Genomic DNA, 144179 nt, shown 5'->3' with positions numbered 1-144179 from the left:
CACTTTTGACCACTTCTGATTACTTTGAGGGGCAATTTCTGAAATAAGATCGCGCAACTTTCACACGCTAGCAAAATGAAACTACGCGGAAATCAGCCGCTTTAATTTTATCAATGAAAGGCTAAAAATAGCGCTGAATATGAAAAGACGTAAAACATTGTTGTCAGTACCTCAGATTAGATAAATGGTCGGAGAGAAGGCGATCTCCTGTGGCTGTTGGAGCATATTCAACCCATAGACTGCAGTTCTATCTATTGTTTTATTTCCGCTGTCATCATAAGTAACATGAAATAAAAATATGTTTCCACACACCAAACTTATACGACGCTGGTGCATCCTCCAACTGCGGGCAGACTTCCTTTTCTCTCCCACTTGCCATTTCTACACGTAACATAACCCGCAGTACTATACTCCAAACGAGTCACCTCTTCTTTCGCGCGAAAGGGAAACACGCTATCTGAGGTCACATACAGGGCATGAGACTACATTGCGCATGCCATGGACCGTTGAACCGTGCGGTACACACGCGCTCCGAACCGAGACAAGCGAACCGAACGGTTCGTATTTTTTTCATGGACCGTGCCACCCCTAGTGGTTGGTCATTAGTATAGATATTGAAGAGAAGGGGGGCCAGTACACTGCCTTGTGGTGGGCTGTTCTTTTGGGCTTTCCATTTGCTCTTCTTGTCATTTAATTGGACAAAGAAGCGTCTGTTGCCGAGGAGGCATTTGATGATTTGGCACAGGTCGAGGTCACCAGTCATGTCAAAAAGTTTCCTAATCATGGTGCGGTGTTGGACAGTATTGTAGGCAGCAGTAAGATTTATGAAAGCTTCTCCAGTGATGAGTTTACACTCAAAGCCATCCTCGATATGTTGGGTGAGGTTCAATAGCCAATTGATGGATAAGGCACTCCAGAAGGTTCTTCACCAGGTGCATGGCAAGAGAGAACATGTGATGTGATGATGAAAACCTGTGGCCTGATGCTATAGAGAGGCAGGATTAACCCCTCAATTATTTGTTTGAATTACAGTATGTACTTTTAGTTTCTACCTTTTTTCCTCATTACTGTAATTCCGTAAATCACTACAGACTATTGAAGCAAACTGTTAATTTTCATTTAAATTAAATAATTGTTATGTTCTAAACATGTAAATAAATCATGTGAAAGAATGTGAAGAAAATATTACTTTGTATGAAGTCACTGAATTTGTAAGGATAAAAAGTTAGTATTTTCTATATTGGTGTTTGATGCTAGTGTTTTCCTCTCAGTGTGTTGTGAGTGACAGTGTGTGTTATCTCAGTGAGGGTTGTGAATAGTGTTTGGCTGCACTGAGCCTGTTTTGAGCCATGTGTTAAGAGTTGTGTTGCTTGCAATATTTGTTTTGTTACTTATTTGGTGTTATCAGCAGGTAAACCAAAATGCAGACACTATATTGAGGAGCACATGATACAATGTCATCTAAACGATATTATAATATTTTGCAAAGACAGTATAGACAGCATGTTCTGACAGTTGCACTGTGCAGAAAATGTGTCAGGTATAAAATTATGGCTTTTGCGCCGCACAGATAGAGAGAGAGAGATGCGCTGTATAAGCAGCTTTTATTATACAAACAAATAGCTTTTCATAGTCCCTCCATGATTTCGCAATTTATTTTTGCGATCAAAATGACGGTAATTTTATGGCATTCATTTCCAGAAATTTGCACAAAAATTGATATTTTTCTCTATAATTAGGATATCAATGTTTGTATAATATTAACAACCATGCAATGCTCAAAATTGCTTACATCACCTTTCTTTACAATTCTGACATTCAGTTTGGAATTCAGGAGATTGTCTTGACCAGGACCACACCCCTAAATGCATTGAAGCAACTGCCATGTGATTGGTTGATTAGATGATTGCATTAATGAGAAATTGAACAGGTGTTCCTAATAATCCTTTAGGTGAGTATATAGTTGATTTAAAATGTTCCTTAAAATTAAAGTATTTTTGCACAAATTAAAATGATAAGAACACTCACCTGACAGACTTCAGTGCACAGTTTTGATCTTGTATTAAATGATGGATGAGTTGGACTCCTGATTCTCCAGGATCATTTCCACTGAGATCCAGCTCTGTCAGATGTGAAGGGTTTGATCTCACAGCTGAACATAAAGCAACATAACCTTCTTCTCCAATACCACAGTCTGAGAGTCTAGAGAAGAGAAAAGTTTGTTAATGTCTGTGCAAAAGTAAAAGAGGTGTGCTTCAAAATGTTATTTAGGTAATTACATCATAGTTGCAATTTGCTTTGTTGGTCTGATTTGTACAGAATTTTGTAAAGTAGGTAAAGGGCAGAATTTTTTTGTACAGTACAAAAAACAGGTTTACTATAGCTCCTGTGTTTAAATGTTATCGTTATGTCTAGCACTTCCTGCTACTGACTGAATGATTCTCAAAGGATGCAGGTTAGTTCCTGATCATGTTTTATCTTTTGAGTGCATTTACATGCACAGAATAAGCGGATAACTATCAAAAATCTGCTTATATCATGCGTTTACATGCAAATCAATAAACCGGATAAGCAGACAACTGTGTTTACATGGCACTTGGACAATTGTCAGGTTTCTCGCAAGTAGTCACCGCCTATAGTACAATGTAGTTGTTCAAGAAGCCTACAGCATATCTGTTTTGCGCTATACTGTTGTATCTCTTCTCGTGTCTGCAAAACCTGTACATGTAACATGAGCTTTTATTTTCAGTTTCTCTGCCAACTGCTTGATTCGAGCGGAGACTTTTATGCGTTACTTTGCACTTACTTCCGCCTGTGACATTTATCTGTCACATGTGGAGACATTCACACATGGACAAAACCATGAAAAAGCCGGTTAAAGGACAAGTTGGGTATTTTACACTTAAAGCCCTGTTTTCAGATTGTTTATGATGAAATAGAACGGTTTTGACTGAAATTTCGACATATGCGGCTGCCCCGAGAATTTTCGGATGTTTGTGTTTCACCTCACACGTCTGTAATGGGTTTAATGGTGCACTGGAACAATCCTTCCTAAAATGCATTAAACTTTAGTTTACAAAGAGGTGAAACTCACCGAGTTGTCAGGGGTGTTCACTGATAAAAATCGCTGCAAAAGATGCTTTCCAACAGCTGTTTTACCGTTAGTTGTAAACTTGTGGACCTATTTTTCCAAACGCCTCACACCCGTACATTCTTCCGCTTAGAGCTTGAATAATAGACACTTCAGCTCAGGTGGTGGCGCTAATCCGCCATTGCCAATTGCAAGAATACAAACAAAGTTCCCGGCGAGGAGTAATACCATACCTCACAGCACATCTAATACAAGCCCATGGAGTTGTCAAAAACTACGATAAAACCTGTTGGAATGCGTCTTTTGCAGTGATTTTTGTGAGCATATCAGTGAACACCCCTGACCACTCGGTGACTTTCACGTCTTTGTAAATGAAAGTTTAATGCATTTTAGGAAGGATTGTTCCAGTGCACCTATAAACCCATTGTAGAGGTGGGAGGTGATACAAGAACCACCCGAAAATTCTCGGGCCAGCATCATATGTCCAAATTTCAGTCAAAACCATTCTATTTCATCATAAACAACCGGGGTAATGAGCAAAAAACTATCTGTGCCAATAGGATTTTGCTTACACCGGATTTTGCTTACAAACAGACACCTGGGCATTTTAACGTCATGCGAGACGGGACTGGCTGTCAACACAATGAAATGGCATCCGCAGCAGATCTGATAGGGTCCAATACAGTAAATGCAAATACGGTTAGCCTACTGAAAGCAAAGTCCCTCTAAGAATAAAAATGCTGCTAACACTGCTTTACACAGGGAAGAAGACAAGAGGCAGTTTTTTAAATGAACAGATTAAAATGTAATCTTAAATTCTGACAACTGTAAAATGTAAACTATAAAGGGCCGTTCACATTATAACAATAATGATCTATGTAAACTATAAAAAAATATTTTTTGTAGGCAGAATTTTTTTATATTAAAGAGAATAGCAGAGTTTACACCATAACTACAGGGAGTGCAGAATTATTAGGCAAGTTGTATTTTTGAGGATTACTTTTGTTATTGTACAACTACAGAGCTCTTGGTCAATTCAAAATGTTAACAAACCCTTAAACCTGAACATTTAAGTAGTAAAAGTGAAATGTTGGCTTTCTTAAGAGAATATTTCTATGTAGATCATTATTAGGCAACTATTAGTGTGCAGAATTATTAGGCAACTAAATGAAAAACAAAGATTTTACCATCTCACTTGGTTTTTTTCACCTGTTAAAGTGAGAATAATAAACAAACTCTACATTTACAAAAAATTTATAAAACAATAAAAAATACAAAAATATATAAACTCAGTGACCAATATAGCCACCCTTCTTTTCGATAACAGTCACAAGCCTTCCATTCACGGATTCAGTCAGTTTCTTGATCTGAACCAACATTTTGTGCAGCCGCAACCACAGCCTCCCAGACACTGTTCAGAGAGGTGTACGGTTTACCTTCACTGTAAATGTCCTGCTTAAGAAGGGATCAAAAGGTCTCAATAGGGTTTAAGTCAGGTGAAGAAGGGGGCCATGTCATTAGTTTTCATCTCTAAGGCCTTTACTGGCCAGCCATGCAGTGGAGTACTTTGATGTATGTGATGGAGCGTTGTCTTGCATAAAAAAGTCTTCTTGAAAGATGCTAACTTTTTCCTGTACCACTGCTTGAAGAAAGTGTCTTCTAAAAATTGGCAGTAGGTCTGAGAGTTGTTTTTTATTTCCATTTTCAACCCAAAAAGGTCCAACAAGCTCATCTTTAACAATACTTGTCTGTGCCTGCCTGCCTGTATTGTAGAAGACACTTTCTTCAAGCAGTGGTACAGGAAAAAGTTTGCATCTTTAATGAAGACTGATTATTTTGCAAGACAACGCTCCATTACATGCATCAAAGTACTAAACTGCATGGCTGGCATGTAAAGGCCTTAGAGATGAAAAACTAATGACATGGCCCCTTCTTCACCTGACTTAAACCCTATTGAGACCTTTTGATCCCTTCTTAAGCAGGACATTTACAGTGAAGGTAAACCGTACACCTCTCTGAACAGCGTCTGGGAGGCTGTGGTTGCGTCTGCACAAAATGTTGGTTCAGATCAAGAAACTGACTGAATCCGTGAATGGAAGGCTTGTGACTGTTATCCAAAAGAAGGGTGGCTATATTGGTCACTGAGTTTATATATTTTATTATTTTCTATTTTTTTATTAATTGTTTATTTGTAAATGTAGAGTTTGTTTATTATTCCCACTTTAACAGGTGAAAAAAACCAAGTGAGATGGTAAAATCTTTGTTTTTCATTTAGTTGCCTAATAATTCTGCACACTAATAGTTGCCTAATAATGATGTACATAGAAATATTCTCTTAAGAAAGCCAAAATTTCACTTTTACTACTTAAATGTTCAGGTTTGAGGGTTTGTTAACATTTTGAATTGACCAAGAGCACTGTAGTTGTACAATAACAAAAGTAATCTTTAAAAATACACATTGCCTAATAATTCTGCACTCCCTGTATAATGATAAAGATACAATGAACAATATAATTGGAATCACTTTGAGCAATTTTTTCCCACCTGATAAATGATAAACCATTGGCAGCCAATCAAATCTATTTGATTATTATTAAATGATAGTGGTGAACCTCATTGCTAAGGTCTATAACATAAAATTACCTATGTTTCGAGCGCTGATGTAGTTGCTTTGAAATTCACTACGTAATGCTTTTATTCTACCACAATGACTACGTCAAAAGGCAAGATATTAACATTAGATTACACAAACTAAATTCACTGTTTAGAGTTACACAAACGTGGCTTGTTGAGGATATCTGCTGGCTACCTGCTCTGTAAATGCAACAAGAACAGCATTTTATATTCAGTGACATGTAAACCAGGGGTGTCCAATCCTGCTCCTGGCGATCGACTATCCTGCAGAGTTCAGGTCCAACTCTGATCAAACACACCTGCCTTCAATTTTCAAGTAATCTTGAAGACCTTGATAAGCTGCTTCAGGAGTATTTGATTTGGGTTGGAGCTGAACTCTGCAGGACAGTCGATCGCCAGGAGCAGGATTGGACACCCCTGATGTTAACAATTGCAAAAGCATATTACAATAAATTTCCAAAATTAGTTATTTCCATTAAAGGCAAGTGTTTTGCGCGAGTGCCGCGCACGTGAGCGAATTAGCATAAAGTTATCTTTATGATGTGGACACTAATATAGTTATTGTTACAGTTAATGTTATAGTTATCATTATAATGTGAACATCCCTTAACTGACTGTCGTTACATCCGGAAAAGATATCACTGATCATTATTTATTGTCTGAGACGCTACACTCTAGTCAAATTGACTGTTTCAAGTTTTCTTATGGTAGAATACCGAAGGTTGCTATCTTCATAATATAAGTATCTTTGCTGAAAGGCCTTCATATACTACTTAAGCAATATCGCTCGAGTAGGAGTGTGATATAGCTCTATATCATCACGGCTGTGATTAGGCCAGAGGCACGAGGCAGTAGGCCGAGTGCTGGAGGCAATCACAGCCGTGATGATATAGAGCTATATCACACAACTTCGAGAGCGATATTGCTTTTATACAACAGTTCGACGGCACACGTTTGAAAAACAAAAACTAGAAAACAACAACTGAGTTATTTTAAAAGCCTCTTTGTTTGGGAACTACTTTCTTCCGCCACAGATTTGAGGGCGGCCAGAATGACAGGTAACACTTTTGGCTGTTTTGAATCTCAATAACTCAATGGGCGGACGTCTTTAAATATTACAGTTTCTTGGTCACAAAGTGTAGTTTTAAGATTAGTTAGGTCGAGAATATATACAGTATTGTTCAAAATAATAGCAGTACAATGTGACTAACCAGAATAATCAAGGTTTTTAGTATATTTTTTATTGCTACGTGGCAAACAAGTTACCAGTAGGTTCAGTAGATTCTCAGAAAACAAATGAGACCCAGCATTCATGATATGCACGCTCTTAAGGCTGTGCAATTGGGCAATTAGTTGAAAGGGGTGTGTTCAAAAAAATAGCAGTGTCTACCTTTGACTGTACAAACTCAAAACTATTTTGTACAAACATTTTTTTTTCTGGGATTTAGCAATCCTGTGAATCACTAAACTAATATTTAGTTGTATGACCACAGTTTTTTAAAATTGCTTGACAACTGTGTGGCATGGAGTCAACCAACTTGTGGCACCTCTCAGCTGTTATTCCACTCCATGATTCTTTAACAATTCATTCACATTTCTTGGTTTTGCTTCAGAAACAGCATTTTTGATATCACCCCACAAGTTCTCAATTGGATTAAGGTCTGGAGATTGGGCTGGCCACTCCATAACATTAATTTTGTTGGTTTGGAACCAAGACTTTGCCCGTTTACTAGTGTGTTTTGGGTCATCGTCTTGTTGAAACAACCATTTCAAGGGCATGTCCTCTTCAGCATAGGGCAACATGACCTCTTCAAGTATTTTAACATATGCAAACTGATCCATGATCCCTGGTATGCGATAAATAGGCCCAACACCATAGTAGGAGAAACATGCCCATATCATGCTCCATGCTTCACTGTCTTCACTGTGTACTGTGGCTTGAATTCAGAGTTTGGGGGTCATCTCACAAACTGCCTGTGGCCCTTGGACCCAAAAAGAACAATTTTACTCTCATCAGTCCACAAAATGTTCCTCCATTTCTCTTTAGGCCAGTTGATGTGTTCTTTGGCAAATTGTAACCTCTTCTGCACATGCCTTTTTTTTAACAGAGGGATTCTTGAAAATAGATTAGCTTCACACAGACGTCTTCTAACTGTCACAGTACTTACAGGTAACTCCAGACTGTCTTTGATCATCCTGGAGGTGATCATTGGCTGAGCCTTTGCCATTCTGGTTATTCTTCTATCCATTTTGATGGTTGTGTTCCGTTTTCTTCCACATCTCTCTGGTTTTGCTCTCCATTTTAAGGCATTGGAGATCATTTTAGCTGAACAGCCTATCATTTTTTGCACCTCTTTATAGGTTTTCCCCTCTCCAATCAACTTTTTAATCAAAGTACGCTGTTCTTCTGAACAATGTCTTGAACGACCCATTTTCCTCAGCTTTCAAATGCATGTTCAACAAGTGTTGGCTTCATCCTTAAATAGGGGCCACCTGATTCACACCTGTTTCTTCACAAAATTGATGACCTCAGTGATTGAATGCTACACTGCTATTTTTTTGAACACACCCCTTTCAACTAATTGCCCAATAGCACAGCCTTAAGAGCGTGCATATCATGAATGCTGGGTCTCATTTGTTTTCTGAGAATCTACTGAACCTACTGGTAACTTGTTTGCCACGTAGCAATAAAAAAATATACTAAAAACCTTGATTATTCTGGTTAGGTCACATTGTACTGCTATTATTTTGAACAAGACTGTATGTATAATATTCAAATCTGCAGTCGATTAGTAAAGATAGCGCCTGTTTGAACGTTTGCTTAGAAAGATTCGGTACGTGAGCCATGAGCGGAAGTCAGTGTTCACTCGCCCCGCTGACCACGGCCCTCTCTGGGCTATATCTCTGACAGGGATTCCCTGGCTCTCATGTTGGCCCTGTCTGTGTTTGATGAGATTAAATCAGCAGTTTTTGGTGTCATGAAACTAGTACTTGGTTTCTTGTTGATATTTTGTGTCTTTTGTGTTGTTATTGTTTTGGCGCGAGGTAAAAGTTAATAAAACTATACTTATATAATGTTACTAGTGCTTTCCCATTTATTCTTAACGCGATATGAGCACTCGCTTATTATTAGACTTTGTTCTTGTCAGTACTATATAAACAGTTTTTTATAAGTGTCACAGATAGGGTTGGGTACCGAAACTAGGTTCCAATAGGGAACCGGTTCTAACGTAAACGGTAGTAACCAGACCGAATACGAATGAAAAATTCGGTGCCTGATTTCGGTTCCTGACTTTTCTTTACCGCCACCTGGTGTTCCGGCGTCAACTTGCGTGATGTCATGACTCATTGCCGCTACTCGGCCCACGTTGCGAGGATTAATAAAGATGCCGAAGTCAAAACGCTCCAAGGTTTGGCTGCATTTCACGTGTCATGGAGACTCTGCAACTTGCAACAAATGCCTTAAAAGAATAGCATGCAAGGGAGGTAACACTTCGAATTTGATGAAACATCAGACGAGACATGGAGTGTACTTAAAAGCCGAACAATGCTCCGTGTTTGACAACCTAAGAGACGCAGAGCCAAGCGCGTCAACAGCAGCAGCTAGTGTTAACCTCGCACCTGAACAAACTGAAGAGAATCCCAGTCCTGCCAGTGTGTTGGTGTTCAGTTTAGGTCATAAGAAGAGAAAATGGAGATTAGATTACCCTGGTTATAATCTCCATTAATCTCCAGTATAATTATATTGTTTGATACAATATTGTTTTATTTGATTTTATGTAAAAGTGAAATTTTATTTATTGTTTTAATTTTTATTACCATATTTTAGTTGTATTTAAATTGTTTATGTAAAGACTTAAGTTAATATTGTATTAAGTTTGGCCCAGTAAATAAAAGTTGTTTTTTTTTGACAACGTGTGTGCATTTTTTTCTAAAGTACCGATATAAGAACCGTTTAAGAACCTGAACCGTTTAAAAAAGACCGAGTAGGTACTGGTATCGAATAAAACCCAACGGATACCCAACCCTAGTCACAGATGTTTTTGCATGCTGTTAAATATATAAATATATCAGTGGTGATATCTCATAACGTGTTTAATAGTCACGTCACGATTATCAATGTCTAATTTAAAAGCTGCAGTGCTTACCTGCAGTTCCACTGTGTTTTCACGTTCTGAGAAGAGAGATCGCTTCAGAGAAAATTATTGTTTTCATTCCTTTTTCTAAGTGTTAATCATCCACACGGTGTGACAATACTCCACTTAAGTTTAACGTTACATCCAAGAGCGCTGATCTTCGACGGGATAATCACTTCCGATTGGGATTACAGACTGATTGAGGAGCTAGTGAACTAATGAGACACACGGAGAGTGTTTAAAAACAGCGCGTCTGTGTGTATCCGTGTGTACCTGCAGTTTTTTCAGTCAGAGACGAGCCTGTTTAAAGAACTTCCATTCATTAATACTAAAATGACCAGTAGGTGGTGGAATGATACGAAAGGTGAGGTGGTAACACTGATCTATATAAATGACTGGATTGCGCAAAGAATGCTTGACATAACAGCGTGAGGTGAAGCCAGCGCAGAGTTCTAGGGGGCCATCTTGGTATGTGTCACAGGTCGAGAAGCGGACCGCCCCTGTTGCGGATAACGCTCCTCCTATTTCCACCCCAAGGAGGTCCCAAAACACCCCAATGACCAGGCAGACAAGGAATTAAAAATTAACAAGTTGTATTAAATATTAAAAAGCATATAGGGGGATTAAATACTACAAAAAAGGTCTCAGTCCTTTGGGTTCTCATAGCAAGGGGGGGGGCATTAGGTGCGCTGGGCTCTTGGCTCCGGGCGTCCGGTGAACGTACAGAAGGGCAACTGGGTCTTGACTTGGGTGTACTGGTGAGGGAAAAAGAATCAGGAGTCACAAGCGGCATATATGTAAAGATGGTTGCTTCGCCAGCCTCAATGCTCAATTCCTTTGCAGGATTCCGTCCGGCCTAAACGATGGCTGCTGACATCATGGACACAGCACGACACTGCAAATTCCAAGTGGACACACACAGCAAAGGAAAAGACTTACCAACTGCACTCCACACACTCTTTGTGAAATAGGGTCAGAGCCACTTCTGGCCGGGGACTCGTCCTGGGGATCGTTGAGGCACCGGTGAAACGAGTAGTCAGATGTAAGCGTCACCGCTACAACAATCCAGTGTCTTCCCTTGCTAACTATTCCTGGCTCACCCACAACTCCTCTCCACGGTGGGGCCGCTCACACACTAGGTCACAACTCACAACAGGCTTACTGGTTTTTCACACTCATGAGATTATACTGCTGCAACAGTGATTTGGGGTACTCACACGGTTGTTGACACGAGGTCTCTCCTTCTTTCTCCAGATACTGGATAGATTACACAACCGCCGTGCGATCTCCGCGAAGGCAGCCTCCTACGGCAGTACTTCCGGTAAGTCTTCCTATTTATGATCACTCAAAGCTTGTTACACATTATCCATAAGACGTTTCACAGATAAAATAATGATCTAGGTATACTCAGCCCGGTCTCTATTCCTGCCAAATCCTTAACTTAATCCTAACACTCCGTTTCACCCGCCGTATCAGCTAGAATAAAAACTGCTCGCAATTGTCGTCTCTCTTCAGCCCCGTCCTCTTTCCGCTACGGTTCCTCGCGATCGCCGGATCAACGGGGCCTTTGGACTCTTTCTTAGAAGGCTTACAGTCCACACGCCCTTGGCGTCACACACGGCTGCGGCGTTTGGGCGTCCCACTCTCACTGCATCCCTGCGGCCACCCAGCGCGTGCGGCAGAAACAAGACCGCCCGGGAACGGCTCCCGAGACAACTCTCCCCTGCTGTTTCCCGGAGGCCTCCTTTATACGCCTCCTCTTCTCTGATTTGCTCACTCCACTATCGCCACACTCATCTGTACACCTGCTGTCGATAAAGCCCTGATTTCATTTGCCCGTAGTTCCCGGAAGTGGCTGGTGTTCGAGGATTATGGTCCGGGCGGAACTGATCTCCATCACTTTTAGTTCCGCCCTTAAAAAGTCACTCCGTGACATATACCCAACTGGCAGAAGGCGTCATTGACTTCCATTCAAAATCATGATCTACATTTACCCACTTTACAGCGTATCAGTCACACAAGAATAATTTTTAGGATGTGTACATAAATTATTTGTTAATTCTGGTGTTATTTGCAATATTTATGTTTTAATCGGGCAGGATAATGGATTTATAAAAAACGTTAAGGTGAGTGTGTCTGCTGCATTCTGTTAATGACACGGGTATAAATAAAGTTTTTTGACATTCAACACGGTCAGCGTTATTTCTCTAAATAAGTTTAGGTAACTTGTAAGTTTAGATAAAATAATTACAAAACCACCAAATTATTGCGTGCACATACCGTACAAAGCATGATTATTTATTTAGATTTCAGAATGAGCACGTTTGTCATTAATACTAAATATGCTGCGGTCTTGTCTGCTGATCTGATACTGTAATGAAGATGAATGCATAATAACAACTGATTAAAACGCAAAATGTACAACTTTCAGTAAATAACTTTGTACATGCTTAGGACCTTTGCGTTGTAATAATGTACAGGGGGACTTCAGATATAAAAACAGAGACTAGTAAAGTGATGTTTTATCATTAAAATCTGATAACGTCTATTGATTTAATAGAACGTTTGGGTATACCAACATGGCTGCGCGGTGGCTTCACAAGTGTGACGTCATGCGCAATCCAGTCATTTATATAAATCAGTGGGCGGTAACTGTGCAAGAACTGACCCCAGATTCTCACTCAGAGCCGGAAACATTGCAAACTCGAGAGACCCGCGGATCCGCCTGAGCCGCAAATTGACCCGAGATTCTCACTCAGAGCCGGAAACATTGCAAACTCGAGAGACCTGCGGATCCGCGCGAGCCCCGAACTGACCCGAGATTCTCACTCAGAGCCGGAAAACATTGCAAACTCGAGAGATCTGCTCTGACTCGAGAATCTTTCAACTCGTAACCGGCTGATCCGTAACCGGCTGATCAGCGCAAACTGTTTCTCCGCCTCTGGGGGCTGCATAAGCAGGACACAGTTTTTTCTATATTATTATGCTATTATTAGGCCTATTTTTTTTAAATGGTCGACCATACACACACCAAACCTAAAAGCATGTTATCTCAGAAGTTAAAGTGAGTTGTTGTGGATGTGCTTTTGAGGAGACTTCAGTCGCTCTATAGATCCACTAACCGGCTCCGGCTGATCCACGTGAATCAGCCGGTTAGTGTGGATCTGTAGAGCGAGTCCCATGGTCTGCGAGTCTGCAATGTTTCCGGCTTTGAGAATCTCGAGTCGCGAGGATCAGCCGGTTACAAGTGGGTCTGTACTGAGTTTCCTTGGCGATTTATCAATACTGACTCAAGTGATTCAAGTGACTCACACAACCCGGATCACTTTAGTGAGTGACTCACAATAACCCGGATCCTTAAAAGGAGTCGAGTTTGCCAGGCCTATTCACTACAAGATATGCTTAAATTGATGATTTTATCAAAACACCAATTACACAGACTCATTTTACAATCCCACTAGCATGTTATTAACACAAATTATTTTATATTTTGTAAATATTTTATTCACATGAGGAAGCTGGCGTCTTGATTTACGTAAACTTTTATGTCATTGAATATATGCCACTGCAGTAAAGGCTTATTGCACTATTACAGTTAATGATTATTAAATTGATTGATAGTTAATTTAAACAATCATTGAATATAGGGAATTGCATAAATTGTCATCCCTAGTATAGTCTGACCTCAGTAGCTTTAATTCACACTTTGTGTTCTCCAGTCCATCACAGAGCAGCTTGATTCCATCATCCTTCAGATTATTATTGTTCATGTTGAGCTCTATCATACGACTGTCTGACCCAAGAACTTTAGCCAGAGCTGAACAGCTGTTGTCCGTTAGATTACAATCATTTAGCCTATAAAACAAAACATGTCAGCATTAGATTGAATATATGTATTGTCAAGATCTGTCTTGTCCTAGTTTCTAGCTCCTTGTGACAGGGTTCTGGCAGTCCTGTGTTTTGTGTGAAGGCACATGGCTTTATTTATCAGGCCATGTGCTTTCCCTGGCTCACTTGGAATCTGTTCTACCGATCCTGACACATACCATATTTTACATGAACAGAAAATATTATTTTCAGATGAAAGTAAACATTTACTATTACTTACAAAGCTTGTTTACAGGTCTTGATGACTGGCGATAATCTATTGAGACATTCATCTGATTTCTTGAATTTCTGAAGCTCAAATTCCTCCACTTCCTCTTCTAATGTCAGCAACACAAAGACCAGAGCAGACCACTGAGCAGATGAAAGGTCAGCAGATGAGAGACTTCCTTCTCTAAGATGCTTTTGAATCTCCTTCACCAGAGATTGATCATTCAGTTCATTCAGACAGTAAAACAGATTGATGGATCTCTCTGCTGATGAATTATCTTCAAATTTCTGCTTGATGTACTCCACTATCTCCTTGTTGCTCTGTTCATTCCTCTTTTCTTGTGTTAAAAGACCTCGTAAGAGCGGCTGATTGGACTCAAGTGACAGACCGAGGAGGAAGCGAAGGAAAAGATCAAGATGTCCATTTTCACTCTCAAGTGCTTTATCCACTGCAGTCTTTAGTAAACCCAACATTGTTTCATTGTTTTCCCGTCCTGTGTGCTCTTGAACAAACACATTTTTCTTGGTGATGTCTAGAATCAGATGTGCATACAGAGCTGCAATAAACTCCTGAATGCTTAAATGAACAAAACAGTACACACTACCAAGAGTGATCCCAGTTTCCTCCCGAAAGATCTGTGTGCACATCCCTGAGTAAACTGATGCCTTAGTTATATCAATGCCACAGGCCTCCAAGTCTGTGTCATAGAAGATCAAATTGCTTTTCTCCAGGTTTTGAAATGCCAGCTTTCCCAGTGAAAGGATAGACTCTTTATCCCAGGAAATATCAGGTGAATATTCTCCTTCATACTTTCTTCTGCTCTGTTGAATCTGAAAGCGAAAGAAATGTGTGTACATTTGTGTCAGAGTTTTAGGAGTATCTTCAGATGTTGTGTTATCAGACTGAACGTTTCTCTTCTTCTCCAGAATGTTCTGGAGCACAGTGGCAGAAATCCAGCAGAAGACTGGGATGTGACACATGATGAAGAGACTCTTTGATTTTTTAACATGATGAATGATTGTGTTGGCCATATTCTCATCAGTGAATCTTTTTCTGAAGTACTCCTCCTTCTGTGCATCATTGAATCCTCGTACCTCTGTCACCCGGTCAATACATTCAGGTGGTATCTTACCCGTCGCTGCTGGTCTGGTGGTTATCCAGATGAGAGCAGAAGGAAACAGATTTCCTTTGATAAGGTTTGTTAGGAGAACATCCAGAGAAGCAGGAGATGTGATATCACGCAGTATCTCATTACTGTCAAACTTCAGAGGAAGACGACATTCATCCAATCCATCAAAGATGAACAGCACTTTTTTGTAATTTCTTGTAATGTTCAGTTCTGTTATTTCTGGAAAAAACTGACTTATAAGGTCCATCAGACTTAGGTTTTTACTCTCTTTTAAATTCATCTCCCTGAAGGGTAGAGGAAATATGATGTTGATATCTTGATTTTCCTTTCCTTCTGCCCAGTCCAGAACAAACTTTTGCACAGAGAAAGATTTTCCAATGCCAGCAACTCCTTTTGTTAGCACAGATCTGATGTTTTGGTCTCGGTCATGTGGTTTGAACAAATCTCTGAATTCAATCTGTGTTTCTGATGTTTCTAGATGCCTGGAAGTGACCTCAATCTGTCTTACTTCATGTTCAGTATTGATTTGTTCACCTCCACCCTGAGTGATGTAGATATCTGTGTAGATCTTATTTAGAAGTGTGGAGTCACCATGTTTTGCAATTCCTTCAAATACACGTTGATACCTCTTCTCCAGGTTTGATTTCAGTTTACAGATGTAGACCAGCTCATCTAAAACACAGGAATAAAAAATGTCAATGATTTCTCCCCAACATTTTATAAGTGACAATATGACAGATGGTGATGTCTTGAGCTTCTTACCTTCCAGCTTATCAGCATGTTTATCTTGTTTCAAACATCTGAGAAAGTTTAGTGTGATATCAAGAAATGCTTCTCTGATTCTGTTTTCGTCCTTATAGTCTTTCACAAAGTCTTGTATGTTTCCATTTCTCAATATCTTCTGAAACCTTTCCAACTCTTTCTTCTGAAATGTGTTTATTTCATACTCAAGATCCTAACAAAAAAGAAATTTTTAATACATAGTAAGTGCTGCATAAAGGTTGAATTGGAAACCATACTGATTTTGTCACTGACACCTATGCTCTTGTCACAAACATAAACTGTGTTTAGCTTGGCCTCTTGTGACTGTCCCATAGACTGCAGTTTAATTTTCACAATCAAGCCCAGAAAAGAATGAAAGACATCACCCAAAAGGTCCATCAGTAGTTCAATAATAATATTATGAAGCAAAATAGTGCTTCAGTGCTGCTAGCAAGACCTGCTGACGTAGCTGCCAGTGTATTCTGTGTCTTCACGTTGGCAACTATGTCAGCAGGTCACGTCAGCAGCACTGAAGCACCAAGGAGAACAAAATGTAACTTGTGCAGGTATACAGTCTGTTTAAGTATTGTTTAAAATGTTTGCATATTGGCTTAAATAAAAAAGGGAAAAACAAAAATAAGGCAACTACGTCAGCAGGTCACATCAGCAGCTTGCGCTGTTGTCTGGTCATGAATGCGCACTGAAGGATCAAGGAGTAGAACAAATTGTTGAATAATATCGTTCATTTTGTTTTCATTGCACACAAAAGTGTTCTCTCCATTTCATAATATTACTATTGAACGACTGATGGCACATGGACCTTTCGGGCGTTGTTTTTCATTCTTTTCTGGGCTTGATTGTGAAAATGAAACTGCAGTCTATGAGGCAGTGAGAATAAATCACTGCTGTGTGCACATGAGGTTTGGCACTTTAGCAGCCAGGCAAATAATTCAAGGATCTGTCGCTTACATTATATACACAGTAACATTAACTCAGTATAGTAGTTGATACACTTTACCTATGATCTGAACTAAGGTATATATTTATGTTTATTTGTTTTGCTTGTTATCAGAAATAATCTACTCAAGAGCGACTCTGTTGTTATTGATTCTATGCGGAAGTCTACCAGAAAATACGTTTGGGCCACAAAAGAATGGTTTATAAAACAAGACAAAAAAACACATGACATTTGTAAATAAGACATTTTGAATTGATCACAAATTCTGTGCAATCAAACATCAGTAAAAAATGCTACCAACTTAAAGTTCTGTAAAATGTTTTATGTTTAGGTTTAATTAAGATTCTAAAAGATAAAGATAAAAAGCTTTATATCTTGAATTTTATTTGGGGGGACACAAAGGGATGGGTCAAACACATAAGGTCTGAAATATGTAATTATTTAAATGATTACAACTTCAGAAAAAAAGGTCCCTGACCCTAGTGTGGAAATGATATCTAATTGATAACAATTGATAACAACTTATTAAATAATAAATAGCCTAGTTTTGGGCTCTGTATGAACTCTGGGAGAAGAATTTAAGATTCTGTTGAGTGCTTTACTTCTGTAAGTCTGTGAAACTTTGTTTAATAATCAATTTGTTGTATTAATGAAAATATTTTTTCTATACCTTGAAGATCCAGGGAAGATCGTCTTTACAATTCTGAATGTCTGCCTCTGATGTCTCATACTGATGCCTGTTTGAAAAAGCATTAGATTATTAAAGAAATCTTATTATTAATAATCTTATTATTTCATGTGCATACAGTATGTGTTTTTTCCACATAAGCCACAACATTTATAAGAGCCACAATTTAAACTGAGACACAACTATCTGAAAGTTGTGTACTCACCTGTTGATCAGAAAAGTTGCCAGTTCCTCATCACTCTTTATTCCTCTCTGTTCTTTTAATGCTTTCCATCGGTTAATTTCTGAACCAATATTTACTGAGGTCTCTGGTCTCTGATTACTTATAAAAATGCAAACATAAACAAATAAATCACATGGAAAATAATGCAGCTTAAAGGGGACAGAGAATAAAAAACCATTTTTACCTTGTCTTTGTTGAATAATGGTAGTCTACCCACATTCACAAACATACAAAAAGTGCTAGACATTCTATACATTTCAGTCTCATAGAAATTCCTCTTTTAGAAATGTCAGCCAGAAAACGGCCCAATCTGAAAAACTGATGCTTATGACATCACAGGCATCTAACTGCCCCTCCACTTTAAAATAATTGGCTACATTTTTTGAGTGGCAGCAAAGTCAGCCAATCAGTAATGAGATTGCAATTTAAGCCAGTAGGGGGAGCCAAATAGGTGCAAAATCACTTGTTTAAAATCCCCCACCCTAATAGAGCAATCTGAGAGAGGTTTTTAGGAAGATTCTAAGGCATTACAGACCCAAACAAAAAAGTTTTTGTCTATATGTCACATCACAGAACAAGGATAAATACTCCGTTCAATCATTGTATGTCACCTTTAAAGGTGCAGTGTGTAAATTTTAGCGGCATCTGGTGGTGAGGTTGCAAATTGCAACCAACGGCTCAGTCCACTGCTCACCTCTCGCTTTTAAAACACATAGAGATGCTACGGTAGCCACCACCGGACAAACGTCATCATCGGAGACCACTCAGTAAATAAAGTTTGTCCGTTAAGGGCTTTTGTAGAAACATGCACAGCAAAATCCCCAGTGTTAAATTAACACTGCTCGGTGTTTATATAATCCACACCAAGATTGGTGTTAAAAAAACACTAAATCAGTGTTAAAGTTAATAAGATAATGAAGTGATTGAGTCATTAATAGTGAACACCTGCTGGTCATTCCGTGTCAAATCAACAACATTTTGGAATTGTTCCTGTCTTAAAATTATTTTGTTGACTTTTTTTCTGGAGAAAGTAATACTAAAATGAAGAAGAAAGCCAAAATATTAAATGCAATAGATAAAATGCCTAGAGTTTAATGAACACTATCATCATCTCTGTTTGAAAACTAAAATTACAACTTGCTTGCAGAGTTGCATGGATGATAGGTTGAACTTCTAAAGAACTGCTGTAAATCTGGTTAATAAAGTTAGTCACCATTGTGCCGATTAGTGTTTCCTTTAGTTGGGTACTTGGGTCTTGAAGTTTAGTGTTAGTTTTCTTCTGCTCATTGTGGCAGTGTGTTTATAAAACACATTTGTTAAAGCAGAGGAAGATGAGAGAAATGAAGTCTATAACTGTTACTATGTTAATTTATATGAAAGTATAAGTCTTGGGATTCAATGATATCATAAAAAAGTAATCACTGAATATAAGTGTTTAATTTATGTTCCGCCAACCCTGTGAAGCTCCCATGGAATCCAACAGTGCTGTAAAAGTCCACATATCCTGAAGTTAAATATTGTTTACCCAAATCTAATCTGTGGTTTCAGTCAGACACACTGAGACATCAACAATCAGCCTATAAAACACAATCATGGTGACAATCAACAACAAACGTCATGCCGCAATGCATGCTGGGTACCAGGATTGTAGAACACTCATTCATAAATCCCATCATGCATTGCAACATGACAAAAATGTTGCAACTTTCTTACCATTAACTGTCACCATCGTTGAGATTTGTATCAGAAATCATGAAGTCTCTCTTAAGCAAAAAACAACAACAAAAAAACACTGAAGCATGACGGCAGTCTCATTCAATACAATGTCATTTGCATAGAGCTTTTTGATATGCCTGTTTCTTCATAATTAATTTGTGATCAAATGTTTCAATGATTTGTAGAGTAGAATATAATAAAAATAAACAATCTGAGAAGGTCTGGAAGGGCTTCCCTCTACATGAAGCAATGAACAAGTGGTCTTACTATAACATTGTTGCTATTGCTAAAAGAGGAGAGTTAGATCAATGAAGGTCAATGGACAAATGCCTAACTAAAGGAAACACTAATCACAGTAATGGTGACTTCAAATGAACTCATAACAAACACAAACTTAAAATTTAATGTGATACATTTTTTGATAAATGTCTATTTGACTTGTGAGACATCACGTCAGAAAGAAGATTTGTCTACTAAATCACGCGTGTGGATGCTGGAATAGTTGAGCACTTGTATTTTGTTCTGACAGCTGTTTAGAAGTTAAACTTCCATTTAGAAAATAACTCTGCAAGTTATCATTTTATTTTTCAAACAGAGATGCTGATAGAGAGGCAAACGTGAAAGATTGCAGCTTTTGGAGGCATCCAACAGTATTCATCTATTGCATTTAATAATTTGTCTTTATTATTTTAGCATTTTCTCCAGAAAACGAGTCATCAAAATGAACATTAAGAGACAGGAAAATTTCTAAAATGTAATTGATTTGAATGACCAGCAGGTGTTCACCATTAATGTCTTAATCATCACATCATTATCTCATTAACTTTAACACTGATTCAGAGTTATATTTTTAACACCAGTCTTTTTTAACACCGATTCTGGTGTGGATTATATAAACACCAAATAGTGTTGATTTAACACTGGTAGAGTTAATTTAACACTGGGGATTTTCCTGTGTGGCAGCACAAAATGGCGACTTCCATGTAAGGGGACCCTCAGTGTATGTAGATAAAAACGTCTCATTCTAAGGTAATAAACAAATAACGGTTCATTATGAAAGGTCTTTATACACCCCTGATAATATAGTTTTGTATATTATGTTGCATTTCTGTCAAGAAATCCTTCTAAAAAAATTACACACTGCACCTTTAAACCATCTTTATTATTTAAACCAGGGGTTCTCAAAGTCTGGACTCCGGTCCGGATCCGGACCCGACGGGAACTTGATCCGGACCCACGTCCACTTCATATTACAAGTACATTCATTTCTATGTGATTGATTAAATGTGTGCATTTGCTAATTTACAAATGCATATTAAACTTGTAAACCATTCGTTTAGTTCTTTTTAGATTTAAGAGTATTCCTGGTCCGAAAATAAAACGAGTTATTTAAAAATTTCCTGTGTGACGCTGTAGCCATCACACCCAATTATTATGCACAGCTACTTCATGTACTACGGCTTTTGATCAGTAAGTCCTTATCGATCTGAAATCACTGTTTGTTTGAGTCGTTTATAACATGCATTTGAAAAAGCAACACTCGTCAAACATAATCTTTTTACATAATCTTTATTATCATGAAAATACCTGAAAGGGTTTTAAGAAGAGCAATATAAATATATCCAGACATTTCCTGGAGCTGCGTGTTTCTGGTTCTTCGTCTGCAGCGCATATTAAGTTTCTGCACGAGAGCGCCCCCTGGCTTTTGGATGTAACGGCATTTCACCGTAATTCATTGAGAAGCATAGCAAGCATCATCAGCCAATTTATAGGTGCAGGTGCACCCCTAATATTGGTCAGTGTCTCCGCCAACCAATCACACTTTTTTTGCCATGATTTATGCATCTGATGGAAAACAAACTTTGCCATTTCTCGTATTTTGCACCTGGTTACTTTTGGCATATTTCTTGTGTTTATGTTTAAAAAAGGTTTTTACTTTAAATGCAAAATACACTTGTTATGTTTTTCCCAAACTATTTGTGTTGATTTGTTATATAAACAAGTGATTTACATAAAGTTATTACCATGCTTGACAATTTTTGTAATAACCAGTTTTTTCCGGACCCATGAAAATGATTAGAATTCAGATTTGGACCTTTGAATGTAAACTTTGAGAACCCCTGGTTTAAACAATACATGATCAAATTTACTGCTTATCTGAAGTCAACTAATGTTCATTGGTAAACCTTTATTCATTACATGGATTTCTACAAATAATTCACAATTATCCTTAATTAACAATAAATCATTGCTACTAGGAAAAATAGAATTCTCAATAAAATACATAACATCTGCAGCCTTCATAGCTGTTCTGTATGTTTTTAATACTTTACAGATAAACTTATATCTAGCAGTGGCGGCTGGTCACTAGGGGTGCTGGGGCGCCACCCCCTTAAAGCTGGCCAGAGAGGAAAACTGCTTTAAAGGAATAGTCTACATATACATATCTAACTTTTATCAATGCGTGCACTGTACAGCGCGTCGTGAATGTGTTAACATTTAGCCTAGACCCATTCATTCCTATGATACCAAACAGGGAAGCCACCAAACACTTCCGTGTTTTCCCTATTTAAAGACTGTTACATGAGGAGTTATACCAGTAAGTTTGGTGCCACAAAATAAAACTTTTTTTGCTACCATAGGAATTAATGGGTCTAGGCTAAATCATAACACATTCACAACGCGCTGTACAGTGCATGCATTGAGAAAAGATAGGTATGTATTAATTCGTCTAGGTTGAGGTAATAACATAGTTTAATATGGCAAAAGGGTAGACTATTCCTTTAACATGTTACCAAAAAGTTAAATATATAGTGCAAATTAATACAAAATAAAATCATTTAGTTGTACCATTTCACTGTTATTCATGTTATAATTTATTTAAAACAATTAAAAATCAAAACTGAGTTTGTTGTGTGTGTGTGTCATGTTTGTGTGTCTGGGGCGCACCCCTAATGAGTGTCTATGAAGGTCAGGAAAAAGGGTAAAAACATGTGACCTGAGGCTGAGCTCTAAGTGGCTGGTTTCGGATCCGCCCTGGGGTGCAGGACTGTGCGTCCCAAACACTCCCACTTATGTTGTAAGCTAATCAATATTGCTTTTAATGTTTTTTACCTCCTGTGATTGGATAATTCTCAGAGTCTCATAACCGCGTTGGAGATTGCTGTGTTAACTGATAGCTACAGTAGAGATCACTGAAAGCAAGTGAAATATCTTGAGCTGAAGGAAAATATGCTTTTATCCTTACAAAATAACCCTATACAAGGTATTTAAATGATGAATAAATAAAGGATTAAGAAGCTTGGACCAGATCAACCAACGGAGTCAAATGATGGCAGTCTTTGTGGTGCTCCACCACTTCTCATGGCAAACGGAGTTGGCTAGCTGGATATCATGTAAGTCTTCTTGAGTTTTATTTTTTTCCCTGTTTGCTGTTTTAAAGTCTGAATGTGTGATAGACGTGCACGACATGAACTTTTGTGAGCGAGAGCGAGAGCTCATATATTCCGGTATATTCCGTGGCTTGGTCAACTTTGTTGTTGTTCGTTTTGTTGTTGTAGAGTTTTAAAAAGCACCCACGAGAAAACCACTGTTTTTTAGGGAACTTCACGAACTGTGCATATTGAGCTGATGGACTGTATGTACTCCCTGTTGTGAGGGAAAAATGTGCTTGTGCTATTGCTATAAAAGCAAAAAGAAACGTACGAGCCCGTGATTAGGCAACTTTAATGTCTCTTTTTGTGTGTTCGGTCGCGTTAAACGAAAAGTCTTTGACGTAGAAAATTTAAGCAGAATAAAGAAAAATCTGAACGCCATTTTGGCAGATTGCCCATACAACTCAACTTGAGAATGTAATTCCTAATCATGTCCAGTTGGTGGCAGTGTGTTGCTCAAATGACACCCTGGTTTCTAAACATTCTCGCGATATTTTGAGGTCATACACTGATTGGTCTGCGCATGGCTGCTGAAGTTAAACACTACAGTAAACACTACAAGACGCCTGTCTAAGGTAAAGATACAAAATCTAATGAAAAGAGTCTGCATTAATCTGCCTTCATGCGTTTATTACACAAGATGGTTTCAGATGACTGACTGTGAAGGACTCTTTACAACGCTGTTTATCAAAAAAATGACAGATCTCAATTTTGCAGTTAAAATACATATTCCTGTTCTTGCAAGCACAGTCCAAGTGTGACAAGCAATGACCGCGTTTACATGCACCCTAATAATGAGATTATAATGGGATTTTGTCAATACTGCGATTATACTTTACCTCATGTAAACGCAATAATTCGATAAAAATAATGCGATTAAGCTCATAATCGCAATAAGTAAAGTCGCATTAAAAGAGGTGGCGTACGCCGTTTATAATCGCAGTATGCGTCCATGTAAATGCTTTAATCGCATTTATAACGCACTAATTAAGTGCACGTGTGTTTTAGTCACGCACCTTAAGCACAAATTCGTTTTAATCTTGACATTAGAAAGTTTTACATGAACTCTGCCAACACGACTCGCTGTCAGCAGTCTGCCTTCATTCAGAAACAGCTCAAATAACACGACAGCAGTGTATAAAACCTTTAAATGACATTATAACGATAATTATAACGATAAATATATTAGTGACCACATCATAATGATAACTTCATGCTAATTCGATAAAACGAGCGCGGCATTACCTAATATTGGATATTTCTTGTAATAAAAACTTTTTTTGCAATTGTTTACATGTCACTGAATATGTACATATGCTGTTCTTGTTGCATTTACACAGCGGGAAACCAGCAGATGTCCTCAACTGAATGAATGTAGTAGTTTGTGTAATAATATCATACCTTTTGGCGTAGTCAGTGTGGTAGAAAAAATTCACAGCATCAACGCTGGATACCTGAGGTAATTTTATGTTATAAACCTCAGCAATGAATGAGCTTTCTGCTGCATTTTAAGTGCGCGTGCACTTCAAGTTCAAATAGATTTGATTGGCTGTCAATGGTTTATCGTTCATCATGTGCCAAAATCGCTATCGTTATAGTTGTTGTGTGAGCTCTGCTATTATCTTTAATATAAAACGATTTTTAAAACTATATTTTTATATCATGTGAACGCCCTTTACAGGCACTGTCATATTTATATCTTCATCACGGCACCGGATAATGAAATACATCTATAACAACGTGTTTGTCATTTAACGTAAGTAAATTTAAACAGTGGACCATATACAGTATGTGAGTTCATCATTTGTGCTCTGCATTGAACTTTGTGTGAATAATCCGAAAATAAAAACTGCATGTAAACCGGAGTGAAGAGGTTAGCTCCAGTCATGTAAACATCTTACTGCGATTAAGACCTTACTCGCATTATTGGAAATAATCGCATTTTTGGTGTGCATGTAAACGTGGTCATTGAGAAATACCTTTTAGCAGCTGTTGGTGTTTCCTCACTGAAGTTTGGTCCATCACCTTTGGAGTGGTCACTCTTTATAGACACAGAGCTTAATACAGGTGATACTGGTCTGTCTCTAAAGTGGCAAAAAACAAAGACAAAAATATTTTTCTACATAATAATTTGTGAACAGACATTATAACCAGACAACAGTGCATGTGTAAGAGATTGAATGCAGACAGATGGTGGACACTACAGCAACACTTTCTCATGTCAATCTACGTTCAACTGATACACAACTCTGCTTTAGGTGAGACGTCACAAAAAATAAAGTACACCTGGGGGTGTATTACAGAAAAGTCCTAACTTTAAAATCTTATCTTAACTGTTTGGTAACCATGGTAATTTCAGTTAGGACCTCATTTAAGACAAAAGCTATTACAGAATGATGTTCCTAAATGCATTATCTTATCTTAACTGCAGATAGGAAAGTGGTATTACAGAAGCATCCTAACTTGACAAAACATCCTAAAAACGGTCTTAACTTTAGGGTAAACTCACAGGTGTCCTAACTTAAAACTTTAATGAGAGCCAGCTGAAACAATCACATTAAGATAGAGCTGCGGGAGAATGACATTACATTTTTAACAAAGTGGAGGATGAAAAACATCAATGTTTGCTTTTGGATTACTCTTTGAATGTTTTTTTACCTTCACACATTCACATAATCACAATGTTTCTCACTAGTGGATTGATCTTTTAATTTCTGTCATCCCTCATTATTAAAAAACAGTTATCTTATCCGTGAACACTTGATGGGATTATAGTGAATACAGTACACACTTGACTCAGCATCTATTTCTTCTCATGTCTCTATCAAATGTTGAAATGTACAATAGTATCCTAGCACTTAGGAAGAATAATTTTTTTAATTTTTGTAAGTCACATTTGCTAAATGTTTAAATTGAATGGTAACTGATTAGGGCTGTCAAATTTTAATTCGAATTTCGAATATTCGTCGAATGTAAAAAAAATATGCATATTCGAACGTAAAACTTTGCATTCGAATTTTACCTGTGTCAGGAAGCTCACGCAACATGATGATGACGTAACTGACGCGGATTGTTATACAGAGCGTTAGCGGCTCAGCCAACTATGCGGAGCAAGCCAGCGTTATTCATTTGAAAAATAGCAAGAAAAGACAGTGGGGATTACGAGTCGGACAGAATAAATATTAAAAGGGCTGTGTGATGCTTCTTTGGTTTTTGGAGCATCAACTGGAATTCATCCGCAAACTGAAACTAGCTGAGATTACAGAATTAGTGTCGTCTGCTTCTAAATGCAGTTTTAAAGTTTAAAATAACTGATCAACACGAAAGTGCCATAGCTGCTTCTTTAGCAACATTAAACCATATGTGCGTCTACAGAGTCACCGCATATGAGAGAGCTGCAATGTAACGCCGCGGTGGCTTTATTTTTATAACTGACTGGAAACTTGACTTTCACCTGGACATTTGATATGCAAGTTTTTCATCAACACTATCTGCGTGAAATATAAACATGATGATCATCTGCCAACTCGACTGTTTCAGCACGTCCTCTATTAATTACGGAGAAGCTGCTTTATTAACGGCCTCGCTCTGCGCGTAAGTTAAACATTTCTGTTCTGTAACGTTACTTTATTACTCGCTTATATTTCTACATATTTTCAACCAAGGAACACACAAAATATAATATAAGTTGTTGTGAATAGTGTTTAAGCTTAATACAATTTAAATGACTAATGATCTTTCCCACTTATTTTGGCTTAAATAAAGATTCATTCGTTTTCATACTTAATTTGAAACACGTAAATTTATCTACTTATATATTATATAAAATGCCCTATATTAATATGCATTGTCTATGTATGGCATTCGTTTTGTACATTTACAGGTGCACAAATATACTGGTTAATTTTGTAAAATTTAATTAATGTATGGTACATAAAATAATTTGTAAATGTATACATGGATAGTTTCTTGTGTTAATAGCCTACACACGCTGGCTGTTGAGGCATTTTGCACTTCCAGATATCTATGTGCACTTTTGTTCCTTTGCATATGAATTTAAGAAATTATGCTTAATTTATTAGTGTTTATAACATTCGTTTTAACCAAAAATATGCTGTGCATGATTTGTTTATATTATTGGGGCTTTGTGCTGCGCCCTCTTGTGGGCTTTTAGGAGCATTTTCTCCAAGATAAAGTAGGTCTTTATAATTCGAATATAATTCGAATTTTATTATTTTTCAAGAACGAATTTCGAATGTACTTGTTCAGCCATTTTGACAGCCCTATAACTGATAGATGATGTGCTAAAACACTAATAAAAAACACAGACTATGATTACAATGAATTTAATAAAATGTATTTTTCTGGCCCATTGAAATTAAAAGGACAATTCTTTTGTTTACTGTAGCAGCAGCTCACGCATTGCTGGTTGCTTGGTAACAGACATGACAGTTGATAGCCGAACAGGATTAAGCGATTTGGGATTTCCTAACTAGAGATGAGATAAGATTTGGTGAAATAAGATGAGAATCCTAAATCAATTTAAGATTTGCTTCTGTAATATGAATTTGTGAAAAATCTTAACTTAACACATCATATCTTAAGTTAAGACCTAAGATAGAAAGTTTCTGTAATACCCCCCCTGACCCTTAACACAGTCTAAATGTGACTAGTAATAAGAAACACATGAAATACCTTTTAGTAGCTGTTGGTGTTTCTTCACTGAAGTTTGGTCCATCACCTTTGGAGTGGTCACTCTTTATAGACACAGAGCTGAATACAGGTGATCCTGATCTGTCTCTAAAGACGCAAAAACAAAGACAAAAATATTTTACTACATAATAATCTGTGATCAGACATTATAACCAGACAACAGTTCATGTGTAAGAGATTGAGAGCTGACAGACGGTGGACAGCAACACTAAACTTTAGGGTGCACTCACATTTTCCAAAACAAACCAAACCATGCCCCAATGCAATTGTCACCCCTCCCTACTCCCCCAGATGCACGCACTCACACTGTACTTTCATCGATCCGAGCCCTGGTGCGCTTTCATCATTAGGATGCGATTAGGATTGTTTCGAACGAAGCAGGAAGTAAAGCTCTCTCTTAACACTGGAAACCATCGTAATGTTGAGTCTGTTTTTATTCGGGGTCGTTTGGTGCCCGATGACACACAGCCCTCTTACACGTCTATCATATTGCTTAGTTGATGTTTCACGTGTGGATAGTAACCCTACTGAGTGAATCATAAGGTTTAAACGGAGGCAGATGGTGAGTGGTCGTGCAATTGATGTCTCTCCTTTTGAAACACGCACAGGGGCGAATGTGCTCACACCACAGGCCTTCCGCACCTGAGGCCAAGTAAACCGCGCTCCAGCCCGCCTCTGCAAGCTGGCCAGGGCGTGATTAACCAAACCGCACCCGGGCGCAGTACAGAGCGATCACACTAGTCAAATGAACCAGGTTTTGGGGGTCAAACATGCCCGAGGGCAGTTTGGATAGTGTGAGTACACCCTTAGAGAAAAGGACTCAGACTTTAAAGCTATAAAGTTTGCATTTTCGAGACTTCATAAAGCAACACTCTTACCTCTGTTTCTCTGTTTCACTCATCTTAGGTGAAGTTCAGCACTGATATATGTGTTCATGAATACAGTCATGACCTGGAGATCACAATGTGTGTGTTAAATAGAAGAAAGAAAATGAGCCACAGATAAGCAAAAGAAAATCTAAATAATTTAAAAATATGCTATAGTAGCCTAAATGCTACAACTAAATTGGCCTGCAGCTTAACCAAACTCTGTTTTCTTCAGATCATTTATTTATTTTAGTTATACAGTAGCACACTCTTTACTTTAACAAAAAAGACTGTGATTCTTATAGACACAATTCATATTTTATCATTTACAGATACAGTTTAAAGATAATATATTATGATAGAAACTTCAGGTACTGTAATGCAGGGGTAATGTTTATATTTAATTCATCCCACAATAAAAGACAGCACTCACATGATTCGGATACCTTTACTGTTAAACAGTTTTTGTTTCCTGACTGATTTGTTTACTGTTAAAGAGCTACTTCACTTTTCAACGAACTTTCCCGTCGAAATCTTTTACCTTAAATCTGTCCATATAGTGTGAAAGGGTCCGCTTATTGCATCTTCCTACACATTATATAAAACTATAGCGCTAAATGTTAAGTTAAACCAGTTTTCTTGATTATAGCAAAAAAACAAAAACAATGAGAACACGCTGAGTGACAGTCATCCGCGTCACCTTGTGCGGAAGCTCGAGGATTGTTTGTTATTGTGGAGTGACATGAATATAAGACAAAGGCCCTCAAATAGTCCCGGTGTGTTCTCTACTGATCTTTGCTCTTTAATGTAACCTAAATGAATTTCTCTATATTGTAGTTTTTATCTTATTTTATTGTCATTCCATGTAGCAGAGGTCTATTGATAACCTTCAGAAAAGACCTCCCCCAAAAATGAATTAAAATTTACGAACACAAATATATTTTACGGCCATATTACCTCTAATAACATTCATTTTAACGTTAACCAAAGCTGTTCATTAAATCACTTACATGTTAAAATGGTTGTGTCTTCCTGTGGCAGAAAGTGCAATGTTTGCGAATACTTTCGGTTTCACTTTAACACAACGACATTATTTTACAATCACTGTCAAAAATAAACAAAAATTAGCGATTTAAACTCCACATTTGTATTAACTTTGTTTTACCTTTGTGCGGTTTGTTCAAAATTATGGCAGCTTTGTCGCCTGTAAGTTAATTAAACTTATTTTTAGAAGAAAAACCCAGCTTCTTACTGACGCCATTCGTCCCACGTTAAAAGAAGCGGCGCTTCCGCATAGGCAGCTCAACTTTTAGGGACTGCCGTGCTCTTCTCTTATTCGCGCTGTTGTGAGGAATCTTTGATGTGTTTCTTTAGTTCCTGTGAGAATGATATACATCAAAATAAACTGAATAACAGAGTTATGAGAGAAAACGGAGTGTTAAAAAATGTATTCCTAAAGTAGTTAGTTTCTCAGCAAACATTAGCCTACACATTCTGCCACAGGAAGACAAAACCATTCCAATGTATATGTACATGTCTTTGATGAGCAGCTTTGGTTTATGGTAAAATTTATGTTATAAAAGGTATTATGTTGCTTACTTATGTATGTATGTATGTATGTATGTATGTATGTATATAAAACAAATTTTAACACATAGAGCAACACTCACGCTGTTTGAAGATACACTCACTTCTTCTACTACTTTATTCAGTACAGAACTCACACAAATACAGAACACTGTTTCCCCCTAGTGGTAACTCTTCATATAGCACAACCTTTAGCTACATTTATAACAAAAGGTAATATTGCTGTAAAGAATATTTGGGTTCATATATTTTAACTAATTTTTGTGGGAGGTCTTTTTCTAAAGTTAATAAATAGACCCTTACTACATTAGCCTAAGTGACAATAAATAAAGATAAAATCTACAATACAGGGAAAACAATAGCGCCAATAAGAAACGAATACGAAGCTGGATTCAGCCTTGTCCGAAAAACACTTAAGTTTGAATTCAATTAAACGTCATCATATTTGCAGATTTTTAAATTTAAATCACACTAACATATAGAAAACTGTAATTGTCACACTTTAGCCTAAATCATGATTGCATTCTCTAATTATTAAATTACTACAACTTACTTTTTAGTAGTAGCACCACACGATCTTTCAAGCGTAGAAAATGTTTTTCAATTCTGAAAGCAGATCCTTATCAGTGCGTTCAGGCAACCTGTAAGGCCAAAACAACACCGTCTGCCCATATGGACTTTCACCCTTGTAAACATTACTTTGCCAGTAATATAAAACAAAATGCGTTAATAGCGGTGTATGTGGGGGGGGGGCTATGGATACAGGTCTCCATTCTGTGGTTGCCCCCTAAAAATATCATTAAAACCAGGCATGTTATAAATAATATGCAGATATACTTAAAACAACTGTGTAGTAAAACAAATGCAAAAGGGGCAAAAAATGCTTTTAAGATTAATCTAGATTAATCTTATACAAAATAAAAGTAATATTTTGAATAATATATGAGTTTGTGCTGTGCATAAATATTATGTATATTTAATCACACACATACATATACATTTAAGAAATGTTTTATTTATATAGTTTATTTATTTATATATAATATAGAATATATAAAAATATAAATAAATAAATATTATATATACATAATAATTACACAAAAATGTATATGTTATGCAAAAAATACTTTTTTATTAGATTAATCTAGATTAATCTATGCCCAGCATTAATTTTAAGTTTAGATAAACTGATTACATTCTCTTTAATTCAGTTAATGCTGATTCATTCAGTCATTACACTCTAACGGATGTGTTAAAAACCACACATTTGTGTTGATTCTGGGACAACACACTTAATGTGTTGTCCCAAGAATCCACCATCTCTGTGTTATTATTGAAACAACACATTTTGTGTTACTTTTAACACAAAATCAACAGAAAATGTTAAAGTTAAAGCTCCCATATGTCTAAGCTTTCTAGAGTTTTATTTGAGGTTATGTACTTAAGAATATATATTTGTAGTTTAAAATTTAAATACCAAAAACAATTTCTATATGAACAGGTTGTTTTTTGGCCTGTAATAAGTAATATTCATTAACCTCTTTTTCTGAAAGGCCTGTTGTTTTATGAGTGAAATACGCAGTTGAAATAACGTTACCCATGGAAGTACACTAAGTGTTAGTTTCTGTACATACACAGACACTAAGAAAAAAACAAAAAAACAAAAAAACAGTAGTAGCTTTAATAACACAAACTTAGCCTTAAATATCATTTCATTACTTGTAATATCTGTATTTTTTAAATATAAGGATGCATTTTCTGTAATGCAGCTTTAAAACAATATGCATTCATGTGTAAAGCACTATACAAACACTCAAACATGGTGAACACAAACTCCCGCCTTCTTTCATTTTATTGTTGGAATTCTGCTCAGCTCTGTAATGTGATTGGTTGGAATTTGTGTTTTTCATCTTAAGAAACACACAACTTCTTTCATTTGATTGTTTCTTGCTTGGCCGTTTAATTTGATTGGCTGGAAGTCGTTTCCAAAAGCCTTAAACAGAATTCAACTCCCGCCTTCTTTAATTTGGATTTTTTTCAACATTTTGACACTGCTGTGCGCTGTTAGACCTCTGCACTAAGCGACTGTGTGTTTTAAAGGAGGCAGCAATGACAGCATTGAGTTACAATGGGTCCAAAGAAAAACACTGTAATGGATGACTAGCAGTCAAATCGAGGTAATTCGCTCATCTGGATAGTTACAGCTTCAAACCGTGACCTTAGAAAGAGGGGGCAAGGGTCACCTGATAACAGATCTTGTCACCTACCGACTCCTCTGCCGGATCGTAAATTGGTGACAGTCTAAACAAATTCAAACAAGCTTCAAATGAATTCTATCAGAGAAACTTGAGATCTGATAATTGGGTGACAATTGTCAGAGACCGACAGAAGGCCGACACTATGAGATTGTGTGTCTTCCAGTTAAAGATCACTATAAGCTGTTTAAAATGTATATATTATATATCCTTGTATTGCATGTTCGTATCTGTGAAGCATCACTTTCTGGTAAAACTAGAATGATGTTTGCTTTACCCTAGTATGTCTTCTAATTCAAAATTATGCAATTATTAGTTGATGTGTATTTAAATCCATGTCTTTAGTAGTCTCTAAATTATCTGCTTTTTATTTTCTGATCAATGATATGCATCATGTTACCATAAACTAATTCAAAATTAATCCAAAATATTATTGAAACAAACTCTCGCAGTTCACGGCTCACAGCTGAGCTTGCAGCTCACTGTGGGACCTGTCTCCCTCTCTTAGGACAGTTCTTAGGCACTATTTACTTTGACAAATCTCAACCATCCCCACAGATATATCAGGCCAATGGAATAACGCAAAGGAACAACGCAAAGGAACAACTTCAAGGACTCCGTCACGTGACCACAAACCCATCGGAACTCTCTTCCTCAAGCTTGCTTATGCGCACATACATCTGCCTCACAAAAGCAAATGCAAGTATCATTTATTACTTCAATGACGCATTAGTTATTACCATTGTGTCTATATGCGTAGTTAGGGGTTGTGCACACCAAAACTTTTAAACGCGGCTGAAAACGCCTGGAGGACACCAAATACCAGCTGTTTTTCAGCTGAGTGCCAGCTTTCTTCAGCTGAGCGCTTTGGTAGGTCTGATATGAGCTGTGAGCCGGTTGGTTTCCCTCCTACACTATGATTGGACGGCCGTGTGAGAACTGACATTGACGAGCGGAGCTTTTCACCCAAAGTTGAATATTTTTCAACTCTCTACGCTCAGCGCCGGTTTTCAGTGCGGAAAAAAACGCTAGCTGCTGGCTTATTTGAAAAACACAGATCTTCCATTGGAAACGATTGAAAACATGCACCGGCCACGGACGTAAAGCTTTGGTGTGCATGCCCCCTTAGTCTTGTATTTTTTTCGTAGTATAATGTTAGTTAACATTTCACAAGTGGATTGTTTCTGGGTTCAGTGCTCATCGAAATTAATGTCCCTTTATCTGCCTTTGATCTTGTGACATGCTTTGAAGTAGTACTGTATAGTAGTAAGAAAGTTATTTTCTTAAGGCCACAGATTTAAAATTTTTAAAGTTAATGTACAATTATGGGCATATTCGCTGGACAAAAGCATTAATTAATTGTGCATGATTTTTGAAAAACACTTAATATAGTGTGGGGCTGACTACCAAAACACACATGTATCCAATTAGCTGTAAGGGGCGTGTCTACGTGTCTAGCATAATATATGTCTAATGTATATAATTTAAAAATGCTTAATAATTACAAAGTCATCCAAGGTCAGACATAAGTACACTATAGTGTGAGTTATTCATATAAATTGATTGTAAAGTGTAGTATAGTTTATTGGTGCAGAGAGTAGAGTATATGTAGGGCCCTATAATGTCCGCAATCACGGACGGAATCGCGGAATTGGCTAATTAACACGGAATCTAGCGTTAACGCGGAATTTTGCATATTTTTTATAAAATTCTGTCTTTGTGTGTGAGAACAACGCATGTCTGTGAGAAATGCATTCCGGGGGAAGCAAATCTGGGCGACACACCCCCTCCCGTTATTTCAGACCCCCTCCAAAACACTGAAACCATGGTGAAGCGGCTCTCCACGACTCTACGCAAACTGGCGCTTTTGACAGTACAGGGATAAGGCCAAAAAATTCATTCTTGATTGGCCACAGAAAAATTATTCCACAGATGTGATACACATAATACCAAATACAGACTATACAGTTACAGTAATATTATCGTAATGATCAGGTCATTGCAAAGCTAAGCTACATGATGACGACTGAGGTTGTTTCAAAGCAACACGTTATTTGAAATCTAACTTTAGCAGGGTTGCCAACCCTAGACAATTGGCGAGAGACAAACGCTCTTAGGCTGTATCTGTCCAAATAAACCTCATGCCAAAAAGCAAGCCAGCGTAAAAGCAGACATAAATCTACTCATTTATGGAGTTAAAATGTTATGATTAAACTTCACATGTTCTTAACTGGACATGTTAGAGGCAACTATAAATAGTGTGCGCACAACTATCATTGCGGTAATATGCGGGCCATTAAATAGTGTGCTTATAATCATCATTGCGGTAACATGCGGGGCGGGCAACTAAATAAGTTATTATTTATAGATGAGAAATCTGGGGATCTGTTTGAAAGATGTTATTTGCAAAAAAAACTTGAAATTGTGTTACTATGGCAATGTTTCATAAATATAAAGTAGCCTACTGTGCAAAAGTCTTAGGGCACTACCTAGTTGTTTTAGCTAAGTTTATATGTTCATCTCTTTATCAAGATACGAAGAAAATAGAGGAAATATGTACACAAGATGTAAAAAAACCCCCACAATTTTCTGAATAAAATGTCGTCTTTAGGAAAAGTCAGTATTTTGTTTTGTCCTCTCTTGGCACTAAACACATCTTGAACTGTTTTGAGGAGACTGAAGTCATTGAATTAGAATTTAAAATAATCCTTGATATCATATCCAGTTGCTGCCCACATACACAAGTGGCAGTGGCTTAAGACTTTGGCATACAGTAGCAATGTACAAAGCCACTTCAATGCATTACTACTGTGAGGTTCAACATGTTTACTGGAAATAAAGACCAAAATACATTCACATCCAGTTAATAAAAAGCAAGACAATTATCTTGTCAGTGTGTATTCAGAAACATGATATGAATCAACACAATGATAGGTTTATAAGATTGTTGACATCTGTCGAGCAAACACATATCAAACAAAAGACATCCATAAAAAACAACATGTTGTTCTGAGGGGATTCATGGATGTCTTTTGTTTGATATGTGCATGTCAGAATCTAGAGCTGACATGAAGAAAGACGTCTGTAAATGCGTGTCATTTTACAGAAATGTCTAAAGTTCATTGGTATAACTCCCTGGGGAACACACATGATAATGAGAAATATATACCTTGAATGCAGTATTGTAACCCACACTGACCCAGGATCGCAAAATGGACCACGGATGCCAAAGACATGAGTTACTCTGGAAAACAGCACGAGAGATCAGTGCATGGTGGGGTATCCTTACACGTGAAGATATATAACTACTTCTTTTGAAAATAATTATTATGTGTATATACTGACCTTCATCACAAAGAGATCTTTAATTTCTGAACATGAACATCCAAGTCAGGGTATATAATACTAATATTTATCAAATAACTTTAATATTTGGTATTTTAAATATTAAAGCTGTACCTTTGGCCCCAAATGAGTTGCTTTTGTAAATATGTTAACATTTTGTCCAACTTGTGTATATGTGCATGTACATATATATTTTAAATAAAATAGGAACAATATACATTATACAATTTATTATTTGAAGTAAACATAACATACAAAAGTATAAAAGAGTATAGAGCACATCAAAACACATTTAATTTTATAAAACATTTTTATTGTTTTGTTAGAGACAGCTTACAGTTGCAGTAAGATTCTGATGTATAATTTAATATTGTGTAGCTGTACATTAATAATGTTGTATTATATATTATGATTCTGCTGTTTTCTGACACAAAGATAAGTGATGGAAAATTTCAGTATGGTGTCTGTTTACATCAGAAACATTTGAAGTACATGTCAAACATATGCTTTGCTTTCATGTGCCTAATGCTTATATTATTTATTATTAAAACAGAGCAGCTCTTGACAATTATTTAGCCGACTTACAAATGGAACAATCAAGTCATCATATAGTCAATGTGGATGAGACCACCTAAGCTAGGGCCACACCAAAACATTTTTTTAAATCTTATAAGATTTTCAAAACATGAGAGACCACAAACATGATGAAAAAAATTTTAAATTTAACATGTTTGTTCCTATAGTGTATGGAGTGCCGGCGCCGCTATGTGGTCACACCGTGCATCATCAGATTAACTTCACAAACAATGCAAGTCTGAGATCTTGCAATGTTACTCGCAGCCAAACGTGACTTCACATTAAACAAAGATGGCAAACAACGGGCGTAAAGAAATGGCATTAACCTCCTAAGACCCGAGCTTTGGTTTGGCTTGCATTTCAGATTTCTTTCAGCTATTTGGGGTTAGATAAATATACCAATAAATATAATAACCAAATATTTTTCTTTGAATATGAAGCAGTGTAAGCGTCCGCGTTTGTGTACAACAGGTTCCAGTTATACAGAATTAAGTATTAAGGTGCAAACAAAAAATAATGCGTATTTATAATTTGTATGTGGACACACATTGGGTCTCATTTATAAAACTGTGAGGATCCTTACTAAAAGTTTACGTGCGCCAAAACCAAAAAATGGCGTATGTCAAAAAATGTTAAGACTTATAAAACAATGCAATGTTCCCTTATAAATCACAGATCACCTGCAAGTGGCATACATGAATCATCCTCAGATCCCACCCTGCAAGCCCATTCTCCCATCAAGTTTGCTTTTTATAGATCACAACTTTGCGTGGGAACTGGCGTACGCACAAAACAGGGCTGGAAACGTGCATACACCAGTTCCCATGCAAAGGTTGTGACCTATAAAAAACAAACTGGAGAATAGACTTTCAGAGGATGATTCATGTACGCACACTTGTGCACGCTTTATAAATGAGACCCCACTGGAGGTTAATACAATGAGCTGCTTTTTTAACATCTCTGATGTCCATCTCATTTTGGACTGTAGTTGTTATGGTTTCATCTTTCATCAGCTCGCTTTCTGATCTGGGTATTGTTTCGTTTCACGTGACAATCTACAGTGTGTGTGTTTGTTTGTCCTCTGGGTTTCTGATCGTAAATATTCTACATGTTAAATATTCGCGATCAGAGTGGCACCTGGCATACTTCCTAGCAGATTCAGACAATCTTAACACACCACGCACCACAGGAAAATCTGATAAGATCATCTGTGCAACCACGAAGACGATGGGGACTTTGTCGTAAGGGCTAATTCAAATTCAACCCGATTATCTTCTGGTGTGTACCCGGCTTAAGATGAATACATGTTTTTATGCAAGTGTAAGTCTCATATGAAATATCACAATTACATTTATTGAAACAGAAAATGGTGAAAATAAAATTTAAAGACATGTTTTTCATCCCTGTTTGACAACATGCTGCACAACATGCGAGCTGGTCAGAAAGCTTTACGTCTGACCTCAGTGTACATTTCTGACATACGCATGCTCATATCAGACCGCATTAATATAAACAATTTTTTATCTCATCCCTGTATCACACTGGGAAACAGTCAACATGTTTTTTGTTTTAACTGTAGCTCTATAGACCCTTTTACTGTTTGTACACAATGATGACGTGCCAACGTATGCGTGCGCATTTAGACAACAAAAAGAAAGACAGAGAAAGTTTTTTTTTTATAAAAAGTTGACTTATCAACTTTTTCAACACAGCTACTAGATCCGTGTACTATAGTGGAGTGGATAGAAGACGATAGCAGATGGCCAAATATAAAGTTGCCAGACACATATATACGTATATTAGTAAATCATATTAGTGCAACCAAACTCAACAACCAGACATTTTGATGCTGGGAAACCGTTTAATAAACTTTCTGAGTTGCTACCACGTTAGAACCGATGGGGAATAACACCACTTCTGTTGCCTAAATGCAAGCGCAGGCTATTTGATCACATGGGCTGTAAAAGGGTCTATATACTGCCCATGTCCAGCCCTATTATCATGTCATCTAATATCTGATCTCATGAGAGTTTAATACGCCTTATAAGTCTGCTCTAAAAGTTTGGTGTTGAGTTTCTCTCACCTGAGAGTTCAGAGGTCCTTTTATTAGCATCTGAATATTCAAACTCCAGATCAGGAGCTTCTGATAAACCCTAAAAAACACACAAATAAATGACATCACGTTAATAAACACAACTGATGTAAATAACATGGCAATCATCACAATCAGCAAATATTAAGAAACAAGATTTAAACTTATACCTGATAGTAATATAATCTAATACTAGTGGTATCATCATACAGCACATATTTTGGGCGTATGTTATTAGTAAATATACCCTTACGAAAATTAACCAGTAAAAGTGTAGTAACCATAGTTTTTTGGGGTATTGATTACTATCAGCAGAACTATAGTTTTACTACACTAACCATGGTTTAATTGTGGTTTTTGAAAAATGTCATTATTTTGTGGTTACCATTAGGTATGTTGCTAACTCCGCTGTCGTGGCTGACTTTTGATTCCGCTCCCCGAAACTCAACATTTCCTCAGGTGGTGTGTGGTGTTGTGGAAAATAATGCATCTGTTGTTTTGTTGATGGCGAAATTTCTGAGTTTTTATTGTTAACACCACCGGAAGAACCATAGGTACCTTCTCGTTTTCAGTCATCATCTTTCCTGTTTAACTACTGGCCGTGTGAGCTCGCCAAAGTCTGTTGTTTGTAAAATCGTCATTGTTTTTGCTGAAGTTGAGTAAAGACATTCTTGAAATATGTAATAGACATTTAGTTTCATTGCTAAACTACAAGTGAACGAAATTTTAGTAAATTTGAACGACGACCACGGGAGTTTTACCACCCCCAAAATCTGTTTGAATGGACAAAGAATGTGAAGCAGCCATATAGCCATGTAGTAGATGTCTGTATATATTAAAGTGTGTGCAAAATGTAATGTAAAACAATAAAATAGTTATAATTTGAATATTTTTGTTTTTAATCCAATACTTTTAAAGGAGTTACGAAACCCTTTGGTTAAAACAAATGAGATCTTGGAGCCAATCTTGGGGTTATTAGCGATATTCTGAATAAAGATTGGTATTTGGTGTAATAATGGTTTGTTTTTCAGAAGTAGAATATGTATAGGATATGGCAAACAGGTTCTCCTAAAAGATCCAGGTCAATATCTCAAAAATTAAAAATGTTTTAGCAAACTTTAACTTTATAATTTTCATGATTCGGTCACACATTTTCTTGAATTTTAATGGGAAACATGGGACAAAATAAAGTGATGATTTTCGAGTTTCAAATGGCCAGTATTTTGTTATTCTTGAACCATAAACATGATCTTGGTGTCATTTAAAAGCTTTTTTCAAGCTCTTTCTATCTGAACAACTAGTTTTAGCATTTAACCATTTTGAAAATTTTAGCAACATACCTACCATGGTTTTACTACAGTAACCATGTTCTTTTTTACTGTAGAAAAAACATTGTTAATTTTCGTAAGGGTAGTGCAATTCATAATTTTATATGAATCTTTTTGATTATTATATATCTTTCTGTACATCTGTCACTGTACATGTTTAACATCAGCTTTATATTCAGTCAGTAACACTGATGGCTTAATAAGCAAATAACGTAAATATCACTCAAATGAAAAATTGTTGTCTAAGTTACTGTTTTTATAAAACGCTAAGATCATTATATTGCTGATGGCTAACAGCCGCAGAAACGCTTTAAAACGATAAACACGCGACATTAACTGATATAAACACATAGGTTTGAGTCTCACCTCTGAATATTTCCTCATGTTTCTAGTAAATTCTCTTCTAGTTTTATTTAGCAGCATTTGGTTCGGTTTCTGCTGCTTGTTATTAGCACTACCGACACCGTCCATCTTCTTAAGTCTCGCGGGCTCACAGACTCACTTCTCGCGATACTCGGACAGCGCGATATCACCACACTGCAGGCACGCGCATCTGTACGCTATTGTACTGAACAAGGCTAAATTCATAGATTTTATAAGTTTGATTTTTATCTTGTGTACACTATACATATATCAACATATTATTTTTGAAACACTTATGTTTAATTTTAAATTACTTAAAATTTTACATTATTTGTTGCGATAAACAAATAATCAACAGTTGGTGTAAGGAAAAAGCTATGTTAAAATTCAGTCAATATTAATGATAAAGTAGATATTTTAGATAAAGTGTTTAACCTTACAAAGGTTACATTTTGTAAGTACGTGATCATATCAATCACATTAACGATGAATATATTCAATTACAAGTTAACCCGAAAGCGTACGCCACGTTACTGATAAAAATATATATTTAGAAATTGACTTCAAGGGCAAAGAAATAAAACGCATTAATAAGGAAATGTTCTTCATCCAATCAAGTTTAAAGCTTCTATTTGTGGATTTGGGCTTCATGTAGAAAGATCAAAGTTCATAAAAAACACGCCTTTCCATTTTTGGCATGTGTGGAAGATGCTTGAAGTGACACTGGAGATCTCTGTCACAGCTGCACGTCTCCACATCAAAAACACGCGCATTAAAACACACACCCATATATAAAACACACACACATAAGCACTCGACCGATTATAACATCACGTGATGAACCCTTTCTTTCAGCTATTATCACGTTACATATGCATATACATACATGCATTTGGTTAAAGTAACAACTGTTGAATGATATATTGTTGAAACGTCTCAGAACATTTCCTGGAAGATCCGCATTCAAGATTTTATCATCAGGAAACTATGTGACCGATTAAGAATCTGACACCATAGACATCCAAAAGAGAGAGAGCTGGAACAACAAGAAAGAGCTGAATATAAAACAGAGATGCCTATTAATACTTATATATTTATTGTGTAGAAATGAATAAAGATGCATTCACGTGCTCATTTCTGAATTATTTATTTGCTGTCATTTTACAGTGAACAATGCATAAATGTCTAAATATATCAGCCGTTTGTGTCCTCTTGTGTTTTATAACAGAGCAGGGCTGGAAATGGCAGAAATTCACTTGGGGGACTCAAGTAGTTGGGAGGGGGGTAATTTTAGATGTCTTCTTAGGTGGGTTTAAAATAACTAATAACATTGCCATTTTTATATTCATTGCTCTTATGTATGTTTTCTTGAGGATTTCAGTCAAAAACTTTTAACAATACGTTTGTTGTTAGCTTAAAGAAAACTTGTAAAGTGTTAAAATTTGTATATTTAGTTAATATTTTAAATAAGGGGTAAAATTTGAAATGAAACTGATACATCAGTCATACGGCACCACTGTGACTGTGAAGTGTCATGCGATGATGCTTGATGATGTATTATAAAATAATAGCTGCAATAAAAAAATCATCATGGGGAGTTGTTTTTAAATGCTGTTAGGATCTTTTTCAATTGCACCATTTAAACAATTCTAACCAGTTTAAGGTGAAACTCTGATCCGAAAATCTGAACTTCATCCCCCCGCGCTCCCCCCATTTTCAGCCCAGAGTATGAGAGAGTTCATGTTAGACATTGACCAGAAAAATAAAAACAACCGTTTAATTTAAGATGAAATAATGTTTCAAATAATCTTTATAATGTGTGCATCAACACTGAGATACTTATATATCTAAAAATAAGTCAAACGCATCAAAACTGAATGCAAATCCAAATGTTGAGCGTTTAGGTACAGCTTATCAAAGAACATTTACTAAATACACAGTATTACATTTAAAAAAAAATCTTAATGCACAAGTTGATTTAAATAGTTGATTCATAGATGTAAACAAATCTTACATCCTGACTGAACGGACTGATCAATAAAGGATTATACAATGCTTCTGAATGTTTATAAAAGTTATTTAATATTTCCAATAATCTTGTCATATGAAATGAGTCATGAAGATGGAAATAAATGATATCATTATCAAATACGAATCTATAAATGGGAAATGGCAAGTGTCGCCACCCTTTACAGTGATTTAACATGACCATATAGAGCCGGTGGATTCTGCTGAGTACACAGGAGCATCTCTATAAAAGAATCAGTTTTCCCACATCAACAAGACCTCACACAGACCCATCCACGGTAAGATTGTTTACTACACCTGTATCTGTTATAGGTATTTTTTGAATTCCAGTATTCTTTTCTATTATACTGTATTGTACTGTATTGTACTATGATATACTATATTGTACTGTCATATACTATGCTGCACTATCCTATATTATACTACACTATACTGTATATATGCACTTTACTAACAACATACTATACTGCGCTGTACTGCACTATACTATACTATACTATACTATACTGTATACACGCTATACTATACCACACTATACTGCACTATATTATACTGTATATGTGCTATGCTATACTATACCACACTCTACTGACCTATGCTATACTATACTGCACTATGCTATACGGTATATAAGGGCTGTTCTATACTATACTGAACTATGCTATAAGGGCTGTTCTATATTATACTGCACTATGCTATACGGTATATAAGGGCTGTTCTATACTGCACTGTACTATACTATACTATACTATACTATACTATATGTTACTGTATATAAAGTAATGTTTAATTATAACAGATATTTGACAGCTATCTTATATGTGTTCAGGGAACAAGGCCCTGAACATCATTTCTCTGAACTGAGGCTGTGAAAAAGGTAAAACAAAAGTTTCTGTTTGTATGATTTAATGAATAAACATGCATGTAGAGTTCAGACTCAGAAGAAACCCTAGCATTGATTTAATGTGATTCAGAAAACAAACATCTGAACACAACTGACTAAACGCTCCCTAAGCTACAAATCCTTGAAATGATAATTTAAGCCTTCATACATTACATATGTCTGTAATGTAAGCTAAACATGGCTTTTGTTGTGTTATGTATTTAACCTACATACTGATTTTTTTTATTTCTACAAAACTTTAGCACAAGTCATCATGGGAGACGGTGAGATGGAGTGTTTTGGCCCGGCGGCCATTTTCCTCCGCAAACCAGAGAGAGAGAGGATCGAGGCTCAGAACGCCCCTTTTGATGCCAAAACAGCCTTCTATGTGTCTGATGCAGCAGAGATGTACCTGAAGGGTACTCTTGTTAGTAAAGAGGGTGGCAAAGCTACCGTCAAAACTCATAGTGGGAAGGTACGTTCAAAACTATAAACTGTGATGTTGAGAAACTTACTGTTATTAATATCTCAAGTCATGTCTAACTCATCCTGATAACTGTTGTTGTTTATTATCAGACTGTCACCGTCAAAGAAGATGAAATCTTTCCCATGAATCCACCCAAGTTTGACAAAATTGAGGACATGGCCATGATGACCCACCTCAATGAGGCCACTGTGCTGTATAATCTCAAAGAGCGTTACGCAGCATGGATGATCTATGTAAGTCTAACAACATCACTTTTAATACCTGCGATGAGGTAGATGTTGAACACAGATCTCTGTTTCAGACCTACTCTGGTTTGTTTTGCGTCACCGTCAATCCATACAAATGGCTGCCGGTGTACGATGCAATTGTTGTGAATGGATACAGGGGCAAGAAAAGAGTTGAAGCTCCTCCCCACATCTTCTCCATCTCTGACAACGCCTACCAGTTCATGCTCACCGGTCAGACACTCTTATTTTAAAAGTTTTTAGTCAAATAACTAAAGTTTTTATCAAGTTTTCCAAAGAACATGAAACTAAAACTAACAACTTTTAACACTTTTTAACACAGACCGTGAGAACCAGTCTATCCTAATTACGTGAGTTAAGATCTTTTCTAAGATTTATTAATAATTCATGACAACAAATAATTTCTAATGTACTTTGTATAAACTTTATACTATTGTTTTTCTAATGTAAAGTGTCTTACATTTTCGTTTTCCCACTACAGCGGAGAATCCGGTGCAGGAAAGACCGTCAACACCAAACGTGTCATCCAGTACTTTGCGACAATCGCTGTTGCTGGAACGAAGAAAGAACCTGTCCCGGGTAAAATGCAGGTTAGCAAACGCACAATACTGTAAACATAAACAAAGTTTAGTGACACAACAGTTTTACACAATAAAATTACTTGTATACGCCACAGGGATCGCTGGAGGATCAAATCATTGCAGCAAACCCCCTGCTGGAGGCTTATGGCAATGCCAAGACTATAAGGAACGACAACTCGTCTCGTTTTGTAAGTTAAAGGCAGATGAAATGCATTATCATTTGTTTAATAACTTTCTAAGATGGCAAACCTTCAAATGTGTCCTATATAATGTTTCAGGGTAAATTCATCAGGATTCACTTTGGGACAACTGGGAAACTGGCGTCAGCTGATATTGAAACTTGTAAGTAGTACAGTTTTAAAACCAAAACATGTTTTATTGTTAAATAAGCATGAATATTAGTCATCTGAAGCCAATGTTCTCCTGTAAAGATCTGCTGGAAAAGTCAAGAGTAACATTCCAGCTGTCTGCTGAGAGGAGTTACCACATCTTCTACCAGCTCATGACTGGACACAAACCAGAACTGATCGGTGAGAAATCTACAGTAGTGTGTGATTTATAAAAGACAATGTCTAAGAGCAGTGTTAATATAGTGAACATGAATTCTTTACAGAGGCCCTGCTCATCACCACCAATCCTTATGACTATCCAATGATCAGCCAGGGTGAAATCACTGTCAAGAGTATCGATGATGTGGAAGAGTTCATTGCCACAGATGTACGTGGTGGACAACAACATTATTATTCATTTGCATAAATTAAAATTATGCTACCGTATGAGATGATGTAGAATAAATCACCTTACTTGTCTCCAAAAGACTGCTATCGACATTCTGGGCTTCACTGCTGAGGAGAAAATGAGCATCTTCAAGTTGACAGGTGCTGTGATGCATCATGGCAGCATGAAGTTCAAGCAGAAGCAGAGAGAGGAGCAGGCTGAACCTGATGGCACTGAGGGTGAAAGATGAACTATTCAATTCAACTCAATTTTATTTATATTGCGCTTTTCACAATTGGTAATTGTTTCAAAGCAGCTTTACATTAATAGAAGCAATGGAAAGCACAGAAAATTGACAGATAGCACAACATAATACACGATAGCATAAGCAGCTACACTTGCTGCGGCTATGAATCAACATTATAAGCGAGCGTATTACTAATGTAACGTATAGAAGAGGGTGCTAAGTTAAGCCCAAGAAGGCTGCCTCCCCGGGTTGAAAAAAATCCTACTGTATCTGAAGAGAGATGATACTTTTATAAACGTGCAAGCATTCATTTACTGACCATTATATGGAAAACTCTCCTCCTTTAGTGGCTGATAAAATTGCCTACCTCTTGGGCCTGAACTCTGCAGACATGCTGAAAGCTCTGTGTTACCCCAGAGTCAAAGTCGGAAATGAGTTTGTGACCAAAGGCCAAACTGTCCCACAGGTGATGATGACTAAAACACAATCATTGTCTAAAATCTTAAATCATCTAAGATCAAATTCATGACCTTGGTACACTCTTTCACAGGTTAATAACTCAGTCAGCGCTCTCAGCAAGTCAATTTATGAGAAAATGTTCTTGTGGATGGTCGTCCGTATCAATGAGATGTTGGACACAAAGCAGGCCAGACAGTTCTTCATTGGTGTGCTGGACATTGCTGGATTTGAGATATTTGATGTAAGCATCGATTACTAATACGTTTCTAAGAATCAAGATATAAATGTAAAGATATAAGAGTGAGAATTTGCTTGTGTTGAAATTTCAGTACAACAGCTTGGAGCAGCTCTGCATTAACTTCACCAACGAGAAACTGCAACAGTTTTTCAATCATCACATGTTTGTGCTGGAGCAAGAGGAGTACAAGAAAGAAGGCATTGAATGGGAGTTCATTGACTTTGGAATGGACTTAGCTGCCTGCATTGAGCTTATTGAGAAGGTAAAAATAAAGACTTGACAAAACAATGTTTATATTATGTACTTGTGCTTAAGCTTGGGTATTTCTCCACCAGCCAATGGGCATCTTCTCCATCCTTGAAGAGGAGTGCATGTTCCCCAAAGCCACAGACGTGAGCTTCAAAAACAAGCTGTATGATCAACATATCGGCAAAAGCGCAGCTTTTCAGAAGCCCAAACCTGTCAAAGGCAAGGCGGAAGCTCACTTCTCTCTGGTGCACTACGCCGGCACTGTTGACTACAACGTTACTGGCTGGTTGGAAAAGAACAAGGATCCACTAAATGACTCTGTTGTGCAACTCTATCAGAAGTCATCAGTTAAGCTGCTGTCCCTCCTGTATGCTGCTCATGCAGGTGCTGAAGGTAAGAATGACAGAACAAGTGATGACAATACAATAATTATGAGATTAATCATAATATTAAATATTGATTTACGCCTTCACACAAAACAGCTGAAGGTGGTGGGAAAAAGGGAGGCAAGAAGAAGGGTGGTTCATTCCAGACCGTGTCTGCACTGTTTAGGGTAAGTTTTCTCGACAGCAGGTAAAATGTTTAAGGTTAGATTACTGTCCAAGTCAACACACAACAATATTGATTCCACAGGAGAACTTGGGAAAGCTAATGACAAACCTGAGGAGCACTCACCCTCACTTTGTGCGCTGCCTGATTCCCAACGAGTCCAAGACTCCAGGTAAAGACTCCTGATTCAAAGGTGAAATTATTGTTTAAGTTAGTTAGAGAACTCATGGTCATCTCTGTTTTAGGTCTGATGGAGAACCCCCTGGTTATCCATCAGCTGAGGTGTAATGGTGTGCTGGAGGGTATCAGAATCTGCAGAAAGGGTTTTCCCAGCAGAATCCTCTATGGTGATTTCAAGCAGAGGTATTCTGTTTAAACTATCACAGTGTAACACATTAATATCACTACAAATACAGTCAAGACCTATCATTAATGTTTCAAAATACTTGATTTTAGATACAAAGTACTGAATGCTAGTGTCATCCCTGAGGGACAGTTCATTGACAACAAGAAAGCTTCAGAGAAACTCTTGAGCTCTATTGACGTTGACCACACTCAGTATAAATTTGGACACACCAAAGTATGTGATAGAAGTTTAGTTGAAATCTTGAAGTCATTTTAAATGGACAGAGACAACAGGTTTGCTACCAGTTCAAATAAATTCTGTGGTGGGATTGCAGGTGTTCTTCAAAGCTGGTTTGCTGGGTACTCTTGAAGAGATGAGAGATGATAAACTAGCAATACTGGTAACCATGACTCAGGCTTTGTGCCGTGGATTCGTCATGAGGAAGGAGTTTGTCAAGATGATGGAGAGGAGGTAAAATGCACTTACAAAACTGCCTAGTAAAAAATTAAATTAAATGAACTGGTTTCAAAGAGTTATGCTAACTGATGATATTTTACACAGAGAAGCAATTTTTTCCATCCAATACAACATCCGCTCATTCATGAATGTGAAACACTGGCCATGGATGAAGCTTTACTTCAAGATCAAACCTCTTCTGAAGACTGCAGAGACAGAGAAAGAAATGGCAGCAATGAAGGAGAACTACGAGAAAATGAAGGAGGATCTAGCCAAGGCACTAGCAAAAAAGAAGGAGCTTGAGGAGAAAATGGTGTCACTCCTGCAAGAGAAAAATGATCTTCAACTGCAAGTAGCATCTGTGAGTGCTGCAGTGCTTATACCCACATTTATAGATTTCAACAGGTTTAAGAAATTAACCTTGTCCTTATCCCACTGAATAGGAAGCTGACAATCTCAGTGATGCTGAGGAGAGATGTGAAGGTCTTATCAAAAGCAAGATCCAGCTCGAGGCCAAACTCAAAGAGTCAACCGAAAGACTGGAGGATGAGGAGGAGATCAATGCTGAACTGACTGCAAAGAAGAGAAAACTGGAAGATGAATGCTCTGAACTGAAGAAAGATATCGATGACCTGGAGCTCACCTTGGCCAAAGTGGAAAAGGAGAAACATGCAACAGAAAATAAGGTTCACATTTAAACAAATCTTCTTAACGCGGCTCATGTGTTTATACACGAGAAGAAAAACACTAAACAATGCTTGCATTTAGGTGAAAAACCTGACTGAGGAGATGACCTCTCAGGATGAGACCATTGCCAAGCTGACCAAAGAGAAGAAAGCTCTCCAAGAGGCACACCAACAAACCCTTGATGACCTTCAGGCAGAGGAAGACAAAGTCAACACTCTGACAAAAGCCAAGACAAAACTTGAGCAGCAAGTGGATGACGTAAGATGTTTGACATGATAATTAGACCATAAATACATGAAAGAAATTGATCTGATTGTAGGAGATTCTAATGTACTGGCTTTTGGGAACAGCTTGAGGGTTCACTGGAGCAAGAGAAGAAACTTCGTATGGACCTCGAGAGAGCCAAGAGAAAGCTTGAGGGTGATCTGAAACTGGCCCAGGAATCACTAATGGACTTGGAGAATGACAAACAACAAGCAGACGAAAAGATCAAAAAGTGAGTTGAAGATAGAACAATTGTAAATTTAAACAATACACATTTTACAAAACCTTAATTTTGTTGAAACAGGAAGGACTTTGAGATAAGTCAACTGCTTAGCAAGATTGAAGATGAACAGTCTTTGGGAGCACAGCTTCAGAAGAAGATCAAGGAACTTCAGGTAATGTCTATTATGTTATAAAGTACCTAAAGCTGGCAAAATTTACATTATCAGAATGACAAGCTAAGTAGATATTTTGAAATCAGGCCCGTATTGAAGAGCTAGAAGAGGAAATTGAGGCCGAGCGAGCTGCTCGTGCTAAAGTAGAGAAGCAGAGAGCTGATCTCTCCAGGGAACTTGAAGAGATCAGCGAGAGGCTTGAGGAAGCTGGTGGTGCCACTTCTGCCCAGATTGAGATGAACAAGAAGCGTGAAGCAGAATTTCAGAAGTTGCGTCGTGATCTGGAAGAATCCACCTTGCAGCATGAGGCTACAGCAGCCGCTCTCCGAAAGAAGCAGGCAGACAGCGTGGCCGAGCTCGGAGAACAGATTGACAACCTCCAGCGTGTCAAGCAAAAGCTGGAGAAGGAGAAGAGTGAGTACAAGATGGAGATTGATGACTTATCAAGCAACATGGAGGCTGTGGCCAAATCAAAGGTAATCACAACTTAAGGATCATTAAATGAAACTCCACAATGAGACAAAACGTGTAAAACATTGTATTTTGATAGGCTAACTTAGAGAAGATGTGCCGCACTCTTGAAGACCAACTGAGTGAAATCAAGTGCAAGAATGATGAAAATGTTCGCCAGCTCAATGACACGAGTGCCCAAAAAGCAAGACTTGCCACTGAGAATGGTAAGTGTACAACAAAAAAATTTTCTAAATAAAACTGTTCAATAGAATTATTAACACAAAGCGGATTAACAGGTGAACTGGCTCGCCAGCTGGAGGAGAAAGAAGCTCTTGTTTCTCAGCTGACCAGAGGAAAACAGGCTTTCATTCAACAGATTGAAGAACTCAAGAGACATGTTGAGGAGGAACTTAAGGTAAATCACAACACATAGTGAAATGAATTTCCATTTCAAGAAAACCATGGAGACCCAGACTTCTAATGCAAATTAAACATGTTTGATTTTAGGCCAAGAACGCCCTGGCCCATGCTGTCCAGTCTGCACGTCATGATTGTGATCTGCTCAGAGAGCAGTATGAGGAGGAGCAAGAGGCAAAAGGTGAACTTCAGCGTGCAATGTCCAAGGCCAACAGTGAGGTGGCACAGTGGAGAACCAAATATGAGACTGATGCTATCCAGCGCACTGAGGAGCTTGAGGAAGCCAAGTATGCACAAATGCACAAAATTTAAGTAAATTAATTCACATCTGATAGACCAAGACATAATTTCATACAATTTTTCACAGAAAAAAGCTGGCCCAGCGTCTCCAGGATGCTGAAGAATCTATTGAGGCTGTAAACTCCAAGTGTGCTTCTCTGGAAAAGACCAAGCAGAGATTGCTGGGTGAAGTTGAGGACCTCATGATTGATGTGGAGAGAGCAAACGCATTGGCTGCCAACTTGGACAAGAAGCAGAGAAACTTTGACAAGGTGAGGAAAACATGACATCTAAAACCTAAACTTCATGAAAATAATGAACTTTAATGATTACGTTTCTATTATTGTCAGGTCCTGGCAGAGTGGAAACAGAAGTATGAGGAAGGTCAGGCTGAGCTGGAAGGTGCTCAGAAAGAAGCTCGTTCCCTCAGCACTGAGCTCTTCAAGATGAAGAACTCTTATGAAGAAACTCTTGATCACCTGGAGACTCTGAAGAGGGAGAACAAGAATTTGCAACGTAAATGGCACTTTTCTTTATACACCATGAAAAAGAAACATTGAAACTATTATTCTTGTAACTGTATTTTGCACCTTTAGAGGAGATTTCTGACCTCACTGAGCAGCTCGGAGAGACCGGAAAGAGCATTCATGAATTAGAGAAAGCCAAGAAAACAGTGGAGGCTGAGAAATCAGAGATCCAGACTGCACTGGAGGAAGCTGAGGTAAATCAACATTAAAACCATGCAAGAATCTATTAATCAACCCGTCTCACTCTTCTATTATGTTAATAAAATCTCACTACTGTTTATCAGGCCACTCTGGAACATGAAGAAACCAAGATTGTTCGTATCCAGCTGGAGCTGACCCAGGTCAAGAGTGAGATTGACAGAAAGATTGCTGAAAAAGATGAGGAGATTGAGCAGATCAAGAGGAACAGCCAACGAGTGATTGATTCCATGCAAACCACTTTGGATGCTGAGGTAAGGAGCAGAAATGATGCTCTGAGGGTCAAGAAGAAGATGGAAGGAGATCTCAATGAAATGGAGATCCAGCTGAGCCATGCAAACCGCCAGGCTGCTGAGGCCCAGAAACAGCTCAGGAATGTCCAAGGCCAGCTCAAGGTAACCTTCCTTTTGTAAAATGTTTAGTTGTCTGAATTAGAATCAAAGCATGAATAATTGACACCCTTAACCTGCCAAAGGATGCTCAACTGCACCTTGATGAAGCCATCAGAGGACAGGAAGAGATGAAGGAGCAAGTTGCCATGGTGGAGCGCAGGAATAACCTGATGCAAGCTGAGATTGAGGAGCTGAGAGTTGCACTGGAGCAAGCTGAGAGAGGCCGCAAAGTGGCCGAGCAGGAGCTTGTGGATGCAAGTGAGCGTGTGGGACTGCTGCACTCTCAGGTACAATAATTGTACAGTAACAATAAATGTGAGAACAGCTGTTTGAAGGTAACAATGAGGTTTCTGACTGAAGCTATTGATGTCTCACAGAATACAAGTCTTATTAACACCAAGAAGAAGCTTGAGACTGATCTGGTCCAAGTTCAAGGTGAGGTGGACGATGCGGTCCAGGAGGCCAGAAATGCAGAGGAGAAAGCCAAGAAGGCCATCACTGATGTGAGTGTTTGCTACAATCTACTTTCAATTAAGAAATTCTTATAAAGAGAATGTGCAACCATATCATTCCCAAATGCAGCTTTGATGCGTCTTTGTCCAAAAGCTTAGTTAATGACATTTGACTCTCAATTCCAGGCTGCCATGATGGCTGAGGAGCTGAAGAAGGAGCAGGACACCAGTGCTCACCTGGAGAGGATGAAGAAGAACATGGAGATTACGGTCAAAGACCTGCAGCATCGTTTGGATGAGGCTGAGAGTTTGGCCATGAAAGGGGGAAAGAAACAGCTCCAGAAACTGGAGGCCAGGGTAGGTTTTGAATGTTCAAGGGCTCAGAAGGATTTATTCTCACAAGTCCTAACCATGGCAAAGATGGTATAGGTTAAAACAAACTATTTATAGCCATGCTATAACATTACTAACAAAACATGGTTGGCAACACCAATAAAAAGAACCAATAGAAGTGAAATGACAAAAAGAGTGAGAAGTTCTGGTGATGTTACGCAATATATCAGCACTCGTGTCACTTGTGTAGTCAAATGAAGGAACAAAACTTACTGTATCATGCTTCTTTACTGAAGGTGCGTGAGCTGGAGTCTGAAGTCGAGTCTGAACAGAGACGTAGTGCTGAAGCTGTTAAAGGAGTGCGCAAATACGAGAGGAGAGTGAAGGAACTCACATACCAGGTACTTACCATCTATACAGCAGTAACAACAGAGGAGTCAAACTACAATGCTGGATAGTGATTTAACCTCTTTCACCTCTACAGACTGAAGAAGATAAGAAGAATGTGACCCGACTGCAGGATCTGGTGGACAAGCTGCAGATGAAAGTCAAGTCCTACAAGCGCCAGGCTGAGGAAGCTGTGAGTGATGGTTTTGTGTTAGAACATTGTGAGATCTTAAGGGATCTTCTTAAAAGTTCATGAATCAAACAAGAAGATCCAAAGTGACTAACAACATATCTCAATTTACAGGAGGAGCAGGCCAACACTCACCTGTCCAGATACAGGAAGGTGCAGCATGAGATGGAGGAGGCTCAGGAACGCGCTGATATTGCAGAGTCCCAGGTCAACAAGCTGAGAGCCAAGAGCCGTGAAATTGGAAAGGTGAGCCCCACCTGCTGGAATAAACACATACATACATACATGCATACATTTGGGTTATAAAGTCTGAGACAACACAATTAATTTTAAAATTGAAAAATGGAAATAAAAAATATTAATTTTGTAAAATGCAGTATATCATACATTTACTAATGGTGTAAGATTTTGTAGCTTACTGTATATAGAATCATTTAGTAAAATGTGTGCATTTTTTTTATCTTTTTTTAAAGGGAAAAGAAATGGGAGAGTAAAACCTGAAGCTCTGAAGAATCACAACAGAAAGTAATCATAAAATATGAATTACTTGTAAATAATAAAAAGTTGTTGTGTTCTACAATTTTGTTATTGTAGTTTTTTAAACAATTGTAAAGTCAAAACAAACTAAAAATAAGACCAGGTTGACATGAAAAATATACATTTCTTTATCTCACCAATTCTTTTTAACATTTTCCAGAAATAATAGACACAATGATACAAAGTTAACCCTTTCTGATAAAGCTGTGCCATCTGTACAAAATGAAGTGATCCTTTCACATCGTCTACAGAACTACAAATAAAATCCAGAATTGAAACTTCACATCAATAAATTCCTGGCAACACATAGATTTGTTGAAAAACACAATAATATAAATACTGCCTTTTGCATCCAACACAAACATTTGAAGATTATTTAAAGATATGCTTTAAGCAGTCATTAAAAATAATATGCTATAAAAAGTCATTTCAGCGTATTTGACATATTTTAAAGTATTGTTTAAGCCTTTCCAATAGAAAACATCAAGCCAATGCCTTTTTGGTCCAAACTTAATGGTCTGAAAGTACAGAAGGGCGACCAATGTGAAATACACACAACGTAACTTTCTTAAAAGTTACGTAACCTTTAAAATACTTAAAGCAATAAAACATTTGTATTTAAAAACCAAAATGTTTCCAAGGTTTAAACCTGATATATCTCAAATCCAGTATTCTCATGTACTGCATCTCTCAAATGAAGCAGATATCAATCTTTCAATATGAACTCAATAAGATGAAATCGGTCAAACAGAAACAAACAGTTTGAGATCTGTCAGTAAAGCAGTAAATGTCCTGATATAAGCAGATTTAATGGCAGGTATTATTTCCCAGCATGCAACGGGACAGCAAAGCATCAGCTTGCATTCAATTCCATTAAAACACAATGAAATACAAACATTACTCAGTGTGAAATTAGCATATTTACAAAAACAAAGAGAATGTCTATATCAGTAAAACTTAACACAACCACATACTCAGGTTAATTTTATCAAGAACAAGACCAGTACAGATATTTCACTCATAAATCAAAACTAAGAAATATTTAAGCCTATTTTAATAGCACTACATTGTTTAAAGGGAACATTTCACAAGACTTTTTTAAGATGTCAAATTAATTTTTAGTATCCCCAGAGTCATATGTAAAGTTTTAGCTCAAAATATTATATAGATTATTTATTATAGCAAGTTAAAATTTTCAACAGCAAAATAAAAAAATTGCCGTTTTCGGTGTGTCATTTAACATGCAAATGAGCTGATCTCTGAACTAAATGGCAGTGCCGTGGTTGGATAGTGCAGATTAACGGGAGGTATTATTTTAATAAGATCCCCTTCTGACATCACCAGGGGAGCCAAATTTCAATGACCTATTATTTTACATGCTTGTGGAGAATGGTTAACCAAAACTAAGTTACTGTGTTGATCTGTGCAACATTGGCTAGGTTGATAGAAGCACTGGGGACCCAATTATAGCACTTAAACATGGAAAAAGTCAGATTTTCATGATATGTCCCCTTTAAAATAAGCATTGAACACGTCACCACAGTGTTCACTCTGATTGGGTATTGTTTAGTTTTTACGTAACAATCTACAGCGTGTGTGTGCATTTGTCTTGGGGGTTCCCCCCACACAACAAGACTTCTGATCGTAAATATTTAAAAATGGCCCGACATGCTTGCTAGCAGATTCAGGAAAACCACACCCCACATCACAGGAAAATATGATAATCGGTTTAACCACTGAGACAATCGGGACTTTAACTAGGATTGTCGTAAGGGAGAAAATCGGCCCAAATTCAGTCCGATTGGTGTGTACCGGGCTTTAGACGTGAGCAGATGGCTGCAGTGAGGGGAGGAGGGGAAAACGGCTTATAAGTCTGTAACTAACATTGCATGAACATATCTTTAGATCTGTACATTCATTAAGCACGGAATACACTGCAGGATTTTACCTTACAACACTGTCGACATGGAGCTTTTAAACGTGGGTACGACAAGCATGTAGACTCTACGATTATGATTACACCTAAATCGTAGGTTGTGACGGCTGTGACACACGTTAGCGCAACGTCATCAGCATTCACTAGTGGCAAACAAATAGGCCTACTGGTATGAAAGTTGTAGCAGCAAACACACTGTGCGTTGATCATGCTGTATTTATGACACTGTCAGAAAACTATCGTAGGCTATCTTTGGACGCAAGACTGGGAAAACGGTCACTGCACGACATAGGACCATCGATAAAGAGCCACGATCACGGAAATAGTCATGATTGTTTCGCGACTGTAATCTTTTGTCTGGGACAGCCAAAAATTGTGCAGTATATCCCGGGCTTTTCTTGTTTATGTTACACTACACTCTAAAAAAATAATCCGTAAAAAAACGGATAATGTCCTGGCAGAAAATTACCGGTACGTTTTCCGTTATTTCACAGACATTTCCGTTTATTCAAAAACAGAACATTCTGTAGATTTATAGAACACTTTCCGTAAATTTACAGAACATTGTCCGTAGGCTTTAGGGACACTTCAATCTGCCTATGAAACGCAACAATGGTGACAATCAACAACAAAGCTTTATGCCGCAATGCATGCTGGGTACTAGGATTGTAGAAAACTCTCTTAACATTTACTCTCACCATTGTTGAGATTTGTAGCTAAAATGTTGATCTCTCTGTGAAGCAAAATAAACAACTGATACATTACCTCAATGTTATTCAATACAGTGTCTTATTAGATCAGCATAGTGTGTCACTCTTATACACTAGAGTTTTTTATTCTTATTTTATCATTTCATATTTAAATGCTAGTCAGCATAACATAAAAACAACCAAGCTTAGATGACATCATAGATACTTCCTCTTACTCAAGCAACATACAAGTTGTAATTGCTACAAGCAAAAACATTGTTGCAATGTTAAAAGAGCAGAGTCAGTCCTGGAAGGTCAAGGGACAAAAGCCTAACTAAAGGGAACACTAATCACCATAGTGGTGACTTCAAATGAATCTAAAACAAACACAAACTGTAGATTTAATGTGATAAATGTTATGGTAAATATCCATTTGACTTACACGTCATGTCAGAAAGAAGATTTGTCTACTAAATCACATGTGTGGATGCTGGAATAGTTGAACACTTGTATTTTGTTCTGACAGCATTTGTTTAGAAGTTAAACATCATCCATGTCAGAAAAGAACTCTGCAAGCAAGTTGTAATTTTAGGTTTCAAACAGAGATGGTGATAGAGAGGCAAAAGTGAAAGATTGCAGCAGGAGTTGTTGCACCCATAATGCAACATGTTTTTTTAAAAAAACGGATAAACGCCTGTAAAACATAAATACGGAAAATTCCTTCAGATTTACACAGTACTTTGTCCGTTTTTTTACGGATTTTTTTTAGAGTGTATGTATTGTCTATAACTTTTTACTCTGCCTCATTACATTGTCAATACGTGTGAGAGCTGCTAAACAGTATTTTGTTGTGTCTGAAACAATGACATAAAGATCTGTTAATATTTTATGTATAGCTCAGTGGTAGAGCATTGCGTTAGAAGCACAAAAGGTCATAGGTTCGAACCTAGGAAACATACATAGCCTACTGATAAAAAAAATTGTAAATACTGTAAGTTGCTTTGATTTAACCCTGCTAAAAAACAATAGACACCATCACAGAAATTCTATTGGTTTTATTGTGAATTTTATTGGTTCTAATGGAATATGGCCCAAAACACACTACAGTGTAGTGGTTTCAATGGTAAAAGCTAATGGTTCCTATTGGTATTTTAATGGAAAGCATTAGAATTTTCTGTAATGGTTTTATTGTTTTTTTTTTCAGCAGGGAAAGCATCTGCAAAATGCATAAATGTTTTTCTTCTTATAATATAAAGATCTGTGTTGAGAACTAAAGTTTACATGAAGTTTCTTTGTGTTTGTGTGCTTTGGTTACACTTCTAATGTCACACTAAATAAACTATTTTGCATCACTTTCAGTTCCAGACACTTTTGTTTCAGCACACAAAAAGTGATCCCTAATGTTCTTACTGTGGGTGAACAGAAATACCAACATAGGCTATGCTAGTCTTTGCCAAAAGTCAATAAATAACACGTAAATTCGTATAGAAAATAACCATGGTTTTACAGTTAAAAATTAAAACCAGTTTGGGGGACTATATAAGACCAGCAAACCACTTTAGTAACACCGTTAGATGTTTGTTTTCTGCACAGGATGGTGTTCTTTAAATTAATCTGGTTCTTCTGTTTTTAGCATCATATCCCACATGAAAAAATACTGTAGTATACATTAGTATTTACTATAGTAAACTGTAGTAAATTATAGTATATTATAGTATTTACTAGAGAAATTTTACATTTCCTTCGTTGGAACTGGCTTTTATTTTGAAAAATATATATTACCGTAATGTGTAGTTTATGCACGCACAAAAACATCGTGCTTTTCCCGTATTTACCTGATGGATCGTTTATTCTTCTTCTGTTTTGTATTGCTCCTGGATGGTAAGATATGAGTTATAATATTTTAATGATGGTTAAATGTGTTACAAAGATGTTTTCAATGTGCTCCACTGGGTACCTAAAGATTTTGTAAGTGTTTACGCAGTCTTTGTGTTTGATGCGGCTCAGTTTTGAGAAGTTTTTATCTTTATTCAGTCTGATAATACACTCAACATCAATATATACAAGCTATAAACACATACGTGTCAATAACATATATAACTATTTAAGTCTTTGTTCTTTCTTACCGTACACAATGAGTCCATATAACGGTTTATTAATTCATCACTTTCGATTTCATTTTGGACACAACGTAGGAAAAATTTATTCCAAGAATAACAAAACAAGTTAAATGTTAAATTACAGTGCAACTGTACTAAAGTCACATGACCCAGTAGAACGAGACATGAGTGGTTTGGCTTGTTCGAAAGAACTGACAGGCGGATGAAATCAAAGTACCGCGAGAGCGATCTGGAAAAATCATACGGAGAAGTGTCATTTCAACCCGCTCTCGCGGTACTTTGACGTCATCCGCTTGTCAGTTCTTTCAGCGGTGCATGAAGTCGACGCGCCGAAGTAGAGACAGAGAGAGATCACTCTCAAAATCCAAAAAAAAAAATAGCTATAATAATATGTATTAAAAAACACTGTAAACATTTTACCAACACAATGATAGATAGAGCCGTAAACAAATAATCATTACGGATAAACTATAGATATTTTACATAATACATTTAACAATACAGTGTTTATATGTAAGTTAATGTTTGATTGAATAAACAGTTTGTGTTTGTGTCTGCAGGTGTGTTTGGTGCTGATGTTGTAGTGATGTCAGTGATGAAGGGTGATGATGTCACTCTACCTGTTGCTTGGCGTTTAAAGGGAGATGAACGGCTGCTGTGGAAGTTTAAAGACAAGGATATAGCAGCTATTAATTTAGACGTGATACCTAGCCAAACATATTACCCCGATGAGAGATTCACAAACAGACTTTTTATGGACCATAAGACTGGATCTCTCAACATCAACAACATCAGAACTGAAGACAGTGGAGAATATCAGCTGAAGATCAAGGGCATCAAAGATAAAAACTACCATCCATTAAAGACATTCAATGTTACTGTCACTGGTGAGTAGTTTAAGTACTTTAATATAATTATTATCTGGATTCATCTGTGAATAATCACGTTAATCATTTTTGAGGTTTTATTTGTTGAAAGACATAAAATTCCGACTTCAAAAGTATTTAACAATAAACTCTTGAAATCATATTCAAATTTACTTTCGGATGATGGCACAAAGCCAGCGAAAGACATTGCAAGATTTCTACATGATTTCCTGTGTTTTCCGTCAAGAGTTCTTGGGTTGTTTGTCAATTTATATGAAGGGAATTTGAAGATGCTGTGATGACCATAACTATCTGTTCTCCCGTATTTTAACTCTTTCGCCGCCATTGACGAGATATCGCGTCAATTAAGTGAAAACGCTTCCCTGCCAATGACCAGAATTTCCGGCTTTCCACAATACAGCTATTATCCATTTCCACAACTTATACAACCCGGAAGTAGCGTCTCACATGAAAGAGAAAGAAGTCTGTGTATGTTTTAAAGATCGCTCTGCATCTGATCTCTAACAAAAGTCCTTTACATAAATGCAATTATTTCAGCTTTTTGCTCAAAATTTTGAGTTTTTGAACAAATCTACCCATATTTGAGAGGTGATAAAAAGAGAACTTATGAAGGTAGGGTTTTTTTTTGAAAGCAGAGGGTCTGATCTTGTTTATATATTTAAAGAAGAAAATTTTCTGGAAGGCATTACACTTTTGTGAAAATCATTAAAAATGCTGGCGCTGACTGGCAACTTTTTTTAAAAACGCAGGAGGGGAAAGAGTTAACATTCTATCCCGCCATCATCCCATTTAAATAATATCCCATATTTCTTGTGGAGCTGTGTGGATTACTTCTTTGAAAGATGAATGCACGTCATTGGGGTTTAAAGTAAGTTAATATAAAGCCATCGGTGTTACATTGGCTGCAGCGCGCTCATCCATGGAGCGGACGCTGTTGATACCCAAAGAAAATACCTATAAAGAATATAAACAAGAAGGGCATAGCTTTATGAATTTAACGTGAAAAGCGCAGTTGTTGTGGTTGCTTGTCATTAGCACTGTACTACAGGATTGCGGTTATATAGCAGCTAAGCTGCCAGCAATCTACTGTTAATTTACAGTTCTACTACTGTAACTCTGCTATATTTAACGGTATGTTACCATATTAATACCATGGAACCTTATTTCATTTGGGAAACCAGTCGCCTTGTACCATATAAGTTTAGGATGTAAATTTCTATAGTATTTCGGTGTTTTGTTAAACAAAACAGCATTTTCCTGTAGAATCTGGCCGTTTTTACAGCAGTTTTTTACAATGTAGAATCCACTGATGGTCGATGCAGCGGCTTTGGGATGTGACTGATTAGGGCACCAAATCTGATTGATATGGTAAAGGTAGGCTACTTTTTACAGCGTGTTGCATGTATAGGACAAGGTGTTACACTAAGCCTCAACATCATATATGGGAGATAAGTTACTAAATTTAAATCAAATCAAATCACAGACTATGCTTATCCTGTGTGAACCGGCCACATAGCACTCAGATGAGTTAATTTGTAAATCAGACTCGGGTCAGCACATGTTTATATGTATATTTAAGTTAATCTTTGATTAAATAAAGTGTTTGTGTGTGCAGGTGTGTCTGGTGCTGATGATGTTACAGTGTCAGTGATGAAGGGAGATTCGATTACTCTACCTATTAATGCTAGTGAAATAAAGGGAGATGAATGGCTGCTGTGGAAGTTTGAAAACGCATATATAGCACTTATTGATTTAGGAACTAGCCAACCAAATTACATTGATGAGAGATTCACAAACAGACTGAATCTGGACCTTCAAACTGGATCTCTTACCGTCAACAACATCACAACTAAAGACACTGGAGAATATCAGGTGAAGATCAAGGACAGACAAGAGACAAACTACAAACCATTAAAGACATTCAATGTTACTGTCACTGGTGGTGAGTAGTTTAAGTGATTATCTGTATTTGATGTCTGTAAATAATCTATGAAGTCTAAAATAATCATAAGATTTATCTTTATGATTCATCATTTTTGATGTTTTATTTGTTGAAAGACTTCAAAAGTATTTAACATTAAAGAGCACCTACTGTCCGATTCACGTTGTTACATTTAAGTGTGTATTAGTACATGTTAATGATATGCAAAAGGTACAAACCCCAAAGTAAATGATGATGCGAGTTATCATCTCCAACGTAAATCTCTTTTCTTGGACTACAACAAACACACGGATTGTAGGCAACAGTTCACTTCCATATTTCCTTAAGATGACAGTAAATATGTGACAATTTGTTAGAAAAATAAATTTAAATAAAGTTTTGTTTCATATGTTATTCACTTCTATATGTTTTCATTTATTGTGATGCTTTTATTCATTCATTTTTTATTCATGTTTCCTGTTGTTTTCAGTAAATAAAAGCAAATTGCATTAACTCATGAATTAATAATTTCAAAATTCCCACTAGATGTCGTAGTTGCACTGTTTATTATTTTACTTTCGCTTTCTCCGCCATTTTGTTCTGGTGCTGATGTGCGTGAATGAATGCACGTTTTTCTTAAATAATATAACGCTTGATGTCAACACATTTAAATGTATTCACATCACCTGCATTTTTCTAGTTTGTATAAGCACAGCTGTCATCTGATAATACACATTCAATTACAGTTTGCTTGTTTTACTCATTTTTGTCCACTAAAAAATTGTAATATAATAAAGTATTTGTCATAACATATTCTGGGGTATGATATCTTAATAAGATATCTCTAAGTATTTTTCTGAGTATGAAACCAGCAGGCGGGTGACATCAAAGTGAGAGTAATTCGAGAAATCATATGGAGAAGTCTGATTTTAAATATATTTTAAGATATGCCAGTGCAAGCTGTTTTCAGTTTGGACAACTCAAACAAACATTTTAGTCTTGGACCAAACTTAAACCCTGTCCGGTAAACTTCCCCATACTGTTTTATATTCAAGACGAAGCATTATTTTGAATCTTTTATTATTTGCCACTAGATGGCGTAGTTGCACTGTTTATTATTTTACTTTCGCTTTCTCCGCCATTTTCTTCTGGTGCTTGAATGAATGCAAGTTTTAAATATTTTAACACATTTAAATATTTATCTGATATGCATGTGTTAATATGTTGTAACAGGCGAGATATCTTCCGTGGTTTAAATGCACATGCTGTTGTTGTTGTTATGTTATCTGACCTACATTTATGTATATTTTGTTCTGTATAATGCAAGAAAACAACATTAATACTTTGTGGTCATTTGTTTAAATTGTATAGTGCTATGGATTACAATACTCAAATTTGCTAAATAAAGAGTTGAACTGTTCCCTGTCTCCTACGCTTCTTATCAGGGACCAGTGGTGGATGAACATTAAAGGAACACGCTCACATTTTTGGGAATTCTAACTCTGTGGGATACGGTGAATAAGCTACATTCCCAAAATGTGGGCGTGTTCCTTTGACCTTAACTTGTTACTATGGTTACTATGGGTTGTGAACAGTCATGCATTCAGAAACACTACAGAATACTTTTGGCAGAGGTTTTGTGTATTTTGCGTAATTCAGCCTGGGGGTGGCGCTCTAGTGTTATCTTATACATAAATAATGTATTATTATCAATATCATTAATGTATCATTATAATGTAATATTGTATTTGAATATTAATTTAAAATATGATTTGCAAAAAAACATGAGTACACGAGGAGCTGGGTAATTAAACTAAATCATTTATTAATTTATGAATTCATTTATTTTGCGTGTGTGGCCATGGGAGGCCGGTGTCCTTTCAGCTGGCACTCTTAACAAACAATTTACCTATAAAAAAGTCCTCTATAATTCTTCATCATTACTGTTGGCATGTTGGGTAGAAATGATGTAGAGTCAATACAGGCCTCAGGTCAAACAATAAAAGAAGTATTTGAGGTGTGAAGATGAGTTTCAAACATAGCTTTCTTCTATCTGATCTGAGCTAACTTATTAGGGATTTAATGTGTAAATATATAATGGTCAAATATTTTATGCATATCAGTGTAAATTTAGTGAGAATCAGTTGTGTGAGGATTATCTTTCACATGCAACCCAAGAGTATATGTTCATGTCTGCAGTAGATTTGCATTGAACTTCACCCCTCACACACATGTCGACCTGATCTTTTTTTTACCAGAGGATGTGGTTCGGTTTCAAAAAGGAAATAAGAGGTTGCTAAGATGGTTGCTATGGGTTGTAGACAGTTTCAGTTCATTTAACTTTTTTGGTTTGTCTTTTTTTTCAGACATCTACTAGCTATTTTGGGTTTAGGAAGAACCAATAAATATATTAAACAAATATTTTTCTTGGAACATGAAGCAGTGAATTTGTCTATGTTTGTGTACAACATGTTCCACAGTTACACAGAAATAAGTATTATGGTCCAAACAACAAAAAAATGTGATGTCCATGTATGTCTTAGGAGGTTAAAAAAAGAGCAGAGTGAGGTTTTATTAAATAAATATCCCTGATTTCTTAAGAAAAAAAAACAAAAAGGCTGCATGAAGTTAAACTTGGAGTCAATTTAACCTACAATTTTAAGTTTTGACTTGTTTTAAGTTTACAATAAGTTGAAATTGTTTGTGTGAGACTTGTGGCACCACTACCATCCTCCCTAATGACTTCAGTAGACCAGAGGTGGCGTATTTGGCTCCACATTGGTCTTAATCACAGGACTGAAGTGTCTCACTATCTTGTCATCACATTTTGAGTGATTTAATCAGTTATTAATCAGCTATGTTCTGTAATTACAATAATCTGAATTCTATTTATGTTTGTAAGATCAAAGTAATATTAATTTAGGGTGTCCTTTGCAAGTAATATTCAGTTTCTTCATGTCATGACCTTAGGAATAACACAGAATATGTTTGTGGATCTGTATAAAAATCATCAGCACTTCTAAAACAAAACTACCAGGACCTTTAGTTTAGTAAGGGAGTGCTTAGCACAGCGGCTTGTGACTAAACGGAAATAAACTGCATTTCACTTCCTGTTGGCAACAGAGGCGATGTTTCTAAAATGTTTGCAACCTTACTGAAAAATCCAGCAAAGACCAGCATAAGATGGTATCTGGTTTTAGCTGATTTAAGGTGGCAGTAGCTGCTGGTCATCCCAGCCTGACCAGCTAAGTCCAGCTAGACCAGCTTAAAAACTGACCAAAACACAGCTAGACCAGCTAAAACCAAGCTGGGAGCCCAACTAAAACCAGCTCACCAGCTTATGGTGGTCTTAGCTGGATTTTTCTGTAGGGAAGTGCTGATGGGTGTTTGTTCATTTACATTTATGCATTTGGCAAACGCTTTTATCCAAAGTGACTTACAGTGCAAAAATAGTAAATGGTTTATGCTTTCACTTACTTTGGTCCAATGATGTTTAGTGTTAGCAAAATGGTTTCAAAAAGGAAATGAATGATTAGAGCTAATATGGATGCCAAGGGTTGTAAACAGATTCTGTTCATTTAAAGCAGGAGTGGGGAACCCTGGGTCCTGGAGGGCCACTGTCCTGCAGAGTTTAGTTCCAACCCTAATCAAACACACCTGAATTTCATTTCCAAGTGATCCTGAAGACTATAATTTGATTTTTCAGGTGTGTTTAATTAGGGTTGGAACAAAAATCTGCAGGACAGTGTCCCTCCAGGACCAGGGTTCCCCACCCCTGATTTAAAGAAAGAGCCAAGTGAGGTTTTATTAAAGGTATAGCGGAAGATTTTCACGAATTATTTAAAAGAACCGCCCCTCGATATTTTTAAAAAAATGCTCCCGAGAGGGAACGCCTGTTAAACGCGTGCACGAGACAGAGAGAGAGAGCATGCAGGAGCTAAGTTCTTCTCTTCGCTCTGTTTACAAGTTTCTGTCGGCATGTTAACCGTGTCTGTGCGGTTCGTGACTTGTGCCAGAGCTAGCATCGCAAATCATAGCTTACATCAACTTTTACCAGCAGTGATTTTAAATGGATTTCTCCAAATAGCATGACAAAATGTACCTTTCCAGTAGAAACTTCGCGTGGGAAGCCCAACCTGTCCTTTTAGCTCACGCCAGCGTCTCCCATAAACATTCTGGTCTTGTTTCTTTCTTTATAGTCCTTTCTCTTCTTGTCATACAATTCGTAGACACTTTTTCTCTTGCGACCCTCAGACATTTTGAAAACAACACAGTGAGAACGCGACCTTCAATGAATGGTTGAAACCGTAGCACAACACACATACACGTGAAAGTGCGCATGTGCAGAAAGCGAACGTAGAGGCGAGCACGTGCGACGGTTATACGTCAACATAAAATCAGAATGATTGACATCTGGGATGACCAATAACAGTGGTGATCCACCCGGAAAACGAAAATCTTCCGCTATACCTTTAAATTAATTTCCCTGTGTTTATCTGTGTAAAGGGGACAGTGATCATTGGGAAGATTTGGGCCTATTTGTTAAATGCATGATGACCTCTTATTAATGTGATGAGGGCATTAAATTAAAATTTCATCTGTTTATCAAATAAAAATTGATCAATCAGTCACATTAACCATCCGTACAGTATGAGAGACAGGCGACCATAAACAAATACACTTCAATCTTCCCTATTGAAAGATATAAATAACATTATGCTGGATACAGATTATGTAAATTCTGTTTTTCTGTCATGTTCTATTTTAGCTCGGCATTTGATATTCCACAGGGATCCATCCTTGCTCCTAAACACTTTAGTCCATTAAAACTTATTTACTTAACAACTAGGATTAGATATTAAACATTTCCCATAATAGGTTTGGTGATCATTGAAACAATACTACAAATATATTGGCAATCCAACAATGCAAGTCTTAGGAAATGCTTAGGATCCTTAATCCTAAAATAAAATACTTGTTAAAGAGTGGTTTCCTGGATGCTTAAACCTTTTCCCAGACTAAAAACCTCTGTAGACTGCATCATCAAGACTTATTTTAAGAATATTAACAATTATAAAGTTGACTATTATTCTTAGTTAATTGTAAATTGTTGTAATATGCTTATAACTTATGAATGTAATGCTCAGTTAACAGTTTAATGTTAGCAAAACCGTTATTTTTAGGCTGTATCACCCTGTAACTGGACCTCTTGGAAAAAAACAGGTTACTGCTGGTAGAGGTGTTAGTGAGACCAGCAGGGGGTGCTCACCCTGTGGTCTGTGTGGGTCCTAACACCCTAGTATAGTGATGGGGACACTATACTGTCAAAAAACACCGTCCTCCTTTGGATGAGATGTTAAACTGAGGTCCTGACTGTATGTGGTTGTTAAAAATCCCAAAAGAGTAGGGGTGTGCTCTGGCATCCTGGCCAAACTTGTCCATTGGCCTACAAATCATCCCCATACAGTATGTACTAATGGGTGATATTACTCCATTATTATTATTATTATTATTTAGTTAAATACTTAACTTGCTTGTAAAATGGTAAATTAATGCATTTAAAATACTTGACAGCACTACTGAAAAAATTTTTTGTAACTGTTGTAAAAAACCTGTCTGGATGTCTGGTTGGTGGCCACTAGAGGTCTCTTCCATACACATACACACATTCATCAAGAACTGCCTTTCCCATCATCCTGTCTGTGTCATTATGTACCATTGCACTTAGCTGTTCCCACTCACCATAGTGTTAGTGTTTGTGTATATATACTGTTCCATTGTCAAGGATCCTCGGAATTTTAACCAATGACTAAGTCCTTCGTTCGAGAAATATCTCATACACAGGAAATGATGCATATGTGTATCCTTCGCGCTCTGAATTCACCCATAATCCTATGCACGCAGCACCGAAATCACACCTTTCATTGACGCAATGACGTGCACTTGCTAGCCTGTTTCATTTACGTGTTCTCCAAATGCTAAAGAGGAGCCTCGCTTAACCTCTGAAGGAAGTGACTTGGAAACCAGTCCTGCCAATAAAGTATCCTTGACATTGAGAAACAGCTCCTGTCTGTTCAGTTCTTGTTATATGTCAAACCACATTCTTGTTTGTTTTATGTTCTGGATTGTTTATTTGGATTTTGACCCTTTGCCTGGCTGGATACGATTTTGGATTACCATAAACTGCACCTGGATCTTACCTCTTTGTGTGTGCGTGTCGTGACAAATATTTAATCTCAGATGATCCTATAAAGATAATCAACATGGAGACTTGGTTTTATTCTTGCAAGAAAATCATCCAACACAGAAAAGCTTTTTCAGAAGGAGGAGCTTGCAGACATTTGACATCTTTTATATGAGGTCTGATAGGTTTGGGTCAGCATAAAAAACAGGAAACATCTTCAACATTTTGATCCACAATTCAAAAAATGCAGCATGAAGTTAAAACAATTTGGTTTTGCAAGCCAATTCAACCTACTATTTTAAGTTTTGACCTGTGATAAGTGGACATAACTAAGCAAGTTGAAATTAAGGTTAAAGGTTAAAGTAACATAAAATGTATGTTGATTTGACAAAAATGCTGCATTTTTTTATTGTGCAACAATCAGTTTTGCCAGAGTTTCTTTAAAAAAAAATGTTCTAGCCCTAACCCAGACATATTGAGTCATACAGTATCTGAATGAACTGACCTGAGGAGACCAATGGTGTGAATGGAGATTTGTGATCATTAGCACCAGATTCTGACATGGAGAAAGTAAAAAAAGAAAGCAAATGGCTAACATCTGGTAATGTTCAGTATTGTGCTTCAAAATCAAAACTGTCAGAAAATACTATGTTGGTAAGCACAAACTCTATAGTGTTTGTAAGGACTGTATATAGCCACATTTACTCATTCTTAAACAATACTTATAGTTAGATATGATACTTACATATTTAACAAAGATTTCCACATGATTTGTTTACATGAATAGCCCTGAGTAAATGTGTTAAATGTTCTGTCACGAGGGGGGCACTCCAGTGACGTCAGCAGGACAACAATACAAACATTATCACCCCACACTCACATACATCACATCAACAGCCAAATAATATACAGTGTTGTGAGTGAGTGTGCTTGATAACGATTCCCAAATGATCCATTCAGGGTATTAAAAACATTTATTTCTTTTATATAATCTAAAGAAGTATTTTCCATAACAAATAAACTTTTGTAAAACAGAATGAACTGTTCTTCTATATAATATCTTGTAGTTTAAGAGTGTACTAGAGGGAGTAATGTTGTTTAAAAGGGTCGTATTAGCGACACCTTATGTCTCATTTTTGTTTTAGGGTTCACTTCAGGACACTTCAATGTGTGACGCATGTTCTCAGCATCCTTTCTTCGCAGATATCACGTGACTTGAACAGACCGTTACCAGTGCAGCTTTATCCATAGATATGTATAAAGGCTAGATGGCTTACCGCTGAGTCCCTAATGGCATCACCTGGCGGCCATCTTACGACAGGACGCTCGCTCACTCGTAGCATTGAGTTTAATGGTGAGGGTACTTTTAAATGACCATAACTTGCTCAATTTTCTACCGATTTTCAAACGGTTTGGTTTTTTACAAACGTTATTAACGTGGCTATAATACTGGATGCTTTGACATGTTTCATGATTTTTTTTATATATTTTTAGTATAGGTATGCAGTGTCATAGTTACATCTTTGACGTTTATAATAAACCAAACCGTTTGAAAATCGGTAAAAAATTAAGCAAGTTATGGTCATTTAAAAGTACCTGCATCATTAAAACTCAATGCTAGGAGTGAGCGAGCGCCCTGTCCTAAGATGGCCGCCAAAATGCAGACGTTCCACTCAATTGGCCAGCAGGGCGGGCGAGGCGAGCCATCTAGCCTTTATACATATCTATGGCTTTATCTCTATTCTCTAATCCTCACACAAACTGAGTGCAGATCAGACATAAACATGACGAGGCTTTTAGTACTCTGCTGTTTTTCATTGCTACTGGCAGGTGAGTGAGATTTATTTTACTGCTTTTACAGATTAGTTTGATTTAACAACAGTTTTAATTTATACAGACTATTTTCTTCAGCAAATGCACATTTTTCATTTATTGCCATACAGACTGTTTTCTTCAAACAGTAATGATAATATATTAGACATCAGCATGTTTATCCTGTAAGAGTATGGTGGTGGTGTAATGTGCATGCGTGTGTATTTTAACCGCAGCTCAACGGGGCCGCTGAAAGCCTCGAGCGTCTAAAGAAAACGTTGCGCATCTCTTGTTTGTCTTTCGTGAAGAATTACAACACACACTTATGTCGCTGTTTTAGCAGTATACAATAATAATTAACCACAAATGCTTCTATTAATTGTCTATGGTGGTGTAAAGAGGTTTTATTAATGTTTTTTCACAGACTGTGAGATTTGGGTGCGGCCCACTTTCATATAGCCAAATAAGACTTCTCTAATCAGATCAATAAATTAATATTCAACATTAATATTTCAAGACACTTTCATATATATCGATATATTTTTAAACGGGGTTTGTTATTTAATCATATTGGTTGCGTAGGCTAAATGACACATTTTGATCCTGAAAGTCTTAAACTGCTGACATCTCTATATTTTAAACGAATCCTATTATACAGAACACTAAAATATGTGCAAGAGATTAGGTCATATTAGCCGTTTCTCAATCTGCAACCTGCGGAGGACGCGTATGCAGTCTGCATACGTCATCAAGCCTGGTTTATTTAAGTTAACTAAGCATTACATTCTTAATTCATAAGCATATTACAACAATTTACGATTAACCAAGAATAATAGTCAACTTTATATGTTAATATTCTGAAATAAGACCTTTTGAAGAGTATGCAGCCTACAAATGCAACCTCCGGATGCTGCAGCGGTCCAGCGTTCTAACGGCCATTTTAGTGCTGCCAAAGACCCTTTAATGAAAGTCACGCCACAGATGACGTATTATGTAGGCCAACCTTGAAAGTTAACAGGACACTGGATCCCTCGCTAGAAAGCCAATTCATTTTTCACATACTTAAATTTTGGATTATCGCAAAAACAATAAGCTCTGTTTAACAAAAGTTTATGATACTTAGAGTTTTGTCCAACAAGATAATCTTCACAGATGAGCAAGGGCGTAGCACATGATCATGGGCCTAATGCAAACTGTGTGTTGGTTAAATGATCATGTAAAATGACTAGTAATTAGTAGTATATTACAATTAGTATTGCTATACAGGTTATATGATTCACCACTTCTGAATTACTGCCTTCAGCACTGATCATGTATATAATAGTATAATAAAGTGTTATTTGAATTCATGTCAATGCAGCAGCACTGTGCAAATCATATTTTGTGCATAATTGCCTAAAAAACAGTTCTGGCCAAATCTATAAATAAATAAACAAAATAAATACAACAAACAAAACCTTATGAAAGCTGACAAATGTGAGAATGTGTAGTGTTCTCACATGGATGTCTGACACAGGGACGTGCACAGGGGGGTTGCTCAGGTTGCCCGGGCAACTGCCCATATGCCCTTCTCGACTCAAGTTGCCCTTCCGAGGTGGAATTTTTTTTTTTTACTTTTACTTCGTTTACACTATGCAGCGTTCTTTCGTTACTGTATTTTAATTAATTACGAAATTTGTATTTTATTTTTAAATTGCTATCTTGTGTTTCTGGCGCATTCGCGAATTAATGACTCGTTTGAGTCGATTCCTTACAAAGTTTTGCAAATAAACGAGTCTTTTGAATCGATTCTTTACAAAGCGAATGGGCCAAACGTTTAAATTGGTTCGCGAATCAGTTTGAATGAATTGTTCAGATCGCTGCAAAAACGGAATCGTCCGAAGCTGTTTTACTCGTAACCAATGTAGAAACACGCAGAATATAACCATTTTTGGGTGACGTGGAAATGAATTTACCAATCTTTTAACTAAAAGCAAAACTTCACACATGTACCCACGCGACCTGTTCGTCGTCAGACACAGTTAAACGCGTGCAACCTCCAGCAGCATTGTAGCACAGATTGAAGAAAATCCATCGATGATTGACATCTGATTCGCTGTATACTGTATACTGTATGATGTAAGTGATTCTCACAAAACACACGTGACATGACAACGTAAGAAAACGTAAGAAAAGAGTTTTGTCTAAAATCATTTTTATGTAAGTGTAAACTGTCAATGTCCTCAGACCATCTTAGGAGATTTCTAACTTTATACATATGCAAAACTGTTGTCAGCTTACTTGTCTGATATTTCAGATATAAGCTACATCAACATTGAGACTAGAGTTAATTTGTTAATTTGAAATGCTTGTCTATTCTGTGTTTGTATTCTTTTTTCTGTACTGTTTGTGTATGTTGCAGTTTTACACATACTGTAGAAGTGCCCTTCATAAGCATTCTTCTGTTTGTTGTGGAGTCAAGAAATGTCTAAACATTAAAAGATGAACATGAGACAAAAGTACAGAATCTGTCACATCATTATTTTTTAATGGTCACTGAGCTGTGTCCTGATTGTTTACACATGAAAAGCATAAGATGTGTAGGATCAGTTTGATTCACGTATGTGCATTTGTGTACAACATACATAAGTCAGCATTTAATGCTGTTGTTCTTTGTTGTTAAAGCATGTATGTGTTGAAACATAAACAAAGGTTAATAAAATGTGACATTCTAAACTTCTGACATACTGATATTTATCTTACCAATTTCTGGTCTCCACAGCAAACAGAAAAATCTTGTCTTTACAGTTCTGATACTTATGGAGGGCACTGTATTGTGTGTGTGTGTGTGTGTGTGTGTGTGTGTGTGTGTGTGTGTGTGTGTGTGTGTGTGTGTGTGTGTGTGTGTGTGTGTGTGTGTGTGTGTGTGTGTGTGTGTTTGCGCGTATATATCTAGATTTATTTTTTCATCAGTAACTAGTAACTCGCTACTTGAGTATTATTTTCATTGCATACTTTTTACTTCTACTTGAGTAATTATTTATTTAGTTACTTGTACTTTTACTTGAGTAAAGTTTTTGGCTACTCTTTCCACCTCTGTTAAAATCTTCATGAATCTAGGCTGAGTTTGCCACGTTTAAGCCTAAATAATCAGACAGATAGCAGCTAGCTACAGCTTGCAGACAAGCAGCCTAGGCTACAATTTTTTTTGGTAGGCATTAGGCAAACATGTTTGCTGATTTTAATAAAGACCCTGTTATTCTCAATCCTTCATATAGGCCGTGTTTAAAAAAATATTTAGGGGGGGGGGGTGCCCTTTATTTAGGTCAGAGCAACTGCCCCTAAAAATTCCTGTGCACGTCCCTGGTCTGACATATATATTCTTGAATACTGATATGGAAATAGAGACTATTGTGCAGCAAGCATTTATTTTACATGCTAGCACTGGCTTAAACAGATCAACGTTGTGCAGTGCTTGCCTCATTCAAATACTTTGATTCTCATCTGCTCTCATTAGAAAGAAACTCGCGCGGAGCTGTTTTCCCTCATTTTGTTTTCTTTTCTCTCCTCCATCTTCTTTATTTTCTGATAGACAGATTTTTGATTTGACTTCATCAGCGGTGGCGTGAGTATCGTGTCTCTCAACAACAGAACACTGACAAACTTCCCTGTTCAATCCACAGAGTCCACACACACTTTACTCTTCCTCACAGCCAATGCGCACTTTGCATCATTTCTAGACAATCAATAAAATGATGTCTGTCCATCACTGCATGCTGCGCTTGAGGTATTGGGCGTCTACGTCTACGTTTATAACGATCACTGAGGGCCCCTTAAATGTGAGGGCTCTATGTACACAGTCACCCATTATTCCCCCTCACTTATGAAGCCCCTGCAGATAAGAACTTTTATGAATTTTGAAGTCTAATTTTTTTCTAGTAAACTCATTTAGACTTCAAAATTCATACATCAAATTTGGACAAACCATGTAAGTGGTTGACCTACAAATGTCCAGGATTGGGCTACAAAAATACGTTATCCCTGCAGAACTCTATAGGTGGTCATACAGTAGCCTGTATTTGCAACGCCTCCGAGCAGGGGCGTCGGACTGGGGGTAAAACCAGTACTGATTACCAGGGCCCCAAAGGAAGAGAGGGCCCTTGAAAAGTCTGAAATATATTATGGGGTGGGACATGGGGGCCCATCATGACTGCCTATGCATAGGGCCCGAGATCTTGTGCAACGCCCCTGCCTCCGAGCAGTTATTTTAGTCTTGCAAGACTAAAGTCCTACTTGAATAGGAAATTACAAATATCTCTATATCTGATTGTTTGTAGAGCAGAGCTTTCAGTTGAATTTTAACATTGAAATTAATTACTGACTCTTGTATTATAATACTATTACTATTATTTAAATCTAAAAATATACAAATATTTACAGGAATTGTATTATTCTACTAGAGTATAAAGCTGTACTCTCTAAATCTATTTAAAAATATGATAGAGCTGTGAATCAGTGATACATTACTGAAGAAACTGCAGATATAATAATACACTTTATTTTACGGCACACATTTAACAGTACAGTGTTTATCTAAGTTGATCTTTTATTGATAGACAGTTTGTGTTTGTGTCTGCAGGTGTGTTTAGTGCTGATGTTACAGTGACAGTGATGAATGGAGATCCTGTAACTCTGTCCATTAATCCTGAGGAAATAAAGACAGAAAAAAAAGCTGAAAAATTTTTGTGGACGTTTGAAAACAAATACATAGCAACTATTGATTTAGAAAGTAAAACTAGTCAAGCAGAATACCCTGATAAGAGATTCACAGACAGACTAAATCTGGACCGTAACACTGGATCTCTCACCATCAACCACATCAGAACTGAAGACACTGGAGAATATCAGATGGAGATCAGGAACAGTGGGAAGCCAAAGTACAAGACATTCAGTGTTACTGTCAATGGTGAGTTGACAGTAAAATTTTTTGAGTTTAACGATTTGTTTAGTCTGAAATAATCACAAGAAAAAAATCTCTATAAAACAACGGTTTTTAAAACAACCTTTCTTTATGCGCACAGCACCACCTGCCGTGCAATCATAATATTACAACAAATTATTAAAACCTTAAAAAGCGTTAAAAACATTAAATTGCCAGGATTTACAGAAGAGAAATTAAACCTCATTGTGTTGTGTTAAATTTACTCTCACAAACATTATGTTGTAAAGTAAATTCTTTGGTGTTAACAGTAATGAACAGTCAGATTCAATGAATGATAGTTTAAAAAAATTCAAACGATCACTGTCATTCTAATTTAGGTACAACTTGAATGCAAAGTATAAGTTTAATTTCAGAATGTTAAAATATGGTGTTTAACTCTATAATGACAGCAGCACCGGAGCTACATGATCTTAACCTCATGATACATGTTTAATTTAAAATCAGTATTACGCATGAAGATTTATATTTTCTGTATTGGCCTTGGACTTCACACACATTAGATTTTGTTTAATTGTGTGGAAATTACTGACAGCATTATTATAAGTTCAAAATTTATTTAAACTATTTGTGTTTGTTCTCTTTGTGTTTTCTTGTGTTGTTGAGACAGATGAACCAAGCACATTTTCAGTGATAAAAGGAGACACTGTAACTTTACCCACTGATGTTAAAATACGGCCAGATGATGTGCAGTGGAAGTTTAATGGCAACATCTTTGCTAACTTAACCCACTCGACGATCACAAACATGGATGTGAATTCTACGAACGCAATGCTGAACATCAACAACATTAGCCCCGATCAGTCTGGAGAATATGAAGTGAGAATCAACGGCAGTGGTTTTATTATACACAGGACATTCCGCGTCAGGGGTGAGTGATTTATTCATAAATGTTTGTAAACTGTTGTTCACGCTAAACCCAGCTAACACTATTTGGTTCCCTAACGTTATATTTTGGTTCTAAAAACGTTAGAATAACGTTAGAGAAACGTTATTTTTAGGTTAGTATAACGTTACCCTATGGAACGTTATGCTTTGGGATCAAAAATTGTTCGCTGGGAGTATACACAGTTACGGAGGTTGAGAGAGGACATGCTCTATTATTATTTTTGCTTGCTTGTTTTCTCGTGATCACGACTTAATTTCTCGTTATCTCAAGATAACAAAAGTTTTTTCGTGATCACAACTTTTTCTCCATGATCTCGAGAAAACAAAAGTTGTTTTCTCATCCTTACATGATAATCCAAATGTCATAATGTAATTTCCTGTCATATATAGTGTATTTTAAAGTGGACTGCTAATGCATAAGTTGGAGTCTTCGCTGTTAACACACTAGCTAAAGTGTAGCCAATAGACTTAAAGGTGACACAGGTCTCGTACACACTGCAAACTTTCGGGAGTGACATCCGCATTAAAATGCGGGAGTGAATCCCCTAAATGTTTGTTTCATGTCTGTATGGAACAAGACTCACTCCCGAAAATGTGATGATTGACACAGAAATAACAATAGCAACGTTCTGCCGTCTCGCGTGCTTATCACTCACAGGTTTGACCAAAATAATAACAGCATTGTGTTTTGCAATAGACGTCCGTCTTGGCGTTGTGTTTTTTATGCTGTAGAGGCTGCTTCACAGCGCGGAGCGCACGGTCTTTCAGTTTTGCCACGTCCTCGTCTTTTTTGTACGTAAATACCGTTTTGGCGCTTAACCGTTTATGGCTTTTGGCGATCAAGTGTTTGGTGTTAATAAAGTGTGAGGGTCCCTGCAAGTAAGCTTACAATGGGCCTGTATGGGCATAGCCTAAGGGCCCCGCACAGGTTTGCTCACTGGCGAAACGTTGGCCCCTTAGCGCTGGCCCTGCATGGGCAGCCCTCACTTAGCCCCCAGGAAGCCCTCACATAGAGAAATCCAGAGTTAAATGAACACTGCTGGATGTATATATTGTCCCAATCTTACAGAGTGTTAAAAAGTAACAATGAAGCAGAATTAAAAGCGCTGTTATCCTCTTTCTCACCATCTCTGTCTGAAACCTTAAATTGCATTTTTACATCTTATTGGTAGAGTCATTTTCTTACTTTAGGTTGAGATTTTGTTTCATTTAAAGTCACCACTATTGTGATCAGTGTTTGATTTAGTTAAACTTGACTCGTGACTCTGACATTGTTCAATCGTTTGATTGCTATAACTTTGTGTGTTTAAGACATGTTTGTTATAGCAGAGTGCGATACTTTGGTTGTGGTCAGTTCAGTAAATAAAGTCTAAATATCATCATATAAAATCGTATGTATTAATTTATTGTTTGCACACTAATCGGAAGGATCGTTCTCTGACAATGTGATACTAAAGTATGAGATCCAGCTCTCTCTTAGCAGTTTGTCTTTCTGAAGAATTTTTAAACACTGACACTTAAAATTAACTGCTCTACAACCTAGACACACAAATATCAAGAATCAGAGTATGAATCACAATGATGGTGACAATAAAATGAAAAGCTTCATGCTGCAATGCATGCTGGGTATCAACAAATTACAAATCTCATCCAGGATTCCCAGAATGCACTGCGGCATGAATAAATAATGACCTTTATTTACCATTTTCTTTGTCACCATTGTTGAGATTCATACTCTGATTCTTGATGTCTGTGCATCTACATCGTTCAGCGGTTAATGTTTATGTGCAAACTATCAAAATCCTTCAGAATAATAAACTGCTATGAGAGTTCTGGACCTTAAACTGTAGTATTTCATTATTAACAGAAAATTATGACTCTGATAAGGGGGGAAACTTTATTAATAAATCTGTTCATTAAATGATTATGTTTGATGTTGTTTATGTATCAACCATCAATATTCAATTACGATTGCTTTTTCTTTGCTATAACATTTGTGTTAAACACACTTAGATATAGCAGCCAGAAAACACTAACAAGCCAACGGTCAAGAGTCAAAGTCCAATTAAAACAACCACTGATCACAATAATGGTGACTTTAAATGAAACAGCCAACATCTTAACATAAGTTAAGAAAATGACTCTAAAAGTAAGATGTGAAATGCAATTTTAGGTTTCAGACAGAGATGTTGAGAAAGAGGATAACACAGCTTTTAATTCTGCTTCATTGTTACTTTTTAACACTCTGTAAGATGGGACAATATATACATCCAGCAGTGTTCATTTAACTCTGGGGATTTTTCTGTATGAGGGCTTCCTGGGGGCTAAGTGAGGGCTGCCCGCGCAGGGCCAGTGCTAAAGGGCCAACGTTTTGCCAATGAGCAAACCTGCGCGGGGCTCTTAGAATAGCCCTAAGTGGGCCCATAAAGGGCCATCGTAGGCTTACTTGCAGGGGTGCCAGTCCCAATATTTTGATCTTTGAGGTAAAGCATTTAGATTTTCGGTTTATTATTGGATTCTTCTTGTTCGCTGTTTTTTTAGTGCAAGATCTGGTAACACTAGTCAGCAAACGCTTGTGCCTCTGTCATTTTCTGAACCGCGCAAAGACTTTTTCCTCTTCCTAAGCATTTATATTTTCAGAAGAGAGACCTGTCCTGTTTATGATGCACGTTTAAACACTTGATTAACTACTAGTTGTTCAGTTCGGTTATGTACACACTGTGCAGAGTTTCTGTAAACGCGGTTGTCACTACCTGCATTTTGCGGGAGTTAATTCGGTTGTAGAATGCGGTTGTGAGTCCCGTAAATTACTGAACTTTGTGTGTACAGAACTGGATTAAGCATTAAAAGGTGAAGTGACAACCAAATTAATATGCAGTGTGTACGGGACCATAGAATGATTGAACGAGGTATTTATCCTTGTTCTGTGATGTGACATGGAAACAAACATTTTTTGGTTTGGGTTTGTAATGCCTTAGAAGCTTCCTAAAAATCTCTCTCAGCTCTATTAGGGTGGGGGATTTTAAACAAGTGGTTTTGCACCTATTTGGCTCCCCCTACTGGGTTAACTTGCAATCTCATTACTGATTGGCTGACTTTGCTGCCACTCAAAAAATGTAGCCAATTATTTTAAAGTGGAGGGGCAGTTAGATGCCTGTGATGTCATAAGCATCAGTTTTTCAGATTGGGCCGTTTTCTGGCTGACATTTCTAAAAGAGGAATTTCTGTGAAACTGAGATGTTTAGCATGTCTAGCACCTTTTGTATGTTCGTGAATGTGGGTAGATTACCATTATTCAACAAAGACAAGGCAAAAATGGCTTTTCATTCTCTGTCCCCTTTAATAAATAAATAAAGTTGGACGGTTCGTGAATTTAGGGGCCATCGCTAAAGTAATACTGTACACGTTTCTATCTTCAACAGTATTTAACAGTTTATTTAAATAAATATCAAAAATCTAAAAAGTGTGCATTGTAGCTGACAACCACATAAAACGTTGGTTTTGTGACTGTTTGTTGATTTTAAGTCATTCCATTTAAATGCTGTTAAAAGTAGAAACGTGTATATTATTGAGTAACTTAAAGACGGTCCCTAAATTCACCACTGTAAAATTGTATATTTACAAATCTATTTCAGCTTGAGCTAATCTCTGATCCAAGTAAAATCTCATTTGTTCATGCTAATTTAGCAAAATATTATTTTGCTGTTTACAAACAAAACAACACGTTCTATTGAGTACACGTAAGCTTTAATCACATCTCAAAAATACAACTTTTGTTATGTCGAGATCATGAGAAATTAAGTCTTAAAGAAGACGACTTAGGATTTTTGTCATATCCTCTTGCTTTTATGTGAGCGCCGGTATTATTTTTCTTTGCAGTTATTTTAGATATATAAACATCCTTAAAGGAATAGTCTACTCATTTTCAATATTAAACTATGTTATTACCTTAACTAAGAAGAGTTGATACATCCCTCTATCATCTTAGTGCGTGCACGTAAGCGCTGGAGCGCACTGCTACACTTCGATAGCATTTAGCTTAGCCCCATTAATTCAATGGTACCACTCAGAGATAAAGTTAGAAGTGACCAAACACATCAACGTATTTCCTATTTAAGACGAGTAGTTATACGAGCAAGTTTGGTGGTACAAAATAAAACATATCGCTTTTCTAAGCGGATTTAAAAGAGGAACTATATTGTATGGCGGAACGGCACTTTTGGGAGTACTTTGACTCGGCGCAGTAACACTCTCCCAATCCCATTATGAGAGGGAGAAGGGGAGCGGATTTTTCAGGCGAGTTGAAGTACTCCCAAAAGTGCTGTTCCGCCATAAAATATAGTTCCTCTTTTAAATCAGCTTAGAAAAGCGCTACGTTTTATTTTGTACCACCAAGCTTGCTCGTATAACTACTCGTCTTAAATAGGAAAAACGTTGATGTGTTTGGTCACTTCTAACTTTATCTCTGAGTGGTACCATTGAATGAATGGGGCTAAGCTAAATGCTATCGAAGTGTAGCAGCGCGCTCCAGCGCTTGCGTTCACGCACTAAGATGATAGAGGGATGTATCAACTCTTCTTAGTTAAGGTAATAAAATCAGTGTTTCCCATACATAGGCTCTACTTGGGCGGTGCGCCCAGGTAAATTGCGACCCGCCCAGGAAAAAAAATCACTTTACGAATTTCCGTATTTTCTGAACTCAACTGGATGACCCGTGTTTTGTTGAGAGGGAGAGAGAGAGAGAGAGAGAGAGAGAGAGAAAGAGAGAGAGAGGTGGGGGTGAAGATGTTGTACGCGTCATAAACTCATCATCCAGCGCGGCAAACTGGATCAACTGTAGCACATACGGAGCAGCCAGGGAACTACACTGCGACCAAAATGGTTGCATATGCTTATGTGCATATGTGTTTATAGCATCCAAGTTGGCTTCATTTTGCGTGCAAGCACGTTGTGTCTCTCCGGTTGAGTGTCCGTTCACGTGCTCTCTGTTTCTCAATGAATTGGGTGCGATGCGAAGCAACCTCAGTGTCACATTGTATCCTTTCATGTTTCTGAATTTGAGCAGAGTTTTACCATTAGAGGTCTTTCTTCACCAGTGTTGGGAACGTTACTTTAAAAAAGTAATTAGTTATAGTTACTAATTACTTCTCACAAATAGTAACTGAGTTAGTAACTGCGTTACATTATTATAAAAGTAATTAATTACCAGCAAAAGTAATTACTGCGTTACTTAAAAAAATTATAATATTTCAAATAACTTGAATGCCCATTACAAAATTAAATCTGTTAAATGACTAAAATGGATACTAAAGAGAAACCACTAATTTTGTGGCAGCATGTGACGATGTGAGGTGCTTTATTAGATCAGAATTACTTGGCACAGACGTGGAGAGACTTTTTCTTCATGGGCATAAGTTGCACATTACACAAACATTCTTGCCTTTCACCTCAACAATGGAAAAGTAGTGCTTTATACTTCGTGTTTGTGACCGCTACCTTTGAGCTTGTTGTACTTGCCATCACCCTGTCGCCGGGGTTTTCGGAGTGATTGATGCGCGATGACCGGGCTGCATGTCAGTGCTTTGAGATGGGGCACAGCAGCAGCACGCACCGCTGCTCGTTGAGAAGAGAAAACGACGCGGATTTTCATGTCAGTCTACAAAAGTCTCCAACCACGTCAGAAAAGATAGCTAGATTTGTCCTATAAAGTCGCTAAAGTGATAGAAAGTTGCTCAATCTAGCGATAAAGTGACAAAGTTGCTCAGACTATTTTACACTGCTCGCTCGCTCAGACTCGGACTGTGCGAGTGGGCGTGCCTGTTTGTGAACTCTGCCTCTGGTTGGCTAACGATGAAAACTAAGCCAATCACCATCAGCTATGTGGTTCTCCCACCCCCTCTAACACACAGACACACCAATCATCATCAGTTATGTTTCTCCCAACACACACACATACACACACAAGAGAAAAACAGTGTTTGGCTGAGAGAGTGAGCATACGCGGGTGAAAATCACTACAGTGAGATCAATTTTAGTAATGCGCAGCATTTCAATGTCAATAACGATAACGGCGTTATAACGGGGGAAACAGTAATTTATTTGATTACTCGTTACTGAAAAAAATTACGCAGTTACTAACGCCAATTACTTATAACGCCGTTATTCCCATCACTGTTCTTCACTGAGGACGCGGGACCCATACGGTGCCGGGTTTGTATTTTAAATGGTCAGTCGGGTCCGGGTCGGTCCTAGTTCATTACTTCGGATCCCTAGTCTGATTAATATTGTGTGTAAAACCCGAGTCCATCGGAGAACGGCCGCGAGTGCTACCGGGCTAAAGCTCGAGTGCCGTTTCAGACCACGCGCCGCTTCATTTTCTTAATCCAATTTTTTAATAATCTTACTATTAATAGACCATATCTGTACTAAAATCCAAACAGTTTGCACAGAGATTGTAGCAAAAAGCAGTGCTAATACTGAACGAGCAAAGCTTTACTCAGGATATAAAAAAACGCTGTTTGGGACAGCAAGTAGACTTTTAAATCTGAAATAATTAGTGGATTAAGCTTTTTTTAATCGGCAAACGAGAAATAGAAAGCAGAAGCACTAAAAGTGCATATCTAATAGAAATTATTACCATTTAAAACATCAGTCACATTTATAATCTATAGACCTGCACTGTCTATTAAGGCTATATACATAGTATTGTATTATATTGAGTTTGGTAAAAGGGGTCATCAAATTACTTCATATACACTGTAGAAAATAAATTGTTGGCTCAATGAATTATTTTTTAGTAACTAGTTCCACAGAAATGTTACGTTCACTCAATTTCTGACTCCAAAGTGTTACCTGGATTGATGTTTTTTAGATGGCCCAATTTTGACTCAAATATAAAAAAGTATGCTTGTTCAACTAGCTTTATAGCTCATTCAACTAAAATGTTTTAATCAGTTGAATCTTTAAAAACTTACAGCAAAGACTCTGTCAATTAAAATTTAAGTATTTAGTCAATGTTTTATGTGTTACTTCAATTCATATTTATTATTTGGGAATTTTTAATAAACTTTTTAAAATTATTTATCAAATATTTATGCTGGTTTTGTAAACAAATAATTAACTTCAGTCACATAAAAACAAAAGCTTTTTATTCACTATTCACTTATCATACAGACTGAACATACAGAATTAAGTCTTCTCTAAATAGAAGGCATAAAACAGTCCAAAAGCACTCCAAAGTCACTCAGAACATCTGCAGGGCCATTTTGGAGAACTTCTTTCGCTCTGGTCTGCCTCTCCACGTCATCACCACTCTGGTTTGATAAACAGAGGAATATAAATATACACACACATACATAGATGTTTAATATTATAAAGCTTGACGGTGAAAGACTTTATACCCTAAAATTGCCAAATTTCCCTCAGACATCACACGTAATTGAATTAAACACTATTGGGCGGTTTTCTCGAACAGGACTTATCACTGACTAAAATACTGACATCTCTTAACAGATGAGTGCTATTGTTTTGTCTCAAAATGCACGCCAGTATTATATTTTATAAGGTTTGTTTGTAAAAATTTAGGTGCGGATTGATCTCAGATGAAATGACCTGTGTTCCAGATCCTTCCAAGTTAAGACATTTTAAATTAAAAACTAACGCACATACTGTATATACATACACGCCCGCACACGGGTACACACGCGGGTATATTTAGCAGTTTTATTCAAGATTGTTATGATATTGGGACTATTTCTCCACCCGCTCCTTCAGCTCTGAAGTTCAAATTCACATGCAGTCCGGTTATAACAAATGTAAAAGATATGAAACATCACTCAACAGCCTATCAATTAAGTGCAATCCTAAAATATGATTTAAAACATAACCCTTTCATTGTTAAGTATGAGAAATTAAAATGAATTAAATCACGTTTAAACCCCACAGAGATATCTGAGCCAGCAGTCGATTTCTGATGCGCTTGCCGAGGCGAGGCTGCGCTGGGCGGGGTGTGAGCGCTTAAGCGCCGGTGATTTTCTGGAGCTCATATTGAGCTCATATGGAGCTCCGTCCGAAAGTGTCCGAGCACATTTTTAACGCTATCTTTATTAAAGTGACACCATGTAATTTTTCAACCGTCATAATAAATTTTCAAGACCCTTGTGATAGTACATCGACTTTAAATAGGTTGAATGACATGTCTACCATAGCCTGACGGGGTCTGTATCACTTTTACTCGTATTTTAAAACTTAGGGTTTCTGGTAGTAACCAGAGCACAAAAAAAACTACAAAATTCGACTGCTTTACGGCATACGTCACTTCCTCCACACAATTTGTTTTTAACGTGAATTTTGCTGGAAGCTACTTAAGGAGTGTAGAGAGCAGCTTCTATTATGTGACTCTGGCACAGTCTTTAGTGTCACGGACCTATGACACGGGCGACCCGGGTTCGATTCCCCTTTAAGGCAATTTTTTATATAAACTGTTGATTCATACATAAATGCGATGTTCTTTATAAATTACGGCGATTATATTGCATATAGTTCCCTGTATTCAGATGCTGTGTTCACGTATTTACCTTTCTTTTACTGTGTCTATGGTATTTACATTACAATCCAAGATGCTACAGCAGTCAAACTTGCTCACAGTGTAAAACCAAACCCTACTCATTCACCAATCAGATCCGAGCGTTTCTCTCTTCTCTCTTCCTCATTTGCTGCGTTCCGCTGTCACTCGCGTGACGAATTACAAAGCGGCAGACCTAAACGCATGGGTTTACTTGGATTTGGAGCGATTTTCACACAAAAAAAGAGGAATAACGAGCGCCATTGCGGAAAATCCTGGTGGCGAGGGAGAGAGAGAGGATGCAACAATATTTGTTTGGAAAAAGGCAAGGAAATACGTCTGGTCGTTTCTGAATTGGAAGGCTGCAGCCTCCGGAGGTCAAATATGCAGGCTGCACACGTCATCAAGCCTGGGTTATTAAGGTAAACTGAGCATTACATTCGCAAGTCATAAGCATACTGCAACAATTTACGATTAACTATGTATAATAGTCAACTTTGTAATTGTTAATATTGTGAAATAAGAGAGTCTTGATGACGTATACAGCTTAGAAATACGACATCCGGAGGCTGCAACCTTCAGATTGAGAAATGGCTTCTGCCACGACGAGTTCCTCATCAGAAAGTTGTAACATGACTGCGTTTCTCCCTGTTGTCTCAAAATGTTGATCGTTTAGCATTTTAAATGTTTAGTTTTTAGTTTAGTTTTAAGGTTGGCCAGTTCCTTTCCTTTGCGACAGTGCTGCGGCGCATGGGGGCTCTAGGGGCGCTAGAAGTGAAAAATACGTGTCTAGCACCCCCTAGTGGCCAAAAAGTTTCATGGTGTCCCTTTAACCGACCGCATATTTAAACTTTAAGCACATACATTCATGCCTGAACAACTCTTACAATTACATTTTGTGACCAAATAACAGTAATATTAGGAGCATTTTGTTGTCAGGAAACATAGCTGTCATAAGTCCACATATTAACCTGATTTGTCTTAATTAGTTCAGTCAACATTAGCCATTCTGAATGTTGACTGGATTTGAAAATAACCATTCATTTAATGTTTTAAACACAGATTTATCTAGACTTAAAATAATATGTCTTCTCAACTAGCTCAAACAAAAAAAAATTGGTTTAACTTATATATTTTTGCCCGTCCCACATTTCATTAATTGGATTTTTTACAGTGTATCAGTGCAAAAACATCAAGTGTTTTCGTGGTGCTTTGACAAACAGTGTCAGCTTTGTTTATGGAAAAGAAAGTTTGGGGTGGTTAGATTAAAGAACTATAATGTGAAATTAATATTAATGTTTAATAAATCAAAGTATTGTGTTGTGCCACACATTATTAGTTCTTTGTCACATGTATAGTAGACCATTTTTTGTCGGTGGATAATGATTGCCCTTTTCACCAGCTACCACCACAAGTAAATTTCAGATCTGTGGGAAACACTGAACATATTTTAATATTGAAAATGAGTAGACTATTCCATAAATGACTAATATCAGCGTTTGTGGCTGTGCTCTTACAGGTACATCTAAACAGTTAACTCCACTCATCATTATCGCTGGTCTAGTGGGTAGTGCAGTGGGCAGGGCAGAAGTACTATCGAGTTTGAATATCACCTTGTCATATTTTTGTTTTATTCATGACAAACATTTGTAAAGATTGTAGCCTTTTATGCCCACACTGTAAAAATACTTTGCTGCATTAAAATATTTTGTTAAATCAGCTCAGATTTACAAGTCATGTCAACAGAGGTGAGTTGAGAAAAGTCAACTTAATTTTATAAGTTATAACAACTCACCTGTAGTTAGAACAACTCAACATTAGTCAAGATAAATAATAGTAAGTTGAAATGACTTGTAAATCTGAGTTGATTCAACAAAGAATTTTAAGGCAGCAAAGTATTTTTTACAGTGCAAGTATTATGCCTAATTTCATTTTTAGCTGAGCTGCTGTCATCTTTTTGTCCATGGGATTACATCTGCATGAAAATGAATATAATACCATACAGTCCTCAATTTATTTACTTCTGATATTATAACCGTGATGAAAAATTAAATGTACACATTTTTTAGCCATTTCCAACAACAACTTATTTCTTTAAAATATATGCTCGTAGTTGCTGTACACTTGCAGCAACACTTTCAGTTTTAGTAGTAATATGATTTAGACCTCTTTTTTACGTCCTGTTGCCATGGTGAATCGTAATATCGGAGCTCCCTTTATGATGGTGTTTGAAGTGTTGATATTTAAAACTCCTTTACAAACAGAATGAATGTGTGCTTTTTAATCTATGAGATATGTTTCTCCAAATAAAATTAAATAGATTTTTGTCTACCTCTTTAATTATATGAATGTGGAAATCTGTATTGGTGTATTATTTTGAAAATATTACACTGCTTTGTTTGGTAATACTAACAAGACTTTAAAATATCACAAACACATACCTTCCTCTTGTTCTCTTGCTTCACGTTCTGGGTTTTATTTTTCTGCTCCACACGTATAGCTCCGTTTTGAAGCCATGCTGGGCATATGATATGCGCAATCTTAGCACATCACTCTTCTGCATCATGTCATGCTTTGCGTGGTCCGTGTACATATCAGCAATTAAAGAAAGCATTAAGAATTAAAAAAAAATCTGCATGTTTGCAAATTATTACAATTATAGCGTCCTGTTAACATTAAACGTTAGTCATTTTGATTTGGTATAATGTACAGAGCCTTGTTCCCTTAATTTTGACAGAGGGAGTAATTCTGCTTCATACAGGGCTGGACTGGGACAAAAAATCGGCCCTGGCATTTTGGCCCAGACCGGCCCACTACATAGGATCACAAATAACACCCATCTTTGTGCAAACTTGACTACCAACAACATATATTGATTAATTAAAAAAGTATAAGAGCTGACACGTGACATTACAATAAATGCAAGCACTGTAAATAGCTTTGCCGGTTTTAAAAATCTGCCAATTGTCTTAGCCAGTGAGTGCACAATGTTTAACTAACCATTCTGACCACCTTATGATAACACTGAGACCTGATAAATGTTACAATAAAGTCGCAGTCTTGCGGCAGAGCCATGAGTCCGATTACATTGTGTGCAGAATATTTTGATCACTTTTTTTCTGAACAACTTTTACAAACTCCAAACTACAGTCATTTTAATAACCATCATTCATTTTGTATATCTTTTCCTTTCATCCTATTTTATGCCCTTGCTGCCCGAATCAGGATTTCTTGTCTAATGGTCACACCTCAATTTTGCAATTTCCATTAATGTCACTTATTCTTATGGACATCAAATAATGAATTTCCTGTGTGTGTGTGTGTTAAACATTTTTTGGCCAATTTTAAATGTGAAAGAAAATGTGCCTAATAATTCTGCACACTTGAATATAAGGTGCTTTTTTCTTCAGCCAGCCATCATTAACAATAATGTATTACTTATAAATGCTTTATTTTTCAAAATTGATGGTAGTTATTAAGATTAATTTGTTTTGGAATTAGTAAAATATGTTTGATAAAAACTGTGATCAAAAGTTTGATGTAGCCACAAATATAACGACAGTGTTTTAAAAGCAGTTCTGCTTACCGCACGTTCACTCGCTTCTCGGCTCTTATTTTGTTAGAAGCACACTGACGCTGCATGCTTCATAAAATGCCCTAAAAGTTGTGATTGGGCTAGCCAAATGTCAAATTAAAAGGAACCAATGGGCTGCTGATTAGGTGTCTCCTTGGCCGGTCTGTCTAAAAAAATGAACATCTAATTACGCTAACTTTTTTGGAAAATGCAGTTGCCACCGCGGCTTATAACGCCATTAATGAATTATGTAAAAACAAAAACAAAGAAAGAAAGAAAGAAAGCAATGGGCTGCATTGCCCGATGTACGTGTGTTATGGGCTGGTCAGACAAACCCCCTCTGTTTCTTGTGTCGGATACAGTCCACACTGGGAGGGATGGAGCCTGTTAAGAGATTATTGGGCCAGCCCAGTGTCAGTATGGAAAATGAACCAATGGGCCGCTGTCCTTGCTTTATGGGCCGGTTGTTGGCCAATTAAAAAAAAATCATATATCCACCGGCCCCCAAGTGCGTCGGCCCACCGGGAATTTGCCCGGAATGCCAGATTACCAGTCCAGCCCTGGCTTCATATGTACACTTCAGACTGCTCCATAAACCACAATGCACATAGATTGTGATGTCACAACAGTGGGCAAATAAATCACTTGTTATATATTTATTTATTTAGGAATTAATCAGTTAGACTTAAAAATTTTACCAGAAGAGAGAGAAATGCAAGAAATGCAGTAACAATTAGTGTAGATATTAAAATAAATGTCCAGAAGGTCTTGTAAAGTTTAATTTCTGTGGTTTTGTTTTGTTTTCATTGTGTTTTTCTCTGTAACAGCTGTAACAGATGAAGTGGAGTCATTATCAGTGATGAAGGAAGAAACTGTCACTCTGAACACTAAAGTCAAAACACAGGCGGGTGATGTGATCGAGTGGAAGTTTAAAAACACTCCCATAGCTAAAATGGACAGAAGAATCGATCCCCAGCCAGATCCTGCCCTTGATGGGAGATTCAGAGACAGACTGGATGTGAATTCACGTGGTTATCTCATCATTACACACATCAAAACTAATGAGTCTGGATTTTATGATGTAAACATCACTAACATCAATCGCTCTATTCAGAAGAGATTCAGTCTTACTGTCACTGGTGAGTATATTGTGTTTCATAGTGTCTTTTAATCTGTGATCTACACCTGACATATATATGATGAAATCAACTCTGATTTGTATTTGATTAAATTAAGTGTAACTATAAACTAAGGTTCTGCTCTTAGATGTTCAGTTGCTCTTTACCATTACCATCATCTCTCAACAATAAACAAACATCATTTGGACCATAAAGATCTAAATAATTAAAGTAGAAACTATATAGAATTATCAACTAGCTTAAACAGGGCAATGCTAAATAAAACAACATGCAACTGCATTACTTCTCAAGAGCAGTTAATTCATTTATTTTTTACTACTACAGAATCCAGTTCAGGGTCACACCAGGAGAAGATTTGTCCAGGATTATTTGTTGTAGTGATCATGTTGGTGACAGCCCTGTTTATGCCTGTTACAGGAGACGTAAGTAAAAAATGACTTTATTACATAAGTACAGTTTAAAAACACGGTTTAGTTTTCTTGTGCTGACAGAAGTGTGTTTATATACATATATATACACATTAGGGCTGGGCAAAAAATCGATTTTTCGATTAATCGATTTTTAAAACGTGGTCGATTAAAAATCGATTCTCAAAGAGCAGAATCGATTTTTTTCATATGTATTTCCGCAAACATTGAACGGAGGAATGGAAGCATTTTAGATTTTGCAAGCAAGACGTGTTGTGGCTTTTAATTTCTTTTTATTAATTACCCACTTGTAAACTGCTGTTCACTGTTCTTTTTTATTAATACAGTATGTGTCGAATCGGAATCGAATCGATTTGATAGCTTGTGAATCGAAATCGAATCGATCTGGAATATCTGAATCGATACCCAGCCCTAATACACATACATATATATATATATATATATACACAAGTAACCCTGTTAAAAAGTTTATTAGTATAAGATATAAAAGTTTGAATTAATAATTTCATAATTTAATAAATAGATTTAAAGGTTAAAACAAGCTAAAATTTATGGATCAGGAATAAAGTTATTATTTTGCAATAAGAGAAATGCATATTGGATAATGTCCATGGTTTAATGAATACAGCATTTAAAGTGTTAAATATTTTTTGGTGACTAATATATGTGAAAATGTGTTAAAGAATGTCTTTAAAAATAAGAAGAAAGTGTTACACAAATGTTTGTGAATTTATTTTATTTCTGAAAGTTTTGTTTAAAAACCAATCAGAGTAGAGGTCGAAGAACCAGGAAGTAGAGACGCAAGCGAGTGAGATCGACGGGGACTGAAAATGTAATGTACAGTCTTGTTCAAAATAATAGCAGTACAATGTGACTAACCAGAATAATCAAGGTTTTTTAGTATAATTTTTATTGCTACGTGGCAAACAAGTTACCAGTAGGTTCAGTAGATTCTCAGAAAACAAACAAGACCCAGCATTCATGATATGCACGCTCTTAAGGCTGTGCAATTGGGCAATTAGTTGAAAGGGGTGTGTTTAAAAAAATAGCAGTGTCTACCTTTGACTGTACAAACTCAAAACTATTTTGTTAAAACATTTTTTTTTCTGGGATTTAGCAATCCTGTGAATCACTAAACTAATATTTAGTTGTATGACCACAGTTTTTTAAAACTGCTTGACATCTGTGTGGCATGGAGTCAACCAACTTGTGGCACCTCTCAGCTGTTATTCCACTCCATGATTCTTTAACAATTCATTCACATTTCTTGGTTTTGCTTCAGAAACAGCATTTTTGATATCACCCCACAAGTTCTCAATTGGATTAAGGTCTGGAGATTGGGCTGGCCACTCCATAACATTAATTTTGTTGGTTTGGAACCGAGACTTTGCCCGTTAACTAGTGTGTTTAGGTCATTGTCTTGTTGAAACAACCATTTCAAGGGCATGTCCTCTTCAGCATAGGGCAACATGACCTCTTCAAGTATTTTAACATATGCAAACTGATCCATGATCCCTGGTATGCGATAAATAGGCCCAACACCATAGTAGGAGAAACATGCCCATATCATGCTCCATGCTTCACTGTCTTCACTGTGTACTGTGGCTTGAATTCAGAGTTTGGGGGTCGTCTCACAAACTGCCTGTGGCCCTTGGACCCAAAAAGAACAATTTTACTCTCATCAGTCCACAAAATGTTCCTCCATTTCTCTTTAGGCCAGTTGATGTGTTCTTTGGCAAATTGTAACCTCTTCTGCACATGCCTTTTTTTAACAGAGGGACTTTGCGGGGGATTTTTGAAAATAGATTAGCTTCACACAGACGTCTTCTAACTGTCACAGTACTTACAGGTAACTCCAGACTGTCTTTGATCATCCTGGAGGTGATCATTGGCTGAGCCTTTGCCATTGGTTATTCTTCTATCCATTTTGATGGTTGTCTTCCGTTTTCTTCCACGTCCCTCTGGTTTTGCTCTCCATTTTAAGGCATTGGAGATCATTTTAGCTGAACAGCCTATCATTTTTTGCACCTCTTTATAGGTTTTCCCCTCTCCAATCAACTTTTTAATCAAAGTACGCTGTTCTTCTGAACAATGTCTTGAACGACCCATTTTCCTCAGCTTTCAAATGCATGTTCAACAAGTGTTGGCTTCATCCTTAAATAGGGGCCACCTGATTCACACCTGTTTCTTCACAAAATTGATGACCTCAGTGATTGAATGCCACACTGCTATTTTTTTGAACACACCCCTTTCAACTAATTCAACTAATTGCCCAATTGCACAGCCTTAAGAGCGTGCATATCATGAATGCTGGGTCTCATTTGTTTTCTGAGAATCTACTGAACCTACTGGTAACTTGTTTGCCACGTAGCAATAAAAAATATACTAAAAACCTTGATTATTCTGGTTGGTCACATTGTACTGCTATTATTTTGAACAAGACTGTATGCACGTGTTTAGTGAAAGTGTTCAACAAGGACTCTCGTACTGAACATAAAGTGTGATAGTTTGTCTGTGTGAGTGGTAAACTCATCACACAAAGACAGAAATAAGTAAAAGTTAGCCACTCATTAAGTGGTTAGTGTTTTTGCATGGACTTTTCTGATAAGTTAGCGGCCAGCGACCTCGTTCAGTTAAGTCTGTGTGTAACTGGAATCGACGATGATCAAAGACCCTGACGAAGCCGGATAGTGTTATCGAGTTGTGGACTTTGCTGAGATCGTCAAATATTTGAAATCTTCTCTTCAATCGTCTTCTCTCCATCCTGAATCCTCTTGTTTTCTGCTGCTGATGCCTTTGATCCTATGCATGTGAGGCTATTCACGTTGAGTAAAGGTACCATATTTTTTGTTTGGCCTGTGTGGGAAGCAGCCATTTGGTTTGAGGCTACAACGTACCCGAGCTACATTCAGGCCTGCACCGTTTGAACATTTTAAAGGGTATTTTCACTTTAAACTAGGGCGTTGCTGGCTATTTTATTGTCTTGGGCCCTTATGTGTTAAATGTGAATTTGAATGCCTTTGTGATCTGAACAGTGATTTAACTGTTTACATTTAATTTCTAATCTACATTTTACTAAGTAAATCTGTTATTTTTTTTATAAACGGTTGTGATTACTGACTCTATTGATAATATTTTAAGTTATTACATGGCTCTCTGGAATGCTTGACTCTGATTGGTCAGTTGAGACATTTGCAGGTTCGTTCTTTTCAAATAATAACCGCTCCAAAGTAATAACGCATAGCCGGTACTACTTGTACGATTAAAATCGATCCGCGCCAATAAAGATTACTGTTTGGCACCATCTTGTGACAAACACTGGACAACCACAACATTTTGACATTAATTTTAACATGTACTGAAAAAACAAAACATTTAAACAGTGGATAGAAGAACGAACAACGACAAGACACAGAGAGCTTACTGAGACTGAACTTGACAAAATAGAGCATGACAGCTACGAAGCCAACACACAAAAAAATACAGAATGGGCATTAAAACTTCTCAAAGACTGGCTAAAAGAGAAAAAAATGGAGACAGACAAGTATGAAGCAGAGGATCTTAATAAGGTATTACGATCATTTTATGCATCTGTGCAAAGTTTCGCGGAAGGATAAAAATGTTAATTTAAAACAAATATGTCAATAAAATGTTTCAAATTCATATTCATGTCCAGTTTTTTTTCTTATGTGGCAAGTAGCCGTGTAATAAGCGGGTCCTGATTCGCGTCGGGTCCTGATCACACTGTCGGGGCTTATTTACCGATAACTACCGGCTGCCTCTACATTATCCCTTACTTAATCAAGAAAGAGAAATTGGAAAATGTATTCAAGGTTGTAGTAACAGAATTTCTCAGAATCTGTGACTATTATCCTAGAGAAATGATTCTGAATATAACTGAGTTTTACTTCACAAGCATCAAATTCCGTTTCTGGTGCTCCATACAATAGTTGTTTTTCCACCATGTCACACTCGCACATGAAACCAACTGGGGTTTTGTCACAGCAATCTGTGTTTATTCCCCGCCATTCTTCTGATGACAACTTTGCAGCAAATCTAGGAAGGTTCTTCCTTTCTTTTAAGAACATGTTCCTGTAATGTTCCAAGATTGTCCACCTTTAGAATGTTCTCAAACTCAATATTTCCTTGCTCCTGGAAAATTGTTTAAAGCATAGCATACATTGTAGTCTCATTCTAGTGTCATGTGTAGTGAGTCTTCATAATATGGGTTTCCAGTTCCTTAGATGAAGCTTTCATAGCTATTGTTCCGATTCGTATGTCACAGGATCTTTTAGACCTGTCGTTCTGGATCTTAGCAGGTTTGGAAATGTCTGGATTTCCTATTCCAGTAGTAACTCTAGAGAAGTCCTGATTCCTCTTTCTTGAGGAAGTACCCTGGCATCACTTGTCCTGTTGGCCTTTTGGTCCAATTCGTCTTTCTCCCTAAGGTTACACATTTTAGACATCTCAGTGCTTACACCTGAAACAAGAAGAATAGAAGAGGTTGCCCCCCTTTTCCCCCGCAATCTTTTCACATTCAAAACATCAAAGTCACATAAGTTTAATCACAGAACATCAAACATCAGTTATGTTTTAAATAATATATTTTTTTAAAATTATTGGCATTAAAACATTTCTTCTAAATACATTTACATATCAGTCACATTAAATCATTTTTCATGAATCTTCAAGAATCACCCCCCTTTTGATAGTAAACATATTTTTCCTAAAATGTGCTACTATCATAAAACAATTCTCTAGTTCACATCAACATCTGCTTGTGACTGAGTTACAGTCATGTTGTTCACACAGTGATGTGTCTGGCAAGGTTTCTTCCTTCTTTTCATTCAACAGTGCTAACTGGGTTTCTAAATTGTCCATTTTCTTAAGCAAATTACAAAAGCCCATCTGTCTTTTATGTGAAAAGTGACACTGTCTTGCCTTGTGTCCTGTCTTTCCACATCTAAAGCAAACAACTTCCTTATCTATCTATCTTTTCTCTGAACAATGCCTAGCAATGTGACCATCTTTTACACATGCATGACAGACAAAGTTTTGATGTCTCTCGTTGTCTTGACAATGCCTAGCAATGTGATCGGCGTTTCCACATGCATAGCAAAGAATAACACCTTTTGAATTTACTCTTGTAAATCTACTTTGTCTATGATGGAAGCCATCAGTTAATCTAGAATTTTCTTTCCTGCCAAAAGCAGCCACTGGATGTTTAGATTTGGCACTTTTCATTTGACTATCAGCATTATTGTTGTAAAACTGTGTCATTTTAGCAATAATGTCATCACATTCAGAGCTAGGCATCACAAACATTGACACAGCAGAATGAGTGAGTGGATCACATTTGTTAATCTAGAAAGACTTAAAGTGACATCATTCTTAGTAATATCAGGATTGCCACTGAAAGTTTTAAATGTCTCCAGTAATCGTTCTGAAAACGCTGCTGGGTGCTCTCCTTTCCTCATCTACATCTCAGATATTTTATCCCAATCAACTGACATCATACCCAAAACTTCAAGAAGTGCCCGTTTCCTCTCTGACTTATTTGCTGTTCTGTTCTTTACTCTCTGAGTTAAGGCTCCAGACAAAGTATCAGGCAGACACATTTTTAGCACAACACAGGCATCACCGTCAATAAAATTATACAGATCTGCATATCATTCAAGATTCTTTAGAAAATCTAATGGATCCTGCTTGGCAGGGTCAAATTTCCCAATGTTCTTGATCACAATTTCTAGTTCCGTTGGATTAAATGCTCTTACCATGGTAGAGGTCATTTGCTCTTCCCTTCCTTCACTAGCACGCACACTCTCAGAAATAAAGGTACGAAACTGTACCTTTTCTGTCACTGGGGCTGTACCCTTTCAAAAAGTACAGCTTTGCACATAAAGATTTCATTTAATTACCTCAGAAGAACATTCTGAGACCAAAGAGAGCTTATTAGTACCTCAAAAATTCATATCAGTATCTCAAAAGTACATATTGATACTAAATTTTTACCGGTACATATCTGTACCTAATGGTCCATACAATTGCCTTTTTAAAGGGTGCTGCCCCAGTTAGGGTACATATTTTGACTTTTTTCTAACAATGTAGGGTCCTTAATGTACGGTAATCTACCCAAAATTGCATTCTGTTTTGTATTCCTGTAAAGATACCAAACGGAAACTTAGGGTACAGCCCCAGTGACAGAAAAGGTACAGTTTTGTACCTTTATTTCTGACAGTGCACAGTTGTAGTCACATGAACTGGTGCCATTGGAAATCTAACTGTATACTCAGAGTAATGACTTCTAAATGATTAGGAATCTCTTTTCAAAAGCTCAGCACTTTTTTCCTGCAAATCTGGCATTTCTGAAACTGGACTACACACTGTCACATCTAACAATGTCTCAGTTGTGCTATTCATTATCATACATTGACAAGCTGTCTGTGCTTCCTCCAAATTGTTGGCCAAAATTTCCACAGATGATTTAACCCTTGTGCATCCTTGAGGACATTTTTGTCTTTTTCAGTTTTGTTTTTTTGATAACTTTGCCTGCGTTAATGCTAACTGCATAAAATTTGCCACAGGTGTGCATTTTTATTGGAATTTTAATATTTCACCTTCATTTCCTTTAAAAAAATCTATTTTCTACTAGGTACACAAAATACTTCCTCTCAGGACCTTTTGGACAAAAATGTCCCCATTGAAACCCATTAAAACTGCAATTTTTTTTTTACGAATTTGTGCAACTTGCTTGTGTGTAATAACCATTTAAAGTGTTATCCATTGTATTTTATGTTGTTGGGTATCACAAAACCCGAAAAAGTATGAAAAAGTACAGCGGTTTGCAATGATTCTCCTTTCCCCCACAACGCACTGTATGACGTCACGCTGGGGAGAGAATTTACCAAAGCCGCCTTGAGACCATTGAGAATGACTATAGAAAGACGAGTAAAGTACAGTTCTGATAGCGCAGATTTTAGACAGACAGACAGACAGACAGATGGATAGGCTAGTATAGAGAGATAGGCAGACAGCCAGATAGCATAACGTTAGCATATCTTCGTGTAGAAAGTAAACAAACAATTAACATACTCGTGCATGCTGGCTTGAGGGGCTCCATGATCCTGCCTGAAATGGGTGTAACTTTATGCGATCTTCAGCACAAACGGTTTTGGCAGCATGTCTCTAATCCTGGAAGGTGAGTGAGGCACGTCACATCTGTTCGCGGGGACCAGCGACCCAAACGCACTCACTTTCTTACAGCCAGTAGCGGAATGGCAATCGAGAGAGTCGGGACTTTCCCGGTGGGTCGATCTGATAATAGTTATACGTTTCGAGTTAACAACACCGTCTGGCGGCGTGATGTGCGCCGGTTCCCGCAGCCCGCTGGTCAAAGTGCAGCCTCTCTGCTCAACAAAGTATATGAAAGTGCTCAACCTGTTCGGCAGGTCCAAACATGTACAGGATTTATAAAAATACGGTGATCAATGAGCGGTTCCTCCTCAAATGGCATAGTCTGGCGTGATGTAAAAAGCCGCCGAACGCCTGTTTATTACAGTATGTATGCGGTCGGATCCGAGTGTGCTGCAGCTGCTGACTGCTGCTGCATATAAAATGATCGTGTGATTTGTTATAATTGCATAAACAATATAACAAAGCATCCTTTTATTTCACAAAACAATATATTTGAGATATTATTTGATAGACTAGTAAGTGTGGATTAAGGATGTTTAAAAATCTCTAGCCTGGTGGTCAGGACATGAATGGATCAAATCAGCAGATTTGCGAAGTTTTATTTATCTCCACAGATATCATAAATAATAATTAGCATGGTAACTTTGCAGTATAACACATTATATATTTCCTACGATGTATATATGATTTCCAAATTGTATACGTAAGTATTAAACAGCAATAAATGTCTCATCTATCTCTATGGCTCTGGCTGAGGCTTTCTCCACTTCTTCCCAACGTGACGTCATCGCAGAATTGCGTAAAAAAAACGTTAATACCAAAAACGTAAAAAAAAGTGTTCTTTAAGACCATTTTTGAGATATTTTAAAAATTATACACATATCTTGAGTGATTTAGGTACCCATTAATCGACAGTGGTGGTTAACCTGCAACACGCCCTTTAACAGGCTTTCATTCTGTTGGCAAGGCTTCAAAATTTTAATTTTTAACATTTTTTACCAGATGGTGCCATTTTTTTAGGTTTGGCATATAAAGCAAATGATCGCTTCATTGTCTTCATTGTTTTCTGCTTATGCATATTATAGAGCCAATTAGATATATTATGAAGCTATAATTGTGTGGGTGTGTTGGTACACAGCAAAATCCCCAGTGTTAAATTAACACTGCTCGGTGTTTATATAATCCACACCAAGATTGGTGTTAAAAAAACACTAAATCAGTGTTAAAGTTAATAAGATAATGAAGTGATTGAGTCATTAATAGTGAACACCTGCTGGTCATTCCGTGTCAAATCAACAACATTTTGGAATTGTTCCTGTCTTAAAATTATTTTGTTGACTTTTTTCTGGAGAAAGTAATACTAAAATGAGGAAGAAAGCCAAAATATTAAATGCAATAGATAAAATGCCTAGAGTTTAATGAACACTATCATCATCTCTGTTTGAAAACTAAAATTACAACTTGCTTGCAGAGTTGCATGGATGATAGGTTTAACTTCTAAAGAACTGCTGTAAATCTGGTTAATAAAGTTAGTCACCATTGTGCCGATTAGTGTTTCCTTTAGTTGGGTACTTGGGTCTTGAAGTTTAGTATTAGTTTTCTTCTGCTCATTGTGGCAGTGTGTTTATAAAACACATTTGTTAAAGCAGAGGAAGATGAGAGAAATGAAGTCTATAACTGTTACTATGTTAATTTATATGAAAGTATAAGTCTTGGGATTCAATGATATCATAAAAAAGTAATCACTGAATATAAGTGTTTAATTTATGTTCCGCCAACCCTGTGAAGCTCCCATGAAATCCAACAGTGCTGTAAAAGTCCACATATCCTGAAGTTAAATATTGTTTACCCAAATCTAATCTGTGGTTTCAGTCAGACACACTGAGACATCAACAATCAGCCTATAAAACACAATCATGGTGACAATCAACAACAAACGTCATGCCGCAATGCATGCTGGGTACCAGGATTGTAGAAAACTCATTCATAAATCCCATCATGCATTGCAACATGACAAAAATTTTGCAACATTCTTACCATTAACTGTCACCATCGTTGAGATTTGTATCAGAAATCATGAAGTCTCTCTTAAGCAAAAAACAACAACAAAAAAACACTGAAGCATGACGGCAGTCTTATTCAATACAATGTCATTTGCATAGAGCTTTTTGATATGCCTGTTTCTTCATAATTAATTTGTGATCAAATGTTTCAATGATTTGTAGAGTAGTGATGGGAGAAACGAAGCTTTTCGAAGCTTCGAATCAATTGAACCAATTGCTTTGAAAATTGATTCAGTTTTTCGAAGCAGTTCGAAACACCACACACGCTGGCGACCCCTGCTGGTCAAAATAGTGTAAAGCAGATATGGCCAAACATTTTACACTTTTTTTTTTACAAAATAATAGCAAGATTTTTATTAAAATATGTTAAAAAAATTATTTAACTTAATTTAGACATAGTTAAAAGTGTATTATGTGTTTTTAGTTTTATTTAGGGCAAACAAATGATTAAAACTAACTACCCTTTTAATTATGCACATTTTTGTCATTAAATCTGTCTATAAACAATAAATAGACAAAATGGCAGTGTTATTAGTCAGAAGGATAAATGTTTTATGAACTTTTATAATAAAACTGGCCCGAGTTCACCGAAACATATAAGACACTGGTCATGTGATCAACTCCCCCTAGTGGTGAATCGTCGGATTTTCGAAACGTTTCGAAACAGTTATGACGTAATGATGCCTCGTTTGCTAAAATCACGTGACTTGGGCCAGTTTGAAACAAGCTCCGAACCACTGATTCGAAACAAAAGATTCGTAAATGTTTCGAAGCCTCATGAAGCAGTGCTTCGAAAACGACCATCACTATTGTAGAGTAGAATATAATAAAAATAAACAATCTGAGAAGGTCTAGAAGGTCTGGAAGGGCTTCCCTCTACATGAAACAATGAACAAGTGGTCTTACTATAACGTTGTTGCTATTGCTAAACGAGGAGAGTTAGATCAATGAAGGTCAAGGGACAAATGCCTAACTAAAGGAAACACTAATCACAGTAATGGTGACTTCAAATGAACTCATAACAAACACAAACTTAAAATTTAATGTGATACATTTTGTGATAAATGTCTATTTGACTTGTGAGACATCACGTCAGAAAGAAGATTTGTCTACTAAATCACGCGTGTGGATGCTGGAATAGTTGAGCACTTGTATTTTGTTCTGACAGCTGTTTAGAAGTTAAACTTCCATTTAGAAAATAACTCTGCAAGTTATCATTTTATTTTTCAAACAGAGATGCTGATAGAGAGGCAAACGTGAAAGATTGCAGCTTTTGGAGGCATCCAACAGTATTCATTTATTGCATTTGATAATTTGTCTTTCTTTATTATTTTAGCATTTTCTCCAGAAAACGAGTCATCAAAATGAACATTAAGAGACAGGAAAATGTCTAAAATGTAATTGATTTGAATGACCAGCAGGTGTTCACCATTAATGTCTTAATCATCACATCATTATCTCATTAACTTTAACACTGATTCAGAGTTATATTTTTAACACCAGTCTTTTTTAACACCGATCTTGGTGTGGATTATATAAACACCAAATAGTGTTGATTTAACACTGATAGAGTTAATTTAACACTGGGGATTTTCCTGTGTATGGATGTCAGAGTGTGTTTTGTATGTGTGTACTGAAAATTTTATGTGTGTGTGTGTACCTGGTAATTATCACGTTGTGGTGACCAATTGTCCCCACAAAGGAATACCAGTATTTTTGTGACCTTGTGGGGACAATTGACACTTATGAATTAACAACACAATATGTCAGGCCTCTGAACCTGAAGGTTCTTGCTTCAGACATGGCCACAGTCCGTCGGACGTTAAGTTCATCTACACGAATGATCACAAACAGTTTAAAATATTACACTGTCACAATATGTCAGACACACAACACTGTATTATATTTTACAACAGTCTACCTAGCTGTAGTACTTCAGGGGTAACAACAGTTATCAAGTTTAAAACACAGCTGCACTACCTGGAGCAAACCACACTTCTTCAGAGTTTGTTTTAAACTTCACAGAGCCATGGTGCGTTGGGCTCTCTACACAGCAATTTCATTTATTTAAAAATAAATAACACACTACGTTGGGTTAATTCAATTACTTTAGAATCTTAACAGAAACTATATCAATTCCAAACCAAGTTTCTTTTAACTTGAAAGTCTCACTACTTTGGAGGCCACACTCCTTTGGGCCTCAAACTCTGCTTCACCAATACCCACAAATAGATTAAAATGTAACACTGTCACAGTACATCGGACAAAACCACACTACGTCGGGCTTCTGTGTTATATCTTAAACTATCTAGCCACAGTACTTCGGGCTTACAACACTATATATTACGTTTAAAACTTTGCTACAGTACGTTGAGCAAAACCACACTGCTTCGGGTTTTTAGTTTTAAACTTCACAGAGTCACCGTGCGTCGGGCTCTCACTACAAGACGTTTCAGTTACTTTAGAAACACACAAACTTAAACACTTTGCTTCAATTACGTTAGAAACAAAAATTCCAATACAACTTTGCCACCACACTGCGTCGGGTTAATTCAGTTTCGTTAGAATCTCAAACAGAATTGTATAAAATAGGAACTCCTTTAAGAACTCCTACTGCTAAATTAAACAAACTAAATTCCTTCCTCTCCTTACAATTTTCTTTTCTAGATTTTTTTAAACAAGGGGTTCCCTAAAACAAAAACAACATTAAAGAAGAAAAGTCAGTCTTTCTTACCTTTCCCCAGATAGCAATGAGTCGGCGGACCACTGGCGGTGCTCTGGAGGCAGTAAGCGTCATAAGGGCGTAATCGCAACAGGTCTGACGGCGGACCGCCGGCGGCAGCCGCTTTTGCATAAATTAAGCAGTCTGCAAATCGCAAGAAAGGGGAGTGACGTATTCGGCGGCAAACGTTTCATCCCCGCCAGCGGGACGCACCTATAGCCACAGCTTAGGGCTGGCGGCAAAAATAAGTCCTGCAGATATTTTTTGCTATCTGGGTCCCCGCTTTTTTTTGGAAATCACTCGCTGCTTGGCTCACCAGTCTAAGAAAAAAATGATGAAAATAGTTTATTGTGGTAGCAGTGACAAAGCACGTCGTACTTTGGGTTCAGCAGAGTCAGATTGAACCCTGAGCAAAGTCAGTCTTAACACTTTATAGTTTCAAACCTGTTTTCCCACCCCTAATGCTAATGAAGTATCCCTTTTAAATGTAAATTAAGACTAATACTACAAATGACCTCTATATCTCCCACTGTGACCAAATGGGCCATTGGATTTATATGTTTAGACTATCTTAAGCCCATTTCACACAGAAATTCTGTAAAATACACGTAAAATGCATCCTGGATTTTTCCGGAATAGTTAGATTTTTTTTCATTCACACTGCCAAGTTTACCCGGCATGTGACGGTCCCGGAAAGACACGCGACCTATTGAAAGTCCCGCCCTCTCTTCTACGCAGCGTCTGAAGTTTGCATATTATATATTATTTCTCTCTCCAGAAACAACTCGCGTGCATTTTTGTTTATAATAAGACTACAAAGGAGCGCGTGAATGCACAGTTCTATGCTGGTGAATGATCTCAGCTTCTGAGTGGATATTTGACGAGCTCCCTGATTTCTGCTTTGATACAGTTTTCAGACATTTCTCATCGTGATTGTTTATATGCATTTAAAACCCGCATTTTGAGGAGCTGAACGATATTGTTGGGATGACATGCAGGTATTTTCGTTTATTATAGCTCAAATGAGCACGTGACGCGATATTCTTTTATGCTGCTGGATGATCTCCGTTTCAACGCAGTAAATGACAAGCTAACTTACCTGATATCTGCTTCAGTCCAGTTTGCTGACATTTCTCGTTGTGAATGTTGTAAATCCCTCATTTTAAAGAGTTGAACCAACTTCATGTTGCCATGACACGCGCGTCCTCACTACGGCACGTGCGTCATTGTTTATGCGTCTCATTTATCATTTCCTGATAACTGCTTCAATCTAGTTTGCAACATTTCTCGTGGTGAATGTTTATATGCATGTTATCTCTCGTTGTAAGGAGCTGAACCATAACTTGTGTTGTGATGATGACGCGCGCGTCCTCACTTTGACACGCCCATTATAGCATTCTTGCGGCTTTCTGTTCACACAGAGGGTTACCTGCGTATCTTACTAGGTCCTCTTTCCGGCAACGATCTCAGAAGATTAACGGAACGAGTTTTTGTTCACACAGACGCTTGTCTGGCAATTTTACGGGTATTTTCTGGGACCAGAGGTCTGTGTGAATGGGGTTTTAGTATCCAACTGTGTGCTCAACCAAGTGATCAGATAATGTTTAGATAGATGTCTTTAATTATCATGAACCCTCTTTGATCTGTGTTGGTTCAAGAAGTCTCACATCTGCTCCCATACTACTATTAAGAAAGTATTACTTCAGGTTATATTATTGTATTGCTTGAACTGAGATTACCTTTTATGATTATCAAGCCTTTTAGAGGGATGAGCTTTATTCAACAGCTAAATTGGAGTGGAATCTTTGTCAAGGCTGACTATAAATTCTTACATTACCATTATTTTTAATAAACGATTCTGTTCCGGAACATTTTTTTGAAAGCCTTGCCCCTGAGTACTAATAAAGATGAAGTCTAAAGTCTAAGCCGGTTACTGTACATCTTTCTCTTTTAATGTTTTTTTTTTTGTTGCTTAAAATGACACCTTTGTGGTTTGTTTTTTCCAATAAGCAATGATATGATTGATATGATATGATATGATTCATCAACAGATTACTACCAGGTGTACTTTTAGTGACCTAAATGACACAAATGGCATGTCACTCACAATGCATAGTTCTGTTATTCTGTGTTGATACTATCATGTTTAGTATCATGTTGGTGTGCCGTAAGTTGCAAAAGGTTGAAAACCTGTCAGGATCCTGCCAAGGAGTTTTGTGTTTATATCTAGTCATGTAGGCAGGGTTCTGGCAGTCCCATGCTCTATGTGGAAGTTCATGGCCTTGATTATTAGGTCATGTGCCTCCGGTGTCTTGTCTTTTGTGCCCGCCCCCTCGTTCTCCTGCTGTTAATCATTACTTATTCCCATCACCTGTTCCCTCGTCGTTATCTTGTTTGGATTCCATATTTAATGTGATTGTGTCCTTTGTTCTGTGCAGGTTCATTTTGTATTGTCCGTGTGATCCAGTCGTGTCTGTTACAGTCAAGAAGTCTAGTCTAGTCTAGTCTAGTTTATCTGTCTAGTTGTCTAGAGTCTAGTTTAGTAGTGATGCAAAGTCCAATTCATTTCCGCGAACCGGCTCTTTTTTGACAGTTCGGCTCATTGAACCGGTTCAAAAAGCCAATTCACCAGTTCCTGACGTCATCAAGAAATGACATCACTACGCATTTATTTTCTAATTACTTGTATCAATGAAACATTCAAATAAAGTCGTTTGTGTCAACACATTAAAACATTGAAATAAAAAGTTGTTTTTGTGAAGGCATAGCTGATTTATTGCCTTCAATCACAAATTAGTAATGTATGTGATCACAGTTTCAATTGCGGATCGTAAAAGCCAGATACAACTGACCAGTTTTGACTAGCATACAACTTGAATAAGATTCCTAAAAGACACTGATGCACAATTGCGGATGTGTAAGTATAAAGAATAATTAAACTTTTAGTCTTTTAAACTCATTGGTCATCCTTAAACAACTACAATATGATTTGCATGCACAATACATCGTACTAAAACTAAGAATCTTCCGCAGTCCTCACCTCGGCAATCATCGACAAACTTCGTTTAGTTCTTTTTGAGTTCGACAAGCTATTTCGGCTGTTTGTCCTGCGTCATCAACCCGGAACCTATGCCCACAACTAAAGTTCGATTCAGTTTGATTTGTGAACCTGCTCGACCGGTTACTTGCTGAGAACTGGCTCAAAAGAATGATTCGTTCAAGAACCTAACATCATTATAGTTTAGTGTTTAGTCTTTGTCAAGCTCTTGTTTAATGTGTTTACCCCCTCGTGGGCTTTTGTTTTTGTGTCATATAATAAAGTGTTTTCTGTTAAACCCCAACATCCTTCTGCACTTGGGTTCTCTCTGCTGTTCCTGACAAAACCCCTGTTCTAGAGTACTAAAGTTCTTTTGTCAATGTCCATGTAAATTTAAAAAGTAAAGTTATTATTTAAAAAAACTTCACTCTTTCTGGTTGGGGGCCACTGCGAAAAGAACCCGGAAGACCTACTACTTCCGGCAAGATTTTGGAGTTTGCATCAATGGACACTGTTCGCAGCACACAACCATTAAATATCATATTTCATTAAGTAATAACAAACCACTAGTCTGCCAAATTAACCACTTTTTTCATAATTCTAAGCTTAAAAACAGCTTAACACTTCAAGTTCTATGTAGCCTATGTAGTTTTGGAAAAATTCTAAAAACATTAATCAGTAAAATGAAGGCCTATATAAAATATAGACTATAATACATGTATGTTATATAGAGTAAGGGTGTTTATTCAGGTTTAAATGCAAAAGAGAAATATCCAGAATTTAAAGAATTAAAAGCTACATACAACGCTATATAAAAGGAAGAAGAGATACAACAACAACAGCAGCATTTATTTGTATAGCACATTTAAAACAACACTTGTTGACCAAAGTGCTTTACAATTCACTATTACATAAAACAAGGAAGACAAAGCACATGACACATAAAATTCAATTTTCAGTAAAGATTTAAAACATTCCAGCGAGTTGCAGGCTCTAATATGAGACGGTAAGTTGTTCCAAAGGTGAGGGGCAGCCACTGAGAAAGCACGATCCCCTATAGTTTTTAGCCTGGATTTTGGGACACTCAATTTAAAACCAGAGGACGACCGCAACAATCTAGTAGGGTCATAGCATATCAACATGTCAGCAATATATTCAGGGGCGAGCCCGTGTAAACCTTTAAAAACCATTAGCAAGACTTTATATTGTACTCTAAATTCCACGGGCAGCCAATGCAGAGAAGCAAGCACCGGAGTGATTCTGTCATATTTCCTAGAACTAGTTAAAAGCCTAGCCGCTGCATTTTGAACTAATTGCAGACAGGACAGCAGCTTATTTGATAGGGCTTTCTGTGCTGCTGCCCCACGTCTATGGAATGCCCTCCCTGACACTCTGAGGGCGCCGCAATCCACTGACTGTTTTAAAAAAGGTCTTAAGACATTTCTTTTTAACAAGCTTTTAGTTCTCTTTAGAGGTATTTTTAACTGTTTCTTCTCATTTTTATTGTTTTTAACCTGTAGCACTTTGAGATCTGTGATGAAAAGTTCATTATAAATAAAATGTATTATTTATTATTATTTTGGCAGGCCCAAATATAAAGAATTACAATAATCAAGTCTGGAAGATATAAAAGCATGTATAACAGTCTCCAAATCCTTACAATTCAAAATACTCTTTAATTTGGCAATACCTCTAAGATGAAAAAACTGGCTTTCACCACCGCATTAATTCGTTTCTCAAATTTCAACTCTTGAGTCGAAGAGCACCCCAAGATTCCTCACTTGGAAGTGGACAAGGGACCAAGGTTAATTTTTTTACAAATTGAGCCTGTAGTGGCAAAAAGTCTTTGCTTGAATCTTCATAAGAAAAATACTCAAAAGACAAAAATTACTTTATTCACTCGAGCCAACAAAGTGAGACAATCAACACCCCTCAAAGAGGTGCTCAAAGATCATCTGTCCTTCAAACATCTGATTCCATCTTTATACAGTAAGATCAAACACTTCTTATCTGAGTTGACGTATACTCTTCTAATTGGTCTCGGTCTGCCACAATTAATTTATTTGTTTGATGTAGCAAAAGTGCAGCTAAATCCTTCCTCATATCTAAAATGATATATTCTGCTTATTGGTTCTCATGGCCTTGGCCTAGCTTGCACAGATACCTTATTATTAATATAGCAAAGTACAGCTGGTCTTCTCCTCAAATCTTAAAATGATGTACTCGGTTTATTATTTTGATTGGCCTTAGCTTTCCCTGACACAACTAACTTTTTGTTAATGTAGCAAAGTACAGCCGGACGACTTCACTAATCTAAAATGAAGTACTCTTGTTTGTCGGTTGTTTCGACCTTGTTTCTCATAATGATTGTGGCGAGAACAATCAGGGTATAGTCGCAGGATCGCACCTGGTCTCTTTTAATTAGGAAACTGAGAAAACGAAAGTTAACTAATCTAAAATGACGTACTCTTGTTTATCGGTCGTTTCAACATTTTCTCATAATAATCGTGGCAAGAACAATCGTGCCATAGTCACAGGATCGCACCTGGGCTCTTTTAATTATAAAAACGAAAGTTAACTGAGAAAACGAAAGTTTAATTGGGGGCCCTATCTTGCACCCGGCGCAATTGACTTTGTCAGTGACGCATGTATCATTCGTATTTTGCAGACGCACGTCGTCAAACTAGGGAATGAACTTGCGCTCCCTGGGCGGCTCAGCGCAAAAAAGAGACGTGTTTTCCGGCGCAAACCATCCCTGATGCTATTTTGCAGTTTCAAAAAACAATTGCACCACTGACCAGAAAAAAAATGTTTAAAGTCAGTGGCGCATTGCACGTTGTTCATTATGCTATTTTAAGGGCGCATGCTTGACCATAATGTATAGCGTGCACAACGCGCATACACTTTGCATCTAATCTACACAGATGCAACATTTATTTTTGCAAATCATAAATTGTTACACTTAAAAATATTAATTCACGAGATAAGGGGAATCATAGTGGTGAGCATTGTGGTGATAGTTTTTAATTATTGTGTGGCTGCGTTAAAAAATTCTCATGCAAATAACGATTAAAATATTTTCATGGGTTTATTGTGTGGCTGTATTACGTTTATTTTATGTAAATAATAATTAAAATGTTTTCATAAGAAACCTTAATATATATGAACTTGATTTGTAAGCGTACTTTGGGGTTGGACCTTGCTTGCGTCTCTTGGGTCCGATTTCAAAGCCCCCAAACCCTTTCAGCGGTGAGGGTGGACGCAGCGATGTCCTCTGCTGGCGTCAGGTCCTGAGGCAGATCCACCTCCCGTTACACGGCGTGCCCGATTTATGCTGGCAAGCTTGCGATTCCCCCGTCTCCTGACATCATTGTAGCGCTTAGCGCAACGTCCTGGGGATGCCAGCTGATGAGACAAGTGCGGCTATTTCCTCTCACGCCTGTTTAACCTACGCTGATTTGGGCGGGTTTCTCCTATCCCCATACAAAACAACTTCTCTGTCTTTGCTGCTCTTACAAGAACGTCGGTCTCCTCGGCTGTGAACCGCTCCTGGTGCGCGCCTGGTAAATCCATCATAATAATAGCAACCCGCCATGGAACTTGCGCCCTTGCGTTTAAAGGGAATGTTGGATAGCGTTCTGATTGGTTTATTTGACGTTACGCCCAAACCACACCTATGAATAATGAACCTACTTCAGACCAACCCCTTATTGATTTGCGCCCGGCGCAAGAGTTCTTTCTCACGCCGGGAAAATAGCAACAGCGCCCAAGATCCACCCACAAAGTCACTTGCGCGTTGCGCTTTGCACTTGCGTTTTAGATCATTAAAATAGGGCCCTGGGTATCTTATGGCCTTGTGTAGAAACAATAGGCCTTAGGCCTAATATAATATTAATACAGTATATGATCAGTAATGTACCCAACAAAAACTACTGTAAACCCAGGGGAAGCATGTATAAGGAGAAAAGAACAGGGCCAGGATATGAGCCCTGAGGAACCCCCGAGAGAACCGACTGGGCGGCTGATGTGGAATTTCCTAATTCCACAGCAAAAGTTCTTTCTTACAAATAAGATGAGAACTATTTTAAAGCATTCCCCTTGATCCTCCCCCAAGGACTTAAGTGGTCCAAGAGAATTCTATGGTCCACTGTGTCAAATGCTGCACTGAGGTCGAGCATTACCAGCACAACCCCCGCATCTACCGTCCTTAAAAGATCATTAGTCACTTTAAAAAGGATGGTTGCAGATTGGAGATTGGAACTTGTCATACAACCCATCATCATTTAAAGGGGCCATGGCATGAAAATCTGACTTTTTCCATGTTTAAGCTCCATAATTGGGTTCCCAGTGCTTTTATCAATCTAGAAAATGTGAAAAAGATCAACCCAGTAACTTAGTTTTGGTAAACAATTCTCTACTAGCACATGAAAAAATATGTCATTGAAATTTGTCTCTCCTTATGATGTCATAAGGAGCTCTTATCATAATAATACCGCCCCTTAATCTGCACTATCTAACCACAGCACTGCCATTTAGTGCAGAGAGAAAAAACAAGAGAGAAAATAATTGACAGCACAAATGAGTTTGAATTGCATCAAACCACCATCATTGCAATCAGTGTTTTGCACTTCATCAGCTCATTTGCATTTTAAAGGACACACCCAAAACGGCACATTTTTGCACACACCTACAAAGTGGCAATTTTAACATGCTATAATAAATTATCTATATGATATTTTGAGCTAAAACTTCACATATGCACTCTGGGGACACCAAAGATTTATTGAGCAATCTCTAAAAGATACAGTTGGAAGGCAAATAACAAAGTAAGGCTTGATCAAAAGTAGGAAGAGACAGGCAGTATTTAGAAAGTAGATTTTAAAACCTTAAAAAACAAAAAATAACTGTCAGCGCAAAGATAAATACACACGGACAACTGAAGCACTGCATGCAAGTCCAAAAGTTTAAATGCCTTTTTCAGGTTTTGTTCTATTTACAATTATTATGATACTCATAAACTTTATGTTTGAACAGGGTCATATTCTCAGGGTCTAAGCCCCCCATGCCCTCCAACCCTAGCATCGCTCCTGCAACAAACCTGAAAACCAATCACATGATCTATTAACACCTCTGATTCTTTCTGTTTTCTTACAGGATTGACAGCCACCCTGCAACAGCAAAGGTCCATAGGCACTGAATGCTGTATAACAAAAGTGAAGACTTCAAACACAGCTACACAACGTTTGACAGCTAAAAATCAATTGTTAAGCTGTAAAACAACTTTAAATGTAACAAATATTCATTTGTTTTTGTGTAAATACACAATAATGTCCTCACTATATAATGTGACATAATAGTTTGCTTTTCACAGTATGTATGTAGGGCTGCAATGGAACACAACATTAATCTTTTGAATCAGAAACAATAACTTCAAATTAACCTGCTAGTTTTTCAACTTTCAGATCTAGTGTCAAGTCTCGGGCTTAAATATGGATATCAGGACTGGTTTCCTGGGGCCTCATTAATATAAATAAAATATATAAAATATAAAATGTTATCAAAAATGCGTACGTGTGATTCATAAACTGAACGTACACTCTAAAAACAAATGGTGCTATATAGCACCAAAAGTGGTTCTTTGCTCGTAATCATAGAAGAACCGTTTTTGTGCCATATAGCACCGGTGAAGCACCTGTGTAGAACCACATAGTGCTATTTAGAACCATATGTGGTGCTATAGTGGTGCTATATGGCCCCCATATGGTTGTTCACCAGTGCTTCACCGGTGCTATATGGCACTAAAAACGGTTCTTCTATGATTACAAGCAAAGAACCACTTTTGGTGCTATATAGCACCGTTTTTTTTTAGAGTGTACGCGCAGGAAATGCACGTACCCCTTTCCTTCAGATGTGAAATTTATAAATCGCAAATAAACTATAACTTGTGCGCATCTGAGCAGTTTCAGACCTCTGCTTTTAAACGATGTCTAATTAATGTCATAGACATATAAAAGAGCGCTTGTCAATGTTTAAATTCAATTTCGAGCACTAAGAATGGCTTATATTGCCAAAAACCTGCAGCAAACGGACAAGCAAAAGTGCGTACGTCTGCTCAGACCCTGACGTGGCGCTAAGCACTTTTCCACGTCAAAGACAGTTTTTATAAATATGGACTTTGACGTGGATTTTTGCATACACACACTTTATGATTAAATCTGTGCGTACGCACGCTTTATAAATGTGGCCCCTGGTCAAGATTTAGATTAATCCAGGACTATGCCTGTATATAAGGGCATTTTTACAAAGTTTTTACAAGCTTTTCTGCTGTGCATCTGAGACAAAACAACGGCACTGATATCTTTTAAGATATGTCAATGCAGCTCAAACATGCATTTTAGTCTGAGACTAGATTTAAACCCTGTCTAGCAAACTGACCCTGGGTGCGGTCAGATAACCGCACTCATTTGTCCCCAGTGTTGCCATCCAGTGTTGATCTTAGGCCAAAAACTTACTTCAGTGTTATTGCGGTTCAGTTCCTGTGTGGGTCTGTTGTAACACTTTTAATTGTCATTTATTTCACATTCATTAACAAGAACTAAAAGATTATATAAATAAATTGGTGGTCAATTGTTACACTTTGAAATGATGGCTTATTTGGTTCTTGGGATTTCCCCAGACTGTGAACTATTTCATTTCATCAATATCCTGTAACTTGAATCTGCAACAGTTCAACATCTGATCCAATGTATTTTATTCTCATTCTGTGTGTTTTAATTATTTTTTGTCTTATTTTAGTTTTCTATGTTTTGTACCTTGTCTCATTTTTGTATTATGTTAAACATTAGATTTATTTAATGTTTATTCCTTAACAACTTATACTTGCTAGTATTTTTAGTATGTTAATGTAAACTGAGGTCAGTAATTCACTCTTGTGTTGTGTATATAAATGAGGATTAATGTTCTGCTGTATGTGTTGATGCCTTTATATTTGATCTTGCTAGTAAACAGAAGCAGTACTGCCATCTAGTGAAGAAACACTGGAATGAACAGCATGAACATTAAATAGTTAAATTAAAAAATCTTTAAACTGAAATTAAATCCACATCCACATGCTGAATAAGTTATCTGAAATAAAAGCAAGCTTGTGCTATAACTTTGTCTGTGGTTAAACACATCCGTCCTGCTTTCTATCTGTATATCAATCAATAAACACCATAAATCACTTGTAGTTTGCAATTTCTTGTTCTGTAATTTCCTTATTATAATGGAGTGTTAAAAATTTTAAATACTTATCTCACAGGGTTTAAATACTTTGAGCTTTTCTATGTGCATCTACAAAAACTCATTTATAAACAAAAACTAAGTGCATCAACGGGGGTAAAAAAAATAAAGCTCAAAGACAAGAGAGAGCCCTGGGTCACATAGCAGAACCATATATTTTAAAATAAATTTGGTTAAGAGAAGTATGAGGTTCTGCTGGGCCCCCTGCTAATCTCTATGTGGGAGTACAAGTTAGCCAGGGCACCCAGAAAACTAAGCAGCAAATCTATACATAATAATAATACAGGCAGGTGTTAGAAGTGATGCACACAGAGACAAAAACAGCAATCGGCATTAGTGCTGATTATTACACAGCTTTCTTGGCTAGTATCTAAAAGCGGTATCAAAACTCACTTTAGAGGTATTGTTAAGTTACAAGAACGGTGTTTTGGGATTTAAAAGTATTTATTTCTCAATAAAAGTAATAAAATATATGAGATAAAATGCCAAACTTTTCAGATATATACATAAATACGCATTTTCCGCCATCTTGAATTATTTTCTCCGACTCAACCACAGACCTACGTCACGCTGCCCCTTCGCTTTGTCGCATCACTCAGCATTTGCATAAAATAGCCTGCTTGTCTATTTTGGCCCCACCTTGCTCGTGTAGCGGCGAGCTCGTCGCTTGTCGCTGGCAAACGGCCACTCCCATTGAAAATGAATGGTAGCCTGTCGCTCTGTCTCTGTCTCTTGTAGCTAATGTGACTGGGGGGTAAGGCCGCAGACTTTAAAGGCAAGACTCTGTATTTGAATGCTCCAGCCCCCAAAGTCCACAAAGCAAACTGAAATAAGACAGTCCAGCCCATAGACCGGGTGTAGGCAAGTTCGGTCCTACAGAGCCGCAGTCCTGCATTGTTTAGTTCCAACCCTAATCAAACACACCTGAACAAGCTAATCAATGTCTTTAGGATTTAGACATCAGGTTAGATTATCAGTGCTTAGGCTAAAATATGCAGGACTGCGGCTCTCTAGGACCGAACTTGCCTACAGTACCCCTGCCATAGACAATATATATGTAGACGCCTCATAGACTGACGATGCCTATTGGTCCTGACGTATCAGCGTGGCCGCCATATTGGATGGGTCCCCAACACTGTAAAAAATAAAAAGTTGACTTAACTTAAATTTTCAAGGCAACTTGCTGAACAGCTTTTTTGAGTTTACTCAACTCTTGGATGATTTAGTTCAGCTAACTCAATTTACTGAGTGATGTCAACTTAAACTAACAAGTTGAACCAACTTAAACTGTTTAGGTTATAAGCAAATTTCTATGTTTACTCAACTAGTGACTTAGTTGGGTAAAGAGTAATTTAGTATATCCAAATTCAACTAATCTACATGTTTTGGATTGTGGGAGTGTACACAGAAAGGTCTCATAAACAAAGTCTTTGTCTGATTTAGCCTTTGCTTAAACCAGAGACCTTTTTGCTGTGAGGCAACAATGATGCACGCTAACTCACTGTGCTGTCCTCTACACTGATCACACTCTTCTCAATCATGGTAAAAATGAACAAACATCATTTTTTTTTTAAATTACTCTAAATCAGTGGTGTAGTCTAGATTTTTGTAGTGAGTATACTGTGATTTTTCCCTCTCACCCTTATGCTCACTCGTCCCAGCGCGACACCCCATAAGCACCACCACACTCACAGATGCATACAGTAAAGATATTCATGTAACTTAGAGCATTCTGAAAGTGTACTCATAAACACATAAACTGAATGTGTTATCAACATGTCAGTTTATTATAAGAAAAAAAAAGACTTTAGAGCCAATGGATTTACAGCTGGGGAAACTGGACTGATTTTTAGACTGGTTTAGTGTTAATTAACATCTAACTCAGGAACAAAAGTTACTTAACTGTTAATTAAAATTAAATAAACTGTTTACAATCTTCAATCCGTGGCAAACACATGCTTTGAAGGAGAAAAAAATATTCACTCTTTCAATAGATATTATCTGACAACTATATGTTTTTAATTAATACACATTTAAGATGACCATGAATTAACTATAATTTGCATAGTCATTGATATTAAAGCTTATTTTTTTGCATATAATATAAGCATTGTCTAAAAATGAAAATAGGCTTATACTTTATTATTATTACAAGACCATCCTTTAGCCTAAAATTTGCAAGTCTAAACTGAACATCAACGCAGACATGAATTTCCTCACAGAAGTTTAAGATCATAATACATCTTGTCAAGATGATCTTGAACGCAGATATATAAATAAACACAGAGAAGTTTAACACTGTGAAGCACAAGCAACATGCAGAGCAACTGAAGGCAGCTAAAAACCATCAGGATATTATCACGGGCTTATTTTATTGCATTTTGAGCCTTACCTCCAGATAAAGTAATAAACTGGACTGATGATTTAAATGTTGTACTCACATGTGCGTTGTAAGCTCTATGGATTTTATGTTGCAGCACTGCTTCACTCGTTCACTTCTCAGTGTCGCGTGAGCAGCTACACTGCAGGTTCGACTTCATTAGGCGCTAAGCAGACCTCTTGGTGATGTCAAAGTACCGCGAGAGCGATTCAAAGCAGATTTCTCCATGTGATAACTGGAGTCGCTCTCGCGGTGCTTCGCTGTCACTTCCCTGTGACGTCACACCAGCCTGCTCCCCAGTCACTTTCGCGTCACTATAGTAATTTGATTTCATAGAAATTCATACGCCGATCGGATCGCGCAGTTCGGCAGGAAGTATATAGCCTAATATGTATTTCAACCCGCTAAAGTGGCAAGTGTAGCATGCTAATGATCAATGCTTCACATCTATATTATGACTAAAAGTTTAAAAATATGTCACAAAACCATGCTGTTACGCATCCTCGCGCTATTTTTAGTGGGTATACGGAAATCCTTGACCATTTCTAGTGGGTATACGGCGTATACCTGCGTATCACGTAGACTACACCACTGCTCTAAATACAACATATAACTAACATTAACAACATAACAACATATCTTTTTTAGTAAATATTAACCAAAGAAGTGAACATGTCGCAATGCATGCTGGGAACAATTCCGACCATTGGTTTTTTTAATTGCTTGTTCAGATTACTCAGTTTGGCAAGTTGGGTGAACAAATTGGAGAAAAACTTATATATCTAAGTCCAGTCAACAAAATAATATTTGTTAGCTGAATGATTATGCTTTTTTCATTCGGTGAACACAAAATAATGAATTGACGCTCTTCAACAAAGAAATCTTTGTTCAAGTTACTTAATTTTCTTTGTTGAATGAACATTTTAAAGTTGGATTTTTTAATGCACCCTCTCCATTTATTTCACATTTATTAAAATTACTTTCTTACTTAGTATTTCTGTATTGTTTTTAGTAAAAATAGCTAAAAAATTTTAAATTAAGATGTATTTTCTTGATGAGCAAAATGACCTAAGAAAATAGGTATAGTTTTAAGACAAAAAACATAAAATTTAGGTAAATTAGTGCTTAAAACAAGCAAAAAAATCTGCCAATGGAATAAGAAATATTTTCTTGAATTAAGTGTTTATGAAAAAGTTAACTTATTTCAAGAAAATTGTTCTTATTCCATTGGAAGATGTTTTATGATGTTAGATGTTATGATAACATAATATTAAATATGGTACAATAACCAAAATTATTATTCAATCTTACTTTTGAAAGGTAATCCCATATGATCTGGAATCAATACTGTGCCCATTATTGCAACCTATAAGCATAGTTGCTCGATCTCCATTGACTCCGATGACTCTGGTGCTATCGTAGAGTAGAAGACCTAACCAATATGGTGGCGGCGCTGTATTACGTTCCAGGATGTCATGAGGATTCTACATAATACATATATAATGTCTAGGTCTAGGGGGAATTGTGTCACTTGCTGTTCCCGCCCACTACACTTGTCAGCAGGAATAGCTGAGACCAGACTTTAAAAAATAAATATGGAAACACACACACACACACACACACACACACACACACACACACACACACACACACACACACACACACACACACACACACACACACACACACACACACACACACACACACACACACATATATATGTAGAAATGACACCTTGATGCAAATTAAACTGTCCAACAGTATATAAAACCTACCTTATGTGGTGGAAGGCAGTTATGGGTGCCGGCCTGACCACGCCCCTCTAGGTAATCGCTTTCACTTGCGTTCTGGTTAGGATGAGTATATATAAAGGCTGAAGGTAAGGCGACCGGATGTCACGCTCAGCTGTTTGCATTTTTGTCAGTATTGCATTGCTGTCACATGAGAGGTATGTACTGGCGGTCATTATGCTTGGTCCTATTATTTGGTTTTAATCATTCTAATAGTTGTTTTCCGTTTAGTATAAGCTCTTGTGAAGTTGGTATCTGTACCGCAGCATTCTCTATTAGAGGATCGCAAACTTTTAGTCTCTGGTGATTTACGTGGCATTCCTTGAATCGGGAGATTGCAGGCTCAGCTGTGCTGCAGTTCCGATAGCTTGTTTCCACACAAAAGGTATGTACTGGCGTTTTTTTCATCCGTTCGGTTGTCTGGTTTTGCTCTTTTAATAGTTATGCTTTTTGCTCATTGTAGCTCTCTTAGGCTGGCATTTGTTGCCGTGGTGTCCTCGGCATCTGAGCATTACGAACGATTGGTTCATTTTGTATTAGGGAATCGCGGTGTAATTGAGGCGTGTGCTTTTGATCTGCGGCTTCTGTCACAAGTGGTTGATGGGGGCGACGGATTCGGCCGCGGAGTATATGCTGTGACCCATGCAGGCTGGTATGTTTAACCCACTCCTGTCCATTCAGCCTTCCTTAAGACATGTGACATTTTGCTAATGTTGTTTGTGTTTCAGGTGTTTGAGTTACCCGGCATCATGGCTTAAGGTCCTAACACTGCTGTTTTGCTTTTGTTTATTTTGGATTCTTTTGCGTAGTTTATTTCGTTTAGGTTAGTAATTGGTGTATTAGTTTATCTTTGTCCTTTTTTTTGTGTGATATTTAATCTTTTCTTGGTTTCTTTTCGTTTGCTCATTACAATTTATTGTTTGTTTTGCTTATTCATTGCAAGTTATTATTTGTTTTCGTTTGTTTATTCAGTGCAATTTATTTTCATTTGCTTATTGCAATTTATTATTTGTGTTCCTTTGTTTATTTATTACAATTTATTATTTGTCTTTTGCTTACTCATTGCAAGTTATTATTTGTTTTCGTTTGCTTATTCATTGCAATTTATTATTTTGGTTTGCTTATTGCAATTTACTAATTGTTGTCTTTTGTTTATCATTACAATTTATTATTTGTTTTTTTTGGTTATTCATTGCCATTTATTATTTGTCGTCTTGTGCTTAATTCTTTTGATTTGGGTAAATGTTGAGTGGTTTTCTTTGGAAGTGTTTGATTATTTTGTCTGTAACTTGGGGCCCTGAGGAAGGCAGACTAAGACTGAGCAGAATTAGCCTCCCCTAATGTGGTGTGAATTTGCAGTGAATCTGTTTAGGTGTTGCAGTGATTTGGTGCACGTGTGTATTATTATTATTATTATTATTATTATTATTATTATTATTATTATTATTACTTACAAGCTCTGTTTCTAGTCTGCCTCCTGGTTGTTATACCCCAGTTTCAGGCTTGTTCATTTTCTGTTTGATTAGTCCTTATTTCGTGTCAGTGGTGTGCCGTGATTTTGATGAGTGCCCCTTTTAGGCAAGATCTTTTTAACATTTCTACCTGAATAAAGCCTTATGAATCTTTTTAATACCAATTATCCACGTCTCTGAGTCCTCTTTTAGGGAGAGTGAACCTGTGGGCCTTTTCGGGTCCTTCCTGGAGGGGGAAAATACCAGTTGGCGTAGTCGTTGCTTTGGTAACCATTAGGATAATTACGTATGCAGATTATTTAGTTTTTTTCTCGCCCCTTTGGCGTATGTATCGCCACACTTAGAAATATACAAAATTAATATGCGACATGTACAATATTGCAGCAGTATTATTAATTCACATCACTAAAAGATCATTTATAATAGTAAAACAGCAACAACAACCTTTAACTCTTTTCCTGCCATTGACGAGTTAACTTATCAATTAAAAGAAAAACGCTTCCCTGTCCATGACGAGTTTTTCCGGCAATCAGTAATACCGTTCTTACCCAACCTATAAAACCCGGAAATGTTCCCTTGGGGAAAACAGTTCAAACTCTGTGTATGGCTCTGTCCCAAATAACACTTCATGTAGACTTTTGGTTTTGTGGCCTTAAATTGCGCGTGCCTGCTTAGTTAACGATTCCATAGGGCCCCTCTGTCATTTTTATGCTCTGAAGTGTGCTCATCAGCACTCACTTTGAACCCTTGATGCAGTCTTCGACAAAAGCTGCAGGCTTCTCACACTTTACCAACCCAGAAGTCCTTCTGAAAGAGCAATCAGACCAATCAGACGATGTTTGGGAGGAGTTCATACTAATGGGCAGGGGGGCCGCAATTTTGGGCCCTATGAAAGAATATGAGGTTGGGCCCCCAACCTTACCCATTTCGCACCAAACATACAATCCACCCTAGCTATTCAAAATCTTTGTCTGCAATTTAATAATACAAAACAATTTCTTTTGCTATTGTTTTGACCACAATTATCAGTATTTATAGAGACTTACAATTATGTCTGCAGCTAAGATAATTTATTGTGCAAATGTAAATGTAATTGAAAAATACAGAACATAAATCAAATAATCAGAGAAAAAGCAACATTCTTAAACATAGATTAAAGATAAATGTGACCATGCCTGTGAAAACCCAGCTGAAGTATTTATTTGTGATTTACTGTTTTCCACATAAAATCATCCTACATAATGTAAAGAACATTTTGTGAAAATATAAACTTGATATCTTTAATCTTGACTGAGTAATGTCATGTCAGCGACTGAAATCATAGTGAAATTAATGCTTGAAATTAAACTGTGATGCTTTTTATTTCACAATAAGATTTGAGACTTTAGTCTGATTTTCACAGGCAGTCTCAATGACATACTGTATACTTGAACTGCTACACGAACAAAAAACATTTAAAATGGCAAACAACAACAATGCATCTTTTCTATACATTTACATTCTGGCTAAAATGCCTAAACAAAGCTTGTATTATAATTATTAGCATTATTAATATATTTTAAGGTGAATAACAGGTTTCACACACCAGCAGCTACACTTAAGCAAAAATAACGACAGATCATTGAAACTGGGGAAACAGCTATACTTTTAAACGATTATTTTTTATCAACAGGATTTTAAATAAAAATAAATCTATTGCAGATTACAGCATACATTTAACCTACAATGTAACTGATAGCGTTTCTGTTTTATGTTTATTAGCTTATATGGGCTACGTTAATTAAAACAGCTTATAAGGGTTGACTTGAGTTAGCATCATAACACAAAACATAAATCACCTTGTGTTTTTTTTTTAAACTGCACACTGCATTGTATTGCTCCAGCGTCACATTGTGTAAAATGCATTTATAGTAAGGAAGTGCACCTATGCAGATATCATAGCAAATAGCAGAAAATAAACACACCTTGCTCTCTTCTGAAGTTCACTCCACACTGTGAGACTGCGGATTAAAGAAGGCGCTAAAATGCAGAGTAAAGACAGGGCGGAGCTAAGAGGGCCCAACTTAAGGGGGTTGCACATACGGCACAGTCATTAGCTGGGGCCCCAGAAGTTCATGGGGCTTTAGGGGCTTGTTACACCTGGTCACTTCATGCATTTTTTCTGATCGTATAGTTATCTGATCATAAAAAGACCAGATGTAAATGCCCTCTGAAACGTTTTCGAGACGGATTTAAATCCGATCGCTCAAACCACTTCAGGAGGTGGTCTGGGATGCATTTCAGATGAAACTGGACAAGTGTAAATACATCTGGTTGATGAAAACACATCTGTCAGTGCATAACTCCTCCCAAACGTAAGCACGTCACCCAGAAGTTAGCCGTCAAAGAGGCAAACAAACAAACGTGACATGCTTATTGCTTTATGGAGCGGCGGCAGCGGGTGAAAAAGCTTCCTAGAACCAATAAAAGAGTCTAATGACAAACTCAAATGATATTAAACAAAGAAATAAAGCCTTGAAAGAGAGTTTTGTGAATGCTTTTCCCCGTCATTGATCTGTACGTTAAATCATCGCAACGTCACTCCTGCTACTCTGTACTGCGAGCTTCAGCTCATGCCGAGCAAGGAGACGCGCGTCCCCTGCCCAACATACAGTACAACATACTGCTGCCTAATGTTGCATAAACGTCACCTTACGTTTTTTAAGGCGGAGTAATCAATAGTGTATTTGCATTTTTTGCGCGGGAGTAAAGAATCAGATTCATATCCGTTTTGCCAAGACGCATTTATGTGGCCAAATGTAAATGGAACAGTCTTAACAAATCAGATAGCTATCCGATCAGAGAAAACACATGAAGTGACCGGGTGTAAAAAGGCCCTTAGAATTGTGCTAACTCCCCCACGCTTACGGCGCCCCTGCTGATGGGCAACTTCTATTCCTATTTTGAGCGTGACACTGAAATCTGTCCCAAAAGATGATTCCGGTGCGCCCTCCTGGACTCGCATCAAGGGTCCCTAAGGTCTGAACCTATATCTTAATTTTGCTTATGTAAAGCGCTTTAAGAAATAACTTTTAAAAAGTGCAATTCTTTATTATAACTACATGATGTCATCAAAGAGTGGACTCTGAGGAAGTCCATAGTGTGCCTATTTGAGAGGTGATAAAAAAGAACAAATGAAGGTAGGAATAAATGTTTTTTAAAGTGAGGGTCTGTTCTTTTATTTGATATAGTTTATGTTTATATATTTAAAAAAGAATATTTTCTGGAAGGCATAAAAACTTTTGTGAAAATCATATAAAATGCAGGCGCTCCCTGGCAAGGAGTTAATTTGCAAAACATACACTTTTATTTAAATACAGTTCTGAATGTTTATTTCAAAATACCCAGATATCAAAGCTGCACATTGAAACTTGGGATAGCCAAGGGTATGAAGGTTTCAACAGATGATCCTGGGTTTCAGGGGAAAGTAAGGCTGCAGAAGAAGGAGCCTTTGAATTGGGACAGCCTTGATCATGCCCCAGTGACATCAATGGTCTTCAAATTGGGATGAACACACAGGCTGCCTTCAAAGCATCCTTCAGATTGAGATGTCCTTCCCTGATGCGTGATGACGTGGCAGCCGAGATATGCAGCCTTCCTGGTACGCATCCTCACGTTTAAGAAATACCCCCCCCCAAAAAAAATGCTCAAAACTTATAACACATAGGGGCAGTTTCCCGGACAGGGTTTAGATTAATTGAGGACTAGGATTTATAGAACATTTAATTTGTTTTTACAAATGTACCTTACAAAAAACAATACTGGTTTGTATCTCAAGTAAAAACAATAACACTGATATACAGACATGAGGACTTGTGACTTGGTGACTTGGACTCGAGTCGACTTGAGTCGCTATTTTTGTGACTTGTAACTTGACTTGACAAAAAATAAAATACTTGAGACTTGACTCGGAATTGGAAGTTAAAGACTCGGGACTTGACTTGACTTGAGACACGATGACTTGAATGACTTGAGTGTTAATCACATCATGTTTTCAGTTTGAATATAAAATATATTAACTATTTTAAAAAATAAAGTTGACCCAGCTGGAGCACAGGCTGAGAATGGCATTGTCATGAATGAATCACGACACTATCATTCGCCATGCCCTATCGTACCTTACGCACACCACACCCACATAGAACAGATATCAACATGTCAGCCGGAGGGGTAGGCGGGGGTCATCGCTTTCGGCTTCAACAAGATGGCAAAAGACGAACAGTCTGTTGCAAGACATGCAACATTAAACAGGCTAAGGCACGCACATCAATTTAAATAGGGTGCTCGACAAAAAAAAAGCGTAGTAGTAATGATGCAAAGTCGGCAACACCAAAGCTCCAAAAATATCAAAAATGTTTATTAATTAAAAACAGTGCTAGGCATCAGGTAACGTTTCGAGCACGCAGGCTCTTCATCAGACAAATTAGCCCAGCTGCTCAACCACTATTTATACACAAACCACCAGGTAATGAGGTGTCACATGTTCAAACCAAATTAACAAAAACAAAAATTAATTCTTATATATAACAATGAGAAATTATAAATGACAAAATAGAATAAAGGAGAAAATAATAATGAAAATAAACGAAAACAACTGAAAATGCACAATGCACAAAACAAACAGATACCAAGTATTGCGTAAATCACAGCTGATAACCACAAAAATGTCAAAAGTATAAAAACTTGTATACATTAAAGAAAAGGACGAATATCAAATTCTTCATTTAAACCTTTTGGTGACAATGTGTTTAATGTGTAAATCCAGTACAGCTCACGCTGTAAAAGTAATTTATTAATGTCACCACCACGGCGTGGATATTTAACTTGCTCAATGCCAATGTACTGCAGAGTGGAAACAGAGTGTCTCAAATCAGCAAAATGCTGTGCAACCGGACTTTTTGGATCGCGATGTCTAATAGCACTAATGTGACACCTCATTACCTGGTGGTTTGTGTATAAATAGTGGTTGAGCAGCTGGGCTAATTTGTCTGATGAAGAGCCTGCGTGCTCGAAACGTTACCTGATGCCTAGCACTGTTTTTAATTAATAAACATTTTTGATATTTTTGGAGCTTTGGTGTTGCCGACTTTGCATCATTACTACTACGCTTTTTTTTGTCGAGCACCCTATTTAAATTGATGTGCGTGCCTTAGCCTGCTTTTTGTCGATTTCATTAGCACAGCACTCGCGTTTGACTCCAGTGTTACGGACTGATTTCATACACCTGTTGGCGTCATTATGGCTGAGCCACAAGCTGAGCAGTCAAGAACATTTGAATTTTCTGATGAAGACATAGCTCGAATACTCATGAAGGACTCGTTATTTGATGACAATGCCATTAAGGACTCCTCAAAAATTTCTACTAAAACTCTGGAAAGACTTCTTGAGAGGGAAACTAAACTATATCTCCATGGAGTCACGTTGAGTGACTATCTGAGAGTGAAGAGAATACCACGCGGCCTAAGGATTATCAAGAGCCCTATTATCGGCAAGGACAATGTCAGTTTTTGTGACAAATGGTGTGAGATTCTCAATAAGTGTGCATTTGATTTAATGGCGTTGACCATACAAGAGATTTCTACGCAATTGGTGACCATCCGGAAAGAAATGGAGGATGTTAGAACTCAGCTATCTGTGGAATATTCTGATAAAGAACAACTTGATTCAGCGCTACTTGAATGCAATCTACGCATTGCGGAATTGAAAAAGGAGATCATCGCTTCTAAGAAGAGCAAGTTTAACAGAGATGCTGTAGATTATGCTAACGATCGGGTGTATCAGTGGAGATCACATCTCAAATCTCATTCATCGACACAATCCACCTTTCGTGGTGCTCGGAAATCCTTACGATATGAAGAAAAGAGATACTCCTCTGCACAATCATCCTCTTCATTAGATCGGGACTCCGATTCAAGCAATCTGTCCCTATCTCAACGTTTTTTAGAAGACGGACGCCAATCTCACACCTCTCGCAACACAAGAAAAAGTGCAGGAGGAGTAAAAAGAACTCCCGCAAGATCTCTATATGTGACACGAAGAACGACACAGAAGTGATCAATGTCATCAATCTATCGAGTAAAGTGATCTCTGAAGATTGTTTAACGATCCTAAATAAAGGACTTTCGTTTTCACCGACAACACACTGTAATGAATTTGACACTTACATTGATTTGCATAAATTCTTTCGTAATTTGAGACTTAAAGAATTTTTTAATGGGCGACAGAACGGCTCACTACAGACTCATTCGATGGCTTCAGAAGTGTCCGTGTCGGACACTACATCCGCAGCACGGGACAATGATGGTGATTCTTCTAAAGTGGAATACAGTGCACAACATCGGTCTGATTTTAGAGGTAAATCTACATTTGTTCCTTTCAAAAACAGAAATGCTTCATTGGACACTTATTGTAGGCTTGTAGAAAACGATGTTGGGTCCATTTTTAAATCTAAACGGCAGTACAAACTTGCACACAATTTGACGGAGTCACAATTATCTGCATTGGAATCACTCAAAAATGACTCGTCTATAGTTATACAAAATGCTGATAAAGGTGGAGCTGTGGTCATTTTGGATCGACAAAGCTACGAAAGTGAAATTCATAGACAATTGTCTAATACAGCTTTTTATAAAAAGTTGAATACGAATCCATTGGCCCAGTATAAAGTAGCTGTACATGACACTTTAAAACATTTCGTTGATTCAGGTTTACTGACCAAACATGAATATGAATATATGGTTGTTGAGCATCCGATCACACCTGTATTATATACTCTGCCTAAAATTCACAAACCTTATAAGGACATTCCTTCTGGCAGACCCATAGTGGCAGCTATAGGGTCACTTACAGAAAAAATTTCGTCTTTCGTTGATTTTCATTTACAACCTTTGGTAACTTCTTTACCCTCTTACATTAGAGACACTATGGACTTTATTCAACTGATTAAGAATGTGACGTTACCTGAGTGTCCTGTACTTTTAGTCACAATGGATGTCGAATCACTTTACACCAATGTTCCTTTTCTGGGAGGGCTAGAGGCTATTAATTTTTTTCTGGATCAACGTCCTAGTCAAGTTCCTAGTACTGCATGTTTGATTGAGTTGGCCAAATTGGTCCTCTCATATAATTATTTCCTGTTTGGGTCAGATTACTACTTGCAGATTTCAGGGGTAAGCATGGGGTCTAAGATGGCTCCTAGTTTTGCATCTTTATTCTGTGGGTTATTTGAACATCAGTTTGTTTTTAAGCCTGAGATCAATGACTTTTTTAAACATATTGTCTTATGGAAGAGATACATCGATGATGTTTTCATGATATGGAGTGGTACTGAACCTGAACTATTACTATTTCATAGTTGGGTCAATGATAACTGCAATGCATTAAAATTCACAATGGAATTTCATCATGAGAAAATGAATTTTTTGGATGTACTTGTTCTTAACACTGCATTGGGCATTGAAACCACCCTGTATCGAAAACCTACTGACCGTAACACTATATTACATGGACAATCCTATCACCCTATATCTTTAAAACGGTCGTTACCTATTTCCCAATTGAGTCGGGTCCGCCGCATTTGCAGTAGTGATGACGATTTTCGACAACAATCTCTAATTTTATCAGAGAGATTTAGACAAAGATTTTACAATGAACAGTGGATTCAGTCTGCGGTCACTCGTTTTAAAGATGTTTCACAACATGAGAGTCTTGTTAAGAACACTAAAATAGTCGACCGGCGTTTGAATTGTTATATCCAATATTCGCCCGTCTCTATGAGCATTCAAAAGGTTTTATTGAAACATTGGCATATTTTGGAAAGCGATCCTAATCTTAAGAAATGCTTTGAAAAACCTCCCCGTGTAGTGTATAAGAAAACTCCCAATCTCCGAAATATCTTGGTTAGAGCTGATTTGAAACCACCGAGTCATTTCTTAAATAAAATACCTGATGGAAATTACAGATGTGGCAATTGCCAACAGTGCAATTTCACATACAAGACTTTGACTTTCACACACCCTCACACGGGAAAAATATTTAAGATCAGAGGCACTATCTCTTGTAAGACGGCTAACGTCATTTACCTTTTGCGTTGCCCTTGTGGGTTGTGTTACATTGGAAAAACCAGCAGACCTTTAAAAACTCGTATCTCTGAACATCGATGTGCTATTAGACATCGCAATCCAAAAAGTCCGGTTGCACAGCATTTTGCTGATTTGAGACACTCTGTTTCCACTCTGCAGTACATTGGCATTGAGCAAGTTAAATATCCACGCCGTGGTGGTGACATTAATAAATTACTTTTACAGCGTGAGCTGTACTGGATTTACACATTAAACACATTGTCACCAAAAGGTTTAAATGAAGAATTTGATATTCGTCCTTTTCTTTAATGTATACAAGTTTTTATACTTTTGACATTTTTGTGGTTATCAGCTGTGATTTACGCAATACTTGGTATCTGTTTGTTTTGTGCATTGTGCATTTTCAGTTGTTTTCGTTTATTTTCATTATTATTTTCTCCTTTATTCTATTTTGTCATTTATAATTTCTCATTGTTATATATAAGAATTAATTTTTGTTTTTGTTAATTTGGTTTGAACATGTGACACCTCATTACCTGGTGGTTTGTGTATAAATAGTGGTTGAGCAGCTGGGCTAATTTGTCTGATGAAGAGCCTGCGTGCTCGAAACGTTACCTGATGCCTAGCACTGTTTTTAATTAATAAACATTTTTGATATTTTTGGAGCTTTGGTGTTGCCGACTTTGCATCATTACTAAGACATGCAACATTAAAATCACGTGCAGCCAGACGACAACCTCCAATTTCTTCCATCATTTGAAGAGCCATTATGCCCAATAAGTGCTTGTCAATTTGTTAATATCAGATTAGTTGGTAGTTAGCTAATGTAATAATAGCTAAAGTAGCCATTAACCCTCATCATATCGTTTTGGGGACAAATGTGGGCAGGCAAAATAATTTTGATTTATTTTTTAAAAATACTTCCCTTTAGCGGTAGGAGACTTGGCTACTGTTTCTAAGTTTGCCACCTGAACACACACACACACACAGAGAAAATGACTGGATTCTACAATGTTAGGGCCGGTTTACATATCGCATCTTTTGCGCACTCAAGTTAGTTTTTTCCAAATGTAGGCGTGCGAACGGAAGAGATTACAGTTTTGTTTAATTCCATGATGTATTTTACTGAACATGAGTATTTCTTTATATCTTTATATTCTATATATCTTTATAAAGATCAGATTCTGGAGGTAAAATTACAATAATAAGGTGACATGACTTGGACTTCACTTGACCTACTACAGGACTTGACTTGACTTGACATAGCCTGTGACTCGACTTGACTTGACTTGCCCAAGAAAAAAAATACCTGGGACTTACTTGAGACTTGAAGGTTCAGACTTGAGACTTACTTGAGACTTGCACATGTGTGACTTGGTCCCATCTCTGCTGATATATGTTATGATATATAGTATGTTTTTATTAATTATGGCAGCTCAAACATGCCTTTTAGTCTGGGACTAGGATAAACCCTGTCTGGGAAACGGCCCCATAGCCACTTTGACCACTACTACTTGTATGTTTAATAGCACTTTGCTCCAACATAAATTACCATCTGGCGCCATCTTGTGAGTAAAACACTCGACAACAATTTGCAATGAAAGATTTCAGCATTCATTTCAACATGTATGATAACAATTTCTATTTCATCTACATTTTGTTTCTCATGTGGCAAGTATAGCTGTGTAATAAGCTGCCAGTACATGGTCCCTTACATTAAGGCTACGTTTACACGTACATGGTTATTTTGAAAAACAGAGATATTTACCTTCGTTTGTACCCCTCGTTTACACGTAAACATAGATTTCGCCTCTGAAAGTAATTCTTTCTAAAAACTCTGGTCAGAGTGGAGATCTTGAAAATCTTCGGTTGCACGGTTGCATGTAAAGTGAGACAAACGGATGTTTAAGCAGGCAACGTCACAGAGTATGCGCCAGAGCTTGCACCTACGTCAAAAGTGTGACCTATGTTTACATGTGACTGTTTCCATGACCCCTTCCATGATGACATTTATGTTCGTGCAAACTCGTTTCGTGTGTTTGTATTTGCAAATACAGCTGCTCCATTTTGTCGAGGAGCAGAGACAAATGCTCAGAGGTCAGCAATTTTACGCGTGTTCGACTTCATGGGGCACTGCAAGAACCGGCAGGCGAATGATGTCAAAGTACCGCGAGAGCGAGTTGAGAAATCACACGTAGAGGTCTAATTTCGAATCACTATTGCGGTACTTTGACGTCATCAAACACCTACTGCAGCAACTCCTCCCTCCAACACGAAGAACTAGTCCTCGTCACCACCAGCGCCGCCAGTGATTGGCTTACGTGGGCTCTTGACGGCAGATATGCACACACAGCAAAATCCCCAGTGTTAAATTAACACTGCTTGGTGTTTATATAATCCACACCAAGATTGGTGTTAAAAAAACACTAAATCAGTGTTAAAGTTAATAAGATAATGAAGTGATTGAGTCATTAATAGTGAACACCTGCTGGTCATTCCGTGTCAAATCAACTCAATTTTGGAATTGTTCCTGTCTTAAAATGTTTATTTTGTTGACTCTTTTTCTGGAGAAAGTAATACTAAAATGAGGAAGAAAGCCAAAATATTTAATGCAATAGATGAAATCCCCATAGTTAAATGAACACTATCATCATCTCTGTTTGAAAACTAAAATTACAACTTGCTTGCAGAGTTACATGGATGATAAGTTTAACTTCTAAAGAACTGCTGAAAATCTGGTTAATAAAGTAAGTCACCATTGCTCCGATTAGTGTTTCCTTTAGTTGGGTAGTTGGGTCTTGAAGTTTGATGTTAGTTTTCTTCTGCTAATTGTGGCAGTGAGTTTATAAACCACATCTGTTAAAGCAGAGGAAGATGAGAGAAGTGAAGTCTATAACTTATACTATGTTAATTAGCATGAAAGTATAGGTCTTGGGATTCAATGATATCATAAAAAAGTAATCACTAAATATAAGTGTTTAATTTATGATCTGCCAACCATGTGAGGCTCCCATGAAATCCAACAGTGCTGTAAAAGTCCACATACCCTGAAGAGTTAAATATTGTTTACCCAAATCTAATCTGTGGTGTAAGTCAGACACACTGAGACATCAACAATCAGCCTATAAAACACAATCATGGTGACAATCAACAACAAAACGTCATGCCGCAATGCATGCTGGGTACCAGGATTGTAGAAAACTCATTCATAAATCCCATCATGCATTGCAACATGACAAAAATTAACAACTTTCTTACCATTAATTGTCACCATTGTTGAGATTTGTATCAGAAATCATGAAGTCTCTCTTTAGCAAAAAACAACAACAACAACAACAAAAAAAAAATCACTAAAGCATTACAGCAGTCTTATTCAATACAATGTCATATGCATAGAGCTTTTTTATATGCCTGTTTCTTCATAATTAATTTGTGATCAAGTGTTTCAATGATTTGTAGAGCAGAATATAACAAAAATAAACTGAGAAGGTCTGGAAGGTTTTCCCTCTACATGAAGCAACAAGCAAGTGGTTTTACTAAAACATTGTTGCTATTGTTAAAAGAGGAGAGTTAGATCAGTGAAGATCAAGGGACAAATGCCTAACTAAAGGAAACACTAATCACAGTAATGGTGACTTCAAATGAACTCATAACAAACACAAACTTAAGATTTAATGTGATACATTTTGTGATAAATGTCTATTTGACTTGTGAGACATCGCGTCAGAAAGAAGATTTGTCTACTAAATCACGCGTGTGGATGCTGGAATAGTTGAGCACTTGTATTTTGTTCTGACAGTTGTTTAGAAGTTAAACTTATCCAATTACAAAATAACTCAGCAAGTTATCTTTTTATTTTCAAACAGAGATGCTGATAGAGAGGCAAACGTGAAAGCTTTTGGAGGCATACACCCAACAGTATTCATTTATTGCATTTAATAATTTGTCTTTCTTTATTATTTTAGTATTTTCTCCAGAAAACGAGTCATCAAAATAAAAATGTAGAGACAGGAAAATGTCCAAAATGTAATTGATTTGAATGACCAGCAGGTGTTCACTATTAATGTCTTAATCATCACTTCATTATCTCATTAACTTTAACACTGATTCAGAGTTATATTTTTAACACCAGTCTTTTTTAACACCGATCTTGGTGTGGATTATATAAACACCAAATAGTGTTGATTTAACACTGGTAGAGTTAATTTAACACTGGGGATTTTCCTGTGCAGGTACGTGTAAATGAACCTTTTTCTGAAAACTGACATGTGCGCACGATATTATGTTTTACACCGGAGAGGTTGAAATGTCCGTTTATGAAAATAGCCTCCAACGTGTAAACTTAGTCTGATAGAATATACAGGTGATTAGTCCATCAAGGTGAATGTGACAGTGGTGATGACGAGGACTTAATTGTTGTTTAAGAAGCTTATTCATCAGATGTTGCTGATAATGTTTGTGATTTTCTCTTCTGTTCATCTCTTCTGGATTTGATTTCACAACCCAAAACAATCAAAGAAAGCACTATACCCACACCTGTCAGACCAGTGACAGCCCATCTTAGCCAATCAGGGTACTGCTGACCTGAACACGGCTGACAGAGATCAGCAAGACAGAAATGTTGAGTCCTGTTGCTGACTGGATTGGACACCACACAGCTGTATGTGTTGTTATTCTGATATTCAACCTCCAGAGGTAGAGAGATACTGATGTTGAGATCAGACACACTGATGATGGACAATAAACTGTTTCCTTTGTACCAGGACAGACTCACATCTCTCACATTCAACACTGAACACAACAAGGAACATTTTGAACTTGAACACTGTGATATGACGCTGGTAATGACAGGAATTGGCAATGAAGCTGCAAAATAAGAAAACAAGAAAAATAAAAATAAATGATCATTAAAAGATGCACTTTATATTCTTATTTCTGTACCATTTACAGGGTGTGATTTGTGATAAAAATCAGAGGGGGGATGTTTTTGAAATATTTTTATTTATGAAAATAAATGATGAACCACAGGCCTTTATTGACTATGCAGGATATTAAGCTATTTCTGGTAACTGTTTAAATAAAATATGTACATATATGTAATCAGTCCTACTCACACCCGCAACATTTAAACTGGTCTGGCATAAGATTTGGATGCTTTAAAGAGCACCTATTTCATTATTAAAAACAATGTTATTTTATGTATTTGGTATTCTACAATGTGTTTGTGTGGTTTATAGTCCAAAAAACAAAAATTCAACAATTTTCCACATATTATATTTTTACGTATATTTTTGTAGCTCCAGATTTCCCTATCTTCCTGAAACACACTAATTTTGTACAAAACTCATCGATTTGAAAAGCGCTGTGTCCCTGATTAGCCAGCTAATCTGTACGTTGTGATTGTCCTAAATACCTCTGATGTCAGCCGGAAATGTGAACCTCCTTACCATGTATGAAATATCCGCTCACAATGCAATGCTAACAGGAGTTAACTTATACCTTGTTTATGCTTTGCGCCAGACTCACAAAAACACTTGTTTATAATCATAATATTTAATAGAAAAATGCAATGCACAATGTACTCTCAATATAACAATAAATAGGCTATATATGCATAGAGGTGAAGCAGTTAGCATGAGGAGTCTACAGAAACGTGTAAGTGTATTTGTTTTTAGACTTGTAAAGGTTTAGTGCAGTGTCGTTGCTAGGAAACGCTCTCTTGTTTACCTTTTTCTCACGTGCTGCAATCGCGTTTGTTCCCGTGTGTCCTCGCGTGTGTAAGTGTAGTTTTGGCCATTAACTTAGTTGTTGATTGTTATCGTGCGTGGCCTGCTGAGTTTCAGTCCACAATTGAAGTACTTATTAAAGGAGTCAGTCCACCGCGGCACCGGCCGCATGAGGCCCTCGTTTTGTGAAGACCTAAGAGTGTAAAGACCATCGACTCTGCTTGCGCGACTCCATCGAGCAGGGACACTGACAGGGCACTTGAGCATTACACTTTTTGTACTAACTTTTTATATTTATCTATTTATGACTCTTTTTTCCTCTCCTGCACATTTTCTATTCGTATATTTTTACTATGTGTTTTCAAATCTCTACTGTCATTACAACTCGTAAATCTGTTGTATCACATCACCGCGGGCGCAATGTTATAAACTGGGGACTCTCCCTCCTTCCACTATTGCCTCACTCACTTTTCCCATTGGCTTATGGAACTGCCAAACTGCTGTCAACAAAGCAGGTTTCATTACTGCCATTGTTTCACATTCTGGCCTTTCTGTTTTAGCACTTACTGAGACATGAATTAAACCAGAGGACACTGCGGCTCCCCTCTCCAACAACTACACTTTGTTCCACAGTCCTCGCATAACAGGAAGGGGTGGAGGAACTGGTCTGCTCATTCCAGAGGACTGGAAATTCCGACAGCAAACCCCCTCATGTAACAGCAGCTCTTTCGAGTCGCACGTTGTTACTATCATCCACTCTACTAAAATCCATTTTTTTGTTATCTATCGCCCCCCAGGTCAACTTGGACACTCCTTGGAGGAGTTGGATGTAATTCTGTTATCATTCCCAGATAATGGTACTCCTTTAGTAGTACTTGGTGACTTCAACATCCACCTGGAGAAACCACAGGCAGCTGACTTCAACACCCTGACTGCTTCGTTTGACCTCAAGCGAGTCCCTTCTTCACCAACTCACAGGTCTGGTAATCTTTTAGATCTTATCTACACACACTGCTGTTCCACTTACCACACCCAGGTCACCCCACTACACACATCTGATCACTTCCTCATTACTCTTGAGCTTGACCTAACTTCCCCAGTCACTGCACATGATCCCCCATTGGTCACATTCCACCGCAACCTGCGCACGCTCTCTCCCTCCTGCTTAACCTCTGCGATCGCTTCCACGTTCCCCGCACCCAGCCAACTCTCTCTGTTAGATACTGACAACGCCACCAACACACTTTGTTCCACTACATTATGCCCTCTGACATCTGGACCGGCCCAGGCCACACCACCTGCCCCTTGGCTATCTGAGGTTCTCCATGAGCATCGCTCCACACTTAGGGCTGCAGAGGAAGTGGCGCAGATCGAAAGGTCCTTCTGACCTCTGTCTCTATCAGTCTCTTCTTGCCTCCTTCTCCACGGATGTCTCCTCTGCTAAGACCCTTTACTACCATTCAAAGATATACAACTCACCTGACTCTCACACTCTCATCAAGACCTTCTCTACCCTTCTTTGTCCACCTGCCTCCCCACCTTCCTCTGACTAAACGGCTGATGATTTTGCTTACTTCTTTGTGAAGAAAACGAAAACTTTCAGCAGTCAGTTCTCCGAGCCGCCGCTTCTTGCGCATGCTCAAACCTCTGAGACATGCTCCCTCCCCTCCTTCTCTCTCCTATCTGAAGCGGATGTTTCCAAGGTCTTGGCTTCTTACCATCTGACTACCTGCCCGCTAGATCCCATACCCACCCATCTCCTTCAGGCCATCTCTCTGTCAGTTATCCCTGATCTCAATCACAATATCAATTCATCCCTCTCCACTGGCACCTTCCCCGTAGCATTTAAAGAGACTCGGATAACACCGCTGCTGAAGAAACCCACACTCCATCCTGCTATGCTAGAGAACTACAGACTCGTTTCTCTTCTTCCCTTCATTGCCAAGACTCTTGAACACGTGGTGTTCAACCAGCTCTCCTCTTTCTTTACACAAAATAACCTCCTGGATAGCAATCAGTCTGGTTTCAAAAGCGGCCACTCCACTGAGACTGCGGTGCTCTCAGTCATTGAAGCCCTAAGGCAGGCAAGGGCAGCCTCCAAATAATCTTTTGACACGTTCAATCACCGCATCCTCTTGTCGACTATGGCTATGGGTGTCTCTGACACAGCGCTTCTATGGTTCAAGCCGTACCGATCAGGTAGGTCATTTATGGCGCTTTTCCATTGCTTAGTACACCACGGTTTAGTTTAGTTTGGGTCGGGTCAGCTCACCTCACTTTGGCGTGGTTAGCTTTTTCATCGAGTTTAGTATCACTTCGGAGTGGGAGGGATTATAGGTGTGTCGTTATATTTACGCTGCCTACTGCTGTGACATCATACAAGAGAGAGCGTTGTTGTACATTCCCATACATTCATTAATTCTCAGTCTGCCACAAAATTAAAATTGGCCACCACAAATAGATGTTTGCACATCGCGTTTATAACTACCTCTGTCTCACATGACAGTTTCTGTTCAAACACCCGACCCGTGGCGTCCGCTGAGCCTCATTGAAGTTGCATTTAAGCATATATAATGCGGATGTGCAATAACAACATGTTTGCTTGAGACAGCGCAAGCTAGCAGTAAGCTAAAGCTAATATTTACATTATAGCGATGACGCTTCTCTCAGACCAATCAGTGACCTACAATGTTTTCGCGTCACGTTTGGTATCAGCTCGGGTCGCTTGGAACCCCAACCGAGGTGGTACAAAAAAAAGTATTGGTTACTACGTACTGCACCCAATGGAAAAACTCCCAAAAGTAAGCTGATCCGACCCAAACTAAACCAAACCGTGGGGTACTATGCAATGGAAAAGCGCCATTAGGGTATCCTGGAGAGGTGACGTCTCTGAACCCCAACATCTCGATACCGGGATGCCTTGAGGCTCTGTGCTTGGACCTCTGCTCTTTTCGATAAACATGACATCCCTGGGCTCTGTCATTCGAAAACATGGCTTTTTCTACCACTGCTATGGGGACGACACTCAACTCGTCACCAACCTGATGATCCCACGGTTTCTGTCCGCATCTCGGCATGCCTGAGGGACATCTCACTCTGGATAAAGGATCACCATCTCCAGCTTAACCTTGCAAAGACAGAAATGCTTGTCATATCATCTGAACCAAAGATTCAGCACAACCTTTCCATTCAGCTAGGTTCCTCGACTATCACGACTTCCAGGATGGCCAAAAACCTGGGAGTAGTCATTGAAGATCGGCTTAGCTTCATAAAGCATGTTGCCAGCACCGCTTGCTCTTGTAGATTCTTCCTCTACAATATTAGGAAAATTAGACCTTTTCTAAATGAGCACGCTACGCAGATCCTAGTCCAGGCTTTTGTCCTGTCCAAGCTGGACTACTGCAATGCACTACTGGCAGGGCTTCCAGCCTGCATGACCAAACCCCTACAGATGATTCAGAACGCAGCGGCAAGAGTGTTCTTCAATGAGCCAAAGAGGGCGCACGTCACTCCTCTCTTTGTCATGATCGGCTTAGCTTCACGGAGCATGTTGCCAGCACCGCTCGCTCTTGTAGATTCATCCTCTACAATATTAGGAAAATTAGACCTTTCCTAGATGAGCATGCTACGCAGGTCCTGGTCCAAGCTCTTGTCCTGTCCAGGCTGGACTACTGCAATGCGCTACTGGCAGGACTTCCAGCCTGCACGACCAAACCCTTACAGATGATTCAGAACGCAGCGGCAAGAGTGGTCTTCAATGAGCCAAAGAGGGCGCACGTCACTCCTCTCTTTGTCAAGTTACACTGGCTTCCTATAGCAGCCCGCATCAAATTTAAGGCTCTGCTCCTGGCCTTTAAAACCACCACTGGGTCAGCACCCCCTTACCTTCCCTTGCTTATAGAGCCTTATGTACCCTCTCGATCACTGCGCTCTGCCACCGAGCGACGACTTGTGGTACCATCTCAAAAAGGGAAGAAAACACTAACGTGTACCTTCTCAGGAACTGTCCCACAACTGTGGAATGATCTGCCGGTCGTGACACGATCAGCTGACACTGTAGCTGTCTTTAAGACTCGGCTAAAAACCCATCTCTTCCACCATTACCTAACTTCCTAATTACAGATTTACTATCTTTATTTAGTTACCCTTCTCTTTATCTCTTTCTCTATCTACCTTCCTCTTTATCTAAAAAAAAAAAAAAAAAAAACCTACTAACATACCCTTGGCTATGTATATTGTGTTGGACTTGATGAGACTATTTCCAGTGCACTTATGTATTGCTGTCTTATGTTGCCATAATTGCTTCTATTGTTTACCTCACTTGTAAGTCGCTTTGGACAAAAGCGTCTGCTAAATGACTAAATGTCAAGTTACACTGGCTTCCTATAGCAGCTCGCATTAAATTTAAGGCTCTGCTCCTGCCTTTAAAACCACCACTGTGTCAGCACCCCCTACTTTCACTTACTTATAAAGCCTTATGGACCCTCTCGATCCATGCGCTCTGCCTCTGAGTGACGGCTTGTGGTGCCATCTCAAAAAGAATGAATGATCTGCCGTTCGTGACACAATGTGCTGACTCTGTAGCTGTCTTTAAGACTCGGCTAAAAACCCATCTCTTCCACCATTACATCACTTCCTAATAACGGACCTACTATTTTTCTCTACTTACCTTTCTCTTTATCTCTACATTTCTAAAAAATGTTTATGTATATTGTGTTGGAGTTAATGAGACTATTTCCAGTGCACTTATGTATTGCTGTTCTTGTGTTGTTCTATTGTTTACCTCACTTGTAAGTCACTTTGAACAAAAGTGTCTGCTAAATGACTAAATGTAAATGTACTTAGACAAGATGTCAGAATAAGAAAATAGTCTGTTTGATGACAGACTTTTAACCTCTTTTTTGCTTTTCTGTGTCATCCTGGGAGTTATTCTCGATCCTAATGATGGTAGTTTCTGCTTTCTCATTCTCAATGGTAACATTTCTTGAATTTGTTTTGTAAGGGTTCTATAAAATACTACTATAACTGTCCTGTCTTGTGTTTCCCCTGTCCATGTCTCTTATTTTAAAGTCATGTTGTTGTCTGCCATGTTTGTAGTCTTTTGTAGTTCTTTGTTCCACTGGTCCTTGTCTTATTGTCTTCCCAGGTGTGTCTTGTTACCTTGTTAACACAGGTGTATATATTTCCCTTGTGTTTCAGTTGTCCTTGGTCAAGTATTGTTGTTTCTCTGTGATGTTGTCCCTTTTCCTTGTTCCCTGTTCCACGTGACATCTGTATGGATTATCTTGTTTTATTTTGTTATATTCAAAACCTTACCTGCATTTAGATCCGCTATCTTTTTCCTTTATTACAGAATACTTGATTACCATGGATCCAGCAGTAGGGTGGTCACCAGCGATTCACCTTCTCATGCTCCACCAGGGTACTCACTCCCTTGAGGATCACACCCAGGACTTTTTGGACCTTGGACCTTGCACCACAGACCCACTTCCCAGATAAGTCACTCATTGTTTTTTACTGTGCCGGTTTAAATGATCCACTACGTTCACAACTGTCTCATATGATCCTCAAGTGAGTTTTGAGGACTTTCTAGAGCTGGCCCTGGTGTTGAGGGGATCCCTCTTCACTGTGGGTGAGGCTGAGATGGAGGCCTAACCGAAAAAAATTTTTTGAGGGGGGCAGTGCACCTATTCCCAAGATGGTCACCACGCCTGCACCTGTTTCCAAGAGGGGCCGCCACGCCTGCACCTGTTCCCGAGAGGGGCCACCACGCCTGCACCTGTTCCCAAGATGGCCGCCACGCCTGCACCTGTTCCCAAGATGGCCGCCACGCCTGCACCTGTTCCCAAGATGGCTGCCACACCTGCACCTGTTCCCAAGATGGCCACCATGGCTGCACCTGTTCCCAGGGCTTGATTTTTTTTTTTCCCAAACCAGTTCAGATAGGAGTTTTACTTAAACATGAGCTCAGGGGCAGAAAGAAATTTGATTGGTTCACAAAAATGACCAATGAAATTCCTCAACCGGAGCCTTCAAGGCAGCTTCTGCAGTGAAGCAGTTCGAGTTCACCGTTGGTCAGGTGAGTAGCGCAGATGGTTAGATAGGAATGTGACTGGTTTGGAATTCAGCTCGAAATGTTTCGAGCGTTTAAGTTACGTGTGACCACGTTTTCACGTGTCCGTGGCACGACTTTCTTTTTCGTGCCAGTTTCACGTAATCGTTACTCAATTTTTTTTCCTTTTTTCAAACAATTGTCGTTTGGGATTGGGGTTAGATTTGTGGGGTTTTTTCATTTTTAAACTGTTTTCGCACGAGGATGAAGTTGGGTTTGGGTTAGAATGGCAGTGGTTTATACATTTATTTGTCAGAAATTTAAACTGCTTTCACTTGATGTTGGGGTTAGAGTTGGGTTTGGGTTAGGATGTCATATTACGTAACAGAAAGTTGTTCTAACCCCAATCCCAAACGACAATGGTAAGAAAATAGGAAAAACAATTGAGTAAACATTACGTGAAACTGGCACGAAAAAGAAAGTCATGCTGCAGACACGTGAAAACGTGGTAACACGTAACTTAAACGCTCGAAACATTTCGAGCTGAATTCAAAACAGTCACATTCCTATCTAACCATCTGCGCTACTCACCTGACCAACGGTGAGCTCGAACTGCTTCACTGCAGAAGCTGCCTTGAAGGCTCCGGTTGAGGACTTTCATTGGTCATTTTTGTGAACCAATCAAATTTCTTTCTGCCCCTGAGCTCATGTTTAAGTAAAACTCCTATCTGAACTGGTTTGGGAAAAAAAATCACGCGTTCCCAGGAGGGCCACCACGCCTGCACCTGTTTCCAAGATGGCAACATCAAGTCATAGGACTTAGGTCTCTAGCCTGGTTGATACTCCACTGGTGTTGGTGTGTGTGGCCTGTGTTTCTAAGGTCTCTAGTTCAGTGGCCTCAGGGGCATCAGAGTTATCCCTGCAAGTAAGCCTACGATGGCCCTTTATGGGCCCACTTAGGGCTAGTCTAAGGGCCCCGCACAGGTTTGCTCATTGGCAAAACGTTGGCCCTTTAGCGCTGGCCCTGCGCGGGCAGCCCTCACTTAGCCCCCAGGAAGCCCTCATACAGAAAAATCCCCAGAGTTAAATAAACACTGCTGGATGTATATATTGTCCCATCTTACAGAGTGTTAAAAAGTAACAATGAAGCAGAATTAAAAGCTGTGTTATCCTCTTTCTCAACATCTCTGTCTGAAACCTAAAATTGCATTTCACATCTTACTTGTAGAGTCATTTTCTTAAAGGGGTCATATGATGAAAATGTTAGCATTGCCACTTTGTAGGTTTGAGCAAAAATGTGTCGTTTTGGGTGTGTTTTTTAAAATGCAAATGAGCGGATGAAGTGCAAACACTGATCACAATGATGGTGGTTTGTTGTAATTGAAACTCTATTGTGCTGTCAAGTCCAAAAATGTGTCGTTTTGGGTGTGTTTTTTAAAATGCAAATGAGCGGATAAAGTGCAAACACTGATCACAATGATGGTGGTTTGTTGTAATTCAAACTCAATTGTGCTGTCAAGTCCTTCTTTTCTCTCTCTTTCTCTCTGCACTAAACGGCAGTGCAGTGGTTGGAGAGTTCAGATTAAGGAGGCGGTATTATTCTAATAAGATATCCTTATGACATCATAATGAAAGCCCAATTTCAATGACCTATTTTTGCTCACACCTACAAAGTGGCAATGCTAACATTTTCATCATATGACCCCTTTAACTTATGTTAAGATGTTGGCTGTTTCATTTAAAGTCACCATTATTGTGATCAGTGGTTGTTTTAATTGGACTTTGACTCTTGACCGTTGGCTTGTTAGTGTTTTCTGGCTGCTTTATCTAAGTGTGTTTAAAACACATGTTATAGCAAATAAAAGGCAATAGTAATTGAATATTGATGGTTGATACATAAACAACATCAAACATAATCATTTAATAAACAGATTTATTAGTATAGTTTTCCCCCCTTATCAGGAGCATCATTTTCTGTTAATAATGAAATACTACAGTGTAAGGTCCAGAACTCTCATAGCAGTTTATTATTCTGAAGGATTTTGATAGTTTGCACATAAACATTAACCGCTGAACGATGTAGATGCACAGACATCAAGAATCAGAGTATGAATCTCAACAATGGTGACAAAGAAAATGGTAAAAAAGGTCATTATTTATTCATGCCGCAGTGCATTCTGGGAGTCCTGGATGAGATTTGTAATTTGTTGATACCCAGCATGCATTGCAGCATGAAGCTTTTCATTTTATTGTCACCATCATTGTGATTCATACTCTGATTCTTGATATTTGTGTGTCTACATTGTAGAGCAGTTAATTTAGAGTGTCAGTGTTTCAAAATTCTTCTGAAAGACAAACTGCTAAGAGAGAGCTGGATCTCATAGTATAGTATCACATTTTCAGAGAAAGATCCTTCTGATAAGTGTGCAAACAATAAATTAATACATACGTTTTTATATGATGATATTTAGACTTTATTTACTGAACTGACCACCACCAAAGTATCGCACTCTGCCATAACAAACATGCACTGCAAAATCCTGGAAGTTAAATTAACACTGCTCGGTGTTTATATAGGTCCACTCTCCAGAGTGTTAAAAAAGTAACACCGGAGAGAGTTAAAAGCTACAATCTGTGACTTTATTCTCTCTATCACCATCTCTGTTTGAAAACTGAAATTGTATTTTACATCTTACTTGTAGAGTTATTTTCTTAACTTAGGTTTAGATGTTGGCTGTTTCATTTAAAGTCACCATTATTGTGATCAGTGGTTGTTTTAGTTGGACTTGACTCTTGACTATTAGCTTGTTAGTTTTTTCTAACTGCTATATCTTAGTGTGTTTAAAACACGTTGTTATTGCAAAGAAAAGGTTATTGTGTGATTGAATATTGATGATTAAAACAAAATGTCAAACATAATGATCTAATGAACAGATTTATTATTATAGTGTTTCAGAAGCATCATTTTCTATTAATAATAAAGTACTACAGTTCAAGGTCCAGAACTCTCATAGCAGTTTGTTATTCTGAAGGATTTTGATAGTGTGCACAAAAACATTAACCGCTGAACAATGTAGATACAAAGACATCAAGAATCGGAGTATGAATCTCAACAATGGTGACAAAGAAAATGGTAAAAAAGTTCATTATTTATTCATGCCGCAGTGCATTCTGGGAGTTCTGGGTGAGATTTGTAATTTGTTTATACCCAGCATGCATTGCAGAATGAAGCTTTTCATTTTATTTTCATTGTGATTCATACTCTGATTCTTGATGTTTAAGTGTCTACATTATTCTGCAGTTAATCTGTAAGTGTCAGTGTTTAATTCAGTGTTGGTTCAGAATGAAAAACCGCTATGAAATGGCTGGATCTCATACTACAGTATCATATTTATGACAGAAATAAACATTTCTAGTAAAAAAATCAATCACTAAATAAATTATTTTTTAAGAGTGTTATTTGAAAGCATATCCTAAGTTATAATCATAGAAATACACTAGTGTCTGCTCTTTGGCCACAAAAAACATGTTTTAAATACATGTAGTTATAACAGCCAGAAAAAGCTGAAAAGCTAAGACTAAGACTCAAGAGTCCAATTAAAACAACCACTGATCACAATAATGGTGACTTTAAATGTAACAGCCAACATCTAATCCTAAATTAAGAAAATAACTCTACAAGTAAGATCTAAAATGCAATTTCAGTTTTCAAACAGAGATGTTGATAGAGAGAATAAAGTCACAGATTGCAGATTTTAACTCTCTCCGGTGTTACTTTTTTAACACTCTGGAGAGTGGACCTATATAAACACCGAGCAGTGTTAATTTAACTCCCGGGATTTTGCAGTGTGTCTTAAACACACAAAGTTATAGCAATCAAATGATTGAACAATGTAAGAGTCACGAGTCAAGTTTAACTAAATCAAACACTGATCACAATAAGGGTGACTTTAAATGAAACAAAATCTCAACCTAAAGTAAGAAAATGACTCTACAAGTAAGATGTAAAAATGCAATTTTAGGTTTCAGACAGAGATGGTGAGAGAGAGGATAACAGCGCTTTTAATTCTGCTTCATTGTTACTTTTTAACACTCTGTAAGATTGGGACAATATATACATCCAGCAGTGTTCATTTAACTCTGGGGATTTCTCTATGTGAGGGATTCCTGGGGGCTAAGTGAGGGCTGGCCATGCAGGGCCAGCGCTAAGGGGCCAACGTTTCGCCAGTGAGCAAACCTGTGCGGGGCCCTTAGACTATGCCCATACAGGCCCATCGTAAGCTTACTTGCATGGATGTCTCCTATCTGTTGTGCTTCCTGTGGTGGCTGTGCGGTCTGCCTTTTGTGTTTTGGTTCCCATAGAACATGAACCTGAGTCTCTGGAGCTTCCAGTTATGGCTGAAAAGACTGAACCTGAGTCCCCTTGTCTGAAAGGTCAGCCACTATGGTCACTTCTGAGCTCCCTAGACTGAGCTCCTTTCTCCTTCATTACAAATGCAATGATATGCTACCTGGAATCCTTTTATTATTTATTATTTGGCTGTTTTCGCACAGAAATAGACTATTGGTACTTGTGCCATTTGGAAAATCTGAGCATGAATTAAAAAAGGATCATGACATAAACTAGACGCGCTGTCACCTACACTGCAAAATCCCGGGAGTTGAATTAACACTACTCAGTGTTTATATAGGTCCACTCTCCAGAGTGTTAAAAAGTAACACCGGAGAGAGTTAAAATCTGCAATCTGTGACTTTCTCCTCTCTATCACCATCTCTGTTTGAAGCCTAAAATTGCATTTTACATCTTACTTGTAGAGTCATTTTCTTAACTTAGGTTTAGATGTTGGCTGTTTCATTTAAAGTCACCATTATTGTGATCAGTGGTTGTTTTAGTTGGACTTGACTCTTGACTATTAGCTTGTTAGATTTTTCTAACTGCTATATCTTAGTGTTGTTAAAACACATTGCTATAGCAAATAAAACGTTTTTGTGTGATTGGATATTGATGGTTAAAACAAAATGTCAAACATAATCATTTAATGAACAGATTTATTAATACAGTTTTTCCTCCTCATCAGAAGCATCATTTTCTATTGACAATAAATTATAACAGTTCAAGATCCAGAACTCTCATAGCAGTTTGACATTCTAAAGGGTTTTGATAGTGTGCACAAAAACATTAACCGCTGAACAATGTAGATACAAAGACATCAAGAATCGGAGTATGAATCTCAACAATGGTGACAAAGAATATGGTAAAAAAGTTCATTATTTATTCATGCCGCAGTGCATTCTGGGAGTTCTGGATGAGATTTGTAATTTGTTAATACCCAGCATGCATTGCGGCATGAAGCTTTTCATTTTATTGTCACCATTATTGTGATTCATACTCTGACTCTTGATGTTTAAGTGTCTACATTAGACTGCAGTTTTTCTGTATTGTCAGTATTTAAAAAATGGTTCAGAATAAAAAACTTATGTGAGAGCTGGATATCATACTACAGTATCATATTATTAACATAAATAATTACTTCCAGTAAGAAATCACTAAATAAATTATTTTTTTAAGAGTGTTATTTGAAAATATATCCTAACAACAATTATAATCATAAAAATGCACTAGTGTCTCTTCTTTGGCCACAAAAAACATGTTCTTAACACATGCAATTATAACAGGCAAAAAAAGCTGAAAAGCTAAGGCTAAGACTCAAGAGTCCAATTAAAACAACCACTGATCACAATAATGGTGACTTTATATGAAACAGCCAACATCTAATCCTAGGATAAGAAAATAACTCTACAAGTAAGATCTAAAATGCAATTTCAGTTTTCAAACAGAGATGGTGATAGAGAGGATTAAGTCACAGATTAGGGGCCAGATTTACTAAACAGGGCAAATTAGCGCATGAGCGCAATTCCAAAAATGCGCTGATGGGAGTGGTGATATCTGCGGGTTATTTACTAAAAAAGCGCTAATTAAATAACACAGGCACAACAGCTGATTTCCATAATGACCAACCAATCTACTAAGAGCAGCGCAAATTAGCGCATGGTTGCAAATAAGCAGAGATGATGCTCCTGCAGGTGCATGTGATATACAGGCCGATAAATAAAGGCAGAGAGACGCGTGAACTTATCTGGTAAAATGATGGCGGAAAAGACCAAGAAGAGGCAGCGGAGGGAGAAGTTTTCTGCCCAAGAACTGGATGTGTTAGTAGAGGAGTGTAGTAATTATAGTAAAATGCTTCAAAATCGCAATGTCCAAACTGCTCGCAAAAAGGACATTTGGAACTGTATTGCGAAAAAGGTAAATGCAATAGGGGGTACATGGCTTGGCAAACGAAATTTTTGGATAATTTGTTGTTCTGGCATTCCAAATAAATTGATACGTGTGGAAAAAATCCTCTCCCTTCTACCATGCAGTCTCTGATTTCTGCGATGTCTCCTCCTAGCAACTAGCCTGACGTTGTCATACTCAATTCTAGTCAGAATTTGAGTCTGATACCGCTCCATTGAGCTATAATTATGAGGCGTGTCTCAACCGAAAAATGCCTCTGGACTCAATTGGATAGACCTACGACCAATCAGAGCAACGGGGTGTGAGACGTATGTTGAAATGACGTATTTGCAGCTTGACCGAACTGCTAGTTATTTCGCTACGACACACACTACAAGTCTGAGTTTGCGAACGTACATCAACACCTACTATGTTTACAACATTTCATTTATATCACATTAAGTCATATAGTAAGACTATCTCTTACCATTTGTACATTAGTTGAACTTCATCCACGACGATACCCATTACGTTTGCTTGTTATATCCATCTCGTCGTGCACACCGAGTTGCATCGCCGTGATACCCATTTCAGTTGCTTCTTTAACTTGATCCTTCATAAGTGCGACAACTTTTGGTGAATCCCGTAGGACGGCAAAAACATCAACAAATGCCTTGCTCGCGTTTCTCTGTTCCTCTTTTAAAATCAATGCTCTGTCGATATCTTTTAGAACAGACTCAATGTCAGAATCCACACATCTGATTTTTACCGCGGCAGCCATTTCGTTGTAAACAACAGATTCAACACACGCGCTCTTTGGTGACGTGGTTGATTTACGTTACTGATCATCTGTCCATCATCGTATAAAGCCCGCCCTGACAATTTGATTGGTCGACCAGCTTTGGGTCGAGCATAGTAGCTACTCTACGGTGAAACTCCAGACCGATCTTCCCGTTCCTCAAAATGTTGATTTAAGACATGCTTTTTTTCGGCGTTAAATAGTCGCGCAAATGCCATACATAACACATGCGCAAACATTAGTAAATCGCGTTGCGTGAATCATTTAAATAGTCTCCTCCCAAAATGTTTGCGTCTGAAAGGGAAACTCCTAGAAATGCATATGCAATCAGGTCAGTCGCAAAAAGAACTAGACCACACCTTTTCAGCGCTAATGATCCACTGCGCGTCTTTAGTAAATTCCGACATCGCTATTTACCGCCAAAATGATGGTTTACGCTGGCGCAAGCGCTTAGTAAATCTGGCCCTATAGCTTTTAACTCTCTCTGGTGTTAATTTTTTAACACTCTGGAGAGTGGACCTATATAAACACTGAGCAGTGTTAATTTAACTCCTGGGATTTTGCAGTGTGTTGTTGTTTGTTGGTTTTCTGTGTTTTTTTTTTGTTGTTGTTCTCTCTCTTTTTTCTCCGCTCTCTGTCTTCTCAGATCCCGGCCATTGGACAACTTTCCTGTCAATCTTAATTATCCTGTGTGATGTCACTTGTCGATCCACCAATCAACACCTGATCTCGCCTATTTAAACCCACCGCTGTTCATTCATGCCAGTTCGCTGGTTACTGTTAGTGTAAACCCTGTTGCTGTTTGTGATACTGTTTATAATTCATTTGCTGTGTGGTTTCTCGTTTGTATGTCAGACTGTTCGTTCTCAGTTTGTTAGTCACTCGTTTCTGCGTCTGTACGTTAGTGTTCATTCGCTCTGTTGTGCGTGACTTTGTTAATATTCGGGAAAGCGGACAGGTAAGTACATCACGTGACATATATTGTGCAACACGTAGGTTATTATTACTGTATTAGAGACACTAGGTTAGGAGTGTGTGCCACCCTCTGTACGTTTTGTGTTTGGGTAGGTAGTGTAGGTTAGTTGGGGCGTCGTGTGACGCTGAAGACTTATCTTATTACCTTTTCATTTGTAGCGTAGGTAAGAGGGTTAAACTTTAG

General features: G+C 37.6%; 4 protein-coding genes and 2 long non-coding RNA genes across 19 annotated transcripts in view; 4 read left to right on the top strand and 2 right to left on the bottom strand.

Annotated features, from left to right (window-relative positions):
• The window catches only part of LOC135721124 (uncharacterized), a 126139-nt gene extending 95422 nt beyond the window's left edge, over positions 1 to 30717 (bottom strand). For 5 of the 11 annotated variants that reach the window (XR_012335915.1, XM_065243284.2, XM_073813452.1 and 2 more), the window contains exons 1-12: positions 30117 to 30132; positions 29699 to 29823; positions 29457 to 29550; positions 28459 to 28531; positions 27563 to 27667; positions 24847 to 24951; positions 17700 to 17816; positions 17477 to 17543; positions 15849 to 16041; positions 13970 to 15758; positions 13546 to 13716; positions 2029 to 2202 (exon numbers count right to left, since the gene is read on the bottom strand). Coding sequence is in view for 10 of the 11 variants with exons in the window: in XM_065243284.2 (XP_065099356.1) it covers positions 2029 to 2202; positions 13546 to 13716; positions 13970 to 15758; positions 15849 to 16041; positions 17477 to 17543; positions 17700 to 17816; positions 24847 to 24951; positions 27563 to 27667; positions 28459 to 28481 (2744 nt within the window). In the remaining variant the exon portion in view is untranslated. Of the gene's footprint in view, positions 1 to 2028; positions 2203 to 13545; positions 13717 to 13969; positions 15759 to 15848; positions 16042 to 17476; positions 17544 to 17699; positions 17817 to 24846; positions 24952 to 27562; positions 27668 to 28458; positions 28532 to 29456; positions 29551 to 29611; positions 29824 to 30116; positions 30157 to 30586 lie in introns of those variants that run through there. The other 6 variants (XM_073813453.1, XM_073813457.1, XM_065243287.2 and 3 more) reach the window with 5 other exon arrangements.
• Positions 30718 to 34378: 3661 nt separating this feature from the next.
• LOC135721306 (uncharacterized) lies at positions 34379 to 40117 on the bottom strand. The gene is made up of 3 exons (XR_012335955.1): positions 39996 to 40117; positions 38293 to 38362; positions 34379 to 35532 (listed from the first exon to the last, which is right to left on the bottom strand). It is a non-coding gene; the product is annotated as an uncharacterized lncRNA (long non-coding RNA).
• A 2089-nt stretch (positions 40118 to 42206) lies between these two features.
• LOC135721116 (myosin heavy chain, fast skeletal muscle-like) lies at positions 42207 to 53031 on the top strand. The gene is made up of 41 exons (XM_065243270.2): positions 42207 to 42298; positions 42850 to 42897; positions 43167 to 43378; positions 43480 to 43623; positions 43692 to 43848; positions 43958 to 43985; positions 44117 to 44225; positions 44312 to 44404; positions 44495 to 44558; positions 44648 to 44746; positions 44830 to 44933; positions 45034 to 45172; positions 45528 to 45646; positions 45731 to 45880; positions 45969 to 46139; positions 46213 to 46519; positions 46609 to 46679; positions 46760 to 46847; positions 46921 to 47038; positions 47132 to 47255; positions 47356 to 47492; positions 47583 to 47838; positions 47921 to 48163; positions 48246 to 48422; positions 48515 to 48660; positions 48733 to 48823; positions 48910 to 49299; positions 49374 to 49500; positions 49573 to 49691; positions 49784 to 49980; positions 50061 to 50244; positions 50323 to 50488; positions 50569 to 50693; positions 50784 to 51092; positions 51173 to 51376; positions 51467 to 51592; positions 51728 to 51898; positions 52171 to 52275; positions 52359 to 52454; positions 52566 to 52697; positions 52925 to 53031. Exons 3-41 carry the CDS (start codon positions 43178 to 43180, stop codon positions 52943 to 52945), a joined length of 5808 nt encoding a protein of 1935 aa, XP_065099342.1. The 5' UTR covers positions 42207 to 42298; positions 42850 to 42897; positions 43167 to 43177; the 3' UTR covers positions 52946 to 53031.
• Positions 53032 to 57370: 4339 nt separating this feature from the next.
• LOC135747977 (uncharacterized) lies at positions 57371 to 61924 on the top strand. The gene is made up of 3 exons (XM_065266044.2): positions 57371 to 57494; positions 58294 to 58620; positions 60236 to 61924. The coding sequence occupies exons 1-3, from the start codon at positions 57452 to 57454 to the stop codon at positions 60568 to 60570; spliced, it is 705 nt and encodes a 234-aa protein (XP_065122116.2). The 5' UTR covers positions 57371 to 57451; the 3' UTR covers positions 60571 to 61924.
• A 6527-nt stretch (positions 61925 to 68451) lies between these two features.
• LOC135721109 (hemicentin-1-like) lies at positions 68452 to 110347 on the top strand. 2 transcript variants are annotated; one of them, XM_073813558.1, is made up of 7 exons: positions 68484 to 68555; positions 72113 to 72141; positions 73156 to 73482; positions 74126 to 74386; positions 87368 to 87679; positions 88004 to 88101; positions 108278 to 110347. In XM_073813558.1, the coding sequence occupies exons 3-7, from the start codon at positions 73188 to 73190 to the stop codon at positions 108281 to 108283; spliced, it is 972 nt and encodes a 323-aa protein (XP_073669659.1). In that variant the 5' UTR covers positions 68484 to 68555; positions 72113 to 72141; positions 73156 to 73187; the 3' UTR covers positions 108284 to 110347. The 2 variants fall into 2 exon arrangements, with proteins under 2 accessions (XP_065099331.1, XP_073669659.1); XM_065243259.2 differs by lacking the exon at positions 72113 to 72141 and having other exon boundaries at positions 68452 to 68555.
• A 4223-nt stretch (positions 110348 to 114570) lies between these two features.
• LOC135721305 (uncharacterized) lies at positions 114571 to 116210 on the top strand. Of its 3 annotated transcripts, none has more exons than XR_010521478.1 (3): positions 114571 to 114732; positions 114806 to 114959; positions 115038 to 116210. It is a non-coding gene; the product is annotated as an uncharacterized lncRNA (long non-coding RNA). The 3 variants fall into 3 exon arrangements; XR_012335979.1 differs by having other exon boundaries at positions 114806 to 115226; positions 115303 to 116210; XR_012335978.1 differs by having other exon boundaries at positions 114806 to 116210.
• The last annotated feature ends 27969 nt before the right edge of the window (positions 116211 to 144179 follow it).

The sequence above is a fragment of the Paramisgurnus dabryanus genome, chromosome 24 (genome assembly GCF_030506205.2).
Source record: "Paramisgurnus dabryanus chromosome 24, PD_genome_1.1, whole genome shotgun sequence".
Classification (NCBI taxonomy): Eukaryota; Metazoa; Chordata; class Actinopteri; order Cypriniformes; family Cobitidae; genus Paramisgurnus; species Paramisgurnus dabryanus.
This window is presented reverse-complemented; position numbering and strand designations above follow the sequence as displayed.

Bases quoted from the DNA above. Each gene is read 5' to 3' on its own strand.
- LOC135721116 (XM_065243270.2), top strand. From the start codon at position 43,178: ATGGGAGACGGTGAGATGGAGTGTTTTGGCCCGGCGGCCATTTTCCTC. The intron at 47,039-47,131 runs GTATTCTGTTTA...ACTTGATTTTAG, and splicing joins TATGGTGATTTCAAGCAGAG to ATACAAAGTACTGAATGCTA. The intron at 50,489-50,568 runs GTAAATGGCACT...TTGCACCTTTAG, and splicing joins GGAGAACAAGAATTTGCAAC to AGGAGATTTCTGACCTCACT.
- LOC135747977 (XM_065266044.2), top strand. From the start codon at position 57,452: ATGGATCGTTTATTCTTCTTCTGTTTTGTATTGCTCCTGGATG. The intron at 57,495-58,293 runs GTAAGATATGAG...TTGTGTCTGCAG, and splicing joins TTTTGTATTGCTCCTGGATG to GTGTGTTTGGTGCTGATGTT. The intron at 58,621-60,235 runs GTGAGTAGTTTA...TTGTGTGTGCAG, and splicing joins ATTCAATGTTACTGTCACTG to GTGTGTCTGGTGCTGATGAT.
- LOC135721109 (XM_065243259.2), top strand. From the start codon at position 68,510: ATGACGAGGCTTTTAGTACTCTGCTGTTTTTCATTGCTACTGGCAG. The intron at 68,556-73,155 runs GTGAGTGAGATT...TTGTGTCTGCAG, and splicing joins TTTTTCATTGCTACTGGCAG to GTGTGTTTAGTGCTGATGTT. The intron at 73,483-74,125 runs GTGAGTTGACAG...TTGTTGAGACAG, and splicing joins ATTCAGTGTTACTGTCAATG to ATGAACCAAGCACATTTTCA.